Raw genomic sequence first — 122,661 nt, forward strand, 5'->3', positions numbered from 1 at the left:
TCCCAGCTACTTGGGAGGCTGAGGCACGAGAATTGCTTGAACCCAGTGGATGGAGGCTGTAGTGAGCTGAGATCATGGCACTGCACTCCAGCCTGGGTGACAGAGAGAGACTCCATCTCAAACAACAACCACCACAAAGAACACAATTCTTAATTTCTGTGGAGCAAAATTTATCAATCTTTTATTTGTGAATTTTGTTTTTTGTGTCTTGTTTATGAAATCCTTTCCTATCTTGAGATTATAAAAAGATATTTTGTATTTTCTTCCAAATTTTGAAACATGTGGCTTTTTCATTGATCCATCTGGAATTGAGTTTGTGTACAGTTTGAGGTATGGATCCAGAATCAGTTTTTTATACACAAATAACTAATGGTTCCAACACTGTCTTAAATATTTCTTTCTTTCCCTATTGATCTGCATTCCCAAGCATTTTCATACGTAGATCTGTTTATGGGGTCCCCATTACATTTCATTGAGCTATCTGTCTATCCCTGATCCAGTATATCATGATATTTTAACCAACAGAGCTTTAAAATATATTTTAATATCTGATGGGACAAGTCCTCCCTTCCCCTAACTCACATTTGTTGACTTCCCAACATATTGCCTCAAAAATTCCTCAATAATGTTCTGTGTTCTCCCATCATAAGCTAAATTGGAACAACATAGTGCTAGATTGCAAAACTCAGTTTACCTAACTTGTGTGGAGGTCAGCCCAGCACCACATGTTGATAGCCATAAGCAGGTATTTGTTTCATAGGTGTGCATGGGAATGCTAATAGTATTGTCTAGGCTTCATGGGTTTTTTCTATGGGGAAAACATTTTGGTAAACATTAATTGATCATGGAGAACTGTCTATGAAAATTGCAAGGGTATGAGTAATCATATCTAGTTTTTAGATAGAGAAGTTGAGGCACAGAGATATTAAAGTGTGATAATAGGGTTAAAAAGTAATGAGGCTAAAGAGCCCCAGGTTGCCTGACTCTCAGGCCATCCCCTTCTTATAACTGGAATAATGTTGAGAGAGTCTCCACCTAACTTGTAAAGGTCAGAATGCAAACTCTTTTTAGGAATGTGACCAGCTTTCTAGGAAAAGAGCTGCTTTTGTTAGGACTCAAGTGTTGGTGGGAACAGGAGAGGTTGCAGTTACAGTTTATCTACTTCTACAGACAGAAGTTAGGAGCTTCTTTTCTCTCAGTCATCAGCTGTCACCCATCATCTACCTGGGACCAGAACCTCCAGTGAAAGTGAGATGAGATAGGTAATGCAGCAAGTCAAAGGGAAAGATGGCAAACATCTTTGGGGGAGCAGGCTTGAAGGATGAAGAGAAACCTACTTTTGGTTAAGCGTGCAATGACTGGCTGCAGTTATCTTAGGATAAAAACTCTGGATTCTATATATCTCTTCATCCCAATGATTTTTCTATATTCTTTTCTTCTTGTGCTCCCTCCCTAGCCCACCCCTCTTGCTCTGTCTCGTCTGTTAATCTCTGCTTCTATGCCTAGAGACTTCTGTTCCTGAAAGATGCCATTCTACACAAGTTCTTCCATTTTGCTTTTAGATGTTTCACACCGTGCTGGCACTCTTGCTTCAGATCTTTGTTGAGGTTCTTCATCATAATGCCCATTATGTAATGTAGTAACAACTGTTGCCTATGTTTACAGCAGGCTAAATGAGGAAATGCCAGCTGTACGACTTTATTTCATGCACGTCTGTGTGAAGAGACCACCAAACAGGCTTTGTGTGAGCAACATGGCTGTTTATTTCACCTGGGTGCAGGTGGGCTGAGTCCAAAAAGAGAGTCAGCAAAGAGTGGTGGATTATCATTAGTTCTTATAGGTTTTGGGATAGGCGGTGAAGTTAAGAGCAATGTTTTGCGGGCAGGGGCGGATCTCACACAGTACATTCTCAAGGGTGGGGAGAATTACAAAGAACCTTCTTAAGGGTGGGGGAGATTACAAAGTACATTGATTAGTTAGGGTGGGGCAGGAACAAATCACAATGGTGGAATGTCATCAGTTAAGGCTATTTTTACTTTTGTGGATCTTCAGTTACTTCAGGCCATCTGGATGTATACGTGCAAGTCACAGGGGATGCGATGGCTTGGCTTGGGCTCAGAGGCCTGACGTTCCTGCCTTCTTATATTAATAAGAAAAATAAAACAAAATAGTGTTGAAGTCTTGGGGCGGCGAAAATTTTTGGGGGGTGGTATGGAGAGAGAATGGGCGCTGTTTCTCAGGGCTGCTTCAAGCGGGATTAGGGGCAGTGTGGGAACCTAAAGTGGGAGAGATTAAGCTGAAGGAAGATTTTATGGTAAGGGGTGATATTGTGGGGTTGTTAGAAGAAACATTTGTTGTGTAGAATTATTGGTGATGGCCTGGATACGGTTTTGTATGAATTGAAAAACTAAATGGAATAAGAGAAGGAGAAAAACAGGTATAAAAGGTCTAAGAATTGGGACGACTGAGGACATCTGATTAGAGAGTGCCTAAGGAGATTCAGCATAGCCCTGCCAGCAAAGATTATTTATTTACTTCAAGAGTTAAGAATGGCAGTTTGGGGATAGCACGAGGAGATATCAGCTGTGATGGCTTGGAGAAACAGTGTAAACCGGCAGTGTAAACAAGAGCAGGGCATGTATGAGTAGTTGAGAACGGAGAATAGGAGTATGACTAGACAGAAAATAGTAGGGATGACAAGTTTTTTTGGGGCACAGTCTAAGTTGGCCCAGTGTCTGGAATGAGACTGGGGCCTAATAAAAAGGAGCTCAAATGGGCTGTACCTTGTAGCAGTCCGAGGACAGGCCTGAATTCTGAGAGAAGCAAAAGTGGTAAAAGTATTGTCCAGTCCTTTTTAAGTTGGTGGCTGAGCTTGGTGAGGTGTGTTTTTAAAAGACCTTTAGTCCATTCTACTTTGCTTGAAGACGGAGGACCGTAAGGGATATAAAGGTTTCACTGAATACTAAGAGCCTGAAAAACTGCTTGGCTGATTTGACTAATAAAGGCTGGTCTCTAATCAGACTGTATAGAGGTGGGAAAGCTAAACTGAGGAATTACGTCTGACAGAAGAGAAGAAATGACTGCAGTGGCCTTCTCAGACCCTGTAGGAAAGGCCTTTACTTATTCAGTGAAAGTGTCTATTTAGACTAAGAGGTATTTTAGTTTCCTGACTCAGGGCATGTTGAGTAAAGCTAATTTGCCAGTCCTGGGTGGGGGCAAATCCTCGAGCTTGATGTGTAGGGAAGGGAGGGGGCCTAAATAATCCCTGAGGAGTAGTAGAATAGCAGATGGAACACTGAGAAGTTATTTCCTTGAGGATAGATTTCCACGATGGAAAGGAAATGAGAGGTTCTGAGAGGCAGGCTAGTGGCTTATACTATAGCATAGCCTGCCTTTGCTGGTGTGTGGCAATTAGGCCTGGTGGAACTGCCATCAATAAATCAAGTGTGATCAAGGTGAGGAACAGGAAAGAAGGAAATATGGGGAAATGGGGTGAATATCAGGTGGATCAGAGAGATACAGTCATGGGGGTCAGGTGTGGTATCAGGAATAATGTGGGAGGCCAGATTGAAGTCCGGGCCAGGAACAATGGTAATTGTGGGACTTAACAAAGAGTGAGTACAGCTGAAGGAGCCGGGGAGCAGAAAGTATATGCGTCAGGTATGAGGAAGAAAATAGATTTTGGAAGTTATGAGAAATGCAGAGAGTGAGTTGAGCATAGTTTGCGATTTTTAGGGCCTCTAAAAGTATTAAAGCAGTGGCAGCCGCCGCACGCAGACATGAGGGCTAGGCTAAAACAGTAAGGTCAAGTTGTTTGGACAGAAAAGCTACAGGGTGCGGTCCTGGCTCTTATGTAAGAATTCTGACCGCACTAACCATGCCTAGGAAGGAAAGGAGTTGTTTTGTAAGGGATTGAGGTTTGGGAGATTAATCGGACACGATCAGCAGGGAGAGCACATGAGTTTTTACGAGAATTATGCCGAGATAGGTAACAGATGAGGATGAAATTTGGGCTTGACTGAAGTAATGGGGTCTGTCTGTGAAGCCTTGCGGCAGTACAGCCCAGGTAATTTGCTGAGCCTGATGGGTGTCAGGGTCAGTCCAAGTGAAAGTGAAGAGAGGCTGGGATGACGGGTGCAAAGGAATAGTAAAGAAAACATGTTTGAGATCCAGAACAGAATAATGGATTGTGGAGAGAGGTATTGAGGATAGGAGAGTATATGGGTTTGGCACCATGGGGTGGATAGGCAAAACAATTTGGTTGATAAGGCATAGATCCTGAACTAACTTGTAAGGCTCGTCGGGTTTTAGGACAGGTAAAATGGGGGAACTGTAAGAGTTTATAGGCTTTAAAAGGCCATGCTGTAGCAGGCGAGTGATAACAGGCTTTAATCCTTTCAAAGCATGCTGTGGGATGGGATATTGGCATTGAGCGGGGTAAGGGTGATTAGGTTTTAATGAGATGGTAAGGGGTGCATGATCGGTCGCCAAGGAGGGAATAGAGGTATCTTATACTTGTGGGTTAAGGTGGGGGGATACAAGAGGAGGACGCAAAGGAGGCTTTGGATTGGGAAGAAGGGTGGCAATGAGATGCAGCTGTAGTCCAGGAATAGTCAGGGAAGCAGATAATTTGGTTAAAATATCTCGGCCTAATAAGGGAACTGGGCAGGTGGGGATAACTAAAAAAGAGTGCATAAAACAGTATTGTCTAAGTTGGCACCAGAGTTGGGGAGTTTTAAGAGGTTTAGAAACCTGGCTGTCAATACCCACAACAGTTATGGAGGCAAGGGAAACAGGCCCTTGAAAAGAAGGTAATGTGGAGTGGGTAGCCTCCGTATTGATTAAGAAGGGGACGGGCTTACCCTCCGTGAGAGTTACCTAAAGCTCAGCGTCCGTGATGCTCTACGGGACTTCCGAGGCGATCCGGCAGCGTCAGTCTTTAGCCGCTAAGCCAAGAAGGAGTCAGTCAGAGAGTCTTGGGCCAGAGTTCCAGGGGCTCTGGGAGTGGCTGCCAGGTGAGTTTAACAGTCCGATTTCCAGTGGAGTCCTGCACAGATGGGACATGGCTTAGGAGGAATCCTGGGCTGCGGGCATTCCTTGGCCTGGTGGTCAGATTTCTGGCACTTGTAGCAAGCTCCTGGGGGAGGAGGTTCTGGAGGAACACCTGGCCGCTGCGGTTCAGGCGTTTGGAAGTTCTCGTGTGCTGGAGATGTGGCTGGGGTTTGTCTCACAGTGGAGGCAAGGAATTGCAACTTTTTTTTATTATTGTACACCTTGAAGGTGAGGTTAATCAAGTCCTGTTGTGGGGTTTGAGGGCCAGATTCCAATTTTTGGAGTTTTATTTAATGTCAGGAGCAGATTGGGTAATAAAATGTATATTGAGAATAAGATGGCCTTTTGACCTTTTAGGGTCTAGGGCTGTAAAGCGTCTCAGGGTTGCTGCCGAATGAGCCATGAACTGGGCTGGGTTTTTATATTTGCTGAAAAAGAGCCTAAACGCTATCTGATTTGGGATAAAGAAAAAGGAGCATTAACCTTGACTATGCCTTTAGCCCCAGCCACCTTTTTAAGAGTAAATTGCTGGGCAGGTGGGGGAGGGCTAGTCATGGAACGAAAGTGTAAGCCGGACCAGGTGTGAGGAGGGGAGGTGATAAAAAGATTATAGGGTGGAGGAGCGGAGGCTGAGGAAGAATTGGGACCTAGCTTGGCCTGGCGAGGAGGGGAGGGGTCAGATGGGTCTGTAGAAAAGGAAGATTAGAAAGACTCAGCGACGCTTGGGGTTGGGACTGAGGGGACAGGCGAGAGGGAAAGAAGGAAGATTTGGGATGAGTTGCACTGGGCACAGAGACTAGGAAGGGACTGATGTGTAAAAGAATGCCTGGATGTCAGGCACCTCAGACCATTTGCCCATTTTATGACAAGAATTATTTAGATCTTGTAGGATGGAAAAATTGAAAGTGCCATTTTCCGGCTATTTGGAACTACTGTCAAGTTTGTATTGGGGTCAAGCGGCATTGCAGAAGAAAATAAGATGCTTAGATTTTAGGTCAGGTGAGAGTTGAAGAGGTTTTAAGTTCTTAAGAATACAGGCTAAGGGAGAAGGAGGAGGAATGGGAGGTGGAAGGTTGCCCATAGTGAAGGAGGCAAGCCAAGAGAAAAGAGTAGAGACACGGAGAAGGGGTGGGGGCTTCTTGCCCTCCAGAAAAGCAGAGAAAGGGTTGGGGCACGGAAATAAGGGATTGAGGCACAGAGATAAGAGCTTGGGGTGCAGAAATAAGGGATTGGGGCACAGAGATAAGAGGTCGGGGTGCGGAAATAAGGGATTGGGGCACAGAGATAAGAGGTCAGGGTGCAGAAATAAGGGATTGGGGGTTCTTGCCCCCTAGAAAAGCGGGACTTGCCGCTAAGGGTGAAGGAGAAGGGGTTGAGGGGTACTTGCCCCTCCCTCAGAAAAGCGGGACTTGCCGCTAAGGGTGAAGGAGAAGGGGTTGAGGGGTACTTGCCTCTCCCCCAGAAAAGCAGAGAAGGGGTAGAGAGAAGGAGAGAAGGGGTTGGGGGACTTGCCGCTAAGGGTGAAGGACCAAGGCAGGTGTCCCTGCATGGTCTGACACCTTTGAAACGTGGGTGAATCAAATACCAAGGGAAGGCTGCCTTCCCAGTCCGTGACCGGTGCCGGAGTTTTGGGTCCATGGATAAAACGTGTCTCCTTTGTCTCTACCAGAAAATGAAAGGAATTGAAATTAAGAGAAGGGAGAGATTGAAGTGTGGCACCAAGATTGAAAGGAGAAAGAGGTTGAGGGATAGTGAGGGAGGTTGGAGAAGAGAGTAAAAAGAGGCCGCTTACCGGATTTGGTATTGGTGAGATGTTTCTTGGGCTGGTGGGTCTGAGGACCTGAGGTCGTAGGTGGATCTTTCTCGTGGAGCAAAGAGTAGGAGGACGGGGGATTGATCTCCCAAGGGAGGTCCCCCGATCCGAGTCACGGCACCAAATTTCATGCGCGTCCGTGTGAAGAGACCACCAAACAGACTTTGTGTGAGCAACATGGCTGTTTACTTCACCTGGGTGCAGGTGGGCTGAGTCCGAAAAGACAGTCAGCAAAGAGTGGTGGATTATCATTAGTTCTTAATAGGTTTTGGGATAGGCGGTGAAGTTAAGAGCAATGTTTTGCGGGCAAGGGTGGATCTCACAAAGTACAGTCTCAAGGGTGGGGAGAATTACAAAGAACCTTCTTAAGGGTGGGGGAGATTACAAAGTACATTGATCAGTTAGGGTGGGACAGGAACAAATCACAATGGTGGAATGTCATCAGTTAAGGCTATTTTTACTTCTTTTGTGGATCTTCAGTTACTTCAGGCCATCTGGGGTGTATATGTGTAAGTCACAGGGGATGCGATGGCTTGGCTTGGGCTCAGAGGCCTGACACTTTATCTAAAGTGTTGACATATACACCCATGCATGTAAAATTACTTAATCACAGGAGAGATTTTATTTGTTTGAAGACCTAAGGCTTTCTTTTTTTTTTTTTTTTTGCTAAGTCAAATTTGCCATCTATACCATTGATCCTCACGTAGGAAAATGTTTGTCTTGTGCTGTCTCTAAATAGCCACTAGATATTGCTAAAGGGCTGGGGGAAGAAAAGAATCTTAGTTTTCATCCAAGGCTTCTGAGTTACTGAATTTTACAGTTCAAGGGAAGCTTAGTGATGTTGGAAATAGGATAAAAGCCTCAACATAAAAATGGGAAGTATATCTTCAAAAAGATAAGAAGGGTAGTAATACTGACTAAGGAATACTGAATATTTAAAGGCAGTGTTGGTGGTTGGGCACAGTGTGGCTCATGCCTGTAATCCCAGCACTTTGGGAGGCTGAGGCAGGCCGATCACCTGAGGTCAGGAGTTCAGGACCAGCCAGGCCAACATCGTGAAACCCTGTCTCTACTAAAAATACAAAAATTAGGCGGGCATGGTGGCACGCACCTGTAATCCTAGCTATTCCAGAGGCTGAGGCAGGGAGAATCACTTGAACCCGGGAGGCAGAGGTTGCAGTGAGCCGAGATCGTGCCACTACACTCCAGCCTTGGTAACAGAGCAAGACTCTGTCTAAAAAAATTAAATAAATACATAAAGGCAATGTTGGCATAGTTGAAATTGTGCATTAGCATTTTGACACCTACTTGTCAACTAGATAGCAATGTCAAATCTTTAGAGATTATCCCTCCCGCAGCATGACACTAGACTGAAGGTTCAGATCAGTTTTCAAAAAACTGTGCAAGCATTCTAGACATTATTTAAAAATCACCATCTTTTGATTATGAATGTATTGCATTAATGTTTAAGCAATTATGGAAATGTAGAAAATTATTATTATTATTTTGAGAGAGAGTTGTGCTCTGTCATGCAGGCTGGAGTGCAGTGGCTCGATCTTGGCTCACTGCAGTCTTCGTCTCCCAGGTTCAAGTGATTCTTCTTCTTCAGCCTCCTGAGTAGCTGCGATTACAGGCATGTGGCACCATGCCCAGCTAATTTTTTGTATTTTTAGTAGAGATGGGTTTTCGCCATGTTGGCCAGGCTGGTCCCGAACTCCAGACCTCCAGTGATGTGGCCACTTCGGCCTCCCAAACTGCTGGGATTACAAGTGTGAGCCACCATGCCCAGCCCATGGGAAATGTAGAAAATTATAATACAGAACTCCATCACTCAGGGTGACTATATAGTATAGTACATAATTAATATTAATATACTGTATATAATTAATACATACTATATAAGTTAACATATTGTATGTTAGTGTTGTATAGTATATATATGGTTTACTTTATAATTAACATACATAATAACATCTACTATATGTATATCTTCATCCTGTGGAAGCAATGAAGAATAATAACAAGAAAACCACCCTGTGATGCACAATACAATTCAAGGCAGAGGCCATTACCAATGTTTTTGAGTCCCCTGAGACTTCTTCCCCACTCCGTTTATCTGCCTCTCCCAAGAAGTAATTGCTACTCTAAAATTTTGTTTATAATGTATTCCTTTTATTTCAAGTTTTACCACAAATAAAAGGGTCCTAAATAACGTATTATTTGTTTTTTTTGTTTTTAACTTTGTAAGAATGATTTCTAAGATTCATCCATGTTGATATATCTTCACTCATTTTCTCAGTCATAAGATACCCTGTCACATAAAGTACTGCAATTTATCTGTCCATTCTCCTCTTGATGAATATTTAGATCTACTCCCTCCATGTAAGGACAATTGGGTTGTTTCTACTTTTGGCTGTTATAAAAAATGCTGTGCATGTCTCCTGGGTGTCCTGTAGGGGTTTTTCTAGGAGTGGAATTACTAGGTTGTAGGATGCATGTTCAATTTAGGAGATGCTGCCTAACTGCTTCCACAGTGCTGGTGTCACTATTCCTGCGAGTGGTGTGGGAGAGTTCCTGCTGCTCTGTGACCCAACCAGCACTTGCTGGTCTTGGACTTTTAAATTGTTGTCGATCTGCTAATTATGAAATTGCATCTTATTATGGTGTTAATTTGCATTTCTATCATTTCATCTTTTATTTATTTATTTATTTATTTATTTATTTATTTATGAGATGGAGTCTCACTGTGTCGCCCAGGCTGGATTGCAGTACCACAATCTCGGCTTATGGCATCCTCCGCCTGCCAAGTTCAACCGATTCTTGTGCCTCAGTCTCCCAAGTAGGTGGGATTACTGGCATGCATCACCATGCCTGGCTAATTTTTGTCTTTTTTGTAGAGATGAGGTTTTGCCATGTTGACCAGGTGGGTCTTGATCTCTTAACCTCAGGCGATCCATCTGCCTTGGCCTCCTAAAATGCTGGGATTACAGGTGTGAGCCACTGCACCTGGCCGATTTCACCTTTTAATATGGTATCAGTCATATATATGTTTTTTCTTCTTTGAAATGCCTATTTAAGGCGCTTCCCCAATTTTTACTGGGTTGTTCATCTTTTTCTTATTGATGTTGATGTACAGGTTTTTTTTTTTTTTAAGCAGAGTCTCACTCTCAAGCTGGAGTGTAGTGGCACAATCATGGCTCACTGCAGCCTCAACCTTCCTGGCTTATGCGATCCTCCCACCTCAGCCTCCCAAGTAGCTGCGACTACAGGTATGCATCACTATGCCCGGTTAATTTGGTATAATTTGTGTAGAGATGGGATCTTACAGTGTTGCCTAGGCTGGTCTGGAACTCCTGGGCTCAAGCAGTCCACCTGCCTTGGCCTTCAAAGTGCTGGGATTACAGGCATGAGCTACGGCACCTGGCTAGGTATTCTTTATATATTCTGGGTTTTAGTCTTTTCCTAGTTATATGTGTTTTAAGTATCTTCTTCTAATTGGGAAAGAGAATGGTGTCTTTGGATAAACAGAAGTTCTTAATTTTCACGTTGTGCAATTTATTAATTTTTTTGTTGTTAAACAATAAATATTAATGTAAAAAAATGAATTGTCTGTCGTGGCGTAGGCCTGCCCCAGGAGGGCGTCATATTACCACATGATTTGTGTGCAGTTATTCAATCTTGACTGGTGTGTGTATGATGATTTTGTATCTTGTTTAAGAAGTCTCTCCTTGGCTGGGCACGGTGGCTCATGCCTGTAATCCCAGCACTTTGGGAGGCCAAGGCAGGTGGATCATGAGGTCGGGAGATCGAGACCATCCTAACATGGTGAAACCCCTTCTCTACAAAAAAAAAATACAAAAAATTAGCCAGGTGTGGTGGCATGCTTCTGTAGTCCCAGCTACTTGGGAGGCTGAGGCAGGAGAATTGCTTGAGCCTGGGAGGCAGAGGTTGCAGTGAGCTGAGATCGCGCCACTTCTCTACAGCCTGGGTGACAGAGTGAGACTCTGTCCCCACACCCTCGCCCAAAAAAAAGTCTCTCCTTGTCTGAATTTATAAAGATATTCTATTATGTTAAATTGAAAGTTCTGAATAAGGCACCAAGAAACAATAGGTATCATATACTGTAATTAACTGTGAGATCAACCACCCTACAGAAATTTAAACACAAGATGACCAACAGCCATCATCTATACTGAGGACATTAAATGTTAGAGAGAGGAGAGATGTGCAGGGGATTTTTGTGATGATTTATTTAGAGAAATCTTCAGGTGGGCTGCTGGTAAGCTGTGACTTGTCTCTCTCCCCCAGTCAAGTCTAGTGAAAGGGGTTTCAGTAGAATCTCTTGAAGGCTTGACGTGTCTTCTGCATTTAGGGACACAGAAGACTGGTATCTGATTCACACCTGAGAAACCTAATGGATAAGAAACTATGATTGGCTCTGATCATAAATGGTGTGATGGTAGAGCAAAGAGAATGATCAGTGTGCACTGCCAGAATTTATTCAGCCAACAAGTATTCCTTACAAGCTACATAGGAGATATGCTCAAGTGAGAACCAGCCTGGTTAAATCCTGTTGATAGGACAGATTGAAAGGTGAACAGCCCTCAGTAGAGAAAATGGAGATGGACTTTGCGTTCTGTATTCCAAGGATGAAATAAAGAATCTTTAAGGCTGGGCAAGGTGGCTCACGCCTGTAATCCCAGCACTTTGGGAGGCCAAAGTGGGTGGATTACCTGAGGTCAGGAGTTCGAGACCAGCCTGACCAACATAGTGAAACCCTGTCTCTGTTTAAAAAAGATACAAAAAATTAGCCAGACGTGGTGGTGCATGCCTGTAAATCCCAGCTACTTGGGAGGCTAAGGCAGGAGAATTGCTTGAATCCAGGAGGCAGAGGTTACAGTGAGCCGGGATCATGCCATTGCACTCCAGCCTGGGCAAAAAGAGCAAAACTCTGGCCAGGCACGGTGGCTCACACCTGTAATCCCAGCACTTTGGGAGGGTGAGGCAGGCGGATCACCTGAGGTCGGGAGGTCGAAACCAGCCTGAACAACATGGAGAAACCCCTTCTCCACTGAAAAGGCAAAATTAGCCGGGCATGGTGGCCTATGCTTGTAATCCCAGCTACCGGGGAGGCTGAGGCAGGACCCAGGAGGCGGAGGTTGCAGTGAGCTGAGATCACGCCCACTGCACTCCAGCCTGGGCAACAAGAGCGAAACTGCATCTCAAAAAAAAAAAAAAAAAAAAAAAAAAAAAAAATTCCTTTCTCCCAGATGAAGGGAACTGAATGTGAAGGATTACCCATCAGTGGTAGGTCAGGTCTCTAAAGGCATTACAAAATTCCCTTATGATAGAGTCAGCTTTAAACCAATGCCAGACTCAAGAGGATGCAAAACTGCCTTAGAACAATACTACTCAGACAGATGTGTGCTGGTAAATGTTAAACAACCAGGGGGAAGTTGTTAAACAAAAACTTATTTAGTGACACGTGTTAAAGCACAGTAAGGAAGACATTGTTCAGGACCACTGCAATAAGGTCTCGTAGTGGGGGACAGAGATTGGTTTCAACCCCGGAACACAGCATAGGCAAGTGGGCATTTATAGCCAAGGAGCAGGGTGTGGTCAGTGGATTGAAAATTACTAAGAGGTAAAACATCAAGGGTAAGATTTTGGCTAAGCCAGCCTAATGATATTCTTGCTAAAGACAGGCCAGTGTGATCAGTCCTCACCTGGAGAAACCTCATCAGATATCAGGGGTGATCGGGAATTTGCAATTCAGTTATTACATAGAGTCATTAATGCACATAAAATTACAATTAAATAAATTGTATTTAAAGTAAATGCAATAAACACTAAAAACTCATCACTTCCTGATTATTTTGCTACATTTTACTCAGGGGTCAGTGGAGGAGGAGAGCGAGGAAATTAAGTCTGAAAAGTTCTTGCTAAACTGACTTAGCAGGGCTCTTTGCTAAAACTGGATTTTACGATGTCTCTCTAAGATGGACCTAGGGGAAGGCTCAGAAGCCTGACTAAAGTTTGACTAAGCAAAGAATCTTTGTCAGGGGATAGCCCTGATTTGTGGCATTTGAAGATTTTTGTGGTGTAAATGTTCTAAAATTATTTCCTTACATTATTATTTGTTTCTTTCCTGGCTCTCCTCCTCCACTGACCCCAGCGTAAAATGTAGCAAAATAATTAGGAAGTGAAGAGTTTTTAGTATTTATTGCGTTTATTTTAAATACAATTTATTTAATTACAATTCTATGTGCATTAATGGCTCTATGTAATAACTGAAATACAAATTCCTGAAAGTTTAACAGTCAGTTCTTACAAGCTGCTAGGAGCTGGCTCCAGTTCACCACTGACACCACTCTAGTAAGAACTTTCCTGCCTTCTTGTCTCCATCTCTCTGTCCTCCCCACACTCCAATACTAGAAGGGTCAGACTTAGTGGTTAGCTAAGAGGAGGAGGAGAACCAGGAAAGAAGAAATAATAATGTATATAATAAGTTTTAGCAGAGAACTGAGACATTCTCTGAAAGCCCTACTTGAAAGTCAGTCCTTTATTCAACAATATAGACATTATATTAGAGAACCATGTAAAAGGTTGGAGGAGGGCAGTAAGGAAGAAAGACAAGGGAAAACATATGTTGATGGCCGGGCCCAGTGGCCCACACATGTAATCCCAGCACTTAGTGAGGTCGAGGCTGGCGGATCACTTGGGGTCAGGAGTTTGAGACCAGCCTGGGTAACATGGTGAAACGCTGTCTCTACTAAAAATACAAAAATTAGCTGGGAGTGGTGGTGCGTGCCTATAATCTTGGCTACTCGGGCGGCTGAAGCAGGAGAATCACTTGAACCCAGGAAGCAGAGGTTGCAGTGAGCCAAGATTGTGCCACTGCATTCCAGCCTGGGCCACAGATCTAGACTCTGTCTTAAAAAATGAATAATAATGTCCATTCTACATGGGCTTATGTTAATTGTGATTGCATTGCCTGTGCATAACCCACCTGAGTTACTGCAGACAGCATTGGCTGACTGCTGCTTCACTGCTTGTGTAATGATTAACTAGGACTCAACTTTGAACTGCAATAAAGAAATCACATTCTTCTCTTTGCTAGGATGTAGTTCCAAATGAAGAGGTAGCTTTGGTTTTATGGCATTCAGTGCCTGTGCCGTAGTGGTTCATCTTTATACCTGGTGTGGCCTTTCTTCTCTGTCTAGAAAACTGCTCCTTCAATCTTCCCTCATCTTGTTTAATGCTTTCCTTGACTGAGCCACATCTCCCCTTTTGTAATCATTGTCTACCACGTGATGTTTTAAACTAAAGAACACACATTCACATTTTTTTCCTACTACAGACGATGTGAGATGAGACTGACATCCACAATATAGTCTAATTATATTTAATCAATAATTAACTCTGACAGCTGTCATCTATCAGGGAACATGTGTGATTGTTTTTAAAGTAAGTGGAGGCACTAAATCAATTAAATGAGGAAAGGCTTTTTTTTAAAAAAAATACTTTAGGTTCTGGGATACATGTGCAGAACATGCAGGTTTGTTACATAGGTATATATGTGCCATGGTGGTTTGCTGCACCCATCAACCCGTCATCTACATTACGTATTTCTCCTAATGCTATCCCTCCCTTAGCCCACCACCCCACAACAGGCCCCAGTGTGTGATGTTCCCCTTTCTGTGTCCATTTGTTATCATTGTTCAACTGCCACTTATGAGTGAGAACATACGGTGTTTGGTTTTCTGTTCCTGTGTTAGTTTGCTAAGAATGATGGTTTCTAGCTTCATCCATGTCCCTGCAAAGGACATGAACTCGGCCTTTTTTTATGGCTGCATAGTATTCCATGGTGTATATGTACCACATTTTCTTTATCCAGTCTATCATTAATGGGCATTTGGGTTGGTTCTAGGTCTTTGCTATTGTGAACAGTGCTGCAATAAACATACATGTGCATGTGTCTTTATAGTAGAATGATTTATAATCCTTTGGATATATATCCAGTAATGGGATGCTGGGTCAGATGATATTTCTGGTTCTAAATCCTTGAGGAATCACCACACTGTCTTCCACAATGGTTGAACTAATTTATACTCCCACCAACAGTGTAAAAGCATTCCTGTTTCTCCACATCATCTCCAGCATCTGTTGTTTCCTGACTTTTCAATGATCGCCATTCTAACTGGCATGAGATGGTATCTCATTGTGGTTTTGATGTGCATTTCTCTAATGACCAGCGATGATGAGCTTTTTTTCATGTTTTTGGCCACATAAATGCCTTCTTGTGAGAAGTGTCTGTTCATATCCTTTGCACACTTTTTGATGTTTTTTTCCTTGTAAATTTGTTTAAGTTCCTTGTAGATTCTGGATATTAGCCCTTTGTCAGATGGATAGATTGCAAAAATTTTCTCCCTTTCAGTAGGTTGCCTGTTCACTCTGATAATAGTTTCTTTTGCTGTACAGAAGGTGTAAGGATGGGGTCCAGTTTCAGTTTTCTACATACGGCTAGCCAGTCTTTCCAACACTATTTATTAAATAGGGACTCCTTTCCCTATTGCTTGTTTTTGTCAGGTTTGTCAAAGATCAGATGGTTGTACATGTGTGGTGTTATTTCTGAGGCCTCTGTTCTGTTCCATTGGTCTATGTATCTGTTTTGCTACCAGTACTGTGCTGTTTTGGTTACTGTAGCTTTGTAGTGTAGTTTGAAGTCACACAGCATGATGCCTTCAGCTTTGTTCTTTTTGCTTAGGATTGTCTTGGCTATACAGGCTCTTTTTTGGTTCCATATGAAATTTAAAGTAGTTTTTTTTCTAATTCTGTGAAGAAAGTCAATGGTAGCTTTATAGGAATAGCATTTAATCTATAAATTACTTTGAGCAGTATGGCCATTTTCACGATATTGATTCTTCCTATCCATGAGCATGGAATGTTTTCCATTTGTTTGTGTCCCCTTTTATTTCCTCTAGCAGTGGTTTGTAGTGCTTAAACTTGGAATCAATTCCCCATGTAAACTGAAGGATGACTGTATAAAGAAAATATTTTCTGTAATAGGAAAATGGTGCTATGTATTAGCTTAAAATTGCAGGAAGAAATGACTAAGTATTCCTTCTTTTCTTGAGGCTTTAAGTAGGAATCCATTTCCTTGCATTTTACAGTTTGTAAAGACTGCTCGAATTCTTTATTTCATGCCCCCACCCACCTTTCATTTTCATTTTCTTTTCTTTTCTTTTTTTATTTAAGTCCGGGTACATGTGCAAGATGTGCAGGTTTGTTACATAGTTGAACGTGTGCCATGATGGTTTGCTGCCCCTGTTAACCCATCACCTAGGTATTAAGCCCAGCATGCATTAGCTATTTTTCCTAATGCTCTTCCCCTGACCTACTCCATCACCCAACAGGCCCCAGTGTGTGTTGTTCTGCTCCCTGTGTCCATGTGTTCTCATTATTTAGCTCCCACTCATAAGCGAAAACATGGTGTTTGGTTTTCTGTTCCTGCATTAGTTTGTTGAGGATAATGGCTTCCAGCTCCATCCATGTCCCTGCAAAGGACATGATCTCTTTCCTTTTTATGGCTGCATAGTATTCCATGGTGTATATGTACCACATTTTCTTTATCCAGTCTATTATTGAGGGGCACTAGAGTTGATACCATGTGTTTGCAATTGTGAGTAGCAATAGCTAATATTTTTAAATAATATATAAATTATTATAGTCATACTGGAAACCTGTAAAAATGATCGCGCCACTGCACTCCAGCCTGGGTGACAGAGCTAGACTTAAGTCTCAAAAAAAAAAAAAACCTTCATAATTAACAAATGGGATTCTCAGGAAGAGATGGTGGAGGTAATGTCCCCTCTGCCCTGCAGCTACAAAGAGTGAATTTTTTTCTATTTAATAATCTAGCTTAAGGAATCATATCTGACAATCTGTTTAATTGATCACCGTCACAAGACAATCTTATTTTCCTGTGCAAAATAAAGATTGTGTGAATATTCCTAATTGTTACCAATTTGTTTTGTTCCATTAAATGTAATCTTCAGAGTATAATTTGAAAAATGGGCCTTGAAAATCATCAAAATATATCAGAATCTGTTGCACTGTCTTGCAAAAATAAACTTCAAACAAACCTGTAATTCTTAGCAGTCATCAAACTGACAATTTACAATATAAAAAAATTATATCATAATAGCAATTTTATAAATAAAATCTCGATATTCTTAAATAATAGAAATCCTATTAATACTGGTCCACCAAACTGTAATAGGATCACTGACAATTTTCCTCTTCTTTCACATATTTCTTAAGGGAAAAAAGCCTGTATTAAATATTTCTTATTTTAAGGAAAATTGATGACTTGTCTCATTTAAATGAACACGGTTTATCAGTAATATATCTTACAGCTTCCTAAGATAAAACATGTAAAATACTTACCACAATCTTCAACAAGTTTGAAGTAGCACAGTATAACAGGAAAGCAAAGGTTTTGAAGTCATCCCACAGGTCTGGGTTCAAACACCAGTACCAGCCACACTTCTGTGGAATTTACTTAACTTTCCTGAGCTTCAGCTACAAAGCACTCAATGCCTAGCACATACAAGTTACTCAGTAAGTGTAATTTCTGCTGTTTATACCATTTTAATAAAATCTTCATATAAGGCAATATTTTAACTTCCCATGATAAAGCTTCCAATTAATATGGAAGTTCATATTCCAGTAGTTCTTAATCAGTTACTTTCTTGATACCATGAAAGTCATTTCCCTTTTTTTCTAAAACCAAAAGGTATATTTACTTTCAATTATATAAAATGAGTTTTGGCTAAATGAATAAAGAGGAAAAAAGAAGTTAAAAGTTAGTGATTTTAAACATCCCAAAGTTAGAACTGTCGAAGATTCATGGCTTAAACTTCCAGAGAAGCACGGTCAAGAGAGCTGGAAAAGACCTATATCTGTGCTGTCCAATATGGTAGCCACATATCATGTATGTTACCTGAAAGGTGAACAGTTAACTGAGGAACTAAATTTTAAATGTTATTTAACTTTAACTAACTTAAATATAAGTTTAGCCACATGTGACTAATGGTACCATGTTAGCCAGTAGCTCTAGAGCCAATATTAACATCAAATGGGCTAGACAGAGGAGTTGGGTGATTTATCAGTTCAGTTGCTTCAAACATAGAACCTTATTTTAAGTATGTGTAGATTCAAGCAATTCAAGTAAGTATGGGTCTGCCTATGCTCACTCAACCAATTCCTTCTCACACTGGTTTCCCAGCAATAGAGAAGAATCACAGTTGATGAAGCCCAGAAGTTAAGCATCAGCCCCTGTGCTCAAGAATGGTCACACTGGAATCTCTAATATGTATACAGGCAGACTCGGTCTGTGGTGTCAGAAGATGGCTTCTATCCTGTAAATGATTCTGAACTTCAGTGCTTCACAAGAGGAACATCTGAATGATTATAACTGGGGTCAGCAAACTCAACTCTTGGGTCAAATCCTGACCACAACCTGCTTTTTTGTTGTCGATTTTTTGTTTTTGAGACAGGGTCTTGTTGCCCAGGCTGGAGTGCAGTGGCACAATCATAGCTCACTGCCACCTTGACCTTCTGGGCTCAAGCAATCCTCCCACCTCAGCCTCCCAAGCAGGTGGGACTATAAGCATGTGCCACCATGCAAATTTACTTTTTCTAGAGATGAGGAAGATTATAGGAACATGGTCATGCCCATTTGTTTTGTCTCTTGCTGTCTAAAAGCAGAGGTAAGTAGTTGTGACAGAGACTGTAACAACCCTCAAAACCTAAAATATTTACAATATGGACCTTAAAAAACAGAAAAAAAAAACTTTGCGGACACTTACGAATCAAAGGATAGGAGAGATTTCAGGGGACCCACAGGTTTAGGTTTTAAGAATAAAGAAGAAGTCCCCTTCTGTTTTTGGTCTTAGGTGATCCTATAATTGGGACCAAAAGGGGAATAAACAGAGCTTCAACTGTTAACAGAAAAATGAACAAACAGAAACCTCCCTAAGCTCTAGCAGCTGCAATGTGAGTTAGATACTTCCTTTGACACAATGCAACAATGGTTCCCAAACTCCATTACACAGTGAAATCACTCAGAAATTTATTATTTATTTATTTATTTTTTTTTTAAATTTTTTTGAGATGGAGTCTTGCTCTGTAGCCCAGCCTGGAGTACAGTGGTGCGATCTCGGCTCACTGCAAGCTCCAAGCTCTGCCTCCTGGGTTGGCCATTCTCCTGCCTCAGCCTCCCGAGTAGCTGGGATTACAGGTGCCTGCCACTATGCCCGGCTAATTTTTTTGTATTTTTAGTAGAGATGGGGTTTCACCATGTTAGCCAGGATGGTCTCAATCTCCTGACCTTGTAATCTGTCCGCCTTGGCCTCCCAAAGTGTTGGGATTACAGGCGTGAGCCACTGCACCCAGCCATCACTTGTAAATTTATTAAAACAAAAAACACACAATGCTAGTGACTGGCTCTTATCACAGTCATGACTTAATTAGTAACTTGGGTATGGAGAGTTTTTAAAGTTCTCTAGGTGATTTTCATAAGCAGCAAAATTTAAGAACCACTAACCGGCAGATCAAGGTGTAGTGCTGAGGTTAACAAGCTGGCCCCAGAGTGGCTGCAGGTGCTTCCCGCTACTGCCTATTATTTTCATTCACATTAGGGTTATAACTCAGAGGTGAGATTCCTTAGTAGAAACTACAAGTGATTTAAATTGCTTTAGGACCTGACCCAGGTAAGAAAAGATGAGAATAATATTATTAATTTTTTTTTTTTTTTTGAGACAGAGTCTTGCTCTGTCACCCACAGTGGAGTGCAATGGCGTGATCACAGCTCACTGCAGCTGTGACCTCCTGGGCTCAAGGGATCCTCCCACCACAGCCCCCAAGCAGCTGGCACTACAAGGCCATGCCACCATGCCAGGCTAATTTTTTTACTTTGTAGAGATGGGGGTCATCATACGTTGCCCAGGCAGGTCTCAAACTCCTGGGCTCAAGCAATCTTTTCTCTTCCCAAAGTGCTGGGATTACAGGTGTGAGCCACAACACCCGGTCCACCCTGGGGAATTATTTTAAAATATAAAAATAGAAATGCAAGTACCACTTCTAATTTCTAGAAGATGGAGTAGATATGCTTTTCCCTATTCCTCCCTCTAAGTACAACTAAAAACCCAGACATTGTAAATTAAAGAAATATAAGAAGACTGAAGGGTAGAGAGAAGTCAGGCTAGTTAGGGACTTTAGGACTCAAAGACTGATATGGTGGTGAATTCTCTCAATAACTGACAGACCAACTAGGCAGGAAATCAAGGATATAGAAGGACTTAACACCATCAACCAACAAGAGGTAATTAACATTTATACAACACTCCACCCAACATCAGAATGTACATTCTTTTCAAGTGCCCATGAAACATATATCAAGATTGGCAGGGCACGGTGGCTCACGCCTGTAATCCCAGCACTTTGGGAGGCTGAGGCGGCCAGATCACCTGAGGTCAGGAGTTCGAGACCAGCCTGGTCAACATGATGAAACCCCGTCTCTACTAAAATACAAAAAATTACCGGGCATGGTGGTGGGTGCCTGTACTTCTAGCTACTCAGGAGAGGAAGGAGAAGTGCTTGAACCCAGCAGGTGGAGGCTGCAGTGAGCCAACATAGCACCATTGGACTCCAGCATGGGTGGCAGAGTGAAACTCCGTCTCAAAAAAAGAAGAAGAAGAAAAAAAAAGAAACATATATCAAGACAGACCATATCTTTGGCCATCAAACAAACCTGAAGAAATTTAAAAGAACTCAAATCATACAGCATATATTCTCCAACTACAATTCAACAAAACATAACAGAAAAATTTCCAAATACTTGTATACTAAACATCACACTTCTAAATTATCCATGGATTGAAGAATCTCAAAGAAAAAATTTTTTAAATACACTGAACTGAATGAAAATAAAAATACAACATATTGAAATTTGTGAGACAAAGCTAAAGAAATGCTGAGAGGAAAATTTAGAGCAGCAAATAGCTACATTAGAAACAGGAAATATCTCAAATCAATAATCTCAAAAATTGAGATTAAGAAGAGAAACATAGGCCAGGCACAGTGGCTCACGCCTGTAATCCCAGCACTTTGGGAGGCCGAGGTGGGCAGATTACTAGAGTTTAGGAATTCAAGCTAGCCTGAGCAAAATAGTGAAACCCTGTCTCTACAGAAATATAAAAATTTAGCTGAGTGTGGTGGCGTGTGCCTGTAGTCCCGGCTACTTAGAAGGCTGAGGAGAAAGGATAGCTTGAGCCCAGGAGGTCAAGGCTGCAGTCAGCCTCATGATCATGCCCACTGTGCTCCAGCCTGGGCAACTGAGACCGTGTCTTTAAAAACAAAAACAAACAAAACAAAAGGCTGGGCGTGGTGGCTCATGCCTGTAATCCCAGCATTTTGTGAGGACAAGGCATGCAGAGCACTTGAGGTCAGGAATTCAAGACCAGCCTGGCCAACATGGTGAAACCCCTACTAAAAAATACAAAAATTAGCTGGGTGTGGTGGCGTGTGCCTGTAATCCCAGCTACTTGGGAGGCTGAGGCAGGAGAATTGTTTGAACCCAGGAGGCAGAGGCTGCAGTGAGCCAAGTTTGTGCCACCACACTCCAGCATGGGTGACAGAGTGAGACTCTGTCTCAAAAAAAAAATTATTGTTATTAAATAAATAACAAAAACAAGCAGTAAGAAGGATATAACAGGGAGCAGAAATCAATGACTTTGAAAACAGAAAAACAATAGAACATATCAATGATACAAAAAAAGCTGGTTCTTTTTTTTTTTTTGAGATGGAGTCTCGCTCTGTTGCCCAGGCTGGAGTGCAGTAGCTGGATCTCAGCTTACTGCAAGCTCTGCCTCCTGGGTTCATGCCATTCTCCTGCCTCAGCCTCCCAAGTAGCTGGGACTACAGGCGCCCACCACCACGTTCGGCTAATTTTTTATATTTTTAGTAGAGACGGGGTTTCACTATGTTAGCCAGGATGGTCTCGATCTCCTGACCTCGTGATCCGCCCACCTCGGCCTCCCAAAGTGCTGGGATTACAGGCGTGAGCCACCGTGCCTGGCCAAAAAGCTGATTCTTTAGTGAAATTGGCAAACCTCTAGAAAAAGACAAAGAGAAGATGCAAAATTACCAGTATCAGGACTGAAAAGAGATATCACAAGAGACCCCATAGGATAGATATACCATCCTCCATGATATGATTATTTCACATTGTATACCTATATCAAAACATCTCATTTATCCCATAAGTAGATACACCTAGTATGTACCCACAAAAATTAAAAATTAAAACAGACCCTACAGACATCAAAAGAATAAGGGAATACTACCAAAAACCTTATACATATAAATTTGATAAGACAAAATGGACCAATTCCTCAAAAAGCAAGTTACCACAATTCATGCACTATGAAATAGATAATATGAATAGCCCTGTAACTATTAAAGAAGTTTAATTCATAATAATTCACAATTTTAAGACTTCCAAAAGAGAAATCTCCAGGCCCAGAGGTTTCACTGGAGAATTCTACCAAACACTTAGAGAAGAATTAACACCAATTTTATACAATCTCCTCCAGAAAATAGAAGAGGAGGAAACACTTCCTAGTTCATTTTATAACCTAGTATTACTCTGATACAAAAACTAGACAAAGATGGTACAAACAAGAAAACTTTTTTCTTTTCAAAGAAAATGATCAGAGATAAAGAGGGGAATTACAAAATGATAAAGGAATCAGTACTCTGTGAAAATAAAATACTAAACGTCTGCACCTAACTATAAAGTGTCAAAATATGTAAGCCAAAAATGGATAGAACTGCAAGATGAATCCACTATTATCACTGCAGACTTTAATATATCCATTTCTCAGAAATGGACAGATGCAGCAGGCAGAAAATCAGTTAAGAATATAGTTGAACTTAATAGCACAATTAACAAACTGGATATAACCTGACTCTACAGACTACTTCAACCAAAAATAGCAGACAACATTTTTTTTCAAGCTTACATGGTGCATTCATCAAGACAGACCACATTCTGGGCCATGAAACACACCTTGACAAATGTAAAAGGGAAATCATACAATGTTCTGCTCTCTTACAATAATGGAATTAAACTAGAAATCAGTAACAGAAAGATAGCTGGAAAATCTCAAAACACTTGGAAATTAAACAAAGCACTTTTAAATAATACAGTAGTCGAAGAAATCTCAAGAGAAAGTTAAAAATATTTAGAACTTGAAGTGACACGAGTTTTTAATAAAAAAGAGTAGAGAGAAATATTTGGAACTAAATCAAAATCAAAATGAAGCATCATAAACACCTCATTATATACTGGGATTTATTACTTCAGAGTATTATATAAATTACTTATTTATTTATTTAGAGATGGGGTCTTACTCTGTTGCCCAGGATGGTGTGCAGTGGTGCAATCATAGCTCACTGCAGCCTTGACCTTCTGGGCTTAAGTGATCCTCCTGCTTCAACCTCCTGAGTAGCTGGGACTACAGGCGCGTGCCACTATGTCCACCTCATTTTTATATTTTTGGTAGAGATGGGCTTTTGCCACATTGTCCAGGCTGGTCTTGAACTCCTGGGCTCAAGCGATCAGCCTTCCTCAGCCTCCCAAAGTGCTAGGATTACAAGTGTGAGCCATCACGCCTAGCCATAAATATAATTTAAATCAAGCCAACATTAAGTATGACAGGGGAGCTCATTATTTGTGTATTAATAACTTTTTTTGAGACAGAGTCTCACTCTGTCACTCTGTCACCCAGGCTGGAGTGCAGTGGCGCAATCTCAGCTCACTGCAAGCTCTGCCTCCCAGGTTCACACCATTCTCCTGCCTCAGCCTTCTGAGCAGCTGGGACTACAGGTGCCCGCCACCACATCCAGCTAATTTTTTATATTTTTAGTAGAGACGGGGTTTCACCGTGTTAGCCAGGATGGTCTCCATCTCCTGACCTCGTGATCCGCCCACCTCGGCCTCCCAAAGTGCTGGGATTACAGGCGTGAGCCGCCATGCCCGGCCAATAATAACTATTATGTATTTTAAAAATGTTTTTCTTCTTCTTATTATTTTTTAAATCTTACCGGAAGGATCTATTTTGTTGTTGTTATTGTTGTTTTGAGACAGAGTCTTGCTCTGTTGCCAGGCTGGAGTGCACTGGCGTGATCTCAGCTCACTGCAACCTCCGCCTCCCGGGTTCAAGCAATTCCCCTGCATCAGCCTCCCGAGTAGCTGGGACTCCAGGTGCCCGCCACCATGCCCAGTTAATTTTTTGTATTTTTAGTAGAGACAGGGTTTCACCGTGTTATCCAGGATGGTCTCGAACTCCTGACCTCAGGTGATCCGCCCGCCTCGGCCTCCCAAAGTGCTGGGATTATAGGCGTGAGCCACCGCACCCGGCCAGGATGTTTTTCAAAATGTGTCAGATTTGAAAGTGATAAAATTTAACTGACATAATACAATTGTTCTGAGAGCCTTACCTATTAATTAAAGGTAAAAATAATTGGAGGAAAAGAAAACTCCAGATCTATATTCATCATAAATACAAAAACAAAAATCTACAACAAAATAATAGTACAAAGAATTCAGCAACATACAGAAATAATTGTATGCCATGACCAAGTGGTGTTTATTCCAGGAATGCAAGGGTGATTTAATATTTGAAAATCAATCAATGTAATCCACCACATTAACAGGCTAAAAAAAATCACAAAAGTATGCGTATTAACTAAATTAGAAAAAGCATTTGACAGAAGGTAATATCCATTGATGATTAAAGCTCTCAGAAACATAGGAATAGAAGGGTACTTTCTCAACTTGATAAAGAACATGTATTTAAAAAATCTGCAGCTAACATTATATTTGACAATGAAAGACTGAATGTTTTCTCCAATGTTTACAGATTGGAAAAATCAACACAATAAAGATGTCAATTCTCTGGAAAAAACCACTTTAAAGTTCATATGGAACCAAAAAAGAGCCGGCATTGCCAAGACAATCCTAAGCAAAAAGAACAAAGCTGGAGACATCACACTACCTGACTTCAAACTATACTACAAGTCTACAGTAACCAAAACAGCATGGTACTGGTACCAAAACAGAGATACAGACCAATGGAACAGAACAGAGCCCTCAGAAATAATACCACACATCTACAGCCATCTTATCTTTGACAAACCTGACAAAAACAAGAAATGGGGAAAGGATTCCCTATTTAATAAATAGTGCTGGGAAAACTGGCTAGCCATATGTAGAAAGCTGAAACTGGATCCCTTCCTTACGCCTTATACAAAAATTAATTCAAGATGGAATAAAGACTGAAATGTTAGACCTAAAACCATAAAAACCCTGGAAGAAAACCTAGGCAATACCATTCAGGACATAGGCATGGGCAAGGACTTCATGACCAAAACACCAAAAGCAATGGCAACAAAAGCCAAAATTGACAAATGGGATCTAATTAAACTAAACTTCTGCACAGCAAAAGAAACTATCATCAGAATGAACAGGGAACCTACAGAATGGGAGAAAATTTTTACAATCTACTCATCTGACAAAGGGCTCATATCCAGAATCTACAAAGAACTTAAACAAATTTACAAGAAAAAATCAAACAATCCCATCAAAAAGTGGGCAAAGGATATGAACAGACACTTCTCAAAAGAAGACATTTATGCAGCCAACAGACACATGAAAAAATGCTCATCATCACTGGCCATCAGAGAAATGCAAATCAAAACCACAATGAGATACCATCTCACACCAGTCAGAATGGTGATCTTTAAAAAATCGAAACAACAGGTGCTGGAGAGGATGTGGAGAAATAGTGACATTTTTACACTGTTGGTGGCACTGTAAACTAGTTCAACCATTGTGGAAGACAGTGTGGTGATTCCTCAAGGATCTAGAACTAGAAATATCATTTGACCCAGCCATCCCATTACTGGGTGTATACCCAAAGGATTATAAATCATGCTGCTATAAAGACACATGCACACATGTGTTTATTGTGGCACTATTCACAATAGCAAACACTTGGAACCAACCCAAACGTCCAACAATAATAGACTGGATTAAGAAAATGTGGCACATACACACTATGGAATACTATGCAGCCATAAAAAAGGATGAGTTCATGTCCTTTGTAGGGACATGGATGAAGCTGGAAACCATCATTCTCAGAAAACTATCGCAAGGACAAAAAACCAAACACTGTATGTTCTCACTCATAGGTGGGAATCGAACAATGAGAACACATGGACACAGGAAGGGGAACATCACACACCGGGGCCTCTTGTGGGGTGGGGGGGGGGGGGAGGGATAGCATTAGGAGATGTACCTAATGTTAAATGACGAGTTAATGGGTGCAGCACACCAACATGGCACATGTATACGTATGTAACTAACCTGCACGTTGTGCACATGTACCCTAAAACTTAAAGTATAATAAAATAAATAAAGCTAAGATAAAAAGCTAGAAATGATTAAGCTTAGTGAGGAAGGCATGTTGAGAGCCATGATGGGCTGAAAGCTAGGGGTCTTGTGCCAAACAGTTAGCCAAGTTGTGAAAGTTTTTGAAGAAAATTAAATGTGCTACTTCAGTGAACACGCAAATGTTAAAGTGAAGCAGGCCAGTCTCAGTGGCTCACACCTGTAATCCCAGCACTTTGGGAGGCCAAGGCAGGCAGATCATTTGTGGTTAGGAGTTCGAGACCAGCCTGGTCAACATAGTGAAACCCCATCTCTATTAAAACTACAGAATTAGCCAGGCATGGTGGTGCATGCCTGTAGTCCCAGCTACTCGGGATGCTGAGGCAGGAGAATCACTTGAACCCAGGAGTCGGAGGTTGCAGTGAGCCAAGATGGCACCACTGCACTCCAGTCTAAGTGAAAGAGCTAGACTCCATCTCAAAAACAAACAAACAAACAAAAAACAACAACAAAAAAAGAAAGTGAAACAGGCTTACTGCTGATATGGAGAAAGTTTGAATGGTCTGGATAGAGGATCAAATCAGCTACAACATTCCCTCAACCCAAATCCTAATTCAGAGCAAGGCCCTAGCTCTCTTCAGTTCTGTGAAGACTGAGAGAGGTGAGGAAGCTGCAGAAGAGAAGTTGGAAGCTAGCAGAGGTTGATTCAGGATGTTTAAGGAAAGAAGTCATCTCCATAACATAAAAATGCAAGATGAAGCAGCAAGTACTGATGGAGAAGCTGCAGCAAGTTATCCAGAAGGTCCAGTTAAGATCATTGATGAAAGTGGCTACACTAACAACAGTTTTTATGCAGATGAAACAACCTTCTATTGGAAGAAGATGCCGTCTAGAACTTTTAATAGCCAGGAAGGAGAATTCAAAGCTTCACATGACTGGCTGACTTTCTTAGGGGCTAATGCAACTGGTGACTTTAAGTTGAAGCTAGTGTTCACTTACCATTCTGAAAATTCTAGGGCCCTTGAGAATTATGCTAACTCTCCTCTGCCTGTGCTCAGTAAATGTAACAACAGCCTGGATGACAGCACATCTGTTTACAGCATGGCTTACTGACTATTTTAAGCCTCCTGTCAAGACCTACTTCTCAGAAAAAAATATTTCTTTTAAAATATCATTGGTCATTGACAGTGCACCGTCACCCAAGAGCTCTGATGGAGATGTACAGTAGACGAATGTTGTTTTCATGCCTGCTAACACAGCATCCATTCTGCAGTCCATGGATCAAGGAGTAATTTTGAATTTCAAGTCTTACTATTTAAAAAGTACGTTTCATAAGGCTATATGGCTGCCATAGGTAGTGATTCCTTCTATGAATATGGGCAAAGTCCATTGAAAACCTTCTGGAGGCCGGGCGCAGTGTCTCACGCCTGTAATCCCAGCACTTTGGGAGACAGAGGCAGCTGGATCACGAGGTAAGGAGATCAAGAGCATCTTGGCTAACATGGTGAAACCCCATCTCTACTGAAAATACAAAAAAATTTAGCCGGGCATGGTGGCAGGCGCCTGTAGTCCCAGCTACTCGGGAGGCTGAGGCAGGAGAATGGCGTGAACCTGGGAGGTGGTGAGTCGAGATTGTGCCACTGCACTCCAGCCTGGGTGACAGAGCGAGACTCTGTCTCAAAAAAAAAAAAAAAAAAAAAAAAAGGAAAGCTTTCTGGAAAAGATTCACCATTGTAGATGCCATTAAGAAATTTATGATTCATGGGAGAAAGTAAAAATATCAACATTAACAAGAGTTTGGAAAAAGTTGATTCCAGCCCTCATGGGTGACTGGGGAGTTTAAGACTTCAGTGGAAGAAATAACTGCAGATGTGGAAGAAATAGCAAGAGATCTAGAATTAGATGTGGAGCCTAAAGATGTGACTGAATTGCTGCATCATGACAATACTTGATCAGATGAGGAGTTGGTTCTTATGGGTGAGCAAAGGAGGTGGTAATTTACTCCTGGTGAAGAGGGTGTGAATGAACATTGTTGAAATGACAACAAAGGATTTAGAATATTACATAAACTTAGTTGATAAAGCAGTGGCAGTGTTTGAGAGGAATGACTCTAATTTTGGAATAAGATCTACTGTGGGTAAAATGCTGTCAAACAGCATTGCGTGCTACAGAGAAATCGTCCGTGAAAGGAAAAGTCAATGTGGCAGACTTCATTTTATTTTTGTAGGACATTTTATTTATAACATCAATTTCTGTAATAGTTGCAGGACTATTCAGATTGTCTGTTTCATCTTGGTTGAGTTTTGGTAGTTTATAGTTTTTGAGAAATCAGTTTATATTTAATAACCTGTTCAATTTGTGAACTTAAAGTTCTTCATAATATTTCCTCATCTTTATAATGGCTGATGAATCTGTAGTAATATCCACTATTTTATTTCTAATATTTATAAGCATTGCCTTCTCTCTCTCTCTGTCTCTTTGCCAGTCCTGTTAAGGGTTCATCAATTATATTAGTTTTCAGAAGAAACAGTTTTTGTTTTATTATTTTTCTATTATTTCTCTATTTCAATTGTATTAATTTAGATTTCTACCACATTCTTCCTCCTAGTTGCTTTGAATCTATTTTGCACTACTTTTTCTAGTATCTTGAGGTAGGAACTTAAGTAATTTTTTCCTTCTTTTCTATCTAGTCATTTTAGTACTATAAATTTTCCTCTTGGCACTGTTTTAGCTGCATCCCACATATTTTTATATACTGTGTTTTACTGCTCCAGTCTATGTATTTTTTTATTTCACTTGAAACTTTCTCTTTGAGTCATGGATTTCTTAGAAATGTGTTATTTAGTGTCCATATGCTTAGAGATTTTTCTACTGCCTTTTAATCACTGATTTCTAGTTTGATGCCATTGTGATCAGAGAATAAATTCTCTATGATTTCAGTTCACTTGAATATGTTAAGATCTATTTTCTGGCCCAGGATGAGATCTATCTTTGTCAACGTTTCATAGGGGTTTGAAAAACATGTGCATTGGGTGGAGTGTTCTGTATGTGTCAGTTAGATCCTGTTGGTTGATTAAATACCTTTTATAATCTTTTCTGTCTGTTTTCTAAGGGTGTTAAAGTTTTCAACTACACTTGTAGATTTTTCTGTTTTTCCCTTAGTTTTAACTGTTTTTGTTTCCTGTTGTGAAGCTCTGATGTTTGGTTTTTACACATTTAGGATTTTTACATATTTCTGGTGGATCAATCATTTTATTATTTTGTGATGTTCCTGTCTCTAATACTTTTATTTGCCTTAAAGTCTACTTTGTCAGATGTTAATATACCCACTCATGCTTTATTATTAATGTTTACATGGCATGTCTTTTCTTCCTTTTACTATCATTATGCCTGTGTTATTGACTTTGACATATATTTTAAGCCTTATGTAATTGAGTAATTTTTTTTTAAGATGGAGTCTTGCTCTGCTACCCAGGCTGGAGTACAGTGGCGTGATCTTGGCTCACCACAACCTCCGCCTCCTGGGTTCAAGCCATTCTCCTCCTGCCTCAGCCCCCTGAGTAGCTGGGACTACAGGTGCACGGCACCATGCCTGGCTAATTTTTGTATTTTTAGTAGAGACCAGGTTTCACTGTGCTGGCCAGACTGGTTTCGAACTCCTGACCTCATGATCCGCCTGCCTCAGCCTTCCAAACTGCTTGGATTACAGGTGTGAGCCACCACGACCAGCCCAAATAATGCTTTTAATATATTCTGCCTCTCTTTGACTTTTGAGTGGCATATGTAGACTGTTTATATTTAAGATAATTATTGATATGTTAGTGCTTTGTCTGGCACTTTATTATCTGTTTTCTCGGGTTCTCATTCCTCTTTTACTGCTTTTCTTGCCTTCCTAGGGGTTATTTTCTTTTTTAATTCTATCTCCATTTTTTATAGTATATTCTAATGTGTTTCTTTGTATAGTTTTCAAAGTGATCGTTCTGGGTATTACAATAAAGGTATGACTTGTAACAGCCTACTGATACATTTGTTTTCTACTGCTACTATAGCAAATTGCCACAAACTTGGTGGCTTAAAACAACAGAAATTTCTACTCTCAGTTCTGGAAACCAGACGCCCACATCAAGTTTGCTAGGCCAACATCAAGTTGTGGGCAGGGCTAGAATCACTTCAAAAGCTCTGGGAAAGAATTCTTTCCTTCCCTCTTCTGGCTTAGGGCAGCTGCTGGCATTCCTTGCCTTGTGGCCACATCAGTCTACTCTCGCATTCAGAGTCACGTGGCCATCTCCTCTGTCTGAAATCTCTGTCTGCCTCTCTCATGTATGGATACTAGTGATGGCATTTAGGGCCCACCTAGATAATTCAGGACAATCCCCCACATATAGATACTTAATTACACTTGCAAAATCTCTGCTCTAAAAAGTAAGATTCATAGATTGGAGGGATGAAGGTGGGGACCTGAGTGAGGCCATTATTCATCCCACTACAACTAATATCAACATTCAGCACTTAGAGCGAAGTGTGGAAACCTCACTTGCATTTAAGACCCTTTTCCCTTTCAACTATTAAAGATAATTGTCTGAAGTACCAGAAGGTGTTCTAATTGTTGTTTCAGTCCTTAAGATTTACAGAACTCATGGTGAAAAAAATAATCCATTTTATATTTCCATATTTCTGCCCTATCCATTGTTCCTTCTTCCTTCTGGATACTCTATGCTTCCTTTTGTTATCATTTCTCTTGTTTTTGAAGAATGTCCTTGAGCCAATCATTAATGGTAGGTCTACTACCCACTCTTAATTTGTAACAACAAATTCTTTGCCTGATAATTTTTTTAAGTTCCATTTATTTGTGAAAGATAGATTCACTGAACATAGAATTTGTGGTTGACAGTTCTTCCTTCTGGCCTCCATGATCCCAAATAAGAAAATCATTGTCATTCAAGTAGGTGTTTCTCTGTAGGTTCCAGAATTATCTTTTGTTTCTTTTTGGTTGTTTTAAAATTTTTTTTCTGTCTTTAGTTTTTAAAAGTTTGATTAGATGTGTCTTGGAATGGACTTGTTTGGGTTTATTTTTGAGAGGTTGACTTAGATTTTTTGGTCTATAAATTCATGAGTTTGCCAAATCTTGGAAGTTTTCAGCAATTACTTTTTAAAATAATTTCAACACCATCATCTAACTCATGTCTTCCTGAAATTCTAATGATACAAAAGTTGGACCTTTATTTTTTATCCCACAGGCCTCTGAAGCTTTGTTCATTTTACATTTTTAGTCTGTTTTCTCTCTGTTTTTCTGTGTAGGGGAATTCTGTTGATTTTGCTCATTTCAATTCTAATATTAAGCAAGTCTAGCAATGTTTGGTTTTCACTTTTTTATTTTTTGGAGATGAAGTCTCACTCTGTCACCAGGCTGGAGTGCAGTGGCACAATCTTGGCTCACTACAACCTCCACCTCCTGGATTCAAGCAATTCTCCTGCCTCAACCTCCCAAGTAGCTGGGACTACAGGCGCCTGCCACCATGCCTAGCTAATTATGTTTTTTGTATTTTTAGTAGAGAAGGGGTTTCACCATGTTGGCCAGGATGGCCTCGATCTCCTGACCTCATGATCCGCCTGCCTGGGCCTCCCAAAGTGTTGGGATTACAGGCATGAGCCACAGTGCCCGGCGAGTTTTCACTTCTATTATTGTATTTTTAGTTCCATAATTTCATTTCAGTTCATGTTTTATAACCTTTATTTCTTTGCTGAGATTTATAATTTTGTTTTCATTTGATTGCAGAAAATTTGTAAATGATCACTAAAGCATTTTAAAAAGATGTCTGCTTTAAAATCCTTTTCAGATGGATCCAACCTCTGATTCATTTCAGCTGGAGTCAGTTGATTGTCTTTCCTCATTCAAGCCATGATTTTCTTGGCTCTTGGTGTGATGATTGTATCCTGGCCCTTTTGTCTGTCATGTTATGTAATGCTAGGTGCTATTTACATCTTTAATTTTAGCGAGCAAGCACCTTGTTTGGGGTTGGCATGTGGGCCTTAGCCTATTTTGTGGGCGGGGGAGGAGGTTTCAATGAGTTTGATTATTGGAGCCTTTAATGTTTTGCTTTGACATCCTCAGTGGATTTAGTGCCAAAGGAGGTTCCCACTGCTCTCTGCTGGTGCTAGCTGAGGGTGCAGAAGGGTTTACCAGGCTTCTGGTGTGTGGGGTGGGGGTGGGCTGGGGGAGATGTTGGTGAGGTGGGGTTGGAAGGATCCCTCTTCCCAGTGTCCCCTCACCTATTCTACCCCCTCTGCCTCTGTGTCTGGGATGAGGGGACTCTCCATCTCAAACCTGCAGGGACAAAGAGCCTTCTTTGGTCAGGTCACTAATGTAGCTGCACCTCTTTTGCAGGTTCTGCCTTTTTAGCTATTTTTCCTTTGAAAAGGCAGTCCTAGGCCCACAAGGAATATGGAGCCTTCCCTGGTCACTTATTGTTGGTGTGGCTCCTGTATCCATCCCCTTTGCTGGTGGTGCAGCCTGTCTGGTAGTCAGAAGAGTACCAGTTCCATCTGGAGAAGGAATGGGCAGGGGTGGGAAACAGCAGGTCTGAGTGGCCTTCTGTTTGTGGGAGCCCACAAGTAAGTCACCCTATGCTCTGCTGTTTCTCTGGTTCTGGATCCCAAGAGGCAAGAAATTCCCAGAGTTCTCTGGTCCATAGAGGATGACCTTAGATAAAGAATTGTTGGCTGGGCGCAGTGGCTCACACCTGTAATCCCAGCACTTTGAGAAGCCAATGCTGGTGGATCACTTGAGGTCAGGTGTTGAAGACCAGCCTGGCCCACATGTTGAAACCCGATCTGTACTTAAAAAAAAAAAAAAAAAAAAAAGTTAGCCGGGCATAGCGGCATGTGCCTGTAATCTCCAGTTACTTGGGAGGCTGAGGCAGGAGAATTGCTTGAACCCAGGAGGTGGAGGTTGCAGTGAGCCAAGATTGCACCACTGCACTCCAGACTGGGCGACAGAGCAAGACTCCGTCTCAAAAAAAAATAAAAAATAAAAAATAATAAAAAATAAATAAGGATGGGATAGAAGTAAAGACACACCCCTCCATTTCACAGTAGACACTAATAGAAATAAACAACATGAAATATACAATTCCTGTTTGAGAAAAACGTCAGAACACTATATATTAAAAGTAAACCTTAACAAATGGATAGACAGCATAATCCTGGATAGCAAGACTCAGCATCACAGAGATGTCCATTCACTGTACAAAAATAAGTGTAAAATACCAAGCATAATAAGATAGATGTTCAGCACATACACTGGCCCTTACACTCTCATAGTTGAGAGAATACCATCTTCTCAAGCACATGGGGAACATTCATAAAATTACCATTATCAAAAAACCATTACCATCCCAGAACTTTTCTTACCTTGCAAAATGAAACTTTGTACCCATTAAATAACAGCTTCCTACTTCTCCCTCCCCCAGCCTGTGGTGAGCACTACTCTGCTTTCTGAACGTTAACTACTCTAGGCACATCATTAAGTGGCACCATATAGTATTTGTCTTTTTGTGATTGTCTTGTTTCACTTAGCATAATGTGTTAAATGCTCATCCATTTTGTATCGTGTCAGAATTTCCTTCCTTTTTAAAGCTGAATAATAGTCTGCTGTATGGATATACCTATTTTGCTTCTCTAGTCATCATCGGTCAATGGCCACTTGCTTATCTATTCATCATCGGTCAATGGCCACTTAGGTTTTTTTCCATCTTTTGGCTGTTATGAATGCTATGAACGTGGATATATGCATTTCTGTTCTGTCCCTGCTTTTTAAAAATAAAAATACAGATGGTCTCCAACTTCATGACAGTATAAAAGTGATACCCATTTAGTAGAAACCATACTTCAAATTTTGATTTTTTTTCCCAGGCTGGCGATATGTGGTATGATACTCTCTCGTGACACTGAGCAGTGGCAAGTGAGCTGCAGCTCCCAATCACTATGCACTCAGGAGGGTAAATAACCAACCAATACTCTATTGTGCTGATACCGAAAGTGCTGAAGTTTCTAAGCTGTATTAAATGCATTTGCAATGTATGATATTTTCAACTTACAATGGGCTTATCAGGATGGAACCCCATCGGTAAGTCAAGGAGCATCTGTAGTTAACGATGTTTTTTCAAGGAGCATCTGTAGTTACGATGTTTCTGAAGGGAGACTTTGAAGGAATTTTGTTAAAAATAAAATTTTTTTTGAAAATACATACCTTTTGCATCAACTGAAAGATTACAACTCAGTTTAATTGAAAACCACCCAACAGAGAACCCAAAAGAGCAATACTATTTGCTTTAAAAAAAAGACACAAAAGACATAAAAGTAACCACTGTAAATTTATTATGCATTAGGAAGCTTAACCTAAAAACCAATAGCATAGTAAAAAGATATGTTATCTCTGTTCATAGCAGAACAGGTTTCAAAATATATTTTCTTTTAAATGTATTCAGTCAGTACACAATCCTTTATAAAAGTTGTATATATTTTTTCTGTCAATACCTTCATTACATTTATAAATACAAGATTTACACAGCACCCCATCAAAAAAAAAAATTAAAACCCTTTACAAATATCTACATATATTTCATACCTATAAAACTTTCAAAGGGGTGCTCTGTTAAAGGTGGGCCCTAGTTAATGGTCCATTTACTGGTGCAGCAAAATACATATAAATCTGTAAAGTTTTCTTTGTCCATAAAACATCTCAAAAAATAGCAAGACACTTATCGTGAAACTCAGCTTCATAAAACCTTATTTTAGAAAGGAACTTAATGTGCGTATTCCCATGCGATTCAAAAGTTAAACAGATTGAAATAAAGATGAATTGAAAACAAATGCATACTCAGAGCAGTTAAGGCAGGAGTGTGATGGATGAGAAAAACTTTTGAGAAGCAGGACATGGAAGACATGGGAAGAAGCAAATCATAATAATGCCTTTGAGTCTGAACTTGGATATAAACTTCACTCGTATCCAGTTACTAACTCTCATCCTACTTAGGAATTTCCAAATTGTTAATAACTTTCTTAGAAGCAGCCTACAATCTCTATGTTGCCACCAGAATGCTTGAGTTGTTTTTTTCTTCTGTAAAATCACCTTGGACCCAACCAGGACACCAGGTCCAGGAATCTGAGTTGTGAGTTTTACATGATTTAAGTTTGTAATAAAAATTTCTTTCATCTAGTAAAGGTAATTACTATTCAATATTATTTATGTCCAGAAGTGTATATATGCTGAGTTTCATTCTAGCTAAGAATAGAAAGTAGAATAAAAGGAGACTAGGTTTTTATTTGACCTTTGAACAAAGACAGTAGATCCCTGATACTGAGTGACTCTTTAAGAGTGGCCACTCATCAACACCTATGGGCTGATTCAGAGAAACAGGAAGGTAGAAATTAAGAAGAGATTCTTTACCTGAAATCTTGCCAGAGATGGCAGTCCCGCTACTGTTCTGTGCCTTCTGCTGAAAAGGGCATGGAAAGATTGCTGCCACTCTTACTCTATAGTCATTACAGGAAAGCCATCCTTTCTACCAGAGAGATGACTTTTTCTATTTGAGTTTCACCTTGGGAGTTGCACATTATTTGCAAGGAAGTATTTCAAATCTTATCTTGTTCTAATGTATAAACAGGAAAAAAAAAAAAAGAATGTAAGAGAAAAAAAAAAACAGGAGGAGGAAGAGCAGAATGATGGCGGTGGTATTTATCAAACTTGGCCCTGAAGGATGCCGCTAGCGTCTCCCATCCAGCACCATGAAGTCACCAGGGGTGTGGCTCCCTCCATGGCTCTCAGAGATGGCGTATGCAGAATCCCACTTTCTGCCGAGTTTACAGCTCAGTGCACTGATTCCCAGGCTCCTCAAATGAAGAGAGCTCCCAGATGCTGCTGTCTTGCAGTAGTGGCTCAATGTCCTCATCACTGCCCCGTTCTGGGGTGTTGGTCAGGCTGCCGCTGCTGCTGTTATTGTGTTTTTGAACTCCACTGGCTTTACTGTATTCGGGAATGAATAAGGCAACCAGAAAAGACATAAGGACTATACATGCCCCAAATAAAAACGGCGGGCCTGGGATGACAGCTCCCTGATGAATGTGGAAAACAAGTGGAGACAAAGAATACAGTTAGTCTTTTAACTCAAAATTATTCCTAGATTACCCAAAAAAAACCACACCACCAAAAAGTGAATCATATTCTCATAAGCAAATGTTTCATTAAATGTCAAGGCAAACTCCACTAGAGCTTGGTGTTTGGAATATGACAAAGGGCAACTAATTAACTGCTTTTTGTACCACTTCCAAATAGCTTAAGCAAAACTGTAAGCTTGTAAGCAACAGCTGTTTACCTATAATCCCATCCTATGACTTCAGATCATGCACCTTTGTACATGAACATTAATTCCAGCTTTGTATAGATATCTATACTAAATATGGCTTAGAGGGAACAAGGGAAGAAATTTCAAACAAATAGTACAAAAAGTACCCTACCTCAATTTTTAGCTAGATTTTTAGGTCATTTCAAATTTTAACTAGCCTGGGCTTATCCAGAGAATAGTGTAGTGATTGTGTAGGTGAAAATATAATCTGAACAAAGTTAAGACATATCTTTTACATAAGATATTAAATCACTAAAATGACCCCTCCCTGATCCCGAGAAGCAATGAACACAATACCTATTGCTGCCAAATAAAATATAGTAACATACAAGTAAGAATGCTCTCCAAATTTAAGGTCACAAGATTTTGCTATAATCATACATAATTGTTGTTACAAAACTAGACTTATGACCAAGTTACCTGCAGGGGAACGTTGTTAGAATTCAATTTCGGGCCCAACTCAGTCAGTTCCACATGGAACATGTAGAATATGAAGCCATACAGTGCTGGCCCCAGGCCATTGCATAGTCCTCTTATTCCAGTTATGATCCCCTGGGCAACTCCTAAATCAGAACAAAGAAAATAATGCCAGTCTTCTCAGAAAGGCATCTCAAGATTTGGAGCTGCACAGTACTTTCTCATAACCATGATACACTAATTCGGCAAGACTGAGGAGAAGAGCAGAAAGCATGCTAATGAAAGTAGATTAGAAGACTTTATCCATTATAAAATAAAATCCAAAACTAATAAAACCATATAAAACATATAAAATCACATAAAAACATATACAATCCAAAACTTTAATATCTTCCCATTTCAGGCAATGTCCACTTTTCTGTCAACTGAGATTTCCCTGCTCTGGTCATTTACTGGTGCTTTCACAACAAAAACTTGCCCTTCACCTCTGGCAGCCCTGGTGTCAGGAATACAGACCAGTCCCCAGTAGGCAGACTTCATCTTCACAGGTGTATTCCAGCCTATCTCCCTAGAGACCTACACTGAAAAACCCAGAAGTGCCAAATTCCTAAATATCTGTGCTTTCTAACATAGCAAGTAAAAAGTTAGCTTGAACTGTATGAAATGAATGTTTCTGTAAATCAAAAATGGTAGTATATAATTCAGCCTAATACAATGTGTTCCAAAACTTTTATATGCTGACATTTAGAAACATGTATATTGACATGAATAAGTATAAAAACAGTCAAAAGAAAATCCATGCCCCAAATGACAGGACGGTGTCTGTCAGATGCCAAGGCAGTGACAGTCCTCCACGGATGGGTCACATCTTCACTTCAGACACAGCACCTCCCTAAGGATGCAAACCAACTGAGTTACTGTAGCCAGGAGTGACATACAGAATGTGTGGTCTTCAAGGGACAATATTTAACAATGAATATGAGTAAGATACCTAACTTCTGATATAGAAAAAAAAAATGCAATGAATAAACCATCCTTTCCAATATAGTTTTTTACTAAAACTTTTAAAAGGGCTCTTAGGCATTAAAAATTTTTTCTCCCTCTAAAATTGTCTTCTGCTTCCTGAATACAATAAGGTGAGCCATTAGGAGATAGAGAAGGAAAGAGATTAAATCTAGCCATGGGAACTGCTTGAAAGGAAAGCAGTCCAGGCATGGGGGCTCACACCTGTAATCTCAGCACTTTGAGAGGCCGAGGCAGGCAGACTGAACCCAGGAGTTCGAGACCAGGCTGGGCAACATGGCGAAACCCCATCTCCACTAAAAATACAAAAAATTAGCTGGGCATGGTAGTGTGCGTCTCTAGTCCCTGGTACTTGGGAGGGTGACTGGGAGATCACTTGAGCCCAGGAGACAGAGGCTGCAGGGAGCCAAGATTGCACCACTACACTCCAGCCTGGGTAACAGTGAGACCCTGTAAGGGGTAGGAGGTTGGGGGTGGGGGGAGGAAGGGTGGGAAAAGAGGGAAGAAGGGATAGAGGGAGGACAAGACAGGACAGGAAGGGAAGCAGAGGCACGGGAAGGATGGGATATGGATCTAGATGGTAGAATGCTATTTTCCACATAGCAGTCTTAATTTTAATTTCATCTCTCACTCAACATCTAACTATCAACAACCACACAGACTTTTTCTTACTACTCTCGAACTATTTTCTAAATTAAGCTCAAAGACTTTGAGTTTTTCCAAATAATTAGTGAATAAAGTAATTAAGTAACTCGTGGTTAACTGGTTTTTCATTATTTAATAGACATCTGTTAAAATGTGATTATAGTCTGCTTAATTGTGACACTAAAGAAGAAAAGATGTATCAAAACTGAAAAGGGAAAATGAATAGTTCTATTTCTAATTGTTAGCAATCTGAACTGCTAAGTCTAGCTTTAAAAAACATAAGTGTAAGATCAAAGCAGAGAGGAAAATAGAATGTTCCTATCTGCCAAAGTAAATAGGTATGATAAAAGGGGCCACATGGCTGTCGGCTCCTGCTGTTGATGGGGAGAACTCAGAGCTTCTCCTGCTTCCAGCAGGGAGGTCTCCCGTTGAAGGAGAAAAACAAGGGGGGGGGGGCAGTGACCTCACCTTGCTGATCTGACTCTGCATTCCGAGAGACGAGGGCACTGATTGCTGGAAACGTGATGCTGGACATGGCGGCCACGGTCCCTGCTGCCCACATCATCCTGCAATGACAGGACAGGCACAGTCAGGCAGCAGGTCAACCTCAAGGAGCTCACTATCCGGAATGCAATCAGTGGCAAAAGTACAAATGCCTTGTTTCCTCCTGTTACATTTTATTTATTTTTTCCTCTTTAAAAATGCATTTTTTTTAACCTACAAGGTTACACGTGACACTGGAGAAAACGAATGGCCTAGGATGGGGACAGAAGGGCCAGGAAACCTTTGTGTCTTGATTTTACTTCTTTTACAAACTTTTCTTCTCCCTGGTCTCCCTACTGCTATCTTTAGACATAAGCTCAATGAAGTTTGCAAGGAGATTTCTTTTGTTGCTATAAATACCACATTTTCTCCACTGACTTTTCATTTTTTCTTTGTACCTCTCGAAGGCTCACTTTCACACTGCCCTCGAGCTACAGCTTGCTACCCCTCAACAGAGAGAGCATGGTGTGCACCCAAATGGAAAAACAGACCTGCCTTCCTCTTTAGACCTTTGTCCTCCTCTCAATAAGAGTCTTGACTGTGTATCAATATGAAGTGTGAGTGAGTAAAGTGAGGCCCCAACTTTGGGATGGTCATTACTGAAAAAGAAAAACCTCACATGATGACAAAGTCTTTTTAACACTACATGAATGTGACTAAATCAGCTACTGAACCAAAGTTCACAGGAGCAAAATCAAAAAGAACAAGGAGAATCAAGCAAGTTAATCTGGTAAAAAGTCACAGACGGCTAGGGACAGTGGCTCATGACTGTAATCCTAGCACTTTGGGAGGCCAAGGCAGGAGGATTGCTTGGGCCCAGGAGTTCGAGACCAGCATGGGCAACATGAGACCTTGTCTTTACAAAAAAAAAAAAAAAAAAAAATCAAAATATTAGCCAGGCATGGTGTAAAAAAAAAATCAAAATATTAGCCAGGCGTGGTGGTGCGTGTACATACTCCTAGCTACTCAGGAAGCTGAGATGGGAGGATCGCTTGAGGCTGGCAGCAAGGCTGTAATAGTAAGCCATGATTGTGCGACTGTACTCTGGCCTAGGCAACACAGCCAGACCCTCTCTCTCAAAAAAAAAAAAAAAAAAAAAAAAGGAAAGAGCAAGCGGATCAAATGAAATTCCAAAATTCAGAAGGGGCACATGTACTTACTCCCCAAACTAAACATGATAACTAAGGCAACTCTAGTTTCTCTAAATTATGTTGTCTGTTTGTGTCCAAAGTAAGGACCAGCTCTACCGTCTAAAATGGAGAAGGCATTTCTGCATTTGCCCACCAGGCACATGGAGAAACCTGCCACATTAACAAAACAAAACTCACGATTCCTTCTAATTTTTCTTATTCCACTGAGCTTATTTGGACCTTCCTTCCTGTTTATGGGAATCTAATATGGTAGTAATAACTGCGGCAGAATGCACATGGTTTTGGAAGAAATTTTAGTGTTCAAACTCAAATGATTTATCAAGGTTATGTTACTGATAGCTAATGATAGTCATAGTGAAGCTTGCCATAATCAGTCATTTTTTTTGTATCTTCTTGTTTTGCTTTTGACTATATTCAATGTCTCTAAAAATTGGCATATGTGGCCAGGTGCGGTGGCTCACGCCTGTAATCCCAGCACTTTGGGAGGCCGAGGCAGGCAGATCACAAGGTCAGGAGTTTGAGACCAGCCTGGCCAACATGGTGAAACCCATCTCTACTAAAAATACAAAAATTAGCCGGGCGTGTGGTGAATGCCTGTAATCCTAGCTACTCAGGAGCCTGAGGCAGGAGAACTGCTTGAATCCGGGTGGCAGAGGTTGCAGTGAGCTGAGATCGTGCCACTGCACTCCAGCCTGGGCAACAGAGTGAGACTCCGTCTCAGGGAAAGAAAAAAAAATTGGCATATGCTTTAAAAAGTAGACATAAAACTTTATTTGGGGGCTGGAGGGAAGAGAGAGATACATTCAATTAAGGAACAATTCTGTGTAAGTCCAATGACATAAAGGCAGTCTTTATAAATAATCCTGTTATCTAGCTCCACATTTCCCCAAATTAAAGCCTAATGGTTTCTGCAATGTTGAATACACCAAACCAGCAAAATAACCCTTGCTTCCTTCTCATCACACCCAACCACCCCAAGCTCCTCTAAGAGGCATCTGTCTGGCAGTTCATGAGAATCTAAGAGTGAGGCTTACCAGGCCTGTGATCCAAAACCGTACCAGGCTAACTGGAGCATCTGGAAGCCCAAGCCAAGGAGGACAGTATTCTTATTTCCTAATGATCTCATCAAGATGCTAAGAAAGGCCGTCTGCAAAGTAAAGGAGACAACTCTGAAAAACCACATCAACACACAGAATTAAAATACAAGCTGTGTGTGTGAAGACCCTTCCCTGATGAACAGTCTGGGCACACTGCCTGACCTGCAACCTCAGAGTCTGGACAGTACTGATGACCTTCTACAGGGGTGGAGTGTTGGGGGCTCCCAGCCTGACCTGGGGCTCAATGCTTTCAGCCTCCTCCCTAAGAAGCCTGTCTACCTGGTGCTCTGCTGGCACTTCCTGAAAGGATATCACAACTGTTCACCAGTTACCATGACTGAGAGGGACAGCCTCAGTCTCTGGAGAAATACTAATCACTTAAATATCTGTGAATAGCAAACTCCTGCTGAACATTTACAGAATATGAGAGCTTCTGCTGGAAGTTTACAAAGTTGGAATTGGGATGTAAGTTTGATTTTAACAAATATATACTCTGCTAAATATAACTAGTTGAGAAAGTCCAAAAAGGGGTTGGATAAAAGATGACTGGGCTGACTGGGTGCGGTGGCTCATGCCTGTAATCCGAGCACTTTGGGAGGCCGAGGCAAGCAGATCACAAGGTCAGGAGTTCGAGACCAGCCTGGCCAGCAGGGTGAAACCCTGTCTCTACTAAAAATACAAAAATTAGCCAGGCATGGTGGTGCACACTTGTAGTCCCAGCTATTTGGGAGGCTGAGGCAGTAGAATCACTTGAACCCGAGAGGCAGAGGTTGCAGTGAGCCGAAATCATACCACTGCACTCCAGCCTGGGTGACAGAGCGAGACTCCGTGTCAAAAAAAAAAAAAAAAAGATGGCTGAGTTTATGTTTGATTTTGTAAAAAACCAAAATGATCAACTTGAAAGGTTAACATAATTTACATTTGCAACACATTTCAACAAAAACAAAAATATAAACGGCCTTTGTTTTGATGCATTCCCATAAGCCTTGTCAAATGTCGTAGTTTTGCGGCCTTCTCATTTCTCCTTCAGAGAGGTTACCACAGAAGAATGCTCTGCTTTCCTGGTAACCATTTCAGGGAAAACAACCCCTAGGCAGTACCATAAAATATAGTGAATGTGCCTTGGCACAACAGTGAATTAATTTAAGGACAATATGCTTCATCTTTTCTGGTACTGTATTTACAATAGATAGGGAAATGGTTAATGCTCTCTACTCACTGAAAATCATGTATCAATACCTATATATAAAATAGATAGTTATATATAATATCTATTTTATATGTATATATATGAATATATATGAATATATATATGAATATATATGAATATATATATGAATATATATGAATATATATATGAATATATATGAATATATATATGAATATATATGAATATATATATGAATATATATGAATATATATATGAATATATATATGAATATATATATGAATATATATATGAATATATATGAATATATATGAATATATATATGAATATATATATGAATATATATATATATATTCCCCCTCTCTCTTTTTTGAGATGGAGTCTCACTCTGTCACCTAGGCTGGAGTGCAGTGGCGCAATCTCGGCTCCCAGCAACCTCCACTTCCCAGGTTCAAGCAATTCTCCTGCCTCAGCCTCCTGAGTAGCTGGAATTACAAGCACATGCCACCACACCCAGCTGATTTTTGTATTTTTAGTAGAGACAGGGTTTCACCATATTGGCCAAGCTGGTCTGGAACGCCTGACCTCAGGTGATCCACCTGCCTCGGCCTCCCAAAGTGCTGGGATTACAGGTGTAAGCCACCGTGTCTGGCCCTCACTGAATATGTTTTAATGCTCTGATTCATATTTCTTCAGTCCTGGGAACAGTTGGAGTTGAAGCAGTTACAGATTTTCATTTCTGCTTTTCATTTCTACTTACTTTTCAACATTAAAATAACACTGAACCATTTTCCTAGTTGATTTTGCAATCCAGAGATAGATTATAATTATTTACTATTTTGGTTGGTGTAAAAGCAAATAAAATAATTGACCCAGCAGAGGTTACGACAAATATTCTAAAACATAGGGAAAGTTGTATCAAAGTTCTCCTAAATCATCTTTTCTGAGAAAACACTAAATGTCAGATGATGCCGGTGCAAGGGGAGCACCAGAGGCCCCCAGGGGCCTGGGATGGGGAACCACTGTGGCTTCCGAGGAGACTTAGGCAGTGGCATCGGGGCCAGGGCCCCTGAGCTGAGGAGGCAAGGCTGAAGACAAGAGTGGATGCCAGTCACCAGGCTGGGCTGCCTGGTCAAGGATATAATTTTAAAAACATTGTTTTAAATAAAAACATAAAAAATTTCCCCTAAATTACAACCTCAAAAAAGAAAATAACCTCTACACATTATATAAGAAGGAACAGTTCTGTGGACCACATTCACATCAGTTTCTTGATCTGATATTATACTATAGCTTGCAAGACCTTACCATAGCAGGGGGTGAGGGACTGAGGTAGCAGCTCAGGGAATATCTTCCTGCATTTTTATATGTGGCTTCCTGTGAAACTATGGTTATCAGGATATTTTTAAAATTTTTTAAGTATAGATAAAATGATACTCACCTGAGCCACAATAGACAGAATTCCTACCATAGCTATGAATGCTGCAATTTTAACAGATCCAAAACCTATGACCTATGGAAATGGAATGAAAACACGTTAGTAATATAGATATTATAAAATAATAAGGAACATTATGTTCTATTACAATGATAAGTCTAGGAAAATTCATAAAACCAGTGGCAAATTAAGACATGCTGAAAGCTGAACCTATATAACCAGTAATTTATATCTAAAACTGATGTAAGAAATCGTTATAAGCAGGCACAACTTAAATTGTGAAATGTTTTATAGACATTTTCTATTATATGTCTACCTGTTGTTTTATATACCCTCTCCATCCCCAACCCACAAATTGATAAATATGGTATCAAGTAATAAAAAATGAAACAAAATGACTGACTTTTGATGCTGCCAATACAGCATTGCTCATTAGCAAAGCCAGTGGCTCTCAACTTTGCCTGCACATTAAAATCATGATGTAAGCAAAAGACAAGGGATAAGGAGAGCAAGGGAAGGAGAGCAGTGAGATGCTGGAAGACCACTGGAGACCAGTTAAATCAGGCTCTCTGGCGGTATGACCCGGGCACAGGTATGTTTTAAAAGCTCCCATGGTGATTCTAATAAGCAGCCAAAGTAACCTGGCATTGATTTCTAAGCCTCTGACCGTAACAGTATCTCTGAAATGTCTACAACTTTTAAGACTTAAATATCAAGTTTTTAAAAAGTTACGTTATTTTGGGGCTAGGCGCAGTGGCTCACGCCTGTAATCCCAGCACTTTGGGAGGCCAAGGCAGGCGGTTCATCAGGTCAGGAGTTCGAGACCAGCCTGACCAACATGGTGACACCCCGTCTCTACTAAAAATACAAAAAATTAGCCGGACGTGGTGGCGTGTGCCTGTAATCCCAGCTACTCAGGAGGCTGAGGTAGGAGACTAGCTTGAACCTGGAAGGTAGAGGTTGCAGTGAGCCAAGATTGTGCCACTGTATTCCAGCCTGGGCGACAAAGTGAGACTCCGTCTCAAAAAAAAAAAAAAAAGTTACATTATTTTGCCCTATATTAAAATTCAGGAAAAGGACCTTAAAAATTATGGGATTAAATTATATACATTATTCTCATTTCACAAATGAGTGTCTTGCTTCCAGGGACACAACTGGCTAATGAAAAGTCCTAGGGCTAGAACCTCTGGACAGCCAATCCAGTGCTGCTGACATTAACATTTTGTTTGAAGTTTTAAAAACTGGAACCGGAAAATGTAGATTTAGGGATTCTCAGCCTTTATTTGTAAATATATATTATTGTTAAAGAGCTTTATTAAGATAGAATTTAAATACCATACAATTCACCCATTTAAGTGTGTAGGTCAATGGTTTTAGTATATCCAAAGAGTTGTGCAACCATCAGCACAATCAAAAGTATTTTCATCATTCCTCAAAGAAACGTAGCAGCCATTAGGAGTTCTACTCCCCTAACCTTCCCATCCCCTAACCGTTAGTCTACTTCCTGTCCCTATGGATTTGCCTATTGTGGGCATTTCATATAAATGAAATCATATAATGTGCAGTACTTTGTGACTGGCTTCTTTCTCTGAGCATGTCGTCAAGGTTCACCTATGTTGTAGCACGTATCTGTACTTCATTGCTTTTTACTGCTGAATAATTAACATTCTAATGTATAGGTATATTTGTTAATCCATTCATTAGCTGATAGACATTTGAGTTGATTCTACTTTCTAGACATTATGAATGATAATCTGTGTACAAGTTTCTGTGTTAGAAGTGTGTTTTCATGTCTCATGGGTATATATACCTAGGAGTATGTTTGCTGAGTCATATGGTAACTATATGTTGAATATTTTGGGGAACTGCCAGGCTGTTTTCTACAGCAGCTGTACCATTTTACATTCTCACCAGCAAGTATGAGGGCTCCGATTTCTCCACATCCTTGTCTGTCTTTTTGATAGCCATCCTAGAACATGTGAAATGGTTATCTCATTGTTGGTGTGACTTGCATGTCCTTGATGGCTAATAATGTTATTCTTCTTTTCCTGTGCTTATTGGCCTTTTGTAGATCTTCTCTGCAAAATCCTTTGCCTGTCTTTTCAACTGAGTTGTCTCTTTATTGTTGAGTTATTGTAAGATGCTATTAAGTCTTTTATTATAAAAGTTCTACATGTATTCTGGATACAAGTTATTTATCAAATATATGATCTTCAAATATCACGTGCAAATTTAACTAAAATGTTAGTGTGTTAATTGTTCTTAGCAGCCAGCAATAATGTAAAATAACATGGAATGATTCCGATTTGTCATAATTGGTGGTGGTGGTGACATGAGCATATGTGTAGGAGAAAAGCTAGAAGAATAAAATAGTCATAGTTGTTTATTACCTACATAAAGAGATGTAACTTTTTTTTTAGCTTTCTTCCTTGGACTGTCTCATCTTCCTACATTATTTTCTGTGTTAAATGCATATGTAATGTAATGCACAAATTAATTTAGACGCAAGTATAATTTTCTACACTATCTCACCATTCTTCCCTCTAAATCTCTAGCATACAACCACCAAAAATGAACAAAAGAGAAATGTCTGGGAAAGGTCGGGTGTAGTGGCTCATGCCTATAATCCCAGCATTTTGGGAGGCTGAAACAGGCAGATCACTTGAGACCAGGAGTTCAAGACCAGCCTGACCAACATGGTAAAACCCTGTCTCTACTAAAAATACAAAACTTAGCTGGGTGTGGTGGTGCATACCGATAATCCCAGCTGCTTGGCAGGCTGAGGCACAAGGATTTCTTGAACCCAGGAGACAGAGGCTGCAGCGAGCCAAGATCACGCCATTGCACTCCAGCCTGGGCAACAGAGCAAGAATCTTGTCTCCAAAAAAAAAATAAAAATGTAAAAAGGTTTTATTTATATGCCACCACGTAAAATATTAATCCCATACCCTCAGGAAAACTATCAGAATGAAGAATTTAATACACTTCATTTTTAAATACAACCAGAAAAAGAGGAATTTATCTTAGGAGGAAGCTTGCTGTGTCAAAGTAAACCATTAGGAAAAGGCCTGCCTTCCAATGAAATCAGTAAAAGACCACAGGATGCAATGGAAAGGCAGCTTAGGTCTGAGCAATCCCAGAGAGCTGAAGAACAGTTGAAAGGGGAAGTTTTTTGTTTTCTTTTTTTTTAATTGCTTTAAGTCAATTATCTGTTTTGGGGGACAAAATAGGGTATAAATTTTTTTAAAGTGTAAAATACTCTAGAGAGGGAAGATTTTGATTAATGCTTTTGAGTCCCCCTGAAGTCCACAGCAGCAGTTGAGCTATGACCTACTGAAGATGCCTCAGCAAGCTGGCTTCAATCAGACCTGGAACAAGGGCAGGTCTGAAATAAGTTTTATCTGTTAAATTTAATTATTATTATTAAAGATTTAAAACATTACAGTACATGAATGTTACAGTAGCTTCATGCACAACTGTCAAAACTTTAAAGCAAGTAAGGTGTCGTTCAGTGGGTGAATGGATAAACTGGCAAATCCAAACAAATGCCAAAAACAAAATGAGCTATCAAGCCATGAAAGAACCTTAAATGCATATTATTAATTGAAAGAAACCAATCTGAAAAGGCTACATACTGTATGAAAAAAGGTAAAACTATGGAGACAATAAAGAGATCAGTGGTTGCCAGGGGTTGGTGGTGGAGGGAGAGATAAACAGGCATAGCATAAGGGATTTTTGCAGTGAAAATTCACTGTGTGATACTGTAAGGGTTGATACATGTTATCATGTCATCATATGTTTGTCCAAACCCATAGAATGTACAACACTAAGCATGAACCCTAATGTAAACTGTGGACTTTATGTTAAGATAATTTGTCAATGTAGGTTCATCAGTTGTAAAAATTTCCCACCCTTGTGGGAGATGTTGATAGTGGAGGAGGCTATGCATGTATGGGGATAGGGGATATATGGGAAATCTCTATATCTTACTTTCAATTTTGCTGTGAACCTTAAACTGTTCTAGAAAAATAGTCTATTTAAAAAAAAAAAAAAAAAACAGGCTGGGCACAGTGGCTCACGCCTGTAATCCCAGCATTTTGGGAGACCGAGGCGGGTGGATCACTTGAGGTCAGGAGTTCGAGACCAGCCTGGCCAACACGGTGAAACCCTGTCTCTACTAAAAATACAAAAATTGGCTGGGCATGGTGGTGCACGCCTGTAATCCCAGCTACTCGGGAGGCTGAGACAGGAGAATCGCTTGAACTCAGAAGGTAGAGGTTGCAGTGAGCCAAGATCGTGCCATTGCACTCCAGCCTGGTGGACAAGAGCAAAACTCCATCTCAAAAAAAAAAAAAGATAAATTATGTTTCTGCTAATTCTGGTTAATTCTCAAGAAAAAAAAATTTCCACAGTAATTATCTTACTATAAATCATTGCATTAAAGGTGCCCTGTTTACTAATTATATGCCAGCACCTACATTTATAACTAGAAGCAAGTTCACATGTTTTTTCCTCTGCGGTGGTTTCCTCAAAATATCTTTAGACAAATCTCCATCTTTGATTTTCCTGGTATTGAAAGACTACTAGCCACTCACTACTCACCTGCCTGAGATAGAGAAAAAAACTTGAATACTGTCCAGCTTCAGGAAGGTATGAAAGAAACACGGTGATGCAGATTAGTAAGACAGTAGAATCTTTTCCAACTTTCTTCAACGACTGAGAATAAGCAGAAAGAACACACTTAAAATGCCAATACACATTAATGTTGCCAATGTTCTGGGACATCAGCTTCATTATTTTGATCTATTAAGATGAAAAACAAAAGTCAAATGGTTAATAAAAGGAAGTTCTATCACCATCTTTCTGAGGAAGTTACAAGTCTTAATTTCAGAGGTATGTATTTCAAATCATATAGCTAGAAAAAAAAGAAAAAAAATAAACCCACAAAACACACTTACTCATCTTTGTTAACACACTGATTAAAATCCCTGAACAGATCCCGAACTTCCTATAAACAGAACCTGGAAATATATTCCTACAGAACCTTTTAAGAAAATCACTTCTCTCAATTCATAATGTAACTTCTTTAAAGCCATATTCAGTACAGAGGTTTCCGTATATGTAAATTCACTCTATTCTTCAAAGTGTTCATGTTCAACTTTTATATCTGGTAGACAAATAAGTACGCTCCACCCATAAGGTCAAACTGGTAAGAACTTGTTGAATGTTACAACCTTGTTGAAAAATCCTTCTTACATACATTGGATTGTTGAATAGAACGAAATGGTAAGTTAATACCAAAGGAGTGGAAAGTGCTACAGAGCTTCTAGCTCATCAGACCATAGCTTTTATGTAATTAATAAGCAAAAGCAGCTAATGTTTGTTGAGACTTTGCTGGGCAACAGACACTAGGCTAGTTAATTTACACACATTAACAGTAATCCCCACGATTGCCCGGAAAAGTAAGCCACAGTAGCTCTACTTCACAGAGGAGCTTCGATGCATAACTTGATCACTACAAAGGAAGGTGGGAAGCCTAACTGGCTGGCTCCCAACCCCACTACTGGCTTCCTTCTCTAAATATTTCTTTTGGTGTCTGACATTGTGACAATAATAGAACAGGCAGGATCCCTAGGTCATGCCCTCCGGGGGTATTTTAGAAAAAGTAATTTCTGATTGATTACATGAATTTTTCTGAAAGGTAAACTTGGGGGACGAAAAGCAGAAACCAAACTGCTGGTTCTTTTTTTGTCTACAAACTTTTTTTTTTCCCCAAGAACAATTTCAAACCAGGTAGGGTAGAGAGAAGGTGAGAGATAAGATATGTTTTCCAGTGACACACCACCTTCCCATGCCAAAAAAGAAGGGGGTGGAAAAGGAGAGGAAAGGAAGGGAGGTAGAGAGGGAGAGAGAGACATATTATAGAAAACAATACTCAATCTGTAACAAACAAATTAAACGTCTCTGGTCAAAATTAAAATAACTCATTCAAACCAAAGGCATTTATCCTTTTTGAGTTAAAATGAGTGAAAATGACCACTTCAAATGACCACTTTCACTTATTTTGTTTAAAAAGGATGAAAACAACCATGCAAAAAGAAACTCTCTTCCCAAACTCTCACCAAGAATTAACTAGACATTTTCTTTCTCTTCGTTTATGACATGCTTAAGTACCAATTCTATATATTTCTTAATAAAAAGACTAACTCAATCCCTTACTTGCAATTAATTTTTTCTATTTTTACTAAAGAAATAAGTCAACAACTGCTAGGATCCTTGAGGCTGCACATACATACTTTCATTTGCTTGGCTTAGAAAGACATTTAGGAAAGTAAATATTTCCATATTTTTATTTACCGCAAAAGGGTCTGCTTGTTTCCAAGAAATCTGAGCTCCCCAGGAAACCGGTCTCATTTTCTCAGGCAGAGATTCTGGAACAGCCACTAAGATGAAGCAGATGTCCAGAAGAGCCACCACTGTGGCCACCAGCACAACGAGGCTGTCTCCGTAACTGGCAGAAAGATATGCTCCAATGGCCGGGCTGCTGACAAGACTAGCCGCAAAGGTGGCTGAGACCTGTGGGAAAGCACACTCTCACCCAGGGTCCCATAGGTGAACACCTCTGGGGAAAGCATATCCTTACCCAGGTCTGCCTGCTGCAGGTACACACCTCCAGGGAAGCACACTCAACCAGGGTCCCACAGGTGCATACCTGCAGCCATGCTTCCCTGGCTTTAAGTAAGACAAAAGAAATGTGTTGCATATAAATTTTAAGAATGAAAGAGAATTAAAGTGATTTAAGAATGTGTTCATAAACTATTAACTGGAGATACCCTGCAGAGCTACAAGAGTAAAAAAGGATTATCTTATTACAAATAAAAATTGTAAAAACCTTCTCCACAAATAAAACATTAGCTCTTTGGTCTTCTTTAACTGGGGACCGGGGATGTGAGATGGTATGAAAAGAATTCCTGCAGGGCTGATGATAAAACTTACAAACTACTCAAGTACTGTGCTTGATTTAATCTTCTAAAAACTCTGCACTGTTTGAACATTTTATCATTTGGTGGTCATTTCATTAGCACTGCCTGGGGTCAGGGGGAACCCTCTGCTGTTCTTAGAAAAAAACTATTAACAACAACAGAGAATTTGTTGAGGTGGAAGTTGAAGCTTTTTGACTAGACAGCTGTAGATTTCTGTGTCTCTGTCACCACCTGACCCTATCCAGTATAGAGACCACAGAGCCAGCTAAGCACACCCACAACCTGAAGCCACATTGAGCCCCTTCACAGTGCACTCCTATAAGCATGTGGAATGTCCACTTTATTTTAGAACACAATCTGAATGATCAGATGCTTATCGGGCAAACTCCAAATTATAACCACACTAAATGTCAAATGCATATCTATAAGTTAGCTTTTTAAACTTCTAATGGATTTTATTAAAAATCCCAAAAATTCTGGCAATAAAAAATTCTTTTTCATCCATCATCTCCCAACTGAATTAAAAAACACAGTATATCTGAAATTAGTATTATACTAAAAGTACTATAAAAGCTAAAACTCAAGTATTTTTGGAGGGGAAAAAAGAATGTGGAAAATTCCAATGTGGGGAATAGGAATCCTTTGTTCAATATTTACTGAGAATCTACTATGTACCAGATGAAGAAGACAAAGCTCTTGCCCTCAGGTTTTCCCACTTTATTCAAGAATATCAGGGCAACCAAATAACTGCATTATAAACTGCAACGACAAGCAAACAGTTATGGGAACATTCCTACACTCTTCTCAGGTGTTAAGGGGGCACTGCTGCAGCATCTTCCGGTGTTAAAGGGTCTATGGCCTCATGAAACTCTATGCAAAATGTGTCTATCTTAAAGCCTAAAGTAGCCTACTTGCTTAGTCTGTGTTTTTATCTAAACTCCTCTTTCACTTAACATTCAATACAACTCTGATGAATAAATCTAAAGAATGACTTCCCCACAACAAACTCTTAGTAAGTGTTAACTCACTTATTAACATGACTAATCATTGCCGTAGCCCTGAAAGAATTACCACTTTCTTGGTTTACTGAAGAAGTCTGAGTAAGGAAGGTGTACACATTTTTATATTGTTCTTTAATGGGTCTCAAAATGCTCCTTAGAACTTGACTGACACGTTCTGTAATTAATTGGCAATAAATTCTCCTATATCTAGAAGATAGGTAAACTGCAATCCAGGCAGCCTTGCATGCTGAGTTGCTTCTGCTGGCTGGGAGCACACTTCAGCTAAGTGCCGTCTCAGTCTGGATGTGTGCGCTCACTGATTGCTCTCAATGCCCCTGTGAGTAGATATTAACCCTAACTGCCATTATACAATGAGGAGCTGAGCTGGAGAGGGTAATTAAGTCACAGGTGCTTCTGGTTAGAACTCTCTTAAATCTTTCCTGAAAGCACTACTGCTCAGCACAACAGCTGTGTGAAGGGTTTCCCAGCTGAAAGCGAGAAACAAAAATCTAATATTGCAGAAAAATGAGTATCTCAACAGGTATTTCCCATGCTGTAGAAGAAAGCTGTCCCTCACTACGCTGTTGGCCAAGCCTTATGGGCACAACTTGAACAACCTGCCTTCTTGTTTTTGTTTTTTCTTTTCTTTTTTTTGGCGGGGCGGGGGGAGGTTGTTAATTTTTGGAGTTTTGGGGGACATTTTTTTTTTTGAGGCGGGTCTGACCGTCGCCAGCCTGGAGTGCAGTGGCGCGATCTTGGCTCACTGCAACCTCTGCCTCCTGGGTTCAAGCAATTCTCCTGCCTCAGCCTCCCAAGTAGCTGAGATTACAAGCGCACACACCACGCTCGGCTAATTTTTGTATTTTTAGTAGAGACGGGGTTTCACCATGTTGGCCAGGATGGTCTCGATTTCTTGACCTCATGATCCGCCCCCACCTCAGCCTCTCAAAGTGCTGAGATTACAGGCGTGAGCCACTGCACCCAGCCTATTTTTGTTTTTGGTGTTCCTGAGTGAGCTCCAAATCTTGTCTTCTTCAAAGCTTTCCTATCAGCTTCTATCTTTGTCCTCCTCCATCACGACTCTGAAGATGCTCCTTTTTAGGGCATGACATGAGAGGGACATTCAGGAGTGGAGGGAAGAAGCAAGGAGAGAGAGAGAGGGAAGGTAGAAGAGTCAGAGGGAAGTGGGGTTGAAAGAGTAGTTTTCAAACTACTGATGTCTAAAGTCAACAAAGTAAAAATTGTTGTGTTTTGTGGAATAGTAGTAACCCATTTATATGCCCATCATTGATTCAGGAAGTTATTCATTCAGTCAGCAATGAATGAGAACTTACTCTACTCCAGGAAGTAGATTTAAAAGACCCAGGAAAAGGAGATAAATAACCTAAGTTTCTGGCATTCAATCTCCCTCCAACCTATTCCCCACAACCTAGCCAGATCATCTTTCTTCTTCCACTTTCTTATTCTGAATATTTTCAAATACAGAGGAAGACGGGAGAAGGGTACAAAGCATACTTCCATGTCTCACAGGTTCAGGCATGGAACACACATGCCCACACATGCACATCCACATGCTATGCTATCTTTTCCCCTGAACCATCTGAAAATAACTGGCAGAGTCCTGACACTAATGTAAAACGCTTCAGCTATCTTCTAACAAGTCTTTCTTCTACATAATCATAATGCCATTATCATGCCTGAGAAAATTAGAAACACTGTCAGGTTTTAATTATCAGAAAAAAAGGTCTCCTATAACTTTTGTTATTCAGCAACTATGGATTTGATGAATGAGTGAATGTAGCCCTTTTCTACATACCATGTTCCAAATGTATGTCCAAAACACACAACCACTAATAGAGTTAACAATGGATTAACATTGCTGAGGTTTAGCACCTCTCCAAATTAGGTGCACAAAGAGCTTGTGCAACTTGACTGCTTAACGCTCCTCAGGGGATCAGTTAACAAGAAACAAATCAAACTAATTTTTTAAAAAATTCAAATGTTCAATTGTAATCCCCAATGTTGAAGGTGGGGCCTGGTGGGAGGTGATTGGATCATGGGGGTAGTTTCTCATGAATGGCTTAGCACCACCTTCCTTGGTTGTTAATAGTGAGTGAGTTCTTGTGAGATCTGGCCGTTTAAAAGTGTGTAGCACCTTCCCCTTCACTCTCTCTTCCTCCTGCTCCAGTCATGTGAAGATGCCTGCTCCGGCTCTGCCTTCCATCATCATGAGTAAAAGCTCCCTGAGGCCTCCCCAGAAGCAGAAGCCTCTATGCCTCCTTTATAGCCTGCAGAACTGTGAGACAATTAAACCTCTTTTCTTTATAAATTACCCAGTCTCAGATATTTCTTTATAGCAGTGCAAGAAAGGACTAATAAACTCACTTTCCAGTAAATTTCTAATACAATGTTAATTACTGTTCTGGTTAAAAAATATGTATAGTCTATTATCTTACCCATCCATAAGCTGTACTTCGCTCGTGCTCCTGAGTGACATCAGCTACATAGGCAAATATAACAGAAAACGTGACCGAGAAGACTCCAGACACAGAAATCATCGCAAAATACCACCTATAAAAAGATTATTTTAATGACCCAAGGGAAAGGGAGTGTATGTTCACTTTCATTACCTGAGCCAAAGACATGTAAAGATTACGCACCAAGAAATAAGTATACTTGTATATGTATGTATACTTAAATATATCAAAAAAAATTTAAGTTAAGACAGGAAGAAGTAGAAACATTCTAATTTCATCATTGTTCAAAGGGGGTCAGTACATGCCCCCTAAAAAAACAAAAGAAGAGGAAAAACAAAGAATAAGGGGATTAGGTAAAAGTTATATTTTTAAAGGTAGCCAACAGACAGAAAAAAAACTTCTCAAATATCCTAGCTGTAAGGAAAAGACATACAACAAATGATTTGAAAAGATCTACATAAAAGCAGAAGTCATAATGAAAAATATTAGTGTACTTAAGACTAAAAATTTATATCATGTGATAGATGCTTTTTTTAAAAACCCAGTTTAAAATTAACAAAGAAAAACCTTATAGAACAAAAAGTGGGGTTTACTCCAGGATAGAAAAATATTTTAATATTTAAAAATCTATTAATATAATTACTCATTTTAGTAGCTCTAAAGAGAAAAGGTGGGCGGATCACGAGGTCAGGAGATTGAGACCATCCTGGCTAACATGGTGAAACCCTGTCTCTACTAAAAATGCAAAAACTTAGCCGGGCGTGGTGGCGGGTGCCTGTAGTCCCAGCTACTCAGGAGGCTGAGGCAGGAGAATGGTGTGAACCCGGGAGGCGGAGCTTGCAGTGAGCCGAGATCGCGCCACTGCACTCCAGCCTGGGCGACAGAGAGAGACTCCATCTCAAAAAAAAAAAATAAGAGAAAAGGCAAATAATATCCATTAATGCTATAAAGTCATCAAATAAAATCTGACATGTACTCAATGTTTTTAAAAAATCTGTGGATACAATAGGAATATTTTTCAGTCTAAAAACCAGCTTAACACCTAATGATGAAACATTACAATACTCCCTTTATATATATGAAGAAAATAAGCCCAAAATCTTCACTTTGATTTACTAATATTCATTAGTCAAAGCAATTAGCAAAAGCAGTGAGCAGTATGAAAACTGGAAGGAAAGAGAAAAAATTATTTACAGATGACATTAATATACCTAGAAAACCAAGCAATTAGAAGAGCTCATGTTGTAGCAGAACAAAAAGGATAAAATTTATAGGAACAAAACTTAAGAAATGTATAAGATCTAAAGAAAAAATATTAAGCCAGAAAAAGGACATTAAAAAGTCCCAACTCATTGGAAAAGCATGACATCTTGGACATAAAGACTCAATACCAAAAAATTCATCAACTCATAGAAAATAAAATGATTATAAGTACCCAATAAATTTAGAATGTGATAGGTGTTAGCATAAAATTCCTACCAAATAATCAAATGAAAATATTTTCACACGAGCTAAAAAAAAAAAAAAAAAATCTATTAATAGGATTAAAAACCAAAACAAAACTTCCATATGTAAGTGTGTTCTTCACATAAGAAAGAGCATCTCTGCAATAGGAATACATACCAAAATACCATCTTCTGTTATCCAAAAAAAACAACTAAGTTACAGCTCACATGCAAATTCCAACCAACCTTTGGTAACTAAATGGGCTTTGGTCACATGCTAAATATTCTCCCGATTTATACAAAGAAAAAAAAAAAAAATTCAGCTGCGCACTGTGGCTCACGCCTGTAATCCCAGCACTTTGGGAGGCCGAGGCAGGTGGATAACCAGGAGTCAGGAGTTCAAGGGAAGCCTCACCAATATGGTGAGACCCCATCCCTACTAAAAATACAAAAATTAGCTGGGCGTCTGTAGTCCCAGCTACTCAGGAGGCTGAGGCAGGAGAATTGCTTGAACCTGGGAGGCGGAGGTTGCAGTAAGCCAAGATCGTGCCACTGCACTCCAGCCTGGTCAACAGGGCAAGACTCCGTCTCCAAAAAAAAAAAAAAACAAAACGAACTCAAATTCACATTATGATTTAAAATAGGCTATCAGCCTTATTATGGTATATTTTAAAGTGACTCCCGCCTATTATGATATAAACTATGTTTGTGTCAGTGCCCCACAGTGATGAGCTGACAAAAATAATATATTTACAAAGTCAACTAAAAGTCACAGTGATGAAGACAGGATTGTTAGCCCATTCTCAGGGTTAAACTCCCATACCTGACATCATGGCAACATCAGCTGCCTGAAGAGGCATCTTTTATTTCTATTTTTTCACCTAAGTAACTTATCTCAGACTTAATTCTAGAATGTCTTCACTACCCCATTTATAAAATGGATATAATGACAACTGTCCAAACTGGTTTTCAGTATTACCAGAGAGATCAAATGAAAACACAAGCACAACTGCTTTGTAATAGTTAGGAAGTGCTCTGCAAATATAAGTATAATTTACATGTGACTCAAAACAAGCAGTCAGGAGGTGAAGGGCCAAGTCACTCACCATGGGCTGATCCTCATCAGTGGGATTGGGAAGCAGGTAAAGAATACAGTGCCGAGGAGAAAGGGCTTCCTCCCCCACACATCAGACAGGGCACCAATGAGTGGGGCACTCAAAAAAGAGAGCAGACCCTGGAGAAGAAATCAAAGCAAAGGTTAGTTTTATAATCTGATCACTCAATTACCTGTAATTCATATTTTCTAAATGCATTAGCTCTAATTCATTGTACTGCCCCCAAAACAGAATAATACTTTGAAACATTAAATACAAACTACAACTAAAAAAATAAAATTAGGCCTGGCGTGGTGGCTCATGCCTGTAATCCCAGCACTTTGGAAGGCCGAGGCGGGTGGATCACTTGAGGTCAGGAGTTCAAGACCAGTCTGGCCAACATGGTGAAACCTCGTCTCTACTAAAAATACAAAATTACAAAAAGTTAGCCGGGCGTGGTGGCAGACGCCTGTAATCCCAGCTACTCGGGAGGCTGAGGCAGGAGAATCACTTGAACCCGAGAGGCAGAGGCTGCAGTGAACCAAGATCACGCCTTTCTACTCTAGGCTGGGCAACAAGAGCAAAACTGTTGTCTAATTAAAATAAAATCTAAAATACAATTATAACCAAAAATGTAAATGTTCTATCAGAAAGGGAAGGAAGAAGTAAAACAGCTTGTTTTCCAGAAGAAATTAGAAAAAAGCGATGACATGATATATATATATACCCACATTTGACCCTTAAGATGAAAACACACCAAGCATATGGGAAGAAGCTAGAAATTTGAATCACTTTAATAAATATATATGGCATATCAATTCTGCACAAAACTGCATTAACTGGTACAATGACACCCAAATGAATGTACACCATATACTATACCCAGGGCCTCACAGGGATAAAGAAGAGGAATGTACATATGCTTAATGATCAAAAGAAAACTAGATTCTTTGTCAACTTTGTCAATCAAAGTAAAGTTCTCTCTGCCTGATGAGTTTAGGAAGAAGGAGATAATCCAACCTGAACAACAACTACAGTTGAAACTAAGGGGAAGAGAGTCTGACATAGATAACACCACACAGAAGCAAAGGAAGTCAAGGAACTCACATTCACTGCTTGCCCACTATTTGCCAGTCACTCTGTTGGCTGGCCACCTTCATTTCAATGCTACAGATAAGCAGCAGGGTGGGGAGAGCAGGGATGGACAAGAGTAGAAAAATGCTGATGAATAATGAAATAGGTGATGAGTACACAGGTATTCATCACACTATTCTTTTGTGTATCTGAATTTTCATGATACATCTTAAAAATTCCTCAGCACATCACATAAATAGGACACTCCAAAACCCGGCTCCTGACACACATCCTCTGCTGTGGCTGCATGCGATACTTCCAGTTTTCTGGACATACAATGTTCCTGCGTGCCAACAGGCCTTTGCATGCATATCCATCCCACACTTGGAGCCTGGAAGCTGCTAGTGATTCTTCCCAACCCTGGGAGAGAAGCACCTCCTCCTCTATCTAGTCTCTTAGCTCTTCTATTATAATTTCAGCACTCCATTAAATCACTTGTTATTTGTCTACCTTCTCTACTGGATTCAAAATTGAGATTAAGGTCAGAAGGATGACATTTCTTCTTATCTCTGTACCCGTGGTGCCTATCACAGGGCCTGGTAAACACTGGTTTTCAAATACGTTTGGTGAATTGAATAGAACTTTTCAGAGAAAATCAACTTACAGAAGTCTCCAAGTTCACATAATTGGAAAGAAAAAGGAACAGATTCCAACCCCCTATCAGCCACCAACTGATTAACCCAGGACAGAGGACATAGGTAAACTGATAAGAGGAGGGACTCAAAGTGAAGCAGCTTCGTTGTCTGGGGAAATACCTGCAGTTCATCATCTTGCACCAAGAAGATTAAGGACATGGGCACACATGGGTGGGTGAAGGAGGGGAAAGTTTAATAGGCAAATGAAAGAAGAGAGCTTCCTCGTACAAAAGAAGGATTATTATTAATACTTTATATAAAAGAAGCTGTGGGTAAGTTTAGCTTCAGGCATAGCTAGATGGACACAGGGAAGGAGTTGTTCATATAGTGACATCTGGGTTCTCTCACCAATTCTTAGTAAGGTGTCTCAATATAGTAAGCAAGACAGTTTTTGCAATCCTAGGCTTACTACAAGTTAAGTAACCCCAGTAGACTGAGAAAATCGCAATACCTCTAGCAGAAAATTCCTCTGGAGAAATATCACTGATCTAGTTTGGATCATTTGCCCATTGTCCATGCAACTAGTTTAAATCTCTACACAGCCAACCCTCTGTAGATTCATCCAATCATGGATGAAAAATATTTGGAAGAAAACAATTAAAAATAAGAACACAACAATAAAAAATACAAATTAAAAAATACAGTGTAACAACTATTTACACAGTATTAGGTATTATAAGTCATCTAGAGATGAATTAGAGTATAAGAAGACTGAGAATGAGTGGCCTAACAGGTAGAAAGAAAACTATGCTAGGTCAAGTGAAGAAAGCAAGTAAAGAAAGCCTTTTAAGAATGAAAAAGGGGCCAGGCATGGTGGCTCATGCCTGTAATACCAGGCATGCTGGGAGGTTGAGGCGGGCGGATCACCTGAGGTCAGGAGTTCAAGACCAGCCTGGCCATGGTGAAACCCCATCTCTACTAAAAATACAAAATTAGCCGGGCATGGTGGTGCGCACCTCTAATCCCAGCTACTCGGGAGGCTAAGGCAGGAGAATCGCTTGAACCCAGGAGGCGGAGGTTGCAGTGAGCCGAGATCCTGCCATTGCACTCCAGCCTGGGCAACAAGAGCAAAACTCCATCTCAAAAAAAAAAAAAAAAAGAAGAAGGAAAAAGGTTCGGAATAATTCTGGTGGAAACGTGAGTGCGGAAGTCTACTTGTAATGAATGTAAGATAGCATGGCAAAGAAAGAAATGGGGTAGTAGCCTGAGGAGAAAAGGAAAAGAGGTTTTGTTTTTAGATTGGAGAACTAGAATGCTTGTATGCTGGTAGGAATAATGTAGAGGGAAAATTTAAAATACTGGGGAAAAAAGGCATAACTGCTGAATTCTTGAGAATGGATGAGATATGTGAAGAAGCTGGCTTTAGAAAGGAACAAGGACAGTTCATCCTTAGAAACAGGAGAGGAGGTAGAGTATATGAGAACAGATACATGTAGGTGGATAGTAGATGTGGTGATGGGAGACTGAAATTTCTCTTTGCATTGCTTCTATTTATTTAGTGACACAGTTAAGGTCATTAGATGGTGGAAAAGGTATTGCCTACAGACAGAGTAGCTGGAGAATTAAATTTTCAAGCATTGGGGTTTAGCCAACCAAGTGTGACAGAGTAAAAAGAGGGCACGCTTTATATGCAAAGCAGTAATTATAATGATTGACCACAGAATTTAAGCCAAGAAAGATGAAAGTGAGGATACAGGGGTAGGGGTGACAGTGAAAGGCAGGTAGGATGGGTTTTCAGTGCTGATATACTGAGCTGTAGTAAAAAATAGAGTAAGCTAGAATGGTAAGGAGGTAGTGGTTGAATACTAGGATATATAGAGAAACAGTATGTATAATGGTTAGAGTTTGGATGCTGGAAGCAATACTTTTTGGGATAAAATTCTGATTTGAGCAATTGCAGCTGTGAAACAATGGGCAAATTATTTATCTTTCTCTCTCAATTTACTTACCTATGAAAGGGAATAATGAGTACCTATCTCTTAGAAAGTATGCCATTATTAATACTGTGTAATGGTTAGACTTAATTATAAGTGAATGGCTAACAGGGTGGAGTGAAATAGATCAAGGAACTGAAAGACCACTATTATTGGAAGGATAATCTGTGTGGATATTGAAACCACCAAGAAATAAGACAGGTCTTTGCCGGACACAGTGGCTCACGCCTGTAATCCCAGCACTTTGGGAGGCCGAGGCGGGAGGATCACGAGGTCAAGAGTTTGAGACCAGCCTGGCCAACATGGTGAAACCCCGTCTCTACTAAAAATACAAAAATTAGCCAGGTGTGGTGGTGTGTGCCTGTAATCTCAGCTACTTGGGAGTCTGAGGCAGGAGAATCACTTGAACCCGGACAGCGGGGAGTTGCAGCAAGCCGAGATCGCACCACTGCACCCCAGCCTAGGCGACAGGGTGGGACTCCGTCTCAAAAAAAAAAAAAGACAAGTCTTGAATATTGCTAAAATTTCCCATTCAGCCACTGGTAGGATTATATTGTTGCACATTAGTGGTAAACACAAATTACCTAAATTTGGTCATAATAGTTGTTAAAAACAAAATTTTTAAAGTATTGATTTTAAAACTATTTAAGTTTAATGTAGAATATTTTTTGCTAAATTTAAAATTTTACCCTAATTGTTATTTCACAATTTTTTCTTTTATATTTGTAGAATATACTTCAACAACAGCAGCAAAAGGTTTCTCAACAATCTAGAGTTGTTCAGAGTGAGACTGAAAAGTTGTATTAGCAGTTCATAAAGGTCTGTTGTATGTGGCAACACAATACATTGTTATAAAGCATAATGTATTTATGGAAGTAGAAGGTAGTTCTTTCCAAGTTTATGAGAAAAAACATTTCAGATTTTTAACTACTTTCCATTTTGAATTCATTGTTTCTTTCCAAGTTTATGAGAAAAAACATTTCAGATTTTTAAGTACTTTCCACTCTGAATTCGTTGTTTCTGATGTAAGTAATAAATGTATTTTTACTTTAGGATTCTAATGGTTTTGTGAGGATTATTCCAAACAAAAGAGTGGCAAATTGGGAATTTTATTTAGAAATGTACTTATGCATAAACTCTGTATGCTACTAATACTTTAGTCATAGTTCTCTGTTTTAACTGGAAACAGAAAGTCTGTAAATCATGTCTAGGTTGTGTTTCACTTGTTTATGTATCCAGTGTTTGTTAAATAATAAAAAGTACCCAAATGGGAGGATGTCTCTGGCACACCCAGCTAATTTTGCATTTTTAGTAAAGACAGGGTTTCTCGATGTTGGTCAGGCTGGTCTCAAACTCCCAACCTCAGGTGATCCGCCCACCTCGGCCTCCCAAAGTGCTGGGATTACAGGCATGAGCCACCGTGCCCGACCTACCCTGACTTTTTTTTTATGCAATGTGTCCTTCTGAACACTGTAGACCAAGCCCCAGAAGCTGCACCTGTGGGAAAGGCTGTATTTGTTATCTGTAGTCAGTCCAGGGGGATCCGAGGGCCACAGTGGCTGCCAGTGTGGGACAGAGCGAGGGGGCAAGCCCAGAGTGTTCAGCCATGGCTGAGCTGTACACCAGCACCATGGTAGCCATCCCACCAATATGCCACATGGCCTGGCCTGCCCGGCAAGCTGCTCAGTGGCCCTGCGCATTGTGTACCGTCTCAAGGGCTGCAGGAAGGCCAAGTTACTGGCTGTATGAGAGTAGTACCCCAGGAGCTCCTGAAAGACCTAGTGCCAGGACCAGTGTCCCTGGTGATGGAACGTTCAGAGGAGCTCAACAATGACCTAAACCCCTTTACTCCTCTTACAAGGTATCCGGATTCCTGATTATGCCTTTATGCAAGACTTGGCCAAGATGTATGAGCATCCTCTTGCTCTCACTAGTGCTGACCTCAGCTCCCAGGACAGTTCTCTGAATGCCATGGAGTTATAAGACCTCTGGCCTCAGTTGTCCTTGGTCATTGATGGGGGACAAACTAGGGATAGCCAGATCCCTGAGTGTTACCTTGGCTCAACTGTGGTTGACTTATCTGTGCATAGAAAGTTTGGCATCATTCGTCCAGGCTGTGTCCTGTAAAGTACTACAGCCTTCCTTCAACAGAGGTATGGGTTGCACCCCTCATGTGCATCCTACTTGTGAAACTCAGGAAGCAGGAAGGCCCATGGCCTGGTGCTGGACACTCTGTGTCCGTCCACTGATAATTGCCAAGCCCTCACTTGCAGAAGCCACTGGGGCTCCTGCAGTAGTCTGACTTTTTTTTCTTTTTTCTGAGACGGAGTTTCGTTCTTGTTGCCCAGGCTGGAGTGCAATGGCACGATCTCGGCTCACTGCAACCTCCGTCTCCCAGGTTCAAGCAATTCTCCTGCCTCAGCCTCCCAAGTAGCTGGGGTTACAGGCATGCACCACCACAACCGGCTAATTTTGCATTTTTAGTAGAGACAGGGTTTCTCCATGTTGGTCAGGCTGGTCTCAAACTCCCAACCTCAGGTGATCAGCCCACCTCGGCCTCCCAAAGTGCTGGGATTACAGGCGTGAGCCACCGCGTCTGACCTAGCCTGACTTTTTTTTTATGCAATGTGTCTTTCTGAACACTGTAGACCAATCCCCAGAAGCTGCACCTGTGAGAAAGGCTATATTTAATATTTGTAGTCTCATATATCAGCCAAAAGCTGAATGGAGAGATTAACAACATTCCTAGGTGGCATTATTCTAATAAGTTTATTTTTTTAATTGAAAAGTAATTTAAATAGCAGATTTAGAATCTAATGAGAGCCTCCTTTCTGCTGGGTGGTAGCATTCAAAATGGTTCAGACCAGCTACAAGTGCCAATGCTGTTTAAAAAGTCTCAGGTGACCAAAGGCATGGGTTGGCCTCCTGAAGCTGGAACCAGGTAGAGCCACGGGCCAAACACTCTCTCCTCTGAACCAGTGGAGCTAGTGGTGTCAAATACTGTAATTGCTGGTGGGGAGAGCAGTCATTTTGATCTAACCCTGGGATGTCGGCTCAGTTGGTGGGGGTGGTCCAAATTAAAGAATATTGAGAAATAAATCTCCACTATCCTTTTCAGCCAGGGACTTTTTTCTTATTTATTCATAAATTAAGTTGTAGTTATACCTGTAACACTTTTATCTAAGTCCAGTGTTCTCAGTAGCCTTTGGTCTATTTATGTGTACTAAGTGTTCAACATAATTACTGTTGGGCATTTGAACTCGGCTTTTCTTTAGTAAAAAGACATACAGCTATAAAAAAAAAAGTACCCAAATGATAAAAAATAAATAAAATGCCATTTTACATATAAATATCCTCAAATTACTTTTGAAAACAGGCAAATAATAAATATTATTTATTAATATTTAACATTATTTATTATATGAATGTTTTTTAAGAGCTATGAAAATAACGAATTACAATGGCTAAATTCAGCACATTACTAGGGCATAATTTTTTTTTTTTTTTGAGACGGAGTCTCGCTCCGTCGCCCAGGCTGGAGTGCAGTGGCGCAATCTCAGCTCACTGCAACCTCCATCTCCCAGGTTCAAGTGATTCTCTTTCCTCAGCCTCCCCAGTAGCTGGGACTACAGGGGCCCACCACCACGCCCAGCTAATTTTTTGTATTTTTGGTAGAGATGGGGTTTCACCATGTTAAGCCAGGATGGTCTCCATCTCCTGATCTCGTGATCCGCCTGCCTTGGCCTCCCAAAGTGCTGGGATTACAGGCGTGAGCCACCGCGTGCAGCCTTGGGAATAATTTTAAGTATGTTGTTCAGTACAATGTATAATTATGCATAGATTGACATTATCTAAACTGGAAAGCACAAATTAGACCCTATACTCATATGCTTTACTATAAGAGACTAAAAAATACTATTATACTTTAAACCCCTATTTAACACTTTTCCTATTTAGAGAAAACAAGTGCAGCTCACTGCCAGCATTCATATGATTTTACATACACACACTCTTTGAGGCTGAAGCAAATATGATTGATTTTTCAATGTGAAAATAAAATATAAAAAGTGTTCTTGGAGTTATTTCTAAACAGAACTAACATCAGAATCACCTGAATCATCAGAATTGTCTATTTCAAAAAAGTGGATTCATCAAATGAATCTACAGCCGGTAACTGTTCGAGAACAATGTTAACATCACAGGTAGAAGTGCTGCGTTTTCCAGGATTTGACATTTTCAGTGATAGAGTGTTACTATAGTTTGTAACTGGAAACACCACTACTAAAAACAGAATACAGGCCAGGTGCAGTGGCTCATGCCTGTGATTGCAAGACTGTGGGAGGCCAAGGCGGGCAGATCACTTGAGGTCAGCAGTTCGAGACCAGCCTGGCCAACATGGTGAAACCCCATCTCTACTAAAATTACAAAAATTAGCTGAGCGTAGTGGTGGGCACCTGAAATCCCAGCTACTCAGAAAACTAAGGCAGGAGAATTGCTCGAACCCGGGAGGTGGAGGTTGCAGTAGGCTGAGATCGCACCACTGCACTCCAGCCTGGGCAACAGAGCGAGACTCCATCTCAAAAAAAAAAAAATTATTTAAAAGAATGAGGAACAGTCAGGCGCAGTGGTTCACGCCTGTAATCCCAGCACTTTGGGAGGCCAAGGCAGGCAGATCACGAGGTCAAGAGATCGAGACCATCCTGACCAACATGGTGAAATCCTGTCTCTACTAAAAATACAAAAATCAGCTGGGCGTGGTGGTGCATGCCTGTAGTCCCAGCTACTCGGGAGGCTGAGGCAGGAGAATTGCTTGAACCCAGGAGGCGGATGCTGCAGTGAGCCGAGATCTCACCACACTGCACTCCAGCCTGGTGACAGAGCGAGACTCCATCTCAAAAAAAAATAATAATAAATAAAGAATGAGGAAAAAGAATGCTATCAATAGAATGATGTCTTTTGTTTCCAAAGTCTATATACTAAAGCAATGCAAAAATAATAATAAAAGCAACATGTTTTGTGGCAAAGTTATCCTGGAGTAAATGCAGCACCGCTGGTGAGTATTCTCGGTGCAAACAGGAAAACGGTTTAAAGCCGTTTTTATATATATCATATTAAAATCGACATAATGAATTAAAACTAATTAAATCAAGTGGCTGAGTTATTACAAAGCCATGGCCAGTGTTACTAGCTTGGCTTCCTTCTTCCTCAGATATACTTCTTTTTAGTATACCTAAAAAGAAGATGGTAGCAATTGCCCACTTCATTCTGTTGATAGGCAGAGAAGTTAAAAGTTACATAATAATTAAGCCCTTTTGTGTACACAATAATAAAAATGAAGTTAGGCCTATAGAGTATTCACACTGCTATTTGCCAGTAAACCATTCTATGCCTTATGTATTTGTGTTGTATTTTAAAGTGACTTTTAATAACCCAGCTAAAAATTTAGATTTCAGTCTCCAGAACAAATAGTATTTGTTTCCCAAAGTCCCACTAAAACTTCCAGAGTTAAACTACCAAGGATTCCTGACTTTGGTTCATTACAAACCACATAAATTCTTTCTTACCTTTACACCTTGAATGAGACCATTCATGAGGAATGTGTGTTGAGAAAATGTTTCATGTAGAACCTACAAAAAGCAAACAAACATCAAGACAAATTCAAATTTAAGTTAAAGGAAAAATTTTCTGCCTCTCTTAATGGCATGCTACATAAATGAGCCCTGCAATGAAAAATTATAAAATATCAATAAAATCAAAACAAATAAATAAACAAACTGTGGTACATCCAGACTATCACTAAAAAGAAATGAGCTACCAAGCCACTAAAAAACATGGAGGAACCTCAAATGCACACAGTTAAGTGAAACAAACCAATCTGAAAAGGCTACATATTGTATTGTATAATTCCAAGTATATGACATTCTGGAAAAGGTAAAACTATGGAAACGATAAAAAGATCAGTGGTGGCCAGAGACTGTGAAGGAGGGAGGGATGAATAGGCAGAGCACAGGGGATTTTTAGGGCAATGAAAATGCTTTGTATGATACTATGATGGTGGATACATGCATTATATATTTATCAAAACTCAGCATATAGAATACCAAGAGTGAAACCTAAACTACAGAATTTGGGTGATAACAGTATGTCAATGTAAGTTCATCAAATAAAACAAATGTACCCCTTTAGAAAGGAATGTCCATAGTAAAAAAAAAAAAGGGGGGGGGAGGTATGCATATGTAGGGGAAGGGATACAAGGGAAATCTCTGTACCTTCCTCTCAATTTTGCTGTGAACCTTAAATGACTCTTTAAAAAATTAAGTCCTTAAACGGAAATTAAAATCTACTCACAAATTATTTCCAACCTTTCCTCTAACAACATTATTTTTAAGGTTTAGAAAAAGTTTGTCATCTCAGCTACTGACATTTGAACTCTACTTGCCTGTACTGAAGAAAAAGAAAAGCAAATGAAGGACACCAAATATTTCAAGTGAAATACCAAAGTTATAAGAAAAAATCTTCCAAAAATAATAAATGTAAGTCACAGAGATACAGAAATTTTCTTTAAAGAATATAAAGACTAGAACTGTTGAATAACTTGATTTGTCACATGCATCACAAAAACATGGTAAAATGCAAAACAAAAACGTATTTTTAAAAAATGCTTATCGGATCATGTCAACTTTTTTTTTTTTTTTGGAGATGGAGTCTCACTCTGTCGCCCAGGCTGGAGTGCAGTGGTGCAATCTCAGCTCATTGCAACCCCCGCCTCTCAGGTTCAAGCGATTCTCCTGCATCATCCTCCCGAGTAGCTGGGACTACAGGAACCTGCCACCACGCCCAGCTAATTTTTGTATTTTTGGTAGAGGTGGAGTTTCACCATATTGGCCAGGCTGGTCTTGAACTCCTGACCTTGTGATCCATCCACCTTGGCCTCCCCCAAAGTGTTGGGATTACAGGCGTGAGCCACCACTCCCAGCCTGATCATGTCCATTATTAACCCATTGTCTCTCAGTCCCACATTCTCCCTTCTATACTCTTATCAGATCAGAGATAAGAGATTATGGACATTCCTCTGACTCCCTTTCCCCACAGGCTTCCTCTTAGTTTCTTTCAGTGGGAAATACAGGGTGGAGTGAGTGCTGGTCAACACTGCACCAACACCTCCAGGGTTCTCTCATGCTGTCAAAGGAGCAGCAGTGCTGATCCTTCCCTGCCCCCACCTCAAACCTCACCCTCTCGACCTCAGACCACTGCTAGAATTCTACATGGAAAATGATGCAAACCTGCATTCCCTTTGTACAGGTGATGCAGTTTAGGAATAAGAGATCATCATTTTAATTTGGCAAAACCGTATCTATGGATGAATGACAAAATACATACTTAATGAGTTGCACACTAAATAGATCTCATGTAATTTCTGACCATATGGGCCCATTTCTGAGCAATCAAGCTACCATGCAGGCAATTCCTCTAAAAATGTTCAATCCATGCTTTTAAAAACTTTTCTACTGTTTTCTACCCACCCTCCCCCAAAAAAGGAAACAGTGAAATCTTACTAAAGAAAAAAGTAAAACAAGTCAATAATAATTTTAAAAGGCTAACCTTCATAAAATAAAGCAGTTGTAAATAAAACAGATATATTCTACTCAGGCTTATGATAAAGTTTAAAAACCAAAATAAAGTATGTAAATAATTTAGCTACAAAAGGCAACAAATGTTATCAGAATAAAGTAAACCTAATAATAAAAGGTGTATTAAATAGAGAAGATCAAAGCTTTCATTTTTAACATCTCTGTATGAAAAAAAATCTCAAGCTTAGCCAGGCACAGTGGCATACACCTGTAATCCTAGCTACTGAGGAAGCTGAAGTGGGAAGATTGCCTTGAGCCCGGAAGATCAAGTCTGCAGTGAGCTATGATTGCACCACTGCACTCTAGCCTGGGCAACAGAGCAAGACCTTGTATTTATCTATCTATCTAAATAAATAAATAAAAATAACTCAAGGAAAATATCCCCTTTAAGTATTCTTGAGAAGGACTACAGTAAACATAAAATAAAATGGCATTTGCCTGAAAAAAATAGGAAACATTTTAAAAGAAAAAAATGACACTTGCTTATCACTTTTAAAACAATAACTATAAAGTTTTAAGAAATGAACTGTCTTCCAGTACAACAAAGCTTAGAAATATCTACATGTAATAAACATACACAGAGCTGTGTTTCTCCACTTCCACAGATATAACAGAAAAAACATGAAATTAAATTTACAGCATTCCTAGAAAGCCAAGAATCATAAGGCGCTTCTGGATGATACAGAACAGATGAGAAAAGACTGACAACAAAAAAAGAGCTGAAGAAAAGTAGCACTTGAAGGTGAAAGAGAAGACCTTGAAGAAGTTCATTTTCCAGAACCCAGAAAGAAACCTCCCAAATCAGAGGAGTAGGAAAAAATAGCCATAAATGAAAGGGTACCAAAAGGTCACAAAGTAAGCTCCCTGGTGTCTTCCTCTCAAAGCTGCTGACCTACAGATATGGCACCAGGATAACAATCACAAGCATAGTTCTCTGAAAACTGTGGGACTTCTAAGTGGGATACTTGCAGAATTGAATGGAATGAGATTCAAAAAGGATGGTGCCCCAGATCTCTTATGGCTGCCAAAAGTGCACAAAGTCCTGTGACCACATAATCCTATAGAGTACTTCAGTACTCTAGAATATCCGCACTTTCACAGAGCAAGAGTGCCTATAACCAGTCCCTGCATTAAATTTTAGGGAATAAGGCTTTCCACCTGGGCTGAAGAACTACACTCTAGTAACCACAGGTATCTAGACTACAGGTGGAAAACTGGCTACAGCCTGACTGTAAACTTGAAACAGCCTTTGCAAAATTATGACTGAGACAGTGAAAGATCTAACTTAACCGACTCCATCTTACTTCTAACCTCCAAGCTGTCCTTGTTCATTCCTGGGCATAGCATGAACTTCGGGAGAAACTTAGTTTATAGTTTTTTAAAACAAAGACAATAATAGCCCTTTCCCAAAGCAGACCTCCTTCTTGCCTGGACACTAGACTGCCTTTGTAGGACCAACATTAGCCACAAGATTAGAAATTATGGTTTATGAATCAGGTAGCTAGAGGCTATAGGATTCTGACCCTCCCCAAACTGCTCCTAATATCACTGCTTGAGATATTTTGCAGACCCTGCACTTAATGGATCAGCTGACACCACCCAGATCGATAAACTGGCTCATCTGATCTTGTGGCCCCAACTCAGGAACTGACTCAACTCAAGAAGACAGCTTCAACGCCCCATGATTTCATCCATGACCAATTCTGTAGTGTGGCTCATTTTCCTCAAGATTGCCTTAGTCTAAGCCTTTTTTATGTCTCCATATATTTTATAATCAGCTCTTCAATAGCCACAAAATAACTTGCGAAGAATTTTGATTATGATTGCATTGACCACAGAATAATTGGGAAAGAACAGACATAATGTCTTTTTGTTGTTGTTTGATTCAAAGTCTCACTCTGTCACCCAGGCTCAGGTGCAGTGGCACGATCTCGGCTCACCACAACCTCCACCTCCCGGGTTCAAGCGATTCTCCTGCCTCAGCCTCCCGAGTAGCTGGGATTACAGGAGTGCGTCACCATGCCTGGTTAATTTAGTAGAGATGGGGTTTCGCCGAGGTTGATCTTGAACAAAATAGGGAAACAGATGTCATTAGACAAATACCACAGTATAAACTGTTGCAGACAAGCATTTATGGATGCTAAAATTAGTAGGACAACAGAAAAGGAACAAGATATCTGGACAGTCTCAAAGTATTTCTCCATAACATACTCACTTGAGACCAGGAGTTCAAGACCAGCCTCGCTGAAACCCCATATTTATTATTTAAAAAAAAAAAAAAAAAAAGCCAGTTGTGATGGCACACGCCTGTAGTCTCAGCTACTCAGGAGGTCGGGGCAGGAGAATCACTTGAACCCAGGAGGCAGAGGTTGCAGTGAGCTGAGATCTAGCCACTGCACCCCAGCCTGGGCAACAGAGTGAGACTCTCAATCAAAGAAAAAAAAAAAAAAAAAGCAGAAAACAATATGTCCATTCTTCCACAATCAATCTATAGTCAATGCAATCATAATCAAAATTCTTAGCAGATTATTTTGTGGCTATTGAAGAGCTGATTATAAAATATATATATACAGACATAAAAAAGGCTTAGACCAAGGCAATCTTGAGGAAAATGAACCACACTAAGGAATTTATACAAGATATTATGGCTGGGCGCAGTGGCTAACACCTGCAATCCCAGCACTTTGGGAAACTGAGGCAGGCAGATAACCTGAGGTCAGGAGTTCGAGACCAGCCTGGCCAACATGGTGAAACCCAGTATCTACTAAAAATACAAAAATTAGCCAGGCATGGTGGTGCATACCTGTTATTCCAGCTACTCAGGAGGCTAAAGCAGGAGAATCACTTGAACCCAGAAGGCGGAGGTTGCAGTGAGCCGAGATCGCACCACTGCACTCCAGCCTGGGTGATAGAGTGAGACTCCATTGCTCCCACCCGCCAAAAAAAACATATTACTATAGAAGTTAACACAGGATGGTGTTGGCACAAGGAAATATAGCTCAACAGAATACTAAAAAATTTAGAAACAAACCCATATATGGACGGTTGTCTCATTTATGACAAAGGTGACACAGTACAGTGGGGAAAGAAGAATTTTTTCAATAAATGATGCTGGTTCAACTATATATTCTTCTGCAACCAAAGTGAATACCGACCCCCTACCAAACACAATGATCTTTTTGGATGATAGGACTACATGAGAACAATAAACCAATTAAGGTTTGTGGTAGAAAAAGTTGTCTTAAACAGGATTTTTTAAAAACACTAACCATAAGCAAAAATAAATTCAACTACATAAAAACTTAAATTCAATTAAAATTAGTGTCATCCAAAGACATTAAGAGAACAGAAAGGCCCTGACATTGAAGAATTCAGGTGAAGATGCCGCCATTCTTGAACCCTGAAAGCCAAACTAGAATCTTCAGAGCAGCCTCAGTCTTAAAATTCAAGCTTCTTTTTCCTACTTTTTATTTCAGTGATATTTAGGACACTCTATACTTCATAAAAGTTATGATCTAACTGCCTCTATAAGCCCAAGTATAAAAATCCTTACCACCTAGCAAGAGACCCACAGAACTAGTCAGTAGTAAGACTGAGGTCACATATTGGAAAAAATATACTAGACCAGGGTTATACACAGGGACCATCCAGCAATAGAGATGTTGCTGGCAAGTAACCATAGTGGTGGGTGACCACTAGCGAAAAGGGCTGAAGAGACCTCAGAAGGTTATCCGGGTTATCTGGGTAGACCTGTGTCTTTTTCCATGCCCGAGGGTCACGACGTCACTATGCAGGGCACACGTGGCTTGGTTTAAAGGTCACCTTAATCTTAGCAAATGTAATAAATCATTTTTTAGATCCTGAAATTTATAATAAAAATACTTTACCTACCCTGAAAAAAAAAAAAGAGAGAGAACAGAAAGGCAATCCCAGGCTGGGCATTCTGGCTCACATCTGTAATCCCAGCACTTTGGGAAGTCAAGGCAGGCAGATCACTTGAGGTCAGGAGTTCAAGATCAGCCTGCCCAACATGGTGAAACCCCATCTCTACTAAAAATACAAAAATTAGCCAGGCTTGGTGGCACGCGCCTGATTCCAAACTACTTGGGAGGCTGAGGCAGGGGAACTGCTTGAACCCGGGAGGCAGAGGTTGCAGTGAACCCATATCGCACCACTGCACACTCCAGCCTAGGCAACAAGAGCAAGACTCCATCTCGGGGGAAAAAAAAAAAAAAAAAAGGAAGAAAGACAATCCAAGAATAAGGAAAAGAGATCAATAATAAGTATATGTGTGCGTATAGACACAAACGTACACATGAAAAAAATTGTACCTAGAATATATAAAGAACTCCTACAAATAAGAAAAAGGGACACAACCCGATTTTTAAAAAACTGATGAAACACATGAACTGACACTTAACAAAAAGATATTCACATGGCCAATAAATATATGTTATACGTAAAGGGGGTTAACTTCATTGGTCGTTAGGAATATGCAAATTAAGACCATAATGTACCTACCAGAATTCAAATTGCTGGTGAAGACATGGAGTCTGCCTGGCTGAAGAGTAAATTGTTCACCCACTCTGGAAAACTTTTAGCACTACATAGTGATGCTGAACACAACCATGCAATTTTACTCCCAGATATATACTCCAAGAAACACGTATACATGTTTACCAAAAGATATATACAAGAAATATTACAACAGCAATATTTGTAATAGGCAAAAACCGGAAACCCAAATGTCCAACACCAGAATGGATTTGTGTCAATAGACTCCAGGACCATCTCTAAGTTCAGCAATTTGCTAAGAGGATTCCAGGACTCTGAAACTGTTATACTTACAGTTTATTACAGCAAAAGGACACAAAGCAAAATCAGCAAAGGCAAAAGGGACATCAGGCAAAGTCTGGAGGAAGCCAGGTGCATGCTTCTAAGAGTCCTCTCCCAGTGGAGTCACACATAAAGCATTTAATCCCTCCAGCAATAAACTGTAACAATGGCCAGGCACAGTGGCTCAAGCACTTTGGGAGTCCGAAGCGGGTGAATCACTTGAGGCGAGGAGTTTGAGACCAGTCTGGCCAACATGGCGAAACCCCATCTCTACTAAAAATACAAAAACTAGCCGGGACTCGGGAGGCTGAGGCAGGAGAATCACTTGAACCCAGGAGGCGGAGCTGCTGTGAGCCGAGATAGCGCAACTGCACTCCAGCCTGGGCAACGGAGCCAGGCTCTGTCTCGGAGGAAAAGAAAAGAAAAAGAGAAACTATAACAACATTATGTGAAGTGTTGTCTGCTATGGAAGCTCACAAAAGCCTAGGAGCCCAGGGTTTTTCTTGGCGGGTGATCTTCAAGGCACACAATGAATGACCAGCTACCAAAGCTCTCTAGTTCATGAGAAGGAAAGGTGTTCACCATAAATAATGCTGTTTGCACAAACTGGAACAGTCAAGTTCAAAGATTCAATCACACAAAACGCAAAATATTCCAAGAGCTCAATTCTGGCCTGTCAAGGAACAGTCACAGAAAATGGTCCTCTTGGGAACATGAAAGACTTGAGCAACTTGGGCCTGCTGAATTAATCCTTTCCTGCCCAAGATAACAGAAAATCATATGTGGTTATGTAAGAACACACTATACAACAATGAAATGTTGCTACATACAACATGGATTAATCTCATAAACGTACTACGCCAAAAAAGCCAGACAACAAAGAGTATACATTGTATGATTCCACTTACATAATATTAAACACACAAACACAAAGGCCAAACTGTGACAAGGACAGAAATTACTTAGGATTGTTTCTGGGAGTGTGGTATAGTACTGGATATATAAGTGTACTTACTGTATAAAAATTCATCAAGCTGTGTATTTATAATTTGTACATCTTTCTGTACACATTATACTTCCATTAAAAGCTTACACAAAAAGGTATCTGGTTCCTATTTTATTTTAGCCATGAGGAAACTTTAGGAAAATATATCATTCTATAGAATCATATTTTCCTCAGATCAAACTCCTAACACAGCTCAAAATCCTATAATTTTATATTGCGAGGGTAGGAGAACAGCTTTCCTATTTTCTGGTTTTTAGGACAATCAGGGAAATACAGAAATTGAAAAGTGCATAAAGTATTGAGATATCAGCTAATCCACTGGATTTTCTAACTATATTACTCAGAAATATTATAGGAACCCTCTAATGGTTTGATTTAAATTTCTTTCATTTATTTATTTTTTAATTTTAATTTTAATTTTTTTGAGACAGAGTCTCACTCTGCTGCCCAGGCTGGAGTACAATGGCATGATCTCGGCTCACCACAATCACTGCCTCCTGGGTTCAAGCGATTCTCCTTTCTCAGCCTCCCAAGTAGCTGGGACTACAGGCGCATGCCACCATGCCTGGCTACTTTTTATATCTTTAGTAGAGACGGGGATTCACTATGTTGGTCAGGCTAATCTTGAACTCCTGACCTCGTGATCTGCCCACCTCAGCCTCCCAAAGTGCTGAGATTACAGGCGTGAGCCACCACGCCTGGCCTTGAATTAAAAAAAAAAAAAAAAAGTATTATAAACCCAATATCTACAAGAAAAAAAAATTGTCAGACTTCTCACATTTGACATGACAGTATAAAAAGATTAACAAATTATCTTTCAGTACAGCTGTATAAACCTATTTCAGTGCTCTGGAATTCAACCAAAGGCATAAAACAAACTGGGAGCATTTATTTATTAAGTTACTGAACTTCAGGCAGAAATGGTGGTTTTCAGTTTTGAGCTGCTACCAGACTCCTGCCCCACCCCAACCCCAGCTCTGTGGGTATTAGTTTAAGCAGGGCATGCTGCTGCCTGAGAGGACTCGTTGGATTTGGAGTGTTGTCAAGTTAATGGGGCAAACACGGAAGACTAGTGGATTAGGCCAGGGATATAACAGGTAGTTGTAGGAGGTGAGACAGCCACAAGAGGCTTGAAAAGCTCTCCCCAAATTGGTTGACTCTAGACGATACACACACATATAAGAGACTGGAACACACTCAAGCCACTCATACATCCTTGGCCATCAGAAGCTGCACATACAGAGATTTCAAGAGAATCTGGCAGACAGCAAAAGCCAGGGAAGAAATGAAAATGGCCTGAAGTAAGAATGCACTTCCAGCTCACATACAGATCCATTAGTAGAGAGCTGAAAGTTTACTGGCTCGAGGTGTTTAACTATAATCTCTTACCAATCTGACTGATCCCTAAATAATGGAGACAGAGAACCCAAGGAAGCCAAGCTTAAAAATAAAAATAAAAATAAAAACTGAAAAGAGACATCAGCAGCTGCATACTGTAGAGACTTCAAAGATTTAGTCCAAGCAAGTTACTAAACAAGCAAAACAAAAACAACCTTCAAGGTGAGAAAAAAAATCAAAATCCATGGCCAAGTGTAGTGGCACATGCCTGTAATCCCAATGCTTTGGGAAGCTGAGGTGGGAAGACTGCCTGAGGCGAGGAGGAGTTCGAGACCAGCCTGGACAACATAGCAAGACCCCATCTCTAAAATAAAAACAAAAGGCCGGGTGCAGTGGCTCACGCCAGTAATCCCAGCACTTTGGGAGGCTGAGGCGGGCGGATCACGAGGTCAGGAGATCGAGACCATCCTGGCTAACACGGTGAAACCCTGTCTCTACTAAAAATACAAAAAAAAAAAAAAAAAAAGAGCCAGGCATGTTGGCGGGCGCCTATAATCCCAGCTACTCGGGAGGCTGAGGCAGGAAATCGCTCGAATCCAGGAGGCGGAAGTTGCAGTGAGCCAAGATCGCGCCACTGCACTCCAGCCTGGGCAACAGAGAGAGACTGTCTCAAAAAAAAAAGAAAAAGAAAAAGAAAAAAAAGTGGAAGCTTTAGCCAAGCGTGGTGGTGCACAACTGTAGTCTTAGCTACTCAGGAGGCTGAAGTAGGACAATTGCTTGAGCCCAGAAGTTTGAGGTTGCAGTGAGCTATTATTGTGCCACTATATTTCAGCCTAGGCAACAGGGCAAGACCCTGTCTCTTAAAAAAACAATCCAAAATTGCAAAACTATATTATCTAAATATACAGGTTTTAACAAAAAATGATTGCAATATGCAAAGAAACAAGAACATATAACTCACTCAGGTAAAAAAGGGAGTCAACAGGAGGAGTCTCTGAGTGTTCCCAGATGTTGAATATTGCAGACGAAAACTTCAAAGCAGGTACTATAAATATGTTCAAAGAACTAAACGAATCCATGTTTAAAGAATTAGAAGAGACCAGGTGTGGTGGCTCACACCTGTAATCCCAGCACTTTTGGAGACTGAGGCAAGAGGACTGCCTGAGCCCAGGAGTTTGAGACCAGCCTAGGCAACATAGTGAGACACCACTCGTAAAAAAAAAAAAAAAGAAGAATTAAAGGAAAGTATGGGCCAGGTGTGGTGGCTTACGCCTATAATCTCAGTACTTTGGGAGGCCAGCCGAGGCAGGCAGATCACTTGAGGTCAGGAGTTCGAGACCAGCCTGGCCAATATGGTGAAACCGTGTCTCTACTAAAAATACAAAAATTAGTCAGACGTGGTGGCACACACCTATAGTCCCAGCTACTCGGGAGGCTGAGAATCGCCTGAAACCAGGAGGTGGAGGTTGCACCTCGGCAGTGAGCCGAGATCATGCCACTGCACTCCAGCCTGAGTGACAGAGAAAGACTGCGTCTCCAAAAAAAAAAAAAGTATGTGAATCACTCAGTGAATAGGAAATTTCAAATAGAATATAAAAATTATAAAAAAGAAATGTGGAAATGCTGCAGTTAAAAATCTGGTAATCAAAATCAACAATCCACTAAAGTGACAACACAGACAATTTAAGATGAACAAAGAAAGAAACAGTAACCTTGAAGACAAATAAATAGAAATTATTCAAACAAAAGCATAGAAAACAATTGGCAAAAAAATAAAATAAAAATAAAAATAAACAAATAGCTCCTCAGAGATGTATGAGACATTATCAAGTGTAAAACACTTACCTATGACCAGGCACGGTGGCTCATGCCTGTAATCCCAGCACTCTGGGAGGCCGAGGCGGGCGGATCAGGAGGTCAGGAGTTCGTGACCAGCCTGGCCAACATGGTGAAACCCCCGTCTCTACTAAAAATACAAAAATTAGCCGGGCGTGGTGGCACACGCCTGTAATTCCAGCTACTTGGGAGACTGAGGCAGGAGAATTGCTTGAACCCGGGAGGCGGAGGATGCAGTGAGCTGAGATCATGCCACTGAACTCTAGCCTGGGTGACAGAGCAAGACTCTGTCGGGGGGGTGGGGTGGGAACTTACCTGTAAGGAGAGTCTCAAAAGGAGTAAAGGGACAGTAAAAATATTTGAAGAAATAATGGTCGAAAACTTCCCAAACGTGATGAAAAGCATTAATCTACAGAAACAAGAAGCTCAACAAACCCCAAGTAAAATAAACAAAAAAGACATTCACACCTACACACATTGTAGCATAGTCAAACTATCACAGAGTTGGGTTTGTTTGTTTGTTTGTTTTTGAGAAACAGTTCTGCACTCGTTGCCCAGGCTGGAGTGGAATGACACGATCTTGGCTCACTGCAACCTCCATCCCCCAGGTTCAAGCAATTCTCCTGCCTCAGCCTTCCGAGTAGCTGGGATTACAGGCGTGCACCACCACGCCCAGTTAATTTTGTATTTTTAGTACAGACGGGGTTTCACCATGTTGGTCAGGGTGGTCTCGAACTCCCATCCTCAAGAGATCCACCTGCCTCAGCCTCCCAAAGTGCTGGGATTACAGGCGTGAGCCTCCGCGCCCAGCCTAAAGTTTCACTTTTAAAAGATGAAATGAGTTTTAGAGATGGCTGGTGTTCACAGATACCCAACATAATGAAATGTATCTAATACTACTGAACTGTATACTTCAAAACAGTGAAAATGATAAGTTTGTTATGTGTATTTTACCATAATTTTTTAAATGGGAAAAAAAGTGATTTGGTTTATCTACATTCATATTAAAAATGTGTCCTGAACAAACACATGTATTTGTTCAAAGAATATATTTATTAAGCACCAATTATATCCCAGGCAGCACTATGCAAACAGTGAGGAAAATTAGAATCTCATGAAACTCAAAATGGGACTAATTATCCTCATTAACTAATAACTAATAACCTACTATAGGTTTCCTACTATGAAGGAAAAACTACTGCAATAAGAAAAAAAGGATTAAGGATGTAGGCAATTTTTAAGTCCTTGTTCCACCCAAGTTATAATTTTAATGAATAAAACTGTATTTTTTTTTTTTTTTGAGATGGAGTTTTGCTTTTGTTGTCCAGGCTGGAATGCAATGGCACGATCTCAGCTCACTGCAACCTCCACCTTCTGGGTTCAAGCAATTCTCCTGCCTCAGAATCCTGAGTAGCTGGGATTACAGGCATGCGCCACCATGCCCAGCTAATTTTGTATTTTTAGTAGAGACAGGGTTTCTCCATGTTGGTCAGGCTGGTCTCAAACTCCCAACCTCAGGTGATCCACCAGCCTTGGCCTCCAAAAGTGCTGGGATTACAGGCGTGAGCCACCGCACCAGGCCTCAAACTGTATTTTAAATGTGCCAGAAGAATTAAAAACTTTAAAAGGTTCACAGCAAAGTCTTATGTAAGGCTAACGGGCTAACAGCCACCCTCTAAAGTTCTCTGCTGTCTAAACCTTATTTAAGAACAAAGATTATCCGTACCCAGAGGGATTCTTTAGTAAGGCAAAATGATGATTAGGAAGAGTTAAGCTCCAATTTTTTTTTTTAATTTTTGTTTTTTTAGAGATGGGGTCTTGCTATGTTGCCCAGGCTAGACTTGAACTCCTGAGCTCAAGCAATCCTCCTGCCTCAGCTTTCTGAATAGCTGGGCCTAAAGGCATATGCTACTGTACCCGGCCCATCAATAATTTTTAAAGAATAATTAAGACAACTGAAACTTAACTCCAGTTTAAAATATTTTATTAAAATTAAGTGATAAATAGTTGTAAGCCACCTAATATCTGCCCCCGCCATCTTTTCTTTGGCATCTCTCTTCCTTCTAACCACATCATAGATGAAACGTAAAAGTTCTTGCTAAGATATTCAATACCACCTCTGAAGAAATGGCTATAGATAAGCTACGAAAAACTGAAATTTAGACATTCCTACAATTATTACTCATTGTTACAAAGTACTCACCAATCTGCTATTTACTATGTTCTTAAGTCAAAGACCATTAACATCCTCCTAAAGAAGTTACAGACTTCAACAATGCTCTGCAATTTCCTGTAGGACAGGACCCTATGAGTCCGTGGCCTGTTATGAACCCAGCCACACAGAGCAGCAGGCGAGCGAGCATTACCACCTGAGTTCTGCCTCCTGTCAGATCAGCAGCAGCATTAGATTCTCATAGGGGTGCAAACCCTACTCTGAACTGCGCATGTGAGGGGTCTAAGTTGCGCTCATTATGAGAATCTAACTAATAATGCCTGATGGTCTGAGGTGGAACAGTTTCATCCTGAAACCATCCCCCAACCAACCCAATTCTGCGGAAACATTGTCTTCCACGAAACCAGTCCCTAGTGCTAAAAAAGTTTGGGAGTTGCTGCTGTAGAGTATCTTAAAGATCTTCCTAAACATATACAGTTCATTTGTATAACAGCACCCCCAAGTTTACTTCAACAGGAGTGCAGTGCTACCCAGGAATATTTAAAGAGGTGTTCTGTGTTACATGTGGTTCAGAAACCACAATGGAAAAAAAAAAAAAAAAAAAACAATGAAACAAGCTGTTTTAAATCACTATCAAGAGCTACTCCCAAACACGTATCTAGACATACACAGTGATACATGCCTAAGAACTTATCTCTTTCTCTTACAAAACACAAACCCAGTTCAGCAATACTTACAGTCAACATTGGAGTTGTCAACAGGCCCCACGCAAAGAATTCAAGGAAGATGACAGTAGCAGCATGGTACACACTTGGTCGGCCAAAGCCTTGTAGCTAAAAAAGAAAGTTATTATGAAAATTAGCAAAGAAATATAAGAAATCTATTATCTTAAAATGGTATAGAAAAAAATGTGTAAAAATGTGTAAAAAAATTTAGGGCCTACCTCTGTCATTTAAAATAAAACTTCTGTGTTATCTTTGATGCCTTCACTTTCCCTAATAAAGGAAGGTGCTAAGATTATAGACTTTCGGTTGGGCGCAGTGGCTCAAGCTTGTAATCTCAGCACTTTGGGAGGCCAAGGTGGGCAGATCACAAGGTCAGGAGTTCAAGACCAGCATGGTTAACATAGTGAAACCCCACCTCTATTAAAAAATACAAAAATTAGCCAGGCATGGTGGCGGGCTACTTGGTCCCAGCTACTCGGGAGGCTGAGGCAGGAGAATTGCTTGAACCCAGGTGCCGGAGCTTGCAGTGAGCCAAAATCCCGCCACTGCACTCCAACCTGGGTGACATAGCAAGACTCTATCTTGAAAGAAAAAAAGATTATAGACTTTCGATCTATCCCATCGACGCAAATCACTGGAGCTTTAGTAGAAAATCAACTGGATCTTCAAGAAACTAAGTTTCCAAGATCTGACTGCTCTGTCCCTTACGAATTACGTGTTCCTTAGCAACTTAACTTCTCTAGGGCTGAAGTTTCTTTACCTACATAATAAGAGAGATGGGTATGGGTATCACATGCTCAAAGGCCTAAGGGGCAGCTCGGATGACTTTACATCAGTATGGAATATCTTGAGATATCCCAATTCCAGAGATGTTTAGAAGCAGAGGATGAAAAGTGTGCAATAATGTCTTTGCACACTCTTATTTATCATCTCTCCCACAGATTACTGCAATGACCTGTTAACCCTGCCTTGACTCGTTTTCCCTGTCCCCTCCAAACTTGTGGTGATATTACACTCAGAGTGAACTTTTTAAAAATACAAATCTTATTCCATCACTCCTGTGGAAAACTGCGAAAACAAAGAACTGCAAAAACAAAGAGCTACAAATTGCTCTCATTCCTGTACACACACATTTTCACAATATGACTTTGCTGCCAATTCCATCAAAAGGTTCAATCTGTTTCTCCATGTCCCTAGATCAAAGCTGGTTTGACAACTTCCTCTAACCAACAGTCAGGTGAAGACAAAACATGGATTTCTGAACCTAGATTGCCAAAGATCAAGACTACCACAAGGAGAAATATCTTCCTGCCACAGGCATATGAGAGGATAAGAAACTCTCCCTATCAAGGCCTCACAGGCAAACCAGTTAACAGCCATCACCAACTGTCAGACATAGGAGCAAGGCCATCTTAGACGACCCAATTACAATCAGGCCTGCAGGTCACTGCAGAAGCATGAGACACACCGAGAGAAATCAGTGAAGAACTCTCGCTGAGTTCCACTCAAACCCCTAACCCAAAGAATTGTAATAAATGGTTGTTGTTTTAAGCCATTAAGTATAAGCGTTGTTTCTTAATTAGCTTTTTTTTTTTTTTTTGAGATGAAGTCTCGCTTTGTTGCCCAGGCTGGAGTGCAGTGGCGTGATCTCAGCTTACTGCAAAGTGCTGGGATTACAGGTATGAGCCCCCATACCCGGCCCACATTCTTTTTAATAGCTAACTACTCAGTATCTCATTGTATGAATGTGCCATAATTTTAACCAATCGAATATTGATAGGAGTACATGGAATTTTCACTTATTTAAAACTGCTGCAATTAACTTTTTAAATTTTGGAATAATATTAAACCTACAGAAAAGTTGCAAAAACCAAGAGTTCCTGTATATCCTTCACCCAGCTTCCCCAAATGTTAAAATCTTCTATAACCATGGTATAATTATCTAAACCAGGAAATTAGCATTGCTACAAAACTTTAATCTACATACCTTATTTGAATGTTGCCATTTTTCCCATTTTGTTTTTCTGGTTCAGAATCTAATCAAAGATTTAACACTGCATTTAGTTCTCACATTTCTTTAGGCTCTTCCAATCTAAGTCAGTTCCCAAGACTTTTATTTTTTTACTTTCATGATCTTGATACTTTCAGGGAATACTAGTATACTCTTCACCAATAATTTTATAGAGTGTCCCTCAATTTGAATTAATCTAATATTCTCTCATGATTAGATTAAGGTTATACATTTTATTTTTTAAAAATATGTCACATCTCATAAAATTCACCATTTTCAAGTGCACACAAGTCAGCGGTTTTTGGAATATTCACAAGATTATACAACCATCACCACTATCTAACTCCAGAACATGTTTATCACCCCCCAAAAGAAGCCCTACACCTATTAGGAGACATTCTTCATTTCCTTCTCCCCCTACTTCCCCTCAGAACCACTAATCTACTTTCTGTCTCTATGGATTTGCCTATTCTGGGATCATACATAAATAGAATCTGTAAATGGAATCACACAACATGTAGCCTTTTGTGTCTAGCTTCTTCCAATCAGCATATTTTCAAGGTTCATCCATGTTGTAGCATGTGTCAGTATTTCATTCAATTTTATAGCTAAATGATATTCCACTGCATCGATATACTGCATTTTGTTTATCCATTCATTCATAGACACTTGGGTTGTTTCCATCTTTGGCTATTATGAATAATGCTGCTATAAACATTGATGTGCAAGTTTTTGTATGAACATGTTTCCAGTTCCCTTGGCTATACACATAAGGGTGAAAATGGTGGGACTATTAATATCCTTTTATTAGCATTCTAGGATAAATTTCTAGAAGTGAAGTTGCAGGGCCAAAGAATATACACATTCTAATTTAGAATCCAATTATAATTTTAAAGTTTCACTAATTAGGAGTCAAAAAAATACTTCATCTTATGTCACCTAATCAACTATCTCTAACATATAAAAAGCTTCTAAAAATGTTAAGAAAAAGACTAACAGCCCAATAAAAAGATTGGCAAGAAATATGAACCAGTTCACTGAAATCAAATGTCCCTTAGTAGCCTCACTTGTATTAAGAAACATGCAAAATTAAGCTAAATTCAAACACAAGTTCTCAGTATCAGACATTAAAAATTCAAAAATTCAAACGTTTGTAAACTATTGATGAAGCAACTGAAAAGAAACACAAAGTGCAAATAGGAATGAAAAATGGTACACCACTATGGAAGAAAATTCAGCAACATCTAGACAAATTACATATTTACCCTTTGAAGCAACAATTCTACTTTATCCCTAAACTATGAGGTGCCATATGCACAAAGCTAAAACACTGTAACAGCAAAAATTAACTCTGGGCCAGGGGAAGTGGCTCACACCTATAATCACAGCACTTTGGGAGGCTGAGGCAGGCGGATCACTTGAGGTCAGGAGTTCATGACAAGCCTGGCCATCATGGTGAAACCCCATCTCTACTAAAAATACAAAAATTAGCAAGGCTTGGTGGCAGGTGCCTGTAATCCCAGCTACTAGGGAGGCTGAGGTAGGAGAATGGCTTGAACCTGGGAGGAGGAGGTTGCAGTGAGCCAAGATCACACCATTGCACTCCAGCCTGGGCAACAAGCACGAAACTCTGTCTCAAAAAAAAAAAAAACATCGGCTAACGAATGAAGAAAGGAATAATTAACTTAGAATCCTGCCACTTCACAACCTTACTGAAATAGTGAATCTAGGCCATGACCATTAATGGCCACTGAAATCACTGGGTAAAAGCTGACAAGGTACAAGGGAATAATCAAACTGATAACACGTGAAACCTGATCAATCATAACATCACAGACAGAGATCATTTGCCACATGATGTAATACAACAAAAAAATACCACCACTTAAGAAGTATTCTTTGAAAAAACAAAGTGAAACAAAAAACCTGGATTCAATGCAGTCAAGACATAAACCAGTATACAGAAAATGCAGGTAAAACAAGATTGGCCTTGCTGCAGTAGGGTGATGAATATGGGGAGGTATTCCTAATAATATGTAAAGGTAACCACAAAAAAAGCTTTAAACAGATTGCTAAAAAGAAAAGAACTTACAGTCTCATTAACAATTTAAAAAAAGAACAACTTACAGTCTCCTTAACAATTCTGGAGGATACCTGTCCTGCCATATCCTAAGACTGCATAATAATTTTTTAATTTTTTGCCAGGTGCGGTGGCTCATGCCTATAATCCCAGCACTTTGGGAGGCCGAGGCAGGCATTTCAGGACCAGCCTGGCCAACATGGCAAAACCCCATCTCTACTAAAAATACAAAAATTAGCCAGGCATGACGGCAAGTGCCTGTAATCCTAGCTGCTCAGGAGGCTGAGGCAGGAGAACCACTGGAACCCAGGAGGCGGAGGCTGCAGTGAGCCAAGATCACACCACTGCACTCCAGCCTGGGGGACAGAGTGAGACTCCATCTCAAATAATAATAATTTTAAAATTTTTGCTAATTTGATTTTTTTAATGGTTATCTAATTTTATTTTGTATTTCCCTTACTCCCAATGAAGCTGAGCTTCTTTCCTATGATTAGGAATTTGCATTTCTTTTTCTGTGAACTGCCTATTCATTTTCTGTCAATTTTTTATTGGTGACTTTAATCTTTCATATTGATTTATAGGACCCCTTTAGAATCAATATTAAAAACATTTATACAATGCAACATCAAATTATCATTCTCAGCCAGGAGCGGTGGTGTGCACCCGTAGTCCCAGCTGTTTGGAAGGATCACCTGAGCCTAGGAGTTCAAGTCCAGCCTGGGCAACACAGCAAGAACCCCATCTCTTAGGGGGGGGAAAAAAATAGGCCCAGTGCAGTAGCTCATGCCAGTAATCCTGGCACTCTGTGAGGCTCAGGCGGCAGGTGGGAGATTTACTTGAGGCTAGGAGTTCAAGACCAGTATAGACAACACAGTGAGACTTGATCTCTCCAAAAAATTTAAAAATTAACCAGGCATGGTGACATGTGTCTGTAGTACCACCTCCTCAGGAGACTGAGGCAGGAAGATCGCTGGAGCGCAGGAGTTTAAGGCTACAATGAGCTATGACTGCACCACTGCACTCTAGCCTGGGCCACAAAGTGAGACTCCAGTCTCGTTTAGGAAAAAAAAAAAGCCATCGTCCTCACCTACCGGCATCAATACTCTCTAAAAATAAAAGGCACAAATACACAAATCAACAATAGCTGGAGACTTCAATACCCATTTTCAGTAACTGATAGAACAATTAGAAGATCAGCAAGAAATAGAAGACTTCATTAACACTGTACACTAACTAAACCTAACAGACATTTATTGAACACTCTTCCCAACAAGATATAAATCCTCAAGTGCACATGAGAAGACTGTAAAACAAGTTTGAATAAATTTAGAAGGAGTTAATTTATACAAACTATGTTCTTGACCACACAGAATGAAATTAGACATCATTAACTTAAGAACATTTGGAAAATTCATGAATATTAAAATATTTAAACATACTCCTAAATAACAGATAAAAGAAATCACAAGGAAAGTTACAAAACTTTCATTTGAACAAAAATGAAAATGTAACACACCAGTTGAATGCAGCTTAAAGCAGCGCTTAACAGGAAGTGTACAGCTGTAGATGTGTGGTTATAAAAGATCTCAAATCAATAATTTAACTTTCCACCGTAAGAAACTAGAAGAGAGCAAACTAAACTCAAAGCAAGGAAAGAAAGATCAGAGCAGATACAAACGTGATACAGAATAGAAAAGCAATACAGAAAAATCGACAACATCAGGCCGGGTGCAGTGTGAGCCTAGCACTTTGGGGGGTCAAGGCGGGCAGAACACTTGAACCCAGGAGTTAAGACCAGCTTGGGCAACATGGTGAAACCCTGTCTCTACTAAAAATACAAAAAAGAAAAAGTTTACCCAAGCATGGTGGCACATACACCTATAGTCCCAGCTATTTGGGAGGCTGCAGTGGGAGAATCGCCTGAGTCCAGGAAGTTGAGGGTGCAATGAGCCATCATCATACCACTGTACTCCAGTCTGGGAGAAGGGAGTGAAACCTTGCCTTAAAAAAAAAAAAAAAAAAAAAAAGGTGGCCGGGAGCAGTGGCCTGTAATCCCAGCACTTTGGGAGGCTGAGGCAGGTGGATCACGAGGTCAGGAGGTCGAGACCATCCTGGCTAACAGGGTAAAACCCCATCTCTACTAAAAATTAAAAATAAAAAAAATTAGCCAGGCGTGGTGGCGGATGCCTGTAGTCCCAGCTACTTGGGAGGCTGAGGCAGGAGAATCGCTTGAACCCAGGAGGCAGGGGAGTTTGCAGTGAGCAGAGATCGTGCCACTGCAATCCAGCCTGGGTGACAGAGCGAGACTCCCTCTCAAAAAACAAAACAAAACAAAAAACAGAAAAAGGAAAGGGAAGAGAAAATCAACAAAACCAAAATTGATTTAATGAAAATATCAAACTAATGGACAAACCAAGAAAAGAGAAGACCTGAATTACTAATACCAGAAATGAAACAGAAGATAATAATGGTCAACCTTACAGAAACAGGATTATAAGGGAGTCTCATAGACAATTAGCCAACAAACTGGATAAATGAAACAAAATGGATAAACTCCTAGAAACACATAACCTACTAAAAATGAATCATGAAGAAACAGAAAATATAAATAGACCTATAACTAGTAAGGAGACTGAATCAGTAATCAAAAACCTCCCAGAATTCCAGCAGAGTTAAAGAATTAAACCTCTTCCCAAGACATGAAGAGGAGAGAGCACTTTCTAACTCACTCTCTGAAGCCAGCATTACAGTAGTTGCCCCCTTATCCAAGAGGGATACATTCCAAGATCCCTAGTGGATGCCTCGAAAAGTACCAAACCCTATACAGCTGTTCCTCGACTTACAAAGGGGTTACGTCTCAATAAACCAACTGTAAGTTGAAAATATACTAACTTGAAAGTCGCTTTAGACTTATGATATATTCAACCTACGATGGGCTTATCCAGACAACCCAATCATAAGTAGAGGTGCATACTCAATGCATATTGCTTTTGCATGAAGGTAAAGTTGAAAAATCTTAAGTCCAACCATCAAATTTGGGACCATCTGTATATACTGTTTTTTCCTACACACACCTATGATTGAGTTTAATTTTTAATTAGGCACACTCCTCTTGTGCTTTTGGTCATTATTAAATAAAATAAGGGCTACTTGAACACAAGCACTGTGATACTGCAGTCCATCCGATAACTGATGGCTGACTGACTGACAGATGGGCAGCATATAGAGTGTAAATGCTGGACGAAGGAATGGAGCAAGATGGCAAAATATTTCATCACACTACTCAGAATGTGACGTGTAACTTAAAACTTACGAATTTTTATTTCTGGAATTTTCCATTTAGGATTATCAAACCTCAGCCCACTTCGGGTAACTGAAACCATGGAAAGCAAAACCACAGAGAGCAAAATCACAGATCAGGGAGTACTGCCATACTCTAAAAAAGCCAGACAAAGACACTACAAGAAAACTATAGAGCCAGGCACAGTGGCTCATGCCTGTAATCCCAGCACTTTGGGAGGCCGAGGCAGGTGGATCACAAGGTCAAGAGTTCGACACCAGCCTGGCCAACATAGTGAAACCACGCCTCTTCCAAGAATACAAAAATTAGCCGGGCGTGGTAGTGCATGCCTGTAATCTCAGCTACTCAGGTGACGGAGGCCAGAAAATTGCTTGAATCTGGGAGGTGGAGGTTGCAGTGAGCTGAGATCATGCCACTGCACTCTAGCCTGGGTGACAGAGCAAGACTCCATCTGAAAAAAAAAAAAAAAAAAAAAAAGAAAACTACAGACCAATTTTCCTTACGCACATTGATGCAAAAATCCTCAACAAAATATTAGCAAACCAAATTCAACAGTTTATTAAGCAGTTTATTATGGTTATACACCATAACCAAGGACTTATTCTAAGAATGTAATAACAGTTCACCTATGAAAACCAATCAATGTAATACAACACATTAAAATAAAGAGGAAAAACCCACATAATCATCTTAATTGATGCAGTAAAAGCATCTGACAAAATTCAACACACTTTCATAATAAAAACACTTAGAAAGCTAAGAAAAGAATAAAATTATCTCAAATAATAAAGGCCAAATATGAAAAACCCATACTTCACATCATATTCAATGGGGAAAGGCTGGAAAAAGGCTGGAAACTTTTCCTCTAAGATCAGAAACAAGACAAAGATGCACACTTTCCCCACTTCTATTCAGTATAATACAATACTGGAAATTCTAGCCACAGTAATATGGCAAGAAAAAGAAAGAAAAGGCATCCAAACTGGAAATGAAGAAGTAAAATTATCTCTGTTCACTGATGACAAGATCTCATAAGACCCTAAAAATTCCACACACAAAAAACCTGTTACAACTAATAAATGAATTTAACAAAGTTACAAGATACAAAATCAACATTAAAAATCAGCTGCATTTCTATACACTAAAGATTAACAATGTTAAAATGAAACTTAAAAAATTCAAATTGGGCTGAGTGCAGTGGCTCACACCTGTAATCCTAATGTTTTGGGAGGCCAAGGCAGGAAGACAGCATGAGCTCAGGAATTTGAGGCCCTCCCAGGCGACATAGTGAGACTTTGTCTCTACTAATAATCAAAAAATGGCTGGGCGCAGTGGCTCACTCCTGTAATCCCAGCATTTTGGGAAGCCGAGGCAGGCAGATCATGTGAGGTTGGGAGTTTGAGGTCAGCCTGACCAACATGGTGAAAACCTGTCTCTACTAACAATACAAAATTAGCTGGGTGTGGTGGTGCCTGCCTGTAATCCCAGCTACATGGGAGTCTGAGGCAGAAGAATCGCTTGAACCCGGGAGGCGGGGGTTGTGGTGAGCCGAGATTGCGCCACTGCACTCCAGCCTGCAACGACAGTGAAACTGTGTTTTAAAAAAAAATAATAATCAAAAAACTTAGCCAGACGTGCTGGCGTACACCTGTGGTCCCATCTACTCAGGAGGCTGAGGTGGGAGGATCACTTGAAACTGGGAGTTCAAGTTTGCAGTGAGCTATGATCACCCCACTACACTCCAGCCTGGGCAAGAGTGACGCCTAGCCTCAAAAATAAAAAAAAATAAAAAAAAATAAAAATTCAAGTTGCAATAGCATCATAAAGAATAAGATACTAAGGAATAAATTTAACCAAGAAGGTGAATGACCTCTATGCTTAAAACTGTAAGACACTGCTGAAAGAAATTAAAGAAGGTATAAATAAACATAAAGACATCCCATGTTCATGGATTTAAAGATTTAATATAGTTAAGGTATCACTGTTACCAAAAGTGATCTGCAGATTCAATGCCAGTCCTATCAAAATCCCAATGATGCTTTTTGCAAGAAGAGAAAACTCCATCCTAAAATTTATATAGAATCTTAAGGGATCCCCAATAGCCAAAACAATCTTGAAAAAGAAAAAAAATTATCTCACAATTTCTGAATTCAGAACTTAGTATAAACATATGGCAATCAAAAACAGTGTGGTTCTGGCATAAAAACAGACATATAGACCAACGGAATAAAAAGCCCAAGTGGGCATGGTGGTGTGTGCCTGTATTTCTACCTACTGAGGAAGCTTAGACAGGAGAATCACTTGAGCCCAGGAGTTCAAGTCCAGTCTGGGCAACATGGCAAAGCCCAGTCTTTTTTTTTTTTTTTTTTTTTGAGATGGAGTCTTGCTCTGTCACCCAGGCTGGAGTGCAGTGGCGCGATTTCCGCTCACTGCAAGCGTGGTCCACCTCCCAGGTTCATGCCATTCTCCTGCCTCAGCCTCCCGAGTATCTGGGACTACAGGCGCCCGCCACCATGCCCGGCTAATTTTTTGTATTTTTAGTAGAGACGGGGTTTCACCATGTTAGCCAGGATAGTCTCGATCTCCTGACCTCGTGATCTGCCCGCCTCAGCCTTCCAAAGTGCTGGGATTACAGGCATGAGCCACTGCGCCCGGCCTAGTCTTTTAAAAAAATAAATTAAAAGCCTGGAAATAAAAAGCCCAGAAGTAAATACATATATGTCACAAATGATATGCAACAAGGGTACCAAGGCCATTTAATGAGAAAGGAAGGACAGTCTTTCAGCAAATGGTGATGGAAAAACTGGATATCCACATTAAAAAGAATGAAGTTGGATCGCTACCCTAAACCATATATAAAAGTTAATTCAAAATGGACCAAAAATCTAAACATAAAAGCAAAACCTATGAAACCCTTAGAAGAAAACATGGAGGAAAGCTTCCTGGTATTGGATTTGACAATGACTTCTTGGATATGGCACCAAAAGAACAGCCAACAAAAGAAAAAATACATAAAAATCAAACTTCATCAAAATGAAAAACCTTCATATATCAAAGGATACTATCAAGACAGTGAAAAGGCAATCTACAGAATGGCACAAAATACATGCAAATCACATATCTGATAAGAGATTAATACCTAGAATATATAATAAACTTTTTCAACTCAGAGACAAAATAACAACTCAATTAGAAACAGGCAAGGAAACTGAATAGACCTCTCTAAAAGAGATACACAAATGGCCAAGAAGCACATGAAAAGATACACATAGGCCGGGCGCGGTGGCTCATGTATGTATGTAATCCCAGCACTTTGGGAGGCTGAGGCAGACAGATCACTTGAGATCAGGAATTTGAAACCACCCTGGCCAACATGGTGCAACCCTGTCTCTAGTAAAAATACAAAAATTAGCCAGGCATGGTGGTGCATGCCTGTGTTCCTAGCTACTCTGGGGGCTGAAGCAGAAGAACTGCTTGAATCCGGGAGGCAGAGTTTGCAGTGAGCCAAGATTGCACCACTGCACTCCTGCCTAAGAGACAGACCAAAAATCTGTCCCCCAAAAAAACAAAAAAGAGAAAGAAAAAAGAAAAGATACACATCACTTATCATTAGGGAAATGCAAATCAAAACCATGAGGTATCATCACATACTCATTAGGATGGCTACTGTCTTAATCTGTTTTGTGCTGCTATAACAGGATACTTGAGACTGGGTAGTTTATAAATAACAGACATTTATTTTCTCACAGTTTTGGAGGCAGGGAAGTCCAAAACAAGGTATTAGCATCTGGGGTGGACAGTCTTACAGCATCCTCACAAAGCAGAAGGTGGAAGGGCAAAAGAGGATGAGCCCTCTCCCACAAGCCCTTTTTAATAGCAGCATTAATCCATTGATAATGGTGTAGCCCTCATGACATAAACCCTTCCCAAAAGGCGCCACCTCGCAATACTCCTGCACTGGGAATTAAGTTCCCAACACATGAATTTTGGGAGACACATTCAGATGACAGCAGCTGTGATTTTTTTCTTAAATAAGAAAATAAGTGCTGGCAAGGACATGAAGAAATTAGAAGCCTTGCACACTGTTGGTAGGAATGTAAAATGGTGCAGCCCCTATGGAAAACGGTTTGGCAGGTACTCAAAAAATTAAAAATAGAATTACTCCATGACCCAGCAATTCCACTTTTGGCTATCTATTCAAAAGAAACAACAGCAGGGACTTGAACAGATTTTTATATACCCAAATTCACAGAATTCTCTCACAACAGCCAAACCGTAGAAGCAACCCAAGTGTTCAACTTATGAATGTTTAAACAAAATATGGTACATGTATACAATGGAATATCATTCAACCTTAAAAAAAAAAAAAGGAAACTGACTGTCACAACATGTATGAACATTAAGGACGTTGTAGTAAGTGAAATAAGCCAGTCACGGCTGGTAACGGTGGCTCATGCCTGTAATCCCAGCACTTTGGGAGGTCGAGGTAGGTGGATCACCTTAGGTCAGGAGTTTGAGACCAGCGTGGCCAACATGGTGCAAACCCGTCTCTACTAAAATACAAAAAAATTAGCCAGGCGTGGTGGCGGGCGCCTGTAATCCCAGCTACTTGGGAGGCTGAGGCAAGAGAATCACTTGAACCCGGCAGGCGGAGGTTGCAGTGAGCCGAGATCGCACCATTGCACTCCAGCCTGGGCAACAAGAGTGAAATGGAAATGGAAATGGAAAGGAAAGGAAAGGAGCCAGTCACAAAAAATCAAATATGGCATAATTTCACTTATATGAGGTACCTACAGTAATTAAATTCATAGACAGTAAGTAGAATAGTGACTACCAGGGGCTAGGGAGTTATTGCTTAATGGGCACAGAGTTCAGTTTGGGATGATGAAAAAATTCTAGACACAGACAGTGGTAATGAGTACACAACAATGTGAATGTACTTAATGCTACTGAACTGAAACTTTAAAAACTATGTTATGCATATAAACTAAAATAAAAATAAGTAACTCAAACTACATCATGCATTAAAAATAAAATGCAAAACTATTAGCTTCTAGAGGATTATTAGGAGAAAATATAAGTGAACTTGGTCACATGGTTTCAAGATGAGTCTCTAGGTACAAGATTAAAGTCATGCCACATGCAAGAAAAAGTTGATATATTGGACTTCACTAAAATCAAAAACCTCTGCTCTGCAAAAGACACTGGTAAGTGAATGAAAAGATAAGCCACAGACTGGAAGAAAGTATCTGCAACAATCTTATCTGATAAAGAACTTAAGAACATAGAAAGCGCCCTTACAAGTCACTAATACAACAACCCAATTAAAAAATGGGCAGATGATCTGAGAAAAGGGAGAGATGGAGAGTGACAGTTAATGGATAGATATAGGGACTCTTTTTGGGGAGATGAAAATGTTCTAGAATTAGATAGTGATAGTTCTACAACACCGTGAATATATATTAAAAAACCAAACTGTATACTTTTAAAATGATGAACTGTATGGTACGTGAATGTATCTCAATTTTTAAAATGCAATAGAGAGAAAAGAGAGCAGAGATTCTTTTTCTGCCTCTGGAATACTTTAACTGTATGTGAAGCCTAGAACTGTCAGAGGCGTGTGAACCAGAGCGACTCCATCTTGAATAGGAGCTGGGTAAATGAGACTGAAACCTACTGGGCTGTATTCCCAGACAGGAATTCTAACTCAAAGGATGAAGATAGGGAGCACAAGATACAGGTCATAAAGACCTTGCTGATGAAGCAGGTTACAGTAAAGAAGCTGGCTAAAACCCACCAAAAACAAGACAGAAATGAGAGTGATCTCTGGTCATCGTCACTGCTATACTCCCACCAGTGCCATGACAGTTTACAAATGTCATGGCAACGTCAGGAAGTTACCCTATAGGTCTAAAAAGGGGAGGCATGAATAATCCACCCCTTGTTTAGCATATAATCAAGAAATAGCCATAAAAATGGGCACCAGCAGCCCTCAGGGCTGCTCTGTCTATGGAGTAGCCATTCTTTTGTTCCTCTACTTTCCTAATAAACTTGCTTTCACTTTAGGGACTTGCCCTGAATTCTTTCTTGTTCAAGGTCTATCCAGGAATCCTCTCTTGGAGTCTGGTTTGGGACCCCTTTCCTGTAACTGAACTATGGCAGCCATCTTGAGACCATGAGAGCCAGACAAATCAACACACTGAAGATGGAAAGAACCTGGTCCTTGACGCAAAATCAAGGACCAATCCTGGAACTGTCTTTCCATCAGATTTTTTGTTAAATGAGGTAATAAATCCCGATGGTCAACAAGAAAAAGGGGGAGGGGTGACAGGACCGCAACAGTCTCCTCAAAGATGATATACAGATGGCAAATATGCCTATAAAAAGATGTTCATTGTCGGGCGCAGTGGCTCACGCCTGTAATCCCAGGACTTTGGGAGGCCCAGGTCTTGATCACCTGACGTCAGGAGTTCAAGACCAGCCTGGCCAACACGGTGAAACCCCATCTCTACTAAAAATACAAAAAAATTTACTGGTTGTGGTGGTGGACGCCTGTAATCCCAGCTACTTGGGAGGCTGAGGCAGGAGAAAATGCTTGAAATCGGAAGGCGGAGGTTGCAGTGAGCCAAGATCGCGCCACTGCACTCCAACCTGGGTGACAGAGTGAGAGTCCGTTTCAAAAACAACAACAAAAAAATTAGCCAGTGTTTGAGGGTCCTCTTTTCTATTGCAGTTGACCCCACATGAAAGAGCGAAACTCCGTCTCAAAAAAAAAAAACAAGAAAAGATGTTCATTATGTGTCACTGTCATTTTAAAATGCAAATTAAAACAACAAGATTGTTAGAAGAATGGATCTGAAATGCATATTGCTAAATGAAAGAAGCAAGTCTGAAAGGCTACAAAGTGTAAGATACCATTTAAAGGGCATTCCGGAAAAAGCAAAACTATAGATAGTACCAGATCAGTGGTAGCTGGAGTTGGAGGGTAGGGTTAAATGTATGAAGCAGAGGACACTTTCAGGTAGTAAAATTGTTCTGTATGATATTTTAATGATAGGTAAACAGCACCATGCATTTTTCAAAACCAGCAGAACTTCAGAGAACAAGAGTGAGCCTCAGTACATGTTAACTTTTAGAAAACATTTCAGAGGTGGAGAATCCCAGGATGGAATGCAGAATGTAGCAAAAGAATCTAATTGCAGTACAAACACATGAAACAACCTCACTAAAGGGGGTATGGGTAAAGGCAGTGATCCAAGTAACTCTGGGAAATAGTGGAGTCTTTTTTTTTTTTTTCATTTGGAAGCTGGAATTTTATCATAGGCAACAAATATTATCAGTTGTTTTTTTTTTCCTTTAAGACTGGAGGCAAAAAAAGTTGCGCATAAATGAAACTGGCTCAATTTCCCCATAGAAATTATATGTACAGGTCTTTGAATAAACATAGAAACTGACCCTTCCAGTTTTAAAACCTAAAACTTATATTTGTCTCCAATGAGTTCTTTCCTCAGGCAACGGACTGAAACTCACCAAATCACCATTTGACAATGAGACCCCAGACACCTCTTTCCCCTCATAGGTCAGGACTGCTTCCTTATCCTTTTCCTAATTGCTGTTTTCCTCACACATAGTTACATTCCTTTTTTCGGTACATAAACTCCCCAGTTTTAGTTGGTCGAGGAGGCAGATTCGAAACTGATCTCCCATTCTCTTCTTTATTAGGCAACACCTAAATAAAAAGGCAAAATTTTTCTCTGGCCGGGCACAGTGGCTCTGGGTGTAATCCCAGAACTTTGGGAGGCCTAGACGGGCGGATCACCTGAGGTCATGAGTTTAAGACCAGCCTGGCCAACATGGGGAAACCCCCCATCTCTACTAAAAATACAAAATTAGCCAGGCGTGGTGGCACACGCCTGTAATCCCAGCTACTCGGGAGGCTGAGGCAGGAGAATCGCATGAACCCAGGAGGCAGAGGTTGTAGTGAGCCGAGATCGCACCATTGCACTCCAGCCTGGGCAACAAAAGCGAAACTCCATCTCAAAAAAAAAAAGGCTTTTTCCCTGGCAATACTCAACTCAGTGATTGGCTTTCTGTGTGGCGAGAAACAGGACCTAGATCGACCACCTGGCATTTCTGTAACTTAAACACTGTTGTGCTATAGTTGAAAGTTGTACCCCATGGAAATAAAGATTAACAATTCTGGAACCATGTATGCTGTGATTGACCAATTAAATAAACTGGATGGCAGATGGTGGGAGCCAGGTTTCTCACTGCTGGAGTGGAAGGTTACAAATAAACAAGAGAAGGAAGCAAGAATGATCCATGTAATCATGGATTAGAGTTGGGCACATCATTATGAACTCATTTTTAACTTCATATAGATACAGATGGTCACAAATGGAAATACAAATGTGTGTATTATATACACCTGTTTCCTCACTCTATCAGCTGAAAGAGCCTGAAAGAAACTACACCCTAGAAACTCAACAGCAATAAGCATATCTAGTGTGACACATCTTGGTTTCAAATGCCATTCTCAAATAAAAGAAACCAGGGCTCCTTGGAGAAACAGCTAATTCTGGGACTAGAGTGGGAAATATGTAAGAGGAGCGTGGAGTATCTTGTAATCCCAGAATATAAGCATGGCAGGCCAGGTCTCACTAACTCAGGCCCCCAAAACAACTGTTTCTGTACAGACTGAGTAGTTAAGTTAAATGTTAAAAGCTGAAAGAGCCGGCCGGGCACGATGGCTCACATCTGTAATCCTAGCCACTCTGGGAGGCCAAGGTGGGCAGATCACCTGAAGTCAGGAGTTCGAAACCAGCCTGGCCAAAATGGTGAAACCCCATCTCTACTAAAAATACAAAAATATTAGCTGGGTGTGGTGGCAGGTGCCTGTAATCCCAGCTACTTTGGAGGCTGAGGCAGGAAAATCGCTTGAACGCAGGAGGCGGAGGTTGCAGTGAGCCAAGACTGCCCCACTGCACTCCAGCCTCAGTGACAGAGCAGAGCAAGACTCCATCTCGGAGGGCGCGAAAGGTGGGGGGGGCGGGGGGAGGGAGAGCCAGTACCCTTATGCAAAGGCTGGAATTTAACAAAAGCCCACCAAGAGTTTTGCCTAGGCCTTTCCTGGGCCTTAAAGCATGACAAAATAATGAAGGAATTCTTAAGGCCCATTTAGGATTAAACAAGTTTTACTGTGGGTCTAAAGAAACTTCCCAGGCCTCCACAAACAAGTTTATTGGGGTGTGAAGGAACTCCCAAACCTCCGTGATTTAGCAGGAGACAAGATAATGGTAATCACTCCAGCACCTGGACCCATTTAGATTAAGTAAATTTACTGAGGCTCCAGAAGAAGGTCTTTAAGACTCAGACCTTAGTTATGGACCAAAAGAAGTTAATCATTAAGATGAATGCACACTTACAGGCAGACATATAACTTAGAAGGTATATAAGCTATGGAAACTTTGTAATATTGAGTTGGCCTGGTGATAATTTCCAGGTATTCTCCCTGTAACCCATTGCAGAAATAAAAACTTTCTTCCTCCCCAGTTCATCTGCATCTCATTATTGGGCCTTAAGAAGTAGCAGCCCAACTCTCAGTTTGGTCCGGGAACATAAGTGTTTTAAAAAAAAACAAAGATAGGGTTATATATGTCAAAGCACTCCCAATGGCCAAAGCTAGAACAATTTGAACAAGAAAATAAAGCAATATTGGATTTGGGGATAATCCAAAGTACAAAATAAATATCTATGAGTTCATACTGATAAAATGATTAAATAGAAAAGAACAAGCAAATCTCCCATGCAGAGGAATTCCAAATAATTTATGCAGACACTCTGCCCCCAAGTAGGTGGAATATAACTACTCATTCTGAAAGCGTGGGCTGCACAGTGACTTCCTTCCAAAGTGTACAGTATAGAAACGGGTAAAAGAGCAACTTTACAGTGGAGAAATCTGATAAACAGTATCTCAGCCAGGTGATCAAGGTTAACATCAACAGTGGCACATACTGTTGATATCACATAATGAAAATGGTACTTCATCTCTATGGGCTTCTTCCCAAACACCCATAATTCCACTCTAATCATGAGAAAAACATCAAGATTAATCTCAATTGAGAGACATTCTACAAAACACCTGATGAGTCCTCCTCAAGACTGTCCAGGACATCAGAAACACGGAGCACCTAGGAAACTGTCACAGTCCACAGGAGCCCAAGAAGACACAACAACTAAATGTAATGTAGTAGCATGAGATACTGGAACAGAAAAAGAGCATTCAGTAAAATACAAGAAATCTCAGTAAAGTATGTATGGACTTTAGGGGTTTTTTCTTTGGCAGTGGATTTTTTTTTTCTTTTTTTTTTCCAAACACTCTCCCAAGTAGCTGGGACTACAGGCACACACCACCATGCCTGGTAATTTTTGCTTGTTTGAAGAGCGATGCCCAAGCTGGTCTTGAACTCCTGGTCTCAAGTGATCCTCTGGCCTCACCGTCCCAAAGTAGTGGGATTACAGGTGTGAGCCACCATGCCTGGCTGCTTTTAGCTGATAATAGTGCGTGGACATTGGCTCATTAATTTTGACAAATGTACCATGCCAATGTAAAATGTTAATAATAAGGGAATATGGGTATGGAGTATAGGAAAACTCTATGCTATCTGCAATTTTTCTGTGGATATAAAACTATTCTATAAAAAAGTTTTATTTAAAAAAATAAATGGACAAGAATATAAAAACATCCTGAAGGAGAAAAAGAAAGGGACAGAGGAAAAATTAGTACTATTAAATGTTAGAGGCCGGGCACGGTGGCTCACGCCTATAATCCCAGCACTTTGAGAGGCCGAGGCAGGTGGATCACCTGAGGTCAGGAGTTCAAAACCAGCCTGACCAACATGGAGAAACCCCATCTCTACTAAAAATACAAAATTAGCTGGGCGTGGTGGCGCATGCCTGTAATCCTGGCTACTTGGGAGTCTGAGGCAGGAGAACTGCTTGAACCCGGGAGGCAGAGGTTGTGGTAAGCCGAGATCCTGCCAGTGCACTCCAGCCTGGGCAAGAAGAGCGAAACTCCGTCTCAAAAAAGAAAAAAAATATATTAAGAGCAGGGGTTAGCTAACTACAGCCCACAGTCCAAATCTAGTCCACTGCTTATTTTTATAAAGTTTCACTGATATTTAGCAATGCTCGTTCATTTACATATTGTCTGTCTATGGCTGCTTTTGTGCTATACTGGCATAGCTGAGTAACATATGGCCAAAAAAACCCTATAACATTTATTACCAGGTCCTTTACAAAAAAAGCTTGCCAACCCCACCCCACTTTGTTTTCATTTTACTTTAATTTTTTGGAGACAGAGTCTCCCCATCTGTTGCCCAGGCTGGAGTGCAATGGTGCAATCTCACCTCACTGCAACCTCCGCCTCCCGGGTTCAAGACATTTTCATGCCTCAGCCTTCCCAGTAGCTGAAACTACAGATGCGTGCCACCACAGCTGGCTAATTTTTGTATTTTAGTAGAGATGGGGTTTCAGTATGTTGCCTAGGCTGGTCTCAAACTCCTGAGCTCAGGCAATCCGTCTGCCTCGGCCTCCCAAAATGCTAGGATTACAGGTGTGAGCCACTGCGCCTGGCGCCAACTCCACTTTGAATAAATAGAACCCAATGCAGAGTTCACAAATACCAATTATATGGGTATATCACAAATATACCCATATAATTTATTATCTGAGCAGCTGCTGATATCCCATGACTTGCCTGAGCAGAGGCAGGTACTTCACTGCCATATCCCTATAGCTTCTTTTCCATTTAGCACACATCCTCCTCCTACAATACACAACTCTTTCAAAGACAGGCTCTAGTAATATTTCTCTAAACGTATCCTGAACTCAGAGATAGCAGACATTTGTTGTGGCAGAAAAGGCTGGCTTCCTACACTGCCCACTCCTCAGCTACTCAGGAGGCTGAGGAGGATCGCTTGCTAACATCTTCTCAGTTTTGTTCATGTTCCATTAACTGCATGCTTAAGCTGACCATGGTCACCATCTTGAGACTGCAGGCCAGAGAGCTCACTAGGTCCTGGAGATGAATCTAATTCAACCATAATAATTCCATGATTTAAGACAGGAATGAGCTACATGGCCCAACTGTGGTCAATGAGATATAAGGGAAGACATGTGGAAGGGCTTGTGAACGGTTTTTCACTCTCTAAGGGACGCATAACAAAACAGTTTACTTCCAATTTGGGGGCATTGCTGTGTAATGATATGCTACAGTTAGTTGCTCAGTCATCTTGAGACCACAAGGGGTCAATCCTGAAGATCAAAAGCCAGCACACTGGGAAGAGCAAAATAAGAATATAATGAGTCCAGGTCCTCAGCAACATCATTAAGCTGCTGTGCTAAGCACTCTATTCCTGGAGTTCTTATGTGCAATAATAAATCCCCTTATTATCAAATACATCATGTATAGGCATTTTGCACAATGCTAACTTATTTAAAATGAAATATTCAAGTTTTATTTTTATGAGAAAGTTAAGAAATCAAGAATATAACTGTCTAAACTGTTGACTCTACTGTACTTCTAAACAACAAAAAAATATGATTCTAAAATATATTAAAATTGAAAACTAGTGCTCCCTAATTTGAACATACTGCCACAAGGCCAAGCATGGTGGTTCATCCCCGTAATCCCAGCACTTTGGGAGGCTGAGGCGGGTGGATTACTTGAGGTCAGGAATTCAAGACCAGCCTGGCCAACATGGTGAAACCCCCTCTCTACTAAAAATATAAAATTAGCCAGGTGTGGTGGTGCACGCCTGTAGTCCCAGCTACTCGGGAGGCTGAGGCAGGAGAATCACCTGAACCCAGGAGGTGGAAGTTGCAGTGAGCCAAGATCACGCCACTGCACTCCAGCCTAGGCGACAGAGCAAGACACCGTCTCAAAAAAAAACCAAAACAAAAAAAGTACTGCCACAAGACTCATAGTCATTTCTGTATTAGTAGTGAAGACATATATAAAAAAGTATGTTTCACTGTAAGCTGCCAATATCTTCATAATTCACATATTTGCTATTTTTTGCCTATATCACTTATAGCTATCTGGTTAGTAAAATGTTCCATCTAAAAAATTACTTATCTGGGCCAGGCACAGTGGCTCACACCTGTAATCCCAGCACTTTGGGAGGCAAAGGAGCTCAGGACTTCAAGACCAGCCTCGGAAATGCAGTAAAACCCCATCTCTACTAAAAATACAAAAATTAGCTGGGCCTGGTGGCACATGCCTGTGGTCCCAGCTATTCAGGAGGCTGAGGTGAGAGGAACACTTGAGCCTGGGAGGTGGAGACTGCAGTGAGCCGAAATCCTGCCACCACACGCTAACCTGGGTGACAGAGCGAGACTTCATCTTGAAAAAAAAAAAAATTCTTTATCTGAAAGTTTTTACATAAACATAAGGATGTAGAAGATGAACCATTTTAAAAACCAAACAAATGACTATATACTTGAAGACTTTGCAATTTCTCCCCCTACCTAATAATAATATTGGAATACAAGCAGAAAAAAGAATTTTACTGGTTATCTCTCCAGATAAAATAACTTTTCTATAAAAATTATAAAAATTGTATCAGCACTGTATTAAATGGTTGAATAAACGGCATGCCTATCTCATTGGACAGACCAAGCAGCATTCATTAAATATTTACAAAATAACTGCTTTTCACAACTTTTCAAACAATTTATTAACCACCACCCAAATTAATGCAAACTAAGAGGCCAAGAACTGTTTTTGTAAATACTCTTATCTCTACCAAGATTTTTTTTTATTTTTTTGTGGGTACATAGTAGGTGTGTATGTCCAACATTCTTTAAGAGTGAAAATACTCAACTCCAAACGATTCATTCACTCAACAAACATTTGTTAACCTTGACTATACCAGCTAGGTGTTGGGGACAATGGTGAGAAACAGGATACGGTCCTTGCTCTCATTTCACGGAATGTAAAATTATAAATGGAAATATACGCTCTGAAGGAAAAGGACAGAGGTTATTGAGTATATTACAAAGACCCCTGAGCAACATCTGGGCAAAAAGTATAATTATCTTATAACAGCAGCAACAATAGCAGCAACAGATATTATGTGGGGCCCTAATCAAAGCACATTGTATATACATACCTTCATTTTATCCTCACTACAACCTTTGAGATAGCAACTATTATTATCCCGATTTCATAGATGACAAACTCAGATGCAGAGAATTTAAGCAACTTTCCCAAATCACATAGTAAGTGCATGAACTGGTATTCCACCAAGATAGTCACACACCTCCAGAGTATGTGCTACTAACCACTGTAATACATTACTTTTCTTATACAGCCCAAATGTTTCCACAAATAGAATCAGTACATACATATGGCAGCCAGCCTGCATTGCTGCAACCTGAGTAAGTGACAGGAGTCAAACGTAGCTAGTTCCTCAGGCAAAGCAAAGCGTAGACCTTCACTTGACCACTAACCCTGTTCCCCACACTAAGGAGTTCTAACCTGCTACTGTGTACTTGAGCAAAAGGGCAGTCTCTACCAACCCCTTTGCCTACTTTCTCAATATGACCCAAAAAGTTCAGATGAACTAGGCACCTGGCTTTTCTCAATCAATCAGGTCATCTGCTGTCCATCAAAAAAAGATAAGGTTGGAAGCTGTTCCCATACATGATGGCCAACTCAAAGATCACAATACACAGTAAATATCAGCAACGTGAAAGCAAAAGGAGATAGACTGTCATTTCCCCTGGACATGCAGTGTCATGGCTGTTCTTCCTCCTTGGCTCTGCCTGCTTTCTAATTCCACATGGATGGCCAAGAAGAGTTCAGAGGCTAATGGACAGACAAGATAACCACCTCAGTAAGAGAATTAATCACTAGCTTTTCATGAGATAATTTTTAGAAGGGGGTGGTAGCAGCATGTTATTAGTCCCAGACACAAAATGTGACCATTCCTATAAAGTAAAATCTAGATAAGATGCCTTAACTGGGAGGAAATACTAAAGATGATCATTGTGTAATCTTAACTTAAAATTGCTTTTAAGCCGGGTGTGGTGGCTCATGCCTGTGATCCCAGCACTTTGGGAGGCAGATCACAAGGTCAAGAGATCGAGATCATCCTGGCCAACATGGTGAAACCCCGTCTCTACTAAAAATACGAAAATTAGCTGGGCATGGTGGCACAAGCCTGTAGTCCCAGTTACTTGGGAGGCTGAGGCAGGAGAATCACTTGAACCCAGGAGGCGGAGGTTGCAGTAAGCCGAGATCACACCACTGCACTCCAGCCTGGCAACAGAGTGAGACTCCGTCTCAAAAAAACAAAAAAAAATGCTTTTAAATACAAAGAAAATACTCCCACTATACTGCAATCTTTCAGTTCAACTGAAGATCTTGAGACAGATATCACACATTTAACAACAGCTATAATCTTCCTCAAAGGCAGTCTAAGGAGTCATGAGAAGTCAGGGTGGAGCCACAGTTAAGAGAAGGTACAAGGCATGTATAGTCTGAATGCTGAAAATAGGAAGCCCACCACTAGGAAGGATCAAGAACAAGTATCAATAATAAGGATGGACAGCATGTATCAGGAGAGCAAAATATCAGAAATGTCAGCATTCCCAAGAGTTTCTTTAGAGTATCACTTCTCCCACCCCTCAATCTCCTGCTCTCTTTCAATCTTATGGGCTCAGTTGACACTACAACTTTGATATAAATAACCAGTGTCTCTACCTCCAACATCTCTCCCTGATTCCTATCTCTAGATTTTCTCACCATCCAGCCTCAAAAACACATATCAGGAAAAAATAAAGGGGGTGGGGGGGAGGCGCAATGGTTCATGCCTGTAATCCCAACACGTTGGGAAGCCAAGGCAGGAGGATCATTGGAGCCCAGGGGTTCAAGACCAGCCTGGGCAATTTAGTGAGACCTTGTCTCTACAAAAAAAAAATTTTTTTTTGACACAGGGTCTCGCCCTGTTGCCCAGGCTGGAGTGCAGTGGCGCAATCTCGGCTCACTGCAACCTCGTTCAAGGGGTTTTCCTGCCTCAGCCTCCCAAGTAGCTGGGACTACACGTGCCAACTACCACACCTGGCTAATTTTTTGTATATTTAGTAGAGACGGAGTTTCACTATGTTGGCTAGGCTGGTCTCAAACTCCTGAATAGAGGCAATCCGCCCGCCTCAGCCTCCCAAAGTGCTAGGATTACAGGCCTGAGCCCCGACACCTGGCCAAAATATTTTTTAAAGAGTTCACATCCAAGTGCAGTTAGCACTCTCAAAATCAACAAAACCAAAAGAAAACTAATCATAGTAATTAATTTCTCCTCCTGACTTCTCTAGTGATAGTACTGTACTGATTTTTTACCTGATTACATTTTCTCATTCCCCAAAATTCAATCTGCTTCTAGCTCCTCTACTAGTTCCTTAACATCTCTCACATTAATCACTTTCCTTTTTCCTTTTTTTTTTTTTTTTTTTTAAGACAGAGTCTCGCTCTGTTGCACAGGCTGGAGTGCAGTGGCCTGATCACAGCTCACTGCAGCCTCAACCTCCCAGGCTCAAGTGATCCTTCTGCCTCCCAAGTAGCTGGGACTACAGACACACACCACCAAGCTCAGCCTCTTTTTTTTTTTTTTTGGTAGAGACATTAGGCTGGTATCAAATTCTGGGGCTCCAGCAATCCTCCTGCATCTGCCTCCCAAAGTACTGGAATTATAGGTGTGAGCTACCACATCCAGCCAATCTTTTTCCACTAGGTCAAGACCCTGGTCCAGAAGCTCTTTTCTCCCAAGGTTTTGCCTCCTTATCAATCACTTAACTCTTGTGTCTCTCCACACTCAGGCACTGCATCAGATAAATCTTGCTGAAGAACAATCATGAGCATAGTTTCTCATTGTTCCCATGATCAAACTTGTCTAAACTTGTGAAGAAAGGAAGTAATAAGCTATGCATAGTTACACAGGCAGCCTTTGAATTGAGGTACTCCTAATTCCTAGAGACTGTGCTCTTCATCAACCAGCCTTGCATGTATCAGTACTACCCGACACTTTCCAGCCACTATCAAAAAAAGTTGTTTCATGGTCTGTGACATAAAGGAGAAGGTAAGAAAAGAAATTTAACAAAGTATTACATATTTCAAAATATAAATGTTCAGGCATGTCTACACTAGACAAAAATCAAAGCAGTCACATGTGCACATCCATATATGGGATCAACATGTGTCCTCAGGCACGCATATCATACTGGGTAGCCCATTCTTTCATCTTCCTAAGCTGAGCTCACTAATCCTTCCCCAATAAGATTAAAAATTAATGGACCGTCTTGATGCAGCTTCAACTATCATCTCCAAACAAAAAATGCTCACAAACATATCCCTCTCTAAATGATGTCTCAGCTACTTTTACCGACTAGAAAATAATGACTTAGATGTCCTGGCAACACCTTCAATTCAACATATGAAAAGCACCTTACTCTACAAACAGCCTTTCCTTCCAACCATTCCAATTTCTATTCATGGATCCTGGTTACAGGGTTAGTCTGTATGACACTTTCCATTATGCCTGTTTCCCTTATGAGCGGGGTAAACATTTATCACACAAACGAGAACCTTTTTTTTTCTTTGAGATGGAGTCTTGCTCTGTTGCCGAGGCTGGAGTGCAGTGGCGCGATCTCGGCTCACTGCAAGCTCCGCCTCCTGGGTTCACGCCATTCTCCTGCCTCAGCCTTTTGAGTAGCTGGGACTACAGGTGCCCGCCACCACGCCCGGCTAATTTTTTGTATTTTTAGTAGAGATGAGGTTTCACTGTGTTAGCCAGGATGGTCTCGATCTCTTGACCTCGTGATCCACCCACCTCGGCCTCCCAAAGTGCTGGGATTACAGGCGTGAGCCCCTGCACCCGGCCAAGACACTTTTAAGAGTAAAAGATGGGTCAGGCATGGTGGCTAATGCCTGTAATCCCAGCACTTTGGGAGGCTGAGGTGGGAGCACTGCCTAAGGCCAAGAGTTTGAGACTAGCCTGGGCAACATAGTGAGACCCCATCTCTGCAAAAAAAATAACAAATTAGCCAGGCATGGTGGTGCACACCTATAGTCCTAGCTACTCCAGAGGCTGAGGTGAGAGAATCACTTAAGCCCAGGAGTTTGAGGCTAAAGTGAGCCATTATCGTACCACTGCACTCCAGCCTGGGCAACAGGGCAAGACCTTGTCTCAAGTAAATAAGGAATAAAAGGGGGTCCTTTTTAAGAATTAAGCATAGGCTGGGCACGGAGGTTCACACCTGTAATCCCAGCACTTTGGGAGGCCAAGGCGGGCAGAACACTTGAGGTCAGGAGTTTAAGACCAGCCTGGCCAACACGGTGAAGCCTCGTCCCTACTGAAAAAAATATATATATACAAAAATTAGCTAGGGGTGATGGTGTATGCTTGTAGTCCCAGCTACTTGGGAGGCTGAGGCAAGAGAATCACTTGAACACGGGAGGCGGAGGTTGCAGCGAGCTGAGATCCCACCACTGCACTCCAGCCTGGGCAACAGAGTGAGACTCTGTCTCAAAAAAAAAACAAAACAGAATTAAGTGCAGACAAAAGGCATAAATTGAGATGTCTGATCACCCTACTTATGAAGAGCACACATAATATGGAAAAAATTCTCAAGTAGAAGCAAGGAAACCTGAGTTCTATTCCTGGCTCTGCTGCTAACTATTAATAGCTTCCTGTCTTTAACCAATTTTCTGGCCTTTAGTGCTCTCATACATATACTGAGAAAACTAGGACTGGCATCTAAGGCCCCTTATAGCCTCTAGTGCATATATATCTGAAAGCAGGATCAACTCACACAAAAGGGGGATCCTTAGACAGGCAATGAGGAAGGACGGAAGATAGGTCAGAAAACAAGAAAGAGCTTGAGGCAACCCAAACACTCAGGACCAGGAAGTCTGTGAGGCAACGGTGTGTCTAACTTCCAGTAGTCATGTATCCTTTCCACTGGTCTTTTTATTTTTTTTCTTTTGGCTTTGTAACTCATACATGTTTAGTAGAAAACATATAAATGAAAATAAAGAAACAGGCAAGAAATTATATTAAAATCAACAAAAATCTCAATATCAGCAATGATCACTAGTGTTTTAAAGTTTGGTATAAACCCTTTCAGACATTTTTCCATGCAAATATATAAATGTATTTTTAATGTGATAAAAGTTGTGTAGCCGATTTACATAAAAATAAATTCACCATATTCATATCAATAGGCATATAGTCATTTCATCACTTTTAACGGCAGCTTAGTACTCCACCTAATGTATGTGCCACAACTGTTTCACCAAGTCCCTTTTAAATTACAATCTTTCATGAATATATACAATTAGCACATACATATTTTACAAATATACCTCTGTGGTCTTGTCCCAATAGTGCCTTACAGTAAGTTCCTTGAAGAGTGACTGCCAGGTCAATGGGTATGGGCTTTGTTTTAGTGTACATTAACTGGCCTCCATAAGTTTCCCACCCAAGGAGTATATAACAAAAGAATGGTAATTTAAGAACTGAAGATTTCTCCAAAGCAGTATCCAAGATGCCTAAAGCTAAAAATAATCTTCACATTTCACCACACAACATTTTATGACTCTTTTTTCATGACCCATGATACTCACATGTATCTGGCTGACTAATAATTTAAAATATAAAGCCACTATTTTTCTTCAGGGAACATATTACCATGCTACAGATCTTAAATGAAGTTTCTGTACTTCTATTGCATCACAGTATAAAGAGGTATTCTACATTACGTGCAAAAGATACTTTCATTAATTACTTAAGTACTTCAAAGATCTATGCACAAAGAACTACTAATATATAAAATTCATACTTTTGCTATTTTTAAATTGAAGCAGTTAGTCAGATGAATAGTAATTACCAAGAAGCACATTATCCACAGAATTTTAAGTTTTTCTTCAGATCTCCTCGTGGCTTGACCTAATTTAACAATAGACAATGTAGAGCAGGGGAGCTATTTAGGCACGGAGTGACTACATGACAATGCCTAACTCTGTGACAGCACACAAATGACAACAAAAAACAATGCTCAGACAACTCAGGAGTCTTCTTCCTACCTCTACTCTTGAATACGAAAAACAAAATTGCCTATATAGGCAACATAAGGAACTAAGCTGTCAAATAAAAATTAGATTTGAGAACAGAGATGAGGAAAGTCCCAGCTCCATTGTTCAGTCAGCCTGGTCACTTTCAGCAAGTCAATTTATCTCCATGCACTGATGTTTCTCACCATTAAATCATGCACTGCTCTATCGCCTACTTCAAAACTATCATGAGAACTGATGAGTCATAGTCAATAAAAGCATATCACATTCCTTAGAACATTCATTAGAATATTCATGAATTCTAAAAAAAAAAAAATAGCAAAACCAGGTGAGATACACTCACTTAATTAAGAAGATTAAATTTAAAAGGCAGGAAAACATTCAGGTTTTTAGGTGCTTAGTTATTCTGCCTCATTGGAAAGGTCTAATACTGTATATAAACAATATTAATACGATTTCTAGTAGAACAGTAGATTTCAAAAGAAGTAAGTGCAGAAAGGGATGTGGGAAGCACAGGAAAATGAAGATGGTGAGGGAAAAAACTTTTTTACATCATACATAGTGCCTTTCCTAGGAAGTGCCCCTTCCCACCCACCTTAATGAATGTCACAGTAGACATGAGAGTGTTCTCCACAAAAATATTAAAAGGATGGCCCAGGGCTGATGCGAAAGGAAAGAAAAGGTAGAAAACCACCGAGTATGGGGCAAAATAGTAATATTCATATTGAAATACTGATTTTGTAAGAGGAAGAAACTTTTAAGCCAGAGAGAAGACAACTGTTAATGTAAAATTAATATAAATGGATAGTAGAAAAAAAAGTCTGAAAAGCTGAGTTTTTCATCCATCTCAAGAAAGAGCCACAAAATCAATCTTTAACAAAGTGGAAAAAAAAATAGTTAACAGTAATCAAAATTACCCCTCTGCTTTATACAACCAAGACACACTGGATGCCAGGCAATGAAGGTCAGAGATCCCTGAAAATCAGGAAAGAAAAGATGTGCTGTACTATTATCCCAGCTTACTGCCTGATACAGATTCTAGGCCTCTGCTCTGGTAGGAAGAACCCAGACAAAGCCTGGAGGACAACTTTCTGAGTTGACATGAAAGTGAGAGCTAATGGAGATCAAGGCAGAACAGAGTAATGGAGGGAAGAGAGATAGAGAGAAGCCCAGAGATCTGCAGAAGATCCACTTCAAGAATTCAGCAGGGTACTGATAAGCACACGCATGTGACATAACTATCAAAAACCAGGGAAAAAACATCTGAACAGTATACAGATCTGGCCAGATGTCACTCTGAGCCTATGCATGTTTCCACCATCTAACCTTAAAAAACTTTTTTCACTCACATAGTGCTGAGTACAAAATCAGGAAAACCTTGCCTGAGTAGTGGAGAATAATTAGTCTTACAATGAGCACTGCTCCAAATGTGCCTAATAAGATAACTGCAGATTAGACAATGCAGAAAAACGATACAAACACATGATATGTTCTATACATACATGAAATTAAGAAAGTGATTTCATTTATAACAGCATCTAAAAGAAAAAAAAATACCTAAAAATAAATTTAACCCAGGAGGTGAAAGACTCATACACTGAAAACTACAAATCGTTACCGAAAACAAATTTCACCTAAATAAAGACATTTATGTCCACAGGAAGGAAGACTTACTATCACTAAGCTATCAATACTATTCAATGTGATTTACAGATTCAATACAATCCCTATCAAATTCCCAAAGACTTTCCTGCAGAAATGGAAAAGCCCAGGAGTTTAAGATTACAGTGAGCCATGACCACACCACTGCACCCCAGCCTGGGCAACACAGCAAGACCTTCTCTCAAAAAAATAAGTAAAGAAAAAAAAGGAGGTCCTTATTCAGAATTCAGGATCACCTCAAATTCATATGGAATTGCAAAGAACACCAAACAGCCAAAACAGTCTTGAAAAATTACAAAATTGGAAAACACACACTTCCTGATTTCAAAACTACAAAGCTACAGTGATTAAAACAGTGTGGTACTTGCTTAAGGATAGACATACACCAATGGAACAGAATGGAAACTCCAGAAATAAGCCATGTATGGCCAACAGATTTTGAGCAAGGGTGCCATAAAAGAATGGTCTCTTGAACAAATGCTATTAGAGCAACTAATGTTTGGCATGTGAAAGAGTAAAGTTGGACCCCTACTTCACACCATATATTAAAATTAACTCAAAGGGATTAATGGCCTACACATAAGAGCTAAAAACATAAAAGAGATAAATCTTGGATTTAGTAATAGATTCTTATATATGACACTAAAAATACTAGAAAAGAGAGAGAGAGAAGTTGGGCTTTCTCAAACCACAAACTTTTAAAACGAACCAGACCTATCATTAGGCTTAAAACTATAAAACTTAGAAGAAAACACAGGGCAAAAGCTTCATAGTATGAATTTGGCAATGACTTCTTGGATATGACAACAAAAACCCAGGCAACAAAGTCAAAATAGATACACTGGACTTTATCAGAATTTAAAACTTATGTGCATCAAAGGACGCAATCAGCAGAGTCAAAAGGTAACCTACGGAATGGGAGAAAATTTGCAAATCAACTACCTGCAAGGGAGTGTCTCAGTCTATTTTGTGCTGCTATAATAGAATACCACAGACTGAGTAATTTATAATGAAATGAAATTTACTGGCTCACAGTTCTGGAGGAGGAGAAGTTCAAGAGAGAGGGAACAGCATCTGGCCAGTACCTTCTCACTGCGTTATCCCAAGGGAGAAGGCAGAAAGACAAAAAAGAGACAAAGGGGAGCCAAACTCATTATTTTATAAGGAACCTACTACCAGGATAACAAAACTCACTGCATTAATCCATTAATTAAGGGCAGGGCCCTCACAGCCTAATCACTTCTTAAAGTTCCCACTATTTTTTTTTTAACCATTTTCTTCAAAAGCCCTGACAGTCCCACCTCTTAATACTATTACAATGGCAATTAAGTTTCAAAGTGAGACATTCGCACCATAGCAGGGAGTTAATACCCAGAATATATGTATAAAGAATTTTACAACTCAACAATAAAACAAAACACAAATAACCCAATTTAAAAATGGGCAAAGAGGCCAGGAATGGTGGCTCATGCCTGTAATCCCCGCACTTTGGGAGGCCAAGGCGGGTGTATCACTTGAGCCCAGGAGTTTGAGACCACCCTGGGTAACATGAGAAAACTGCAGCTCTACAAAAAATACAAAAACTAGCTGGGCCTGCTCGTGCGCGCCTGTACTCTCAGCTACTCGGGAGGCTGAGGTGGGAGGATCGCCTGAGCCTGGGGAGGTCGAGGCTCCACTGAGCCGTGATCATGCCACTGCACTCCAGCCTGAGCAACAGAGAGAGAGAGACCATGTCTCCCCCCCCCCCCAAAAAAAAAGGGAAATTTGACACACGGCACACATGGACAAACCTTGAGGACATTATGCAAGATGAAATAAGTCAATCACAAAAAGATAAGGATGAATATGGTATGATTCCATGTATATGAGGTATCTAAAGTAAGTCAAACACATAGAAACAAAGGAGAATGGTGGTTGTCAGGGAATGGGAGGGTGGCAAAAAATGGAAAGTTGTTGTTTCATGGGTATAGAATTTGTTTTGAAAGAAGAAGTAGTTCTGGAAATTGGCTGCAGAACAATGTGAATCTACTTACACTACTGAAGTCTACACTTAAGAATGGTTAAGATGGTAACTTCTTTGCTATGTGTATTTTACCACAATTAAACAAATTTTAAAAAATCAACCGTATTTCTATATGCTGGCAACAAACAATTGTGAATTTAAATTTTAAAAAATTACATTTATGTAATGATACCATTTACAATAACATCAAGAAATATGAAACGGAATAATCTGACAAAAGATGGGAAAGATATGTCAACTGAAAACTACAAAACTCAGCTGAAATTACAGATCTAAAATAAATGGAGAGATACTACATTCATGCTGATATCAGAAGACTTGATCAATTCTTTCCAAACAGATCTTCATGGCAAAAGAATACCAATAACAATCCCAAAAGGCTTTCTTGTGGAAATTGCCAGGCTAATTCTAAAATGCAAAGACCCAGAATCACTAAAACGACTTTAAAAAATAACAAGATTGGGGGACTGTTAGTTTTCAAGTCTTATGAACCTCCAGTAATCAAGACTGCAGGGTACTGATGTAAAGACAAATAGATCAAAGGAACAGAATAAAGAGTTCAGAGACTGACTAATATACGGACAATTGATTTTTGACAAAGATGCAAAAGTAGACCAGGCACGGTGGCTCACACCCATAATCCCAGCACTCTGGGAGGCCAAGACGGGTGGATAACGAGGTCAGGAGTTCGAGACCAGCCTGGCCAACATGGTAAAACCCTGTCTCTATTAAAAATACAAAAATTAGCCAGGTGTGGTGGCATGCGCCTGTAATCCCAGCTACTCGAGGCTGAGGCAGGAGAATCGCTTGAACCTGGGAAGTGGAGGTTGCGGTGAGCCGAGATTGCGCCACTGCACTCTAGCATGGGCGACAGGAAAAGACGCCATCTCAAAAAAAAAAAAAAAAAAAAAGATGTAAAAGCTATTCAATGAATAAAAACATATTTTTCAGCAAATGAACAACTGTTCATAAACAAATAATTTCCATCCTTATTTTGCACCATATAAAAATGTAATCAAAATTAAACACAAACCCAATTGTAAAATCTAAAACTATAAAGCTTCCATAAACACAGAAGGAAGGCCAAGCACAATGACTCACGCCTGTAATCCCAGACTTTGGGAGGCCGAGGTGGATGGATATTAAGGTCAGGAGACTGAACTCATGCCTGTAATCCCAGCACTTTGGTAGGCCGAGGCAGGTGGATCACGAGGTCAGGAGATTGAGACCATCCTGGCTAGCGCAGTGAAACCCCGCCTCTACTAAAACTGCAACTCTACTAAAAATACAAAAAATTAGCCAGGCGTGGTGGCGGATGCCTGTAGTCCCAGCTACTCGGGAGGCTGAGGCAGGAGAATCGCTGGAACCCGGGAGGCAGAGATTGCAGTGAGCCGGAGATTGCAGTGGGCAGAGATTGTGCCACTACACTCCAGCCTGGGCGACAGAGAAAGAGACTCCGTCTGAAAAAAAAGAAAAAATAGAAGGAAATTCCTATGATTTGGGATTAGGCAACAATTTCTTAAATATGAAACCAAAACCCTGATCTATAAAAGAGCAAATTGATAAATTTCATCAAAGTTTAAAATTCCTGTTCTTCAAGACACTGCTGAGAGAATGAAAAGATGGACCACGGCCTAGAGAGAATGTATTTGCAAATCATTTGACGAGGGACTTGCATCCCAAATATATAACGAACTCTCAAAACTCAATTACAAGAAAACAACCAACCAACAACAACAACAAAAAATAGGCAAAAGACAAGAACAGACACTTTGCCAAAAGGGATATACAGAAGACATATAAGCTTAGGGAAGTTGGGCACATGGCTCACACCTGTAATCCCAGCACTTTGGGAGGCTGAGGCAGGCGGACTACTTGAATCCAGGAGTTCAAGACCAGTCTGGGCAACATAGTAAGACCCCATCTCTATAAAAAATTAAAAAATTAGCTGGGTATGGTGGCATACGCCTGTAGTCTCAGTTACTTGAGAGGCTGAGGTGGGAGAATTACCTGCGCCCAGGAGGTCAAGGCTGCAATGAGCCAAGATCACGCCACCGCACTCCAGCCTGGGCAACCAAAGTGAGACTCTGCCGGAGGAGGAAAAAAAAAAAAACCTATGGAAAGATACTGAATGCCACTAGCCACAGGGAAGCACAAATTAAAAGAACAATGAGACATCACTAAACACCAATTGGAAGGGCTAAAATTGGCCAGGTGTTGGTAAGGATATGGATGAACTAGAATTATCATACAGTGCTAGCTGCAATGTACAACTGTACAATTACTTTTAAAATAATTAGTTTGGCAATTTATTTTATTTTATTATTTTTTTAAAGACGGAGTCTTACCATGTTGCCCAGGCTGGTCTCAAATCCCCGGGCTCAGGCAATCCTCCTGCCTCGGCCTCCCAAAGTGCTGGGATTACAGGCATGAGCCACCATGCCCAGCCAACAGTTTCTTAAAAAGTTAAATACATCTACCATATGACCCAGCCATTTCACTCCTATTTACTTTTAAAAAAGTGTATTCTGTACAAAGATTGGCACACAGATGTTCACAGCAGCTTTATCTGTAATAGCCAAAAACTGGTGAGAAGCCGAAAGTCCATCAACAAGGGAATGTACAAATCGTGGTTCATCCACAAACGGACTACTACTCAGTAATTAAAAAGAATGAACTACCGATTTACATAACACTGATAAATCTCAAAATAATTTATGCTGAACTTTTTAAAAGCCAAAGAGGAGAATATGCTGTATTTATAAAATAACAACAACAAAAAAAAGCTAGAAAATTCAAACCAGCTGGGGGCGGTGGCTCACGCCTGTAATCCCAGCACTTTGGGAGGCCGAGGCGGGCGGATGGTCTGAGGTCGGGAGTTTGAGACCAGCCTGACCAACATGGAGAAACCCCGTCTCTACTAAAAATACAAAATTAGCCTGGCATGGTGGCGCATGCCTGTAATCCCAACTACTTGGGAGGCTGAGGCAGGAGAATCACTTGAACCCAGGAGGCGGAGATTGTGGTGAGCCGTTATCACGCCATTGCACTCCAGCCAGGGCAACAAGAGTGAAACTCCATCTCAAAAAAAAAAAAAAAAAAAAAAAGGAAGAAAATTCAAGCCAATATATAAGTGACAGAGTAGATACATTATCGCCTGGAAATGGAGGTGTAGAGGGAGGTAAAAAGAAACATTTGAGGGTGATGAATATGTTTACTATCTTGATTATGATAATGGTTTCACAGGTGTATAGACATGTCACAACACAAAACTGTGCACTCCAAACACACACAGTTTATTTTATGTCAATTAAACTGAATAAGGTTGTTTAAAAAAGACAAGCAAATACAAAGCTAACTATAAAAAAGTCAGACTAATGCTGGGCACAGTGGCTCACACCTGCAATCCCAATGCTTTGGGAGGCCAAGGCAGGAGGATTCTTTGAAGCCAGGAGTTCGAGACCAGCCTGGACAACAAAGCAAGAGCACATCTCTACAAATAAAAATTTAAAAATTAGCCAGGCATGATGGGACGTACGTGTAGTCCCAGCTACCAGAAGGCTGAGGCAGGAAGATCACTTGAGCCCTGGAGTGCCCGGGTGCACTGAGCCATAATCACACCACTGCACTCCAGCCTGGATGAAACAGTAAGACTCTTGTCTCAAAAATAAATAAATAAATACACATTAAGAATAGATTTCTCTCCAATTCTCACAGAACAATGCTCTTGCTATGCCATAACCTCTTTCTCCATAGCATATCTAAGATTTCATAACCACTTGTGAAAGTTCTATGACATGCTGAACTGGAGGAAGGGAAGAGGGAAAGGGGAAGAGAGAACACATGTAAGAAACTGAGAAATTTCTTTTTTTTTTTTTTTTTTGAGAAACAGTCTCGCTCTGTCGCCCAGGCTGGAGTGCAGTGGCACGATCTCCGCTCACTGCAAGCGTGGTCCACCTCCCAGATTCACACCATTCTCCTGCCTCAGCCTCCCAAGTAGCTGGGACTACAGGCGCCCACAACCACGCCTGGCTAATTTTTTGTATTTTTAGTAGAGACGGGGTTTCACCGCGTTAGCCAGGATGGTCTCAATCTCCTGACCTCATGATCCGCCTGCCTCAGCCTCCAAAAGTGCTGGGATTATAGGTGTAAGCCATCGCGTCCAGCTGAAACTGAGAAATTTCAAAAATGCTTCCATAGGGTAATAAAGCACGTTTACGTGTATACAGCCAAAAGGATACCTAACAGTAAGAAAAAATTAATGTATTCCTGTTATGTAGAGGAGGTTGTATGCACTTTTACCATTACCATTGAATACTTTCCTGGATATTCTAGTTCATTTAACATCAAAGTAAGATATAAAATTATCAACATATGCAATATTTGTGAATATTTATCCAGAAGATCCTACAAAATTAAATATTTTTTGAAAGACAAAGCACGAGTTATCAATGCAGAGTACCAGCCAGGCATGGTGGCTCATGCCTATAATCCCAGCACTCTGAGAGGCTGAGGCTGGAGGATTACTTGAGGCCAGGAGTTCAAGACAAGCCTGGACAACACAGTGAGACCCAATCTCTACAAAAAAATTTAAAAACTAGCCAGGCATAGTGCCACGTGCCTATAGTCCTTGCTACTAGGGAGGCTGAGGCAGGAGGATCATTTGAACCCAGGAGTTTAAGGTTACAGCAAGCTATGATTCTGCGCCACTGCACTCCAGCCTGGATGACAGAGTGAGGCCTCACCTCTTAAAAAAAAAAAAAGGGCCAGGCGCAGTGGCTCACGCCTGTAATTCCAGCACTTTGGGAGGCCAAGGCAGGTGGATCGCCTGAGGTCAGGAGTTCAAGACCAGCCTGGCCAACATGGTGCAACCCCATCTCTACTAAAAATACAAAATTATCCGGGCATGGTGGCACATGCCTGTAATCCCAGCTACATGGGAGGCTGAGGCAGGAGAATCGCTTGAACCCAGCAGGCAGAGGCTGTAGTGAGCCAAGATCACACCATTGCACTCCAGCCTGGGCAACAACAGTGAAACTCCGTCTCAAAAAAAAAAAAAAAAAAAAAAAAAAAAAAAAAAGGAAATGCACACCAAGAATCCCTACAGAAGGTGAAAAGAGCCTACGAGGTCATTATTCACAACTTTATGCCAACTAATTTGACATTTTAGATAAAATGGGCAAATTCCCAACAAAACACAACTTACTGAAACTGACAGAACTAAAAATCAAACAGAAAACCTACGCTGTTCTAGAATTAATCTCCAAAAGGCCAAGAACTATAAAGTTCTAGAACTGTATTACCAATCTTACACAAATTCTTCCACAGAATAGAAAACCAAACTACCCAATTTGTTTTTAAGGCAGATAGCATTTGGATATCTGTCTCCTCCAAATCTCATGTTGAAATGTGACCCCCAGTGTTGGAGGTGGGGCCTAGTGGCAGCTGTTTGGGTCATGGGGGCTGATCTCTTCTCAGTTGTTTGGTGTCCTTCTCACAGTAATGAGTGAGTCCTCGCTCCATTAGTCACCACAAATCTGATTGGTTTTGTTTGTTGTTTGTTTTTGAGACAGAGTCTCACTCTGTCACCCAGGGTGGAATGCAGTGGCGCCTCCCAGTTTCAAACAATTCTCCTGTCTCAGCCTCCCAGGTAGCTAGGACTACAGGCATGCACCATCACACCCGGCTAATTTTTGTATTTTTAGTAGAGACGGGGTTTCACTATGTTGGCCACGCTGGTCTCCGACTGCTGACCTTAAGTGATCCACCGCACGCGGCCAAGATCTCATTGCTAAAAGGAGCCTGGCACCTCCTCCCCTCTCTCTCTTGCTCCCTCCCCCACACGTAATAAGCTGCTTCCCCTTCGCCTTCTGTCCTGATTGCAAGCTTTCTGAGGCCCTCACCAGAAGCAGATGCTGGTGCTAAGCTTCCTGTACAGCCTAAAGAACCACTTTTCTTGATAAATTCCCCAGTCTCAGGTATTCTCAGGTATTCCTTTACAGCAACGCAAACAGCTAACACACACCTCCTTTTTTTTTTTTTTTGGAGATGGAGTCTCGCTCTGTCGCCAGGCTGGAGTGCAGTCTGTCGCCAGGCTGGAGTGCAGTGGCACGATCTCGGCTCACTGCAACCTCCGCCTCCCAGGTTCAAGCGATTCTCCTGCCTCAGCCTCCTGAGTAGCTGGGACTACAGGCGCCTGCCACCATGCCCAGCTAACTTTTGTATTTTTATAGAGACAGGATTTCACCATGTTGGCCAGGATGGTCTTGATCTCTTGACCTTGTGATCCGCCCACGTCGGCCTCCCAAAGTGCTGGGATTACAGGTGTGAGCCACCGTGCCCGGCGACACACCTCCCTTTTCTAGAAGGAAATGATCTCTTGGAGTAAATACTTGATTCTCTTTTATTTTTCAGATTATGACATCTCTCTGCCAGTATCTTTTTCTGGTCAATATATCTCTTTGCCAAATAAGGTAGAAAAAAGTTGTCAGGCCAAGCATCATGGCTCTAACCTATAATCCCAACACTGGGAGGCTGAGACAGGAGGATCATTTGAGCCCAGGAGTTTGAGACCAGCTTGGGAAACAGAGGAAGACTCCATCTCTACAAAAAATAAATTAAAAAAAAAAAAAAAAAGCCAGGCATGGTGGCACATATCTGTTGTCCCAGCTACTCAGGAGGCTGAGGTGAGAGGACTGCTTGGGCCCAAGAATTTAAGGCTGCAGTGAGCCATGACTGGCCATTGCAGCCTGGATGACAGCAAGACCCTATCTCAAAAAAAAAAAAACACAGAAAACAAAAAAGAAAAAAGTTATCAGCTGGACAATCTTCCCTGTGATTACTAGTAGCATCTAAGAACCTGAAATCATGAGTGTCATTGAAACCAAGCTGTAAGGACATTCCAACACATTAAAATGAAATCAATTCATATAGGGGCTATAGGACACAGCACCCGGAGGTGACATCAGAAACTGCAAACAGGAAAAATACATAATTCAGGGGTACTAGCATATGACACAAACATATATGATTAAAAGCATTCACTGTTCTCCCAACGTCCACACACTCAGAAAAACACTGCTACCTGCTCATGCTAGCCTTCCCACTATCTACAGCAAACACCAAGAAAACTCAGTATTCATCACAATTAACATCAATTCCATGCGTTCTCAGAGAGGAGGAAAGACCAGGCAGGAATCTACCTGTGCCCAAAATTAGGTTACCATCAGGATCCAACGGAGAAAGAACTGGGGAATAAACTGAGTCTAGGTTTCTTTGAGTAAACACCCCTCATAAGTTTCTGCTCTTAAGCACATAAATTTAGCAACTTTAATTTCTAGGTTGGGGTCTAATTCCTGTCAACACTAGGAAATGGGAGACAACTACTTTTATCACGGTCAGATCACCTATAGATTGTGATCATTCAATCATACATGCAAAGAATATTACAAAATACTAACAACATTAGTATGTATTAAGGGGCTTACTAGATGCCAAGTTGCAGCAACCCTCACAACCCTCTGAGGTAAATGCCATTATTAATCAGGAGTTACGTTAACTTATCGAACTGTGGAAACTGGGATTTCAAGCATGCTCGTCTAATCACTATACTAATAATGCTTCAACCTGCCAATTTATTTTTTATTCTGTAAGCCATAAGGAGCCAATGAAAAACATTAAGGACAGCAGTAATGATCATCTTTACATGCTAGAACACACTACTCAGCCACGTGCAAGGTGGACTGACGCTGGGGTGAGCAAGGGTCTTGAAAGAGATAGTCAAAGTCTGGGCCAAAAATGCTGAGGAAATTCTGAGCATAAGAATGCATAGGAGAGGATAAAAACCTAAAATCTGTATCTAATAAACTTAGCTAGACTTTCTGATTGTTGTAAGTATGGGAAGGGATGAAGGAAGCTACCTCGCAGGTTACTAGCTGGGCCACTAGTTAGTAATTACTGTCCATCAATTCATGAGACAGGAGGAGGAACTGGTGCTTTAGTTTTGTGTAGCAAGCAGGAAGAGGACAAGTCTACTTAACGCGAATCAAAATGAGAGCAAGCAATTATACAGAATTTCTCTCCCTCGACAAGATAAGCTTCTCATATTACAGCGATCTTAACTTTGAAATGCTTTTCAAAATAGGGAGTCACTTGGGCTGGGAGGGGACTTCAACTAAGTCCTCATTTTACAGAGGAGGCACTGAGGGGCAAGGCTGTTTCAATACCCTGTCCAGAGTGCGCACTGTTCAGGCAAAACCAGGACTAAAAACCAGCTCTGCCGGATCCGTTCTACCTACTGCTCCTTCTGCTTCAGCTGCCCTCCCAACCTACTAATAGGGATTTACATCCCCAAATACGTTCATGTAAACACTTAGCATTCTTCAACTAAACACAAAATCAGATATGTAAGCTAAAAATCTAAAGCCAAAAAACATGTATTTAATTTCCATAAAATTTCTACTTTTCTTTGGAAAAACTTTCCCATTGTGTCAGTTTCTATTCACTGTACCATTCTCTATATTTCAGGTCCTAAGACCAAAAAAAAAAAATCCTTTTTAAACTTAGGCCTTGAAGAAACGACAAACCCTCTAGGCTTAATATTCCACCATATGAAACCACTGACACAGACAAGGCCTGTTCTGCCGAAACCAGGCCAGTTAAGTCAGGGCTCAATTGCTTCTGTATTATTGTCAGAAGCCATCTCGACCTCAAGCAAAAGTAAAACTGGAGAAAGAGGCCGGCCTAACTTGCTCCTCGGCTGGTCCCCAGCAACGCCCCTGGAAACTCTGCTCCCCATCGCTAGGACCGCCCCTCCGACGCCGGGAGAACACGGAAGGAGCAGCAAGGCGCTGCCCGGCATCTGCCGCCAACTTCCCCGTCGACGGTCTGATTCAAATGCTCCCTACCTGTTTTCCATGTAGACTTGGAGAGAAACTGCGCCAGGAAAACTGTTACCAACTGTTACAGGGACGGAAAACGCCGATCCAACTGTTACAGGGACGGAGAACTCCGAAATAACCAAATTACTACTTATATTCACTGTCCCATGTCTAGCGCCTTTTGAAACAATAACCAAATCCTGTAAAGTTTTGTCTGCGATGAGCAGTCACTAGGAAAAACCTGTATTCGTGATGAATTCGCCTCCTCCCCAGAAAAGGACCGACTTTCCAAGAGCCGAAGCCCCTGCCCGGAGCGGCGGGCTCGCGGGCCCTGGGTGCCCCCACCCAGCCTCCCCGGGATTCAGGCAGCCAGGCCCCGCGCCCGCGCTCACCCAGGTGCTCCCCGCGGCCTGCGCGCCCGCGCGCTTCTCCGGCATGGCTCCCGCCTCGGGCTCCGACGCCGCCTTCTCCTCCAGCTCCGGCGGCGGCTCCACGCTCATGCCACGGCCATGCCCGCGCCAGCTCGGGGCGCTCCGGGACGACGGCGACGCCGCGGAGGCGGCGGCGGTGCCCGCGCCCTCATGGGCTCTGCGGCCCGCGGCGGCCTGCGGGTCAGGCGGCGGCGCCAGCGGCGGCGCCGAGGGCTGAGGAGGCGGCGGAGGCTGAAGCTGCGGATCAGGCTAGCAGAAGACCGCAGCTCCAGGAACCGACCACTTAGCAAACCGCACCGACCCCGACTCTCGCAGTTACCGGCGGCGTCAGGGGCGGGCTGCACGGTTAAGAGACTGTGCCCCGCCCCGCCTCCCCACAGGCCGGCGCCGGGCAGGAGGCCCCGCCCCGCACCTCAGCTCCCGCCTCGAGAACGAGTCCCGCGCCTGAGTAGCCTCCAGCGATGCCACGCCCACTTCAGAGACCCCTCCTTTACCTCGCGACTGGCCCCTTGGCATCAGGACTTCGCGGCGCGCGGGAAGTACGTCATTTCGAGAGCCCGTACGACTGATTTCTTTTTCCGGAGAATCTGGACTGAGGCTAGCAAGCGGGGAGGGGCAAACTCGTGGGGGTTTGGTAGTGATTGCAGTTCAGTTTTGGTCTTGGTTTGCGCCAACCCGCCAACCTCTCAAGTTTTTCTATGGTTCTCCAAGAAGAAAATAATATAATAGAAATGTTTCCCAAACGTACTTGAACGCAACACTTTTTATTCTTGACACATGATTAATATCTTGCAGAATGTGTAGGACGCAGTTGGAAAAGCCTGGCTTTTTATGTTTATTTATTTTGAAAGATATGCACCTAATACTGAAATATAAAAAAGCCTACAGGCCTGGCGCGGTGGCCCACACCTATAATCCCAGCACTTTGGGAGGCCGAGGCGGCTGGTTCACCTGTTAACCATCATTCTGAGCAGACTATCACAAGGACAGAAAACCTTGACACAGGGCAGGAAACATCACACATGGGGGCCTGTTGTGGGTTGGGGGGCAGGGGGAGGGATAGCATTAGGAGAAATACCTGATGTAAATGATGAGTTAATGGGTGCAGCAAACCAATATGGCACATGTATACCCATGTAACAAACCTGCACGCTGTGCTCCTGTACCCTAGAACTTAAAGCATAATAATAATAATAAAAAGGTAGAATTTTACGTGACCCAGGCAAAGGGTTTATTCTACAATGTGTGTGAACCATGTAAAAAGTAGGAACGTAAGGACTTTTTTCCTTGCCCTACTTCCGTTTCACATGCTAGAAATATATACAGCGTGCTGCCTGCTGTCCCTGTAGTCTTCGCAACAGAAGTGATACCATCTCTATGCCAGAAGCAGGAATTGCTGATGTAGGTCAGCCCCTCTTTTTCCTTGTCACCCTCGCATAGTTAATGATCAAATCTTGCTTATGCCCTTTCTCACCTCCTATCTCTTTCACCACTCCATCAAAGCAACTGTTGTGCCCTATTTATTTTATATGTCAGATTGTTCTATGCCTGCTTACTGCCTTAGTTCATACCCTTCCCATTTCTCAGCAGTTTGCTGTACATCTTTGGGTTCATTTCCACTTATGC

General features: G+C 40.8%; 1 protein-coding gene and 1 pseudogene across 6 annotated transcripts; one reads left to right on the forward strand and one right to left on the reverse strand.

Annotated features, from left to right (window-relative positions):
• Nucleotides 1–34,737: 34,737 nt before the first annotated feature.
• MFSD14B (major facilitator superfamily domain containing 14B) lies at nucleotides 34,738–121,612 on the reverse strand. Of its 6 annotated transcripts, none has more exons than XM_063788510.1 (12): nucleotides 121,530–121,612; nucleotides 80,530–80,625; nucleotides 66,537–66,599; nucleotides 57,282–57,409; nucleotides 54,710–54,824; nucleotides 50,627–50,845; nucleotides 48,872–48,985; nucleotides 44,273–44,344; nucleotides 41,601–41,713; nucleotides 39,341–39,438; nucleotides 37,208–37,350; nucleotides 34,738–36,497 (listed from the first exon to the last, which is right to left on the reverse strand). In XM_063788510.1, the coding sequence occupies exons 2-12, from the start codon at nucleotides 80,536–80,538 to the stop codon at nucleotides 36,246–36,248; spliced, it is 1,326 nt and encodes a 441-aa protein (XP_063644580.1). In that variant the 5' UTR covers nucleotides 80,539–80,625; nucleotides 121,530–121,612; the 3' UTR covers nucleotides 34,738–36,245. The 6 variants fall into 6 exon arrangements, with proteins under 6 accessions (XP_063644580.1, XP_024201539.2, XP_063644581.1 ...); XM_024345771.3 differs by having other exon boundaries at nucleotides 120,997–121,562; XM_063788511.1 differs by lacking the exon at nucleotides 121,530–121,612 and adding an exon at nucleotides 120,632–120,975.
• Nucleotides 60,373–63,162, forward strand: LOC100613357 (threonylcarbamoyl-AMP synthase-like; annotated as a pseudogene).
• Nucleotides 121,613–122,661: the final 1,049 nt, after the last annotated feature.

This window comes from Pan troglodytes, chromosome 11, assembly GCF_028858775.2.
Source record: "Pan troglodytes isolate AG18354 chromosome 11, NHGRI_mPanTro3-v2.0_pri, whole genome shotgun sequence".
NCBI classification, from domain to species: domain Eukaryota; kingdom Metazoa; phylum Chordata; class Mammalia; order Primates; family Hominidae; genus Pan; species Pan troglodytes.

What these genes read in the sequence shown, in the direction of transcription:
- MFSD14B (XM_024345771.3), bottom strand. Translation starts at nt 121,104, where the DNA reads ATGAGCGTGGAGCCGCCGCCGGAGCTGGAGGAGAAGGCGGCGTCGGAG. An exon ending in TTCTGTCTATTGTGGCTCAG is followed by an intron (nt 41,714 to 44,272) that starts GTGAGTATCATT and finishes TTTACTTTGCAG; the next exon opens with ACGGCCTTTCTTAGCATCTT. An exon ending in GGTTTTGGATCACAGGCCTG is followed by an intron (nt 39,439 to 41,600) that starts GTAAGCCTCACT and finishes CTGTCATTGCAG; the next exon opens with GATGATGTGGGCAGCAGGGA.